Genomic DNA, 118,823 nt, shown 5'->3' with positions numbered 1-118,823 from the left:
TTCCAGCTTGTGCTTCTTCCAGTCCAGCATTTCTCATGATGTACTCTGCATATAAGTTAAATAAGCAGGGTGACAATATACAGCCTTGTATATATACTCCTTTTCCTATTTGGAACCAGTCTCTTGTTCCATGTTCAGTTCTGTTGCTTCATGACCTGCATATAGGTTTCTCAAGAGGTGGGTCAGGTGGTCTGGTATTCCCATCTCTTTCAGAATTTTCCAGTTTATTGTGATCCACACAGTCAAAGGCTTTAGCATAGTCAATAAAGCAGAAATAGATGTTTTTCTGATGCTATCTCATCAGATGCCTAAAAGGAAGCCAGGTGAACCAGAAATACTTGGTAGACATACATAGCTGTTGTGTTCTCACCTCCAACAGTGTTATCCCAGTCCCATATCCTTGGTTTTCTGACATTCTTATAGTTGTTTATTCAGGTCAGTAGGTCCAGAAAGACCAACAAATTTAAGACAAAGCAGTATCTTTAACCTCTGCTCATCCCAAAGCCACCATCCCAGCAAAGCAAATTTGTCTATATCCCACCTGACAAAAAGGCAACTGAAGCTACGTTTCTGTGAATTTTTAATACTTTCTCTTTTTGCCTTTTCTTCTGCTGAAGAGCCACGTGGTACTTGGAGTTATAGTATCACTGAAGAAATAGGAAAATTAAAGGATTTTCCCAGTAAGCCAGAATATGTCTATAAATGGAAAATACTTTCTCCAAAAACCCAGTATTAAAGTTATACCCAGTATTAATATGTTTTAAAAACACAAATCTCCCAAGTTGGAGTTCATTTGTTTAATTCATTAGACAATAGCACTCTGACATCTCCACAGTCTAGTGAAGTGAAAATTGAACCACTTACCCTGATCACTTTGGCAAAATTGTTCAGCTGCTTCAACTCACATCACCCAATAAGCTAATGTTTCAAGCTTATTTGTTGCAGAAGAGAACTTTTGTCTGAACTATTTTAACTGATTTTCTGTGTCAAGTTGACAGAAACCTGGCCAAGTGTGAACCACCCTGCTCACACAGCTAGGATTCTTATTTTTCAATCATTTTATTCCAAGTCAGCAGTAGACATTTCTATCATAATTTTTCCAGTACATTCTTTTTTTATGATAATATGTCTCTGTCCCTGAACTCTGAGCTTTTCAACGGAAGAAAACAGTTGTTTTTCATCTCTGTACCTACAAAAGCAATAACATGCCTAGCACAAATATCTTGTCAATAAGTATTGCCTACTAGTATGTCGTCGTATCACTGCAACACTGCTACCACTGGCCCGTACTGCTCCTTTCCCTGTTCTGTTGTGATCATCTTCTTTTCCACTTACATTTTCTGATGTCCACTTTTTCTTAATTTTTAATGTTATGCTTCGAAATATGCTTCTTATTTAACAGAGGTACAATACGTCCAGAATAGTTTTTTCAGATTTCACAAAATAGTGGTGTTTCTTCCTGAACTCTCCTAGAAGTGACGCACTTTTCAATATAAAAGCAAAAATACTTTGACCACAGGCATTAAAATGTTCTATATGGCTACTTAAGTGAATTGTACCTTCTTTTAACTTGATGTTTCTATTTCAGTGGTTCTGTGGTGATATTGCCCCCCTAAAGATATTTGGCAGGGAGGCTGGAGGAGGGATCAGGATGGGGAACACATGTAAATCCATGGCTGATTCATGTCAATGTATGGCAAAAACCACTACAATATTGTAATTAACCTCCAACTAATAAAAATAAATGGAAAAAAATAAAAAATAAAACATTGAGCTATGAAAAGATTCCATTTAAAAAAAATAAAAATAAAATGTGGCTACTGGAAAACCTAAAAAAAAAAAATAGATATTTGGCAATGTCTGGAGTATTTATGAGTTGTCACAGCTTGAGGGGGAGGTGCCACTGACACCTAGCAGGTGGAGGCCAAGGATGCTTCTAAATGTCCCGCAGTATTATCAAAGTCCAAATGCCAATAATGGGGAGGTTGGCAACTCTGTTCTATTTTATGAGACTAAAACTGCAGTCATTTTCCCAGTGCTTTTCAAGTAAAAATATTGAGATGACATTGGCAGAAAAAAAATCCTTAGAAAGTGTGAAAGGATGTAACACTAAACTGGGAACAGAAAATCACCTTGAATCCTAGCAACTGTTGCATAATCATGGTCTCTTTCAGGCTATATATATATAGATATATATGCATATATTCATTTCACCCTCTAATATTGATACATACAATATTTGAACAATAATCTAAGAAAAAGAATTTCCTTCACAGTGACAACTGCCACACAAACTTTAGAAGGAATATAACTATGTCTCAAAGTTACTAAGAGAATATAGAATAAAGGTACTTTATTCGAGATAGTTTCTACAACTGGTCAGGATATGTATTATTCAAGAATAACTTTCACATCTAAAAAAACAGCTGCTACATTAATGGTTTACCTTTCAGGTGTTAATAACTATTTTTTTTTTTAAATCTTGAGAGTCAAAGAACTTGACTAAAAGGTTTCCTAAACATTAAGTCACTAAATTAAAGATATGAAAAAGGTCCTAAAAAGGTATAGGTCCTGTGTTACTTTTTTTTTTAAACTGTAGAATTTTCCAGTGAGTGTCAACTTTGCAAAGGGGAGAGTTCTGGAAGCCCCACCCCCACCACCCTAAATCTCCTGCTTTGTGCGATGTTTCTCAAAGGGAGCAAGGCCGACCACCTTCAGAATCACCAGGGTCACTTGTGAGCTTGAAGACAGCTGGACTCCACCCCAGAAAGTACATCTTTATTCCAAAATCTAAGACTTTGAGGTATGTATTTTAAAAATCAAATTCCCTTTTGCACATTCAAGTTTGTGAATTGAAGTGGGGCACTTATTTTCACAAAAAAAAAAATGTTTCATAACATTTCATAAACATTCAAACAAAAATACCTCTATTCATGACATCCTCTTATCTTTCTTGCCAGGAAGTGCTGTGAGGATCTCTTATGTAGGGCGTTGTTGGCAATCCCCAGAAACAATGAAAAGCACCACAAATTCTATTCAGGAGCAATTGGCTTCCAAGATTGGAGAGAAAATGTTGAGGAAACATTCACTGGAGAGAATCCAGAGCGGTGAATGGACTGCTCAGGGTTAAGGGAAAGGGAGGTGACTCAGCAAATCTATACTGCCTACTACTGTATACTATACTGAAAGGCTGCTGCCTAAGAAAAGGGGGGCACGATTTAGTGGCACTACATCGCGGGCTGTGCTTCAGAATCGCTGGGAGGACTTCGTAACACTGGGCTCATGGGGCCCCACCCCCACAGTGTCAGAAGCCTGGTGCAGATGCGGGACAGGCCCATGATTTTCATTTCTAACAAGTCCTCTAGTGCTGCTGCTGTGGGTCTAGAAACCACATTTCGAGAAGCACAGGATTAGAGGAATTTTTTCTTTAAAGATTGGAGCAAGGAAAAACTAGGGGGGAAGAAATTTTTAAAAGTCATCAATGATGACAGTAATAGATTCTAATATATTAGAACATCACAGTTTCTGCTGCTGTTTGTATTTTCCTCTTTAAGAGGTCAGAAGAGAAGAAAATAGATGTTGCAGGAAAAGAATCTAAAAAAGAGTGGTTATGTGTATAACTGTCTTGCTTTTCTGTATACCTGAAACTAACACAACATTATAAATCAACTATACTCCAATAAAGTCTTTATAAAATAATTTTTTTTAATGTTAAATAGATGGGGATATTGGACAGGTTTGTCAAACTCCATTAAGCCATTGTTCCAGAGGACACTGAGGGAAGGAACCAGCCCCTCCTTTGCCTACGCTGCTCTTGTATAAACCAAATGCTGCTTGTTACCCTGTCCTACTACAAGATCATATTCCTTGGCATTCTTCTGGGATAGAGCTGGTGACACTTCATGAATGCAGTATTAACATCCACATAAAGAAAAAAGACACCAGGACTTCCCTGGTGGTACAGTGAATAAGAATCCCCCTGCTGATGCAAGGGACACGGGTTTGATTCCTGTTCTGGGAAGATTCCACATGCCTCAGAGCAACTGAAGCCCAGCACCTCAACTACTGGAGCCTGTACATTGTAAGGCCCATGAGCCACAACTGCTAAGCCCATGGACCCTGTGCTCTGCAACAAGGAGTAGCCACCGCAATGAGAAGGCCAAGTACAGCAACAAAAACCTAGCACAACTAAAAATTAATTAGTAATTAAAAACATAGCCACCAACAAAAGAAAGGCACTAGTGCTTTAGGATTCCAGGCTGGGTTGATGAGAGAAAAAGGAGAGGTGTTAATGTGACAAGAAATATGTTTGTGCAACATCTTCACAAGAGGAAAAATACAAATCATAAATATATTTTTAAACTTTTTTTAAATTACAGAAGTTTATACAAATAAGTAAAATATGCAAAAAAATTTAACTTTAATGTGTTGTATAGTAGTTTTATTGAGATATAATTAAAACACCATAAAGTTCACCCTGTTAAAGTGTACCGTTCAGTAGTTTTTTGTGTATTCACAGGGTAATGCAATCATCATCATTATCCAATTTTAATATATTTGTATCACTCTAAAGGTAGTATTTACTCATAAGTGATCATTCCCCATTTTCCCTTCCTCTAGCCCCTGGCTACTACTAATTTCTGTTTCTATGGATGTGCCTCTTTGGGATGTTCTATACAGATGGGACCATACAATGTTGGTGGGGCTTCTCAGGTGGTGCTGGGCTTCCTTGGTGGCTCAGCTGGTAAAGAATCCGCCTACAATGCGGGAGACCTGGGTTCAATCCCAGGGTTGGGAAGATCCTTCTCCAGGGGAAAGGGAAATGCTGAAAGGCTACCCACTCCAGTATTCTCGCTTTGAGAATTCCATGGACTATATAGCCCACGGGGTCATAGAGTAGGACATGACTGAGCGACTTTCACTTTCCCAGGTGGTGCTAGTAGTAAGGAACCTGCCTGCCAATATAGGAGAACTAAGAGACACTGGTTCGATCTCTGGGTTGGGAAGATCCCTTGGAGGAGGAAATGGCAGCCCACTCCAGTATCCTTGCCTGGAAAAGCCCATGGACAGAGAAGCCTGGCAGGCTACAGTCCATGGGGTTGCAAAGAGTCGGACATGACTAAAGTGACTTAGCACACATACAGTATGCAGCCTTGTGTCTCATTTATTTCACTTAGCACAATATTTTCAAGATTCATTCATGTTGTAGCATGTATTTCATTCCTTTTAATGGCTGAATGATTTTCCATTGTATGTACGTATAACAGTTTAACCACTCATTAGCTGATGCACATTTGGCTTATTTCCACTCTTTGGTTATTATGAATAATGCTGCTGTGAACATTCACATACAAGTTTTTATGTGAACATACTTTCAATTCTCTAGGTATATACGTAGAGTACAATTTCTGGGTCTTCTGGTAACTCTACCTTTAAATCTCTGTGCAATTACCAAACTGATTTCCAAAGCAGCCACACTATTTTACACTCTTATCAGTCTGGTATGAAATTTTCAATTTCTCCAATCCTCGCCAATATTAGCTCTCATCCATCTTTTTTATTATAGTCATCCTAGTGAATGTGTCTCAGTGAGAAGTGGTATCTCATTGTGGGTTTGATTTGCTTCATTGGGTATCTTTAAACAAGAATAGCTCCTTCCCTGCTTTGGTTGGCTTGGATTTTGCCAGAAAGCAGGGAAAATACAATTGTATTTCAAGCTGTCTTTTAACTTTGTGTTTAAAACTGTCACAGTTCTGGTATATACATTCCTGGTCAATGCTATAAAGTACCTAGCTAGGAAATCCTTGAGAAAGTACCAGAAGAATAGCACTGGCAGTGAATGTACACCCAAACGTATGATGATTAGCACTTGACTTAAACTTAGGCAGGGTAGATGGATGGTTACCTAAAAAGCTTGATTTTGGCATTTGAAAGTCTTCTCAGATCCTCATTACTTCTCAGAAAACAGTGTAATCACTCAGGAAACACTTCCTTAGTACCTTGTGTGTGCCAGAAACTGTCCATGTTAACACATAATGCTGAATGAGACGTAGTCTCATGGCCTCCAGGAAAGTAGGATTGAAAAGGATAGAGAGAAAAAAAGGGGTGAATAGACAGACATATAAAGAAGTCAAAGTGTAATATATCTCATGGTACTACCACACTTTCACTAAAGTGGCTAAAATTTGGAAACTGAAATGGATGAATAATGGTGAGAATGTAAAGAAACTGGAACTCTTATACACTGTTAACAGGAGTATACATTGAGCTCACCATTTTAGAACAGTATTTGGCAGTGTCTCCCAATGCTGCATATTCACATACCCTTTAATGGAGAAATTTCACTTTTTGACATACACCTAATAGAAATGCATATATATGGTAACTGAAAGACATGATCAAGAATGTTCAGAGCAACATTGTTCTTAGTTACTAAAAATGGTAGCAATTCAAATGTCCATCAGTATTGAAAAAGGGCACATAAGTGGTATATTCACACAAAGAAATACTATACAGCCCTGAAAATCAACAAGCCACCTCCATTAGAAACAACATGGACCAGTCTAACATCCAGAATGTTGAATTAAGGAAACTAGATACAAGAGTATGAGACTTTTTGAAATGGGCACGCTAATTTGTGATGAAAAGAAATCAGAACAGCGGTTATATTTGGGGTTAGGTAATGACTAGGATGAAACAAAAGAGGGGCTCTGGGGGTCCTGGAAATGTTCTATTTCTTGATCATAGGTGTAGTTACACAGGTAAAATTCACTTTGTAAAAATTATTGAGCTGCTACACGTTTATGGTTTGATCACTTCTGCAGGTATGTTATATAGCACAAAAAAATGTCTTCTTAAAATATTTCAGGTTTTTATGATCAAAAATATAGGCAAAACTGGATGCCTGTATATGAAAGAGAGGTGGCTCATAACTGGGATTGGTTAACTCTTTGTAGGAGAGAACCAGGGAAGGCTCTCTGGAGATGTTGCCGGAGCTGGATTTTGAAAGATAAATTTTACAAGCAGACAAAAGTTGATAAAGGAAAGAGGAAAGACATTGCAAAGAGACTGACATACTCAAAAGCACAGTTCAGTTCAGTCGCTCAGTCGTGTCTGACTCTTTGCGACCCCATGAACCACAGCACACCAGGCCTCCCTGTCCATCACCAACTCCCGGAGTCCACCCAAACCCATGTCCATTGAGTCAGTGATGCCATCCAACCATCTCATCCTCTGTCATCCCCTTCTCCTGCCTTCAATCTTTCTCAGCATCAGGGTCTTTTCAAATGAGTCAGCTCTTCGCATCAGGTGGCGGAAGTATTGGAGTTTCAGCTTCAACATCAGCCCTTGCAATGAACACTCAGGACTGATCTCCTTTTGGATGGACTGGTTGGATCTCCTTGCAGTCCAAGGGACTCTCAAGAGTCTTCTCCAACACCATAGTTCAAAAGCATCAATTCTTCGGTGCTCAGCTTTCTTTATAGTCCAACTCTCACACCCATACATGACTACTGGAAAAACCATAGCCTTGACTAGACGAACCTTTGCTCAAAAGCACATGGAGGCATAAAGTCATATAGCATGTTTTAGGAATCACAGCAGTTCCATATCGTTGGGGTAGAATTGGGGAGAGATTGCAGGGGGGAGACACAGATGATAAGACTGGCCAGGTCATGAAAAAACTTTTTCATCTCAGCTAAACAACTTGAGCTCAAACTGTAGTTCTTAGCTTTTCTATGGAAATATAGTCCCCTGAAGTTCTGATTAAAATGAGCCATCTCATTGGGAAAATGCACACATAAAATATGCATATAATCCACAGTTCCTCTGATGCCCATTCATTTGGACTTCCACTTCATGCTTCTCAGATTAAGAATCCTATCCTTGCAATTGGCACTGGGTGTTAATTTAAAAGTTTTAAAGAGAACAGAGCTGGGATCATTCATACTTTTGAAAGATCAGTGAATGCAGCATGGAGGTTGGATTGAAAGTTGAGACAGGGTGACCTGTAGGAACTGATTAGAAGGTAAGAGAATAAAGAAAGGCTTGAACTAAAACAATGTCAGAGTTGAATTCTAAGGATATTCATAGAATCATCAAGGAAGGATTAGTGGCTGATTAGATGTGAGGAGTTAAGGAAATGATAGCTTCTGGGATTCTCCTGTGAGTTAGTCATCAGACAGCTTACCAAAGACAGGAACTAGAAGGTGACAGGAACATTTTTGTTAAAAATGAGTTTCTTGGTGATCACTTTGAAAGGTATAGAAATGTTGAATCACTAATGTTATATATAAGAATTAGTATGGTGTTGCAGGTCAACTATATTGCAAAAATAAACTTGTAGAAAAAGACTTCAAGGGACTTCCCTGGTAGTCCAGTGGTTAAGATTCCATGCTTTCAATGCAGGGGACATGAGTTCAATCCCTGGTTAGGAAACTAAGATCCCACATGCCTCACAGCACAGCTGAAAAAAAGGAAAAGAAAAAGTCATCAAATTTGTGGTTACCAGAAGCAGAGAGTTGGGGGGAGGGGGAATTTTTTGAAGGCAGTCAAAAGGTACAAATTTCCAGTTATAACTACTAGGGATGTAATGTACAATATGATAAACATAATTAACACTTACTGTATGTTACCCACAAAAGAGAGTAAATCCTAAGAATCTTCATCACAAGGAAAGAAATTTGTCCTCTATTTCTTTAATTTTGTGTCTATATGAGATGGTGGTTATTCACTTAAATCATCATTTCATGATGTATGTAAGCCAACTCATTAATCTGTACACTTTAAACTTATACAGTATTTCTCAGAAATAAGCAGACCCTTAAACTAGTTCCTTAGCTTCAAGTGCATCCTGATTAGCATTGGACAGAAGTCACGCTGCCAGCCTCTGGTGACACCCTTTGCATTTAGGCCTTAAATGTTATAGGAGTAAACTTGGGCAGGAACAAATCAATTTGCGTGCACTAATTCATAAAGGCATTAAGGTTTTGCCCCGGGGAAATGTAAGCAATTTCTGACCCTACCAGCACCCCTAACCCATGTTTGTGAAGAAATGAGCTGTGTGAGGGAAGAGCTTGAACACTTGAGTCCCAGGCCCACCATGGCATTGTGCTGTTATAGATGAATATAACACTTGGAAAGAAAGATATTTTCTCCTATTTCCAGAACTGAAATACTGTTGAACCTAGATCATCAAAATACTCTCTTTTCCTAAATAAGGCTTACCTTGGGCTATTTGGTGGACATTTGAGCCTGGTCACTGTAGATCATGCAGCAAACGATAAGGACTACACAAGGACAGAGGGCCAGTGGAGTCTGGTGTTTTACTGACAGTCACAGCAGTCAAAAAGAATATGAGCAGGATGAGACAAGTGTTCGGGCCTGGTGCACTGGGAAGACCCAGAGGAATCAGGTGGAGAGGGAGGTGGGAGGGGGGATCGGGATGGGGAATACATGTAACTCCATGGCTGATTCATGTCAATGTATGACAAAACCCACTGAAATGTTGTGAAGTAATTAGCCTCCAACTAATAAAAAAATAAAATAAAGCAGTAAAGGGAAGAAATCTCTTTCTCAAAAAAAAAAAAAAGAATATGAGCAGGGCTTCCCTGGTGGCTTAGTGGTAAAGGAGACATGGGTTTGATCCCTGATCCAGAAAGATCCCACATGCCACAGAGCAACTAAGCCTGTGTAACACAACTGTGCCGGTGCTCTAGAGCCCCGAGAGCCACAACTACTGAACCCATGCACCGCAGCTACTGAAGCCCACGTGCCCTAGACCCCCATGGTCCTCAACAAGAGAAGCCACCGCAAGGAGAAGCCCATGCACTGCAACTAGAGTAACCCCTGCTCACCGCAACTAGAGAAAAGCCCCCACACAGCATCAAAGATCCAGCACAGCCATAAATAAATAAATAAAATTTGAAAAAAGAATATGATCCAGTTTTCTAGTTCCATTTCTTAAGACAATCTGAACCTTTGGAATGTGAAGTTATCACACAAGGGAGACACGTTGAAGGCTCCCAGTCACCTGATTTGAACATGAAGAGGAATGTGACCTTATTTTGAACCCTAGGGAAGTGAAACAGGATATATAGGTTTAATCAGATTTGCATTTTTAAAAGATCACTCTGGCTGTTTTATAGAAAATGGATTTTGGAGGGAGGCAAATATGGATATAGGAATACAAGAGGCCACTTTAATCAGTGAGGCAAGAGGTGATCATGGCTTGAACCAGAGACTGGTAGTGGATAAAGGAGGAATGGATTTAATAAATATTCCATGTATCTTAGAGGGTGAACAAATAGAATGTGGTAATTGATGGAATATGAGGGGGTGGTGAGGGAGAGAGAGAAGTCACAGATGACTCCTAGGTTTCTGCTTTGTGCAACTAGGTGGATGTAGAACCATCTCTGCAGAAGGACCAGATGGGAAACTAGAAGACAAAAAGTTCAATTTCGTACATTTCATTTGTAGGCTTTATGAGACACCAAATGACTTGCTAAGCACATATTTAAGTTAGGTCTGGAGATTGGAGGAGAGGTCTTAGTTAAATGTTTAATGTAGGGTTCATTCATGTACAGATATTAATTGAAGTCCTGAGGTAAGGATAAGTGAGATCTATTGAGAAAGAAAAGAAAATCCAGGACAATACCAACATTTAAAGATGACGTATCATGGCTAAAGAATACAATCTATGCTCTTTCCCACCAGAAATACTATAAACTTGTAGAAGTAAGACAAAGTCAGTGTTATTCTCCTATTTCTTAAAGCTTGATGACTCCACAGCTTGCCACTGCATGAGAGAAAAGGAAGGCTAAATCGTTGTGAAATTGACCATTCATGTGGATATTATCATTAGAATAAAGGAGGCCTGAATGATCAGAATGACAAACATGATTTTGTAGACATTTCAACCAGTCAGGGTGGCCATCATCAAAAATCTACAAACAGTAAATGCTGGAGAGGGTATGGAGAAAAGGGAACTCTTTTACACTGTTGGTGGGAATGTAAATTGATACAGCCAATATGGAGAACAGTATTAAAGTTCTTCTAAAAACTAAAAACAGAACTACCGTGTGACCCAGCAATCCCATTCCTGGGCATATACCTGGAGAAAACCATAATTCAAAAAGATTCATGCCCTCCAATGCTCATTGCAGCACTATTTACAATAGCCAGGACATGAAAGCAACTAAATTTCTATCAACGGAGGAATGGATAAAGAAGTTGTGGCACACATATACAATGGAATGTTACTTGGCCATAAAAAGGAACAAAACTGTGTCATTTGCAGAGATGTGTATAGACCTAGAGACTGTCATACAGAATGAAGTGAGTCAGAAAGAGAAAAACAAATATTAAATGTTAATGCATATATGTGGAATCTGGAAAAATGGTATAGATGATCTTATTTGCAAAGAAGAAATAGAGACACATACGTAGAGGAAAACATATGGACACCAGAGGAGAAGGGGGATGGGATGAACTGGGAGATTGGGGTTGACATATATACACTACTATGTATAAGATAATGAGAACCTACTGTATAGCATAGGGAACTCTACTCAGTGCTCTATGGTAACCTAAATGTGAAGAAAGTCCCCCAAAGAGGGGTTACAAACACACACATGGGCTTCCTGGTGGCTCAGACTGTAAAGAATCTGCCAGCAACGAAGGAGACCCGGGTTCCATCTCTGGGTCAGGAAGATCCCCTGGAGAAGGGAATGGCTACCCACTCCAGTATTCTTGCCTGGAGAAGTCCATAGACAGAGGAGAATGGCGGGCTACAGTCCATGGGGTCGAAAAGAGTTGATCAGACACGATTGAATGACTAACATATATATATCATATGGCTGATTCACTTTGCCATACAGCAGAAACCAACTCAGCAGTGTAAAGCAACCATACTCCAATAAAAATAGATAAATAAAGGTGATGTCAACAAGGAAAGTCAAAGCAGGAAACTGAGAGGTATAGGAAAAAAACCAGGAGAATGTAGCATCACAGAAATCAAAGGAAGAGATTGTTGTAAACAGTTGATTGTGCTAAATAGTTCTAAACAGTGAAGATGGAGTCTGAAAAACGTGTTTTTAACTTGGATGAGTTTGTTTTTTTGTTTTTTTTTAATTTTAACAACTGGAGTGGCTGGGCACAAACCAAGGAGAATGCCTATTAGCCTAACACAGGAGTTGGGTAAGGAGATCCTGTCTGGGCCTGGCATTAACCTCTTCGTTATTAGATAATGACAACTAAGGAGAAGGGTCTGAGTGAGAAGAGTGGAAATATTGGGGTGGAGTTGGGGTGGAAGCTCTTTATAAAACTGATACAAATTATTCCAATAATTTAATCTGAAGTATAGGCATACTTGTGTGATAAGGCTGAATGCTGTCTATTGTTTTAGCAGCAAGAGCTCATTGGGGACCCTGATGAGAGATTTTCAGAAGAATGGTGGGAATCAAAGCCAGGTTCAAGCAGGTTAGGAAAGTAAGGTGCAACTGCAGTTAGAAGCCCATGCTCTAGAGAGTAGTCCCCGCCTGCTGCAACTAAGAGAAAGCCCATGTGCAGCAATGAAGACCCAGTGCAGCCAAAAATAAATAAATAAATTTATTTTAAAAATTAAAAAAAAAAAAAAGAACGTAAGGTGATTGTAGGATAGAGAGTACATGTTCTAAGATGTTTGGCTTTGAGATAGACTAGTGGCTGGTGGTCGAAGTGTATTGGGAAATTATTTACTTTTGACATTCTGGCTGACAAGGCTTCATGAATGCCATTCACAGGTAGAAGGAAAGGCTACAGTTAGAAGAAGGATACCAATTTAGTACAAATAGAAGGAAATAATTTTATAGATATGGTAGCCACAAATTGAAGGAATTTTTGCATGATAGATTCTTTTTTTTTTTTTTTAGGTGGAGCATGATAGATTTTTTTACCACACCCCCTCCCCACCATGAAGCAGAAAGTGAGGGCTAATTGCTGAGAATGAAGGGAGAGGTAAGATATCAGAAATTTAATAAAGGTAGGTAAATGAGTTGGGGGTGCTTTAGGAATTTGCTTTATAGATTTCCAGGGGATATGGATGATGCTAGTTCAGGGTCTGCACTTTCAGAGAGAAGTACAGAGAAAATTCATGGGTACTGTTGAGTCCTGCCCCAGGCCACAGGTGCGAGGCCTTGCACAAAGGCCACAGAGAGGAGTCCAGAACCAAGGACACCTCCAAAGCTGACTGAACTCCTTTGTAACCGTTGCCAAAAACCCTCTGATAATCACTAACAAGCTTCCTGACTCCCAATTAGGCAAAGATGCCCACTCCAGTAAGCACCCTAGAGTGCCCCAACCAATCACCTAATGCCAACCTTGAAGCAGGAATTTTCTTTGTCTTGAGGCTATAAAAATTGACTACTAACTCACAAAGATAGTCAACTCTCCCTGGTCTGTCAGGAGGCCGGCCCACTGCACTCACAGTGCCCACATTATCTCTGCCCTTTGTTCTTAATTAACTCACTCCCTTCTGAAATGCCCTGTGTCTGGTAATTCTTTTCCAACCCACACTGTGACTGCCTCAACAGTTACCTCCACAGTTGAACACCTTTATCTCCCAGTTGGACCACAGTGACATTCCCATCACTATGTCCCAGCTACATCCATGCTTTCCCCACAGTGTATTTTCTACACAGTATTTTTTTCAAAGAAAAGTCAGACTATTTTGATCAGCTGCTTAAAACTTTTCAGTGGTTTCTTTGGACAAATCAAGTCCCAAGTCCTCATCTGGGTCTACAATGCTTTCATGATGTGGCCTCTGGATGTCTTTCCAAACTCACCTTCTACTCTTCTCTGCATTCCAGGCAGGCTGTCCTCTTGCTCTTCTTCTGACAGGCAAAGCACACTCCCACTGCAAGGTCTTTGCACCTGGTCTTCTTGAGAATGTCCTCCCTTGCCATGGTTCTCACCTCACTGCAATTCTCTGCTCAAAAGCCACTTCTTTGGTGGTTCTTTTCCAGACCGTTGCATCCAAAATAGCACTGCCCTTCCATTCTCTGCCCTCCTATCCTCATTGCTTTCTGTCCCCTTTCCCAGCACTTATATTTCCTTGAAGCACTTGTCATGATCTAATGTGCATCAAACCTCTGTACGTCTATTTTCTGCTACCACCAGCACCACCCACCCCCCCACCCCCGCCCCGCAGGATATAAATTCCACAAGGTCAGGGCCATGATCTGTCTTGTTCATTTTGCATCTTCAGTGTCTATAAAAGCACCTGTCACAAAGTGGATGCTTATTCAATATGTGATGTATCGATGTTTGATGTCAACCACGTTGGGTTTGACCAGAGTAGTGATAAAAGGTCAAAAAAACAAAGCAAGTGAAGATAATCGCAAGAGACTGATTGCAGTGATAGGCCATCCAATCAAAGTTGGGTAAGGAACTAAGGAGTTGACAACATAAAGAGAGTTAAAGGGGAGCTTTTGGGCTGAGGTATCCCAAAGAGGTTGGAGACTGATCATAATGGAAACACCTGACCAAGCAAACTGTAACGCAAGAATCTGTGGTTGGGGAATGGGATGCTTATATTTGTGATGTGAGAGGGAAAGCAATTTCAAAGTGCAAAGGTTCTCAATGTAACTGTGGAAATCAACAGTAGAGGACAAAGGAGAAGGTCATTGGTGATTAGATGGTCAAGAAATTGAGGGGCTTGGATGTTAGCCATCACTATGGACTTTGAAGTGGCCCAGGCTGAACCTGGTACAAAAGACTTGAATGATGAGGAGGGGACAGGTGGATTGACAACAGTGGATGAGCCTCAAAGGAATAGGAGATTTTACAAGAGGGTGACGGGGAGAAGGAGGACAAGGGCCTGTCCCAGGGTAAACAGATATTTGTTTGATCCACCATCACAGAGGGCTGCTCTAGAAGGGAGCAGGTTTCAACTGATGCCAGGAGATATGGAGAACATTCCTGGAACCTGTAGTAGCTACAGGGGGATTTTCTGATCACAGGGCAGATGCTCCAGAGGGCACATTGAAGAGTTGGGGTGGGGAGGTGTGTATTAGAACAGTGGGGAACCAATACAGGAACAAGGAAATAGGGAGGATTATGGGGGTGATGGCATAGTGCAGTCATTCTCAAACTTTCCAGTACATCAGAATCAGGGGGAGGGCTTGTTAAAACACAGATTACCAGGCTTCACTCCCACAGTTTCTGATTGAGTAGCTGAGAATTTGTGCTACAAGTTCTCAGCTGGTGTGGCTATTTTGATCCAAGGACCACACTCTCAGACAATGGATGTAATGGAAGACCAGTCACTAATGTGGCAGTGAAAACAGGGCTGAAAGTACAGAGTAGATTAGTCCCAGCCATCTCCCAGAGGATGTCAGGTTCTGATCGAATGCACAAAGGGCTTGGTGCCACTCACTCTAGATGGTATCAACTTGACACCGGTGACCTTAACACATTCAGCATGGGGGCAGTATGAGGATCTGGTCTTCATTCAGATGATGTCAGCTTAGTTCCAGAGAATATACTATGGAGCCCAGAGATATATTTTGGAGCAACTGCCTCAGGAGGCTAGCACAGAGCAGTGCTACCTAATGAATTAAAGGAGATTTGTACTACATCCCGGAGAAGGCAACGGCACCCCACTCCAGTACTCTTGCCTGGAGAATCCCATGGACCGAGGAGCCTGGTGGGCTGTGGTCCACAGGGTTGCTAAGAGTCGGACACGACTGAGCGACTTCCCTTTCACTTTCACTTTCATGCATTGGAGAAGGAAATGGCAACCCACTCCAGTGTTCTTGCCTGGAGAATCCCAGGGACAGGGGAGCCTAGTGGGCTGCCGTCTATGGGGTCGCACAGAGTCGGACATGACTGAAATGACTTAGCAACAGCAGTACTACATCCAGTAGAATTAGAGGCTGGCCTAAAGCTGCATCCCAGTGGAATTGTTGGGGCTTTGATTGTGAAGTCTCAGCAGTGACTGAATCAGGCGTCTGGCTCCACTAAGAAGCAGTGAGATTGCCTGAACAACCAAGAACTACTAATAACTGAGGTCTCAGACTTCACAAGCTGGATTATATAAGTGTAGTCACAATTACACCAATAACTGTAAGCTTGATGCTCCAAGGCCTTACCTAATTGATTGGCAGGGACCCAAATAGTTTCTAATGTTTTCCCTGAAACTATCTGAGAAGGATTGGAGAAGTGACGTTTGGAATATTCATGTAAGAATAACCTCATTGACACTTGAATTCTAGCAACACCTTTGAACCTAAACTCCAGAATCTCCAAGCTCCAAACCCTAACTTATTAATAGTTGATATGAAGATGGTATGGTACGTCTCAGATTTCCCTCTCTCTCCTAACGCTTGTGAAGTTCCCAGGGAAAATCACACATGTCTGTGAATCACTCCTGGCCATCATTTGCTGCTAGCCAGCCAGTAGAGGGAAAAGTCATGTGAGTTCTTTCAGACTGAAACACTGGAGTGTGAGTCAAACTAATGCTGAAAGTTCAGTCTGAGCACAGTGCAGGAAGAAAAAGGAGTGGCATTTTGAGCCCAACCAAGTCTCTGGGGATGGAGGGTAGAATCCCCCACTTCTGAACCAGTGTTCTAAAGAGGAACAAAAACCTCCATGGGGTCTTTAGAGGAGACTGATGACCCAAAGTTACACTAATTTAGCCTGTTAATCTCCATGAAAAAGTAACCTCACTTCTGTAACTTCTCCAGACAAGACTGGATTTATATTGGGCCCTCCCTTCCCTTTGATTGACTATGGGAAAGAAAGGGGACACTCCTGAGTACCTTTGTGTACTCTGGCTCCAGGCAAGGGCAGGACAAGCCCTTGCAGAGGCAAGGACCTACCAGGAAGTAAAATATCTGTTTGGTAAGTCTTTTTTTCCCTGTCTGATCACTCTTTAAAAGGTCTGAAGTGTGCCCTGTACCCTCTGGGCATGATAAAGTTAACTGGAAATGAGGGCAACTAAGCACAGCTTGGCAACAGAATTTGACTTTGCTCCCAGAGGTTCTCCACCGTGGAGTCTAGGGGATTGGAAATCCATTCACTCAAATTAATATTTATGAGCACACATCACAATCACCAGGAGTATTTTTTCCCCCAAAATCACACATCTTAATGAGTTTGCTTTGCATAGTCCTTCAGAGGCTACTTTTTCCTTTTTATTGTTGTTCAGTCTCTAAGTCTTGTCCGACTCTGTGACTCCATGGACTGCAGCACACCAGGCTTCCCTGACCTTCACTGTCTCCCAGACATGGCTCAAACTCATGTCCATTGAGTTGATGATGCCATTCAACCATCTCATCCTCTGTCACCCTCTGTTTATACCTGAAATTTAGGTAACATAAAAAAGATGTGACGGTACTTGTATAGGACTACATGTCAAACTGAGTTGTTTTCCCCAAGTTCCAGGTAACCTCCTCTAATCATTGTTTTTTTTTTTTTTTCTCTTTAAGATTTTTGATGTGGACCATTTTCAAAGTCTTAATTAAATTTGCTACAATATTGCTTCTGTTTTCTGTTTTGGTTTATTTGGCTACAAAGGACATGAGATCCTAGCTCCCAGAGAAGGGATCAAACCCGCACCCTCTTCATTGGAAGCCGAAGTCCCAACCACTGGACAGCCAGGGAAGTCCTTAAACAAGATTTCTTAATAAATTTTCTTAAGAAATCATTAATGAAGAATTATAAATTTTAAGGAAATAATTAAAAAATATGCCCTGAGTAAAATCAAGTACTTTCTTAGACTTAAAAAAGAAATGTAGTATGAAGTATTGCTAGTCTAATTCTGATTGGAAGGCCTAAGTAGAAATAATCATGGCTACCAGATATTGGCCACTTAACTATACCCAAACACTTCATGTGTTTTCACTTACTCTTCACAATAATTTAGCAAGGTGGGTGTTCTTTTACCAATATGAGAAAATGGAGAATCAGAGAGTTTAATGAATTCTCTAAGATCTACAGTTAGGCTTCCCAGGTGGCTCAGTGGCAGAGAATCTGCCTGCTAGCGCAGGAGACAATGGAGACCAAGTTCAATCCCTGAGTTGGGAAGATCCCCTAGAGTAGGAAATGACAAACCACTCCAGTATTCTTGCCTGGAGGACCCCGTGGACTGAGGAGCCTGGCAGGCTACAGTCCAAGACGTGACACAGAATCAGACATGACTGAGCACTCAGGCAAGATCTAGAGCTATAATTTAGGTCAGAGTAACTGAGGCTTTGTCTGATGTTGTGCCTAAAATTTAGAGAGCAAGAAAACAGCTCTTTTACAACACTATATATTTTAAAGTACTTCTTTCTTTAGGAAACATTATATTTCTGTACTTCTGGCTTTGGTAGCAAGCTCCCCTGTAAGCTGGGACATTATTGTTTGGCAATCTACCAAGATTTGTCTATGTGAGTACCTTCATTCCCATTCTACTAAGAGTGAATGTCCTGGGGACTTGCCAGGGGGTCCAGTGGCTAAGAAAGACTCCATGCTCCCAATGTAGGTGGCCTGGGTTTGTTCCCTGATCAGGGAACTAGATCCCATATGCTGCAACTAAGACCAGGTACAGCCAAATAAATAAATAATTAAAAAAAAATTTTTTTAAAAGAGTGAATATCTTGCCCTTTGCCATGGTGCTAGATTTCAATCCCAACTTCATGTTGGTCTTAAAGATCAAGTTTTTCCTCCTTCTCTTTCTTTTCTTTCTCTTTCCTCCTCCCCTCTTCCTTCTCAGAGTCAAACTTGTGCTACTTCTCTAGAAAAAGAATCTCACCTGACACAAAAACTTTACTCAGAGCCAAAAACCTTGGGGGACTTGGGTCATTAGCACAGCTTGGCTTCTGAAGCTTTGCAGCTGAAAGCCAGACTGACCTGCTGGAGCCTCAAATTTCCTACATTTGCTCCTGCATGCTATTTGCTCACTCAGTTAAAACTGAAACTGTGGGGCTCCTGAGCGCAGAAACCTTTCTATCTTTCTTGTTTGTAGGAAACAGACTTCAGCCTACGTGACCTTCCCTGGGTTCCAAAGGGCAGATTCGAACAGTTGCTAGTTGGGGAAGGGAGGGGATACTGAGCAGCCAAGAAACCACCTGAGGCAAGATTAAAGGAACCAGAGAAGAACGTCAAGATTAGGAGAACCTGAGACTAGATGAAAGGTGTATAGGCCCTCAAGCTTATCAGCAACCCCACCCTTGAACCTTGAATCCCACCCTGAAAACTCATCAAATCCTCCCAGGTTGGGACACATAGTTTTTGAGGGGCACCAGCCTGCTGTGCCCCCTCTGCCTGGCAAAGCAGTAAAGCTATTACTTTCTACTTCACCCCAAACTCTGCCTCCAAGAATCGATTCAGCACCGGTGCACAGAGGCCAACTTTTCGGCACCAAAACTGGCCCTATGTGTGGAGAAGTCTCTGCTCAACACTGTTGCCATGGGGCTAGGCCTGCTGAAACCTTGACAGGGCAGAGTCAGGGCTAGGGCTGCTGGTCTTTATCCCCAGGGTGCTCTAGGCCAAGATCACCCTGAATTCCCTATGCCACAGCCACTCAGCGTCATCCACACCGTCATTCTCTTAAAGACTGCTTCTTTAGGAGGGCGAGTCAGGGCCTTCTCATGGACCCAGTACCTTCGTTTTCCTCTGCATGACACACAAGCGAGTCCACTGGTTCAGCGTCTTTCTTTCCTCATGGAGAATTTTATTACTGTGATTTTTTTCTTTTTTTCCTATCACAAGAACCCAAGGATTACCTAAGTACACCCTAGTATATATATATATATTTTTTTTAACCCTCTGGTAGATTTTAATGACTTCCAATGTCAGACTCAAAGAATTGAGGATTTGAACTTTTTGCAGAAGACTGCAAATTCAGTAAGGTATATTGAGATGCGGTAAGCCCCAGGGTGCTGTTGAATTATCAACAACCAGTTCTCTGGAGGAAAGTGTGTGATTGCATGTGTCTATGTTATATACATACATACATATTTTTATTGCTATTTTTAAGGCTATAAAAGGCTAGAACACAACCTATAAATGAGATATAATACTTATTTTAAATTCTATATAACAATGATTATCACAAAATGCTCTGGATTTTTACCTAAATCTTACAGCCACAGCCAGCCACTGGTTGCTGCTGACAAGTACAGTTTCAACATGAGTGTTGGTAAATATTTTCCTTCACATGAACTGGTAAGATGAAAACAAAACAAAAAAGATGTGTGTCAGGACTTCTCTTATTAATCATGTCGATAACATGGCTAACATCTTTACTGAATGAGATAATGGTTTTACAACACTGGAAGAATATTTCTTCAATTCTTTTCGGGCTAGTCACAGTGTAATGGTTACAGACATCACACACTTTGAAATTTAAACTGTGTTACTAACATTTGTTCCCTTACTACCTTAAGTCTAGATAATTGACAAAACAATAAATCAAACCCTGATTTATAGTGTTTGCTGATTTCCATGGTGTATATACTCCCACCATGGCCAATTATAATCTAACGAGATGTTACTTTGTGCAGAGTTGGAAAAGGATGCACCATAAAACATCAAAACTATAAATTATTTCTACCATTACAGATACAATAGATGGAAATAACCTCAAGAAAATAGATAACATTAAAATATGTAAATAATTTGAAAATAAAGTGTTTTGAGTATTTATTATTTCTGTTTTAAATACAATGTATTTAATGGTAAGTTTAAATAATTTAATTTTAAAAAATGATTCTTAATAGTGATTGTTTAACCACAGGTTTGCAAATTTCCTGTAAATTTAACAGTCAGCTCTAAAAGTGGGTACAAGTTGGTTTCTCCAACAGACCACTGGGTAAGTCAAATCAGTAACAACACATTTAGTATTGTGGCTTTCAGTCATTAGGATCCCATGTACATTTCCTATTTAGAGTGTCTATGATGACTACTGATGCTGTCCTTATGAAGTGTTTTTAGCTCTCCACTTCAGAGCAGAGAAATATAGTAAAGATTGTACTTTCATGCCTTTTTGGAATTCGGGGTGGCCAAGTAACTTGTTTAGCAAAGCAAATGTGAGCAGAAATAACATGTGTCACGTTGGTGTGACAGCTTTAAGAACTAGGACACAATTTGCCACTTTCTGTCACTCTGCCACCAGCAACACTCCATTTAGTGACTTCTCCATCAGCCTGTGTCCAAGAGTGGGGAGGGCCTGGAGGAGACCCCTCAGTCAACACAAAGTAAACATGACGTATGAGTGAAAAATCAAATTCTTGTTTTAAGTCACTGAGATTTTTGAGCAATAACTGAGTAATAACGTAGCGGATATCCTGACTGATACAATGCCTAATACACTGAGAGAATCTGGCATATCAGAGAATCAGACAGCTTATTTTATCTGAAATATATGACTTAGTTTAGACTTGTTATTTTAAGCTGAAGGATATGATAATTATTAACAGAATTACTCTTTGCAATAGAAACTGATTTACTACATTAAAGCATTTTATTTATTGCATTTGTAAGAAGTGCTTAAGTGCTTAAAAAGATTTTGCAAATAAGGTTGTTAGTCTTACCTATAAATTATTTGAAGTGCTTGGGGGGATATTATGCAAATTATGCTTAAAGTATTTATTACATGTGTAAATTAGACGTGCTTCCCTAGTGGCTCAGATGGTAAAGAATCTGCCTGCAATGTGGGAGACCCAGGTTCGATCTCTGGGTCAGAAGATTCCCTGGAGAAGGGCATGGCAACCCACTCCAGTGTTTCTTGCCTGGAGAATTCCATGGGTAGCGGAGCCTCGCGGGCTACAGTCCATGGGGTGGCAAAGAGTTGGATACAACTAAATGACTAACACACAGTAAATTTGAGACTAGTTATGACCAATCTAGATAGCATATTAAAAAAGCAGAGACATTACTTTGCCAACAAGGGTCTGTCTGGTCAAGGCTATGGTTTTTCCAGTGGTCATGTATGGATGTGAGAGTTGGACTATAAAGAAAGCTGAGCACAGAATTGACGCTTTTGAACTGTGGTGTTGGAAAAGACTATTGAGAGTCCCTTGGACTACAAGGAGATCCAACCAGTCCATCCTAAAGGAGATCAGTCCTGGGTGTTCATTGGAGGGACTGATGCTGAAGCTGAAACTCCAGTACTTTGGCCACCTCATGCGAAGAGTTGACTCATTGGAAAAGACCCTGATGCTGGGAGGGATTGGGGGCAGGAGGAGAAGGGGACGACAGAGGATGAGATGGCTGGATGGCATCACCGACTCGATGGACATGAGTTTGAGTAAACTCTGGGATTTGTTAATGGACAGGGAGGCCTGGCATGCTGCGATTCATGGGGTTGCAAAGAGTCGGACACGACCGAGCAACTGAACTGACTGACTGACTGACTGATTTGGGAGAATTAAACCTGCTAAACTTTAAGTACTTGAGTGTCAAAAAATGTTACTAGATTTGTAACTAAAATAACACTTATAAGGTAAAATTTTTTAAAATCTAAGAAAATAGTTTTTAATGTATAATTTTAATAAATTGAATATTAATTTAAAGCCCACATAACTGCTAATTGTCCTTCTCAAGCAAAATTACCCTCCTTGATCATTTTTAAAAGCTCACACTTAATGTGAGTTAATGACCATTCTTCAGACTTCAGGGTTTAGTAGAAAGAATATTCAACTAAAACTTGAAACCAAAATTCTATTTCTGACCTAGCCAGCAAGTAATTAGTGCCTTCAAGAGGCTTCTATTTATCCAGCTGTTTATTTTTTACTTGAGGACACACATCTTTTTTCCATTTAATCTTTTTCTTCCGGTCTTATTGAGATATAAGCAACATGCTGCACTGTATAAGTTGAAAGTGTCCAGCGTAATGATCTGACACAGCTGGTAAGTCCTGCTGGTACAGCAGCCCAACACCTTCTGTGCCATCCAGGGAGCCATGGTCATGCCGCCTCCAACAAGATCTGGACTTCAACCGTGGTGGCCGTGGAGGTTCTTCCTTCAGTGCTCCTAGGGGTGAGGGCTATTAGATATTATATAATAGACATGCTGTTATACAGTAAATCTACTGTTTCCATATTCTTTAGAGTTTCTTTAATTCTTACTAGCCAATCCTCATGACTCCAAACCCCTGTTATAGTTAATAATTCTTTATATTAGACTTTCCCTACTAATTACTCTATGGTTTATCTCCCTTGATTATACCCAGACTGTTTTACCTTAGTACAAATCACAACTTACATCCTGCTGTCTTACCTCTCAGCCAACTCAAAAAGGATTAACACATTCACTGCATTTTAATACCTGTTTGATATCTGAACTGTGCTGGAGTTTTACTACCATTTACTACCATCCTCCATACTACCCATTTCCCCCAGCAAATCCTTCTTGATATAACTCCAGTATCACAAGCTCTGATGTTGATCTATAGTCAGACTGTGTTCTTCCACACCTTTGCAGACCCCAATTCCTCTCTACCTAGAATCTTTCCTTCCTGTAATATCTTTGAGGGCTTCCCTGGTGGCTCAGTGGTAAAGAATCCGTCTGCTAATGCAGGAGATGTGGGTTCAATCCCTGGGTTGGGAAGATCCCCTAGAGAAGGAAATGGCAACCCACTCCCATATCCTTACCTGGAGAAACCCATGGACAGAGGAGCCTGGCAAGCTACTGTCCATGGGGTTGCAAAGAATCAGGTACAACTTAGCGACTAAACAACAATGTTTCTGAAGCATTTCTGCTTATTCTTTAAAGCCCAGTTCTAGCATTACCTTTTTGAAACTTCTGTGGCAGAGTTATTCAAATATCTCTATTGTAGCATTTGGCACATAGTGTTTTATTTTCTACAATATTTATTTCCTTCAATAGACTGTAAACTTGAAAACAGAGGCTGAATCCTGTTAATCTTTACACCCCCAGCTCCTAGGACAGTGTCCAGCACACAGTAGGACATCAGGGCATCTTTGTTGAATGAATCAATGCACCTACATATCATGCAAGAGATGGAAAATTTCAAAGCACTATAATTTATGATAATTGACTATGATACAGCTCAGCAATTTCTTTTTGGTCAAATTATGAAAGTTATGACTACCCAAAAAATCAATTCTGCTTTTGCAATTATCTGGACCTCCAGAGTCTGACTATTCTCATTAACTGAAAAGCACAGTCAAGCTTTCATCCCCAGACCAATAGCCAAGATGCTCTTCCTAGTCTCAAGGCCTCATCTTAGTTCCACAATGAGGGAGACTGTCAAGGACCAGGGGTCTGTAGCTAGACAGATGGGGCATCTTGGTAAGTTAACTGAGTTAACTTGGTGAGTTAAATGGATTTCTAAATTACACTTTCCTCATCCACACCTACATCATAGATGAGGGTTAAATGAGATAGGATAAGTAAAGCTTGGGTCTTCCCAGGTGGCTCAGTGGTAAAAAGTTTGTCTGCCAATGTAGGAGCCACAGGAGACCTGGGTTAGATTCCAGGGTAGGGAAGATCCCCTGGAGAAGGAAATGGCAACCCACTCCAGTATTCTTGCCTGGAGAACCCCATGGACAGAGGAGCCTGGTAGGATACAGTCCATGGGGTCGCTAAAAAGTCAGACACGACTCAGCGACTAAATAACAACAACCAGGCTTAGAGACCTGGACACTGGTCTGCCCATTCTCTGCTGTAGCATCTGCCCATTTTAGAATTTGAGGCATCCCCAGTTCATCTCCTTGGAGCCCAACTCATGCAATATCTCAAATTCACCTGTGTCCTTGGGTAATTGTCCAAGTCACTACCGTGAGCAAAACCCACAACCTTGGCAAGCTGTTTAGGACCCTTCAAGATTCTCTTCGGTCTCCCTTCCCAGCTCTTGTCCTGTCCCATTCTCGTCTCCTTTAACCCACAGCTGACCACAAATCTAGCACATATACTGACTGTACAAAAGTAACAAAGGCAGAAGAAATTCAATCCTTTTTCTCATCAATGTGAGCTTGTTGGGAAATTTCTAATCAGAAATAAATGATCCTGGGATTTCATGTAATTTATGCGCAAGTGTGTATGCTGCTAACCAATGTTTGCTTTTCTGTTTTTGTTGCCTAGAGAAGAGGAAACATTGGCTAGAGCATCTCTATGCCTCAGAGGCTTTGGACCAGCCTCTTTGGCTTCTTCCATTGGTAGCTAACGTTGTTAGAGGGAGCTTTTACCCTTCAACGTGGTCCTGAAAGAGTTCAAGTCATCGCCTTGTCATTTGCTTCCTGTGCGAACATGGCGTGTTTCTCAATTCCTCCAATCTTCAGTTTTTCAGTGTATAAAATAAGTATGATACTAAGAATAATAGTTACTAAAAAAATTGAATGATACACATAAATTAATCAGCCCGGTACCTGTACAGAACAAGCACCCAACTGAATGAGAGCTAGTTCTAATTTTGTTGTTGTGTGTGTAGGTGTGTGGTTTTACAGGGCCCAAATGGCCTGGAAATAATAAAAGAATAAAAGCTACATGACTATGGAGAATAGTATGGAGGGTCCTTAAAAAAAACTAAAAATAGAGTTATCATACAATCCTTCAGCCTGATTCCTGGGCATATATATATCTGGAGAAAACTCTAATTTGAAAAGATACATGCACCCCAGTATTCATAGCAGTATTATTTACAAGAGCCAGCACATGGAAGCAACCCAAATATCCTTTGACTGATGAGTGAATTAAGAAAATATGGTACATATATACAATGGAGTATATGTACACAGACACACACACACACACACACACACACACACACATGGAATATTACTCAGCCATAAAAAAGAATGAAATAATGCCATTTGCAGCAATATGCATGGAGCTAGAAATTATCATATTCAATGAACTAAGTCAGACAGGGGAAGATAAATATCATTTGATATCACTTATAAATGGAATCTAAAAAAATGATACAAATGAAATTATTTACAAAAGAGAAATAGACTCACAGACATAGAAAACAAATATATGGTTACCAAAGAGATTAGTAGGGAGGGAGAGAGATAAATGAGAAGTTTAGCATTAACATATATTATAATACTACATATAAAATAAATCAACAAGGGCCTAATGTATAGCACAGGGAATTATATTCAATATCTTATAATAACCTATAATGGAAAAAGAATTTATTTATATGCATGTATATATAACTGAATCACTTTACTGTACACTTGAAACTATCACAACATTGTAAATTATACATCAATAAAAAAAAGAATGGTTAAAAAAAAGCTGCTACCATTGAGGGGATGCCTATGCAGACCTGCTGGGGAAAAAAAAGCCTTTTCAGAGGATTCTGGCAAAGGTGAATCTGAACAATTAGGGGACCTCTCCAGGGATTTTTAGGTACACTCAGAAGCTCTAGACTCATAAACTTGGGCATTTTTTTTCTAGATGTTCCTGCATTTTAAAAGTTATGATAAAATATACATAACATTTCGATTCCTGGGTTGGGAAGAACTCCTGGAGAAGGAGTAGGGTACCCACTCCAGTGTTCTTGGGCTTCTCTGGTGGCTCAGACAGTAAAGAATCTGCCTGCCATGTGGGAGACCTGGGTTCAATCCCTGCGTTAGGAAGGTCCTCTGGAGGAGGGCTTGGCAACCCACTCCAGTATCCTTGCCTGGAGAATCCCCATGGACAGAGAAGCCTCGGGGCTACAGTCCATAGGGTCACAGAGTCGGACACAACTGCATGACTAAGCACAGCACAGCACAACATACAACTTACCGTTTAACCATTTTACTCTTCTGCATATTTTAGGGCTATCCACAAACCTTATAAAATGATCAGTGATTAGTTAGGACTCTTTAGTTTCAGGTCATAGAAATTCATTTAAGCAATAAATGGAGCTTATTGGTTTATTTAACTGAAAGTACAGTGGTATCTGATATTGGGGATATTTTGATCCAGTAGCTCAAATGACTTTAAGGACTTGTTTCTCTTCACGTTTTCCCTCTGCCCTCAGCTGGGCTGACTTTATCCTCCGTAAAGTGGCTGCCTGGCAGCTCTGGACACCCCCGAACTCAGTTAAGAAAATGACTACCAAGTGGGCCAGGCCTCTAGCTTTTATAATCTCTCTCTTCTTTCCCTTTTCCTGGCAATGCTGTGTGGCTTATTAGATCTTAGTTCCCTGACCAGGGATTGAACCCAGGCCACAGCAGTGAAAACTGAGTTCTAACCACTGGATCACCAGGGAATTCCCTATAATCACTCTTCAGGGGAAGAGAGTTCCCAACGAATAGAAGGAACCCACTGCTCCTCACACCCCCCATATCACAATATCTCTTTGCACCTAGTCTAAGATTGCATTGTGTGCCTATTTTGGAAAGACAGTGGTGACCAAAGGGCAGAGGGTGGCTTAAACCAATTACAGTTCATCCCAGAATTGAAGCTGGGGTCAATTGCATGCAAATCACACAGCTGATAATGGCAGAGGGGTGCTTTCCTCAAAATAAAACCTGAGGGCTCTTAACAGCAGAGGAAATGGCCACTACAAACATTCTGTCCTGGCCTCCTAAGACTTCCCACCCACCTTCCCAAATAGGATGATTTCAGGTCTTTTTTCCTCTTTTATCCATATTGCAGCAGATTCTTCTCCCTTGCTGGTATTCTGGCCTCATTCTCCACTGCTATTCATCTAACAACAGAATGATGAGACATGGATAGTCCTGACCTGACAAGTTTCAAGTTCCCAACTACTCCAGAATGAAAGTGTCCTTCAGTGAATTCAAAATATAGCTGCAGTTGTCAACCTGTCCCCACAAAAACTGAGTCAAAACGTGCCCTGAAACTCATCTTTGAAAACCTCACTGCCTAACAGAGAAGAAAACTTTAGAATCTAAAATCAACTTTCGACTCCAGACACACAAAGTCTAACAGATATGGCCTTAATCTGTTGCACCCTAGCTTAGCACCCTGAAAACACAAAGCATTTTGAATTCTTATGGAGAATGTGTATGCTATTATGTGAATTGAGTTGGTCTTCTGCTAATCTTTTCAAATCCACACATTTCTTCAGAACAAGGGACTTTTGTTTTTGGTCACTCTGACACACTTTTCTCCCGCTCTCTCTGTGAGTTGCAGAGCTTGTTTCTTAAAAGCGTTCCTTTCCAAAGAAGACAAAAAGGTGTGACAGTTAGGAATTTGCAAGAATCCAATTATACTTCAATAATGATTTCTAAAATTGCTTTTGAAGTTAAAACAAATGCACATAACCAATATTGATAAATGTTATTTTAGAGAGAGTTTTCGCTTAGTCTGTTAAAGGCGAGTGCTCCTCTCTGCTGCTCTCTCTCAGGGACCCACAGCTGAGATGGAAGACCTGCCATGTACACCTGTTGATGATACCTGAGACATAACCGCTCACTGATGACTATATTTTAGTTGCAGGCAAAGCATCCAAAAGGAAGTAAACAGCATCTCACTCCTGATTGAACAAAATCTAAACAAATGACAATATGATTACTTAAATCTTGAGGTTTAAGGATCTTGGACCATATATACTTTAGACATGTATGGCATCTCATGGTTTAATATTTTGTTGCTTTTTGGGATGACCACTTTCTACTCAAGTCTAGCAAATCTGACTTCAGTGTTGTGACCCATTAAAGCAGAAGAATCTAAATAGAATCTACAATCTAGATAGAATCTATAATCAACTTTTGACTCTGGACACGTGAAGTCTAATGGATATGGCCTTAATCTTGCTGCACACTAGCTTCAGTTCAGTTCAGTTCAGTCTCTCAGTCGTGTCCGACTCTTTGCGACCCCGTGAATTGCAGCATGCCAGGCCTCCCTGTCCTTCACCAACTCCTGGAGTTTACTCAAACTCATGTCTATCAAGCCGGTGATGCCATCCAGCCATCTCACCTTCTGTCGTCCCCTTCTCCTCCTACTCCCAATCCTTCCCAGCATCAGGGTCTTTTCCAATGAGTCAACTCTTCGCATGAGGTTGCCAAAGTATTGGAGTTTCAGCTTCAGCATCAGTCCTTCCAATGAACACCCAGGACTGATCTCCTTTAGGATGGACTGGATAGCACCCTGAAAACACAAAGCATTTTGATTATATGCTTTGTATTTTGATTATATGCTCCAAAACTTATTTGGAGTCCATATAATCATACATGACTTCCCAGGTGGCACAGTGGTAAAGAATCTGCCTACCAATGCAGGAGACTCAAGAGATAAGGGTTCGATCCCTGGGTCAGGAAGATCCCCTGGAGGAGAAAGTGGCAACCCACTCCAGTACTCTTGCTTGGAAAACCCCATGGACGGAGGAACCTAGCAGGCTACAGTCTATGGGGTCGCGAAAGAGTTGGACACGACTGAGCACATGCACATAATCATACATACTATGTATTGTGTATATTTATACTATGTTATATTCATATAATCTTACTGTTTTCTTTATATCAATATAATAACTGAGTTAAAATTTTATTTTAGCACATATTTCCTACTGAAGTCGACAAATGAAAAAATACATAAAATTTCTTTTGCTTTGTAAAGTACAATCTTTTTAAAAAACAGACTTATTGAAGTATAAATGACATACAGTAAGCTACACATCCTGGAGAGGGAAATGGCAACCCACTCCAGTATTCTCACCTGGGAATTCCCAGGACAGAGAAGCCTTATGGGCTACAGTCCATGGGGTTGCAAAAGAGTCTGACATGACTGAGCGACTCAACAACAACAAAGCTGCACATATTTAAAATGTAGAATTTCCTAAGTGTGACATATATATACACTCATGAAACCATCACCAATAATCAAGATAGTGAATACATCCATTGCTACCAGAAGTTTCCTCAAGCACTTTCTGTAATCCCCTCTGTAAACTGCCCTCCCAAGCAACCATTGATCTGCCTCTGTTGTGATGGATAGGAAGTTTAATACAAATGTAATCAGTTGGTACATAATCTTTTGTGCTTGGCTTCCTTCACTCAATAATTATTTAGAGAATCATCCACGTTGTTTTATGTATCAATAGTTTCCTGCATTTTATTGCTGAGTAGTAAGGAATATAGAGTTTTAATATCTTACTTTAAAATTCATAAAGTAGAAGCTCATTAATTCTGTTTAATTTGTTACTTGATATGATAACAGAGGATATTTTTGTCAAGGTAGTATGCCTGAAATTTATTAAGTACGAGGCCTTATAACTCCTTTGCAACTCTTGGGGTACCTGTAACTTTAATGAGGTTGTCTTCATACCACAAACTGTATACATTAGGAGAAGGTTTGACATTGATTTAAATGGTAGAATCACAGAATTTCATGACTAGAGGGAGCTTTGGAGATTATACCAACTACTTCTTCATTTTATAGATGAGGAAGTGGATGCCCAGAGTGGTTAAGGGGTCTGAGGTCACACCGAAGAGGTTTTTTCAACATTATTTGGGGTGGTGGTGATGAGGGGTTATAGTGGAGGATACAGTCTGTTCTCTTTGCTGTCTTGGCTTTTTCTCATCATTCCCAGCTGCAGACGCATGAAACTCTGCCTCAGCTTCCATCTGGCCCCCAGCCAGAGGTCCACTCTCTCAGGTGTCCCACCAGCTTTGGGGACAGGGAGAATGGCTTGCTCCAGCACGGCAGTTTTATTGCAGCCCCTCGATGCTTGAGGGCTGCTCAGAAAACCTAAACCCCAGGACTGCCTCTGTCTGACCCAGCTGAGCTACCAAATCTAGTGGATGTGATGTGACTGCTTTCCTGGTTGCTTTAGAACAGCTATCAAGGTGTCTCCAGAGACCCAAATGGCCAGCAGGGCAAAAGCCTCTTGCTGAAGCCCAAAGAGGGAAAATTGGACCCCACGTTTAAACACAGTTTGCTTCTTTTTCTTTCTCCTCCTTTCTATAACCCCTCTGGGGCCAAGAAAAGGGCATGCTTTCCCTTCTTGGAACTCAACAAGACTAGAACTTGAAAATAAAGATGGAGGTAAAGGAAAATATGCAATTCTCTCATAATAGTCTGACTTGCAAAGCTAGGGTAGTATAGAAAAATCCCATTTTTGAGTGCCAGAACCTGGATTTCCTCTTTGCATTCCTCTGTAACACTTTCAGTCTCTCTAGGCAGAAGGATGCCCCCGGAAGACTAAGGTGAATATCATGTGTTCTGACAAACTAAATATAAAAGCACCTTAATAATTTTCAAACTATCAGTATTACTTCCATTCCACTTGCCACCAAAGTGTCCTAAGTAATACCCACTCACTCAGACTTATAATGAAATTACACCTGCCCAAGAGCCAGAGACCCTCTCCCTCCCACAATCCATCTGCTCTTTACTACAATGGTGATAAGACTAACACTTAAGAAAGAAAATGCACTATCTGCTATGCAGATTATCTCATTTAATTCTCACAGCAATCCTATGTTGCCAGTACTATTTTTTAAAATGCTATTGATGTATAGCTGATTTTCAATGTTGTGTTAGCTTCTTCTATACAGCAAATGGCTCAGTTATATATTTTTCATATTCTTTTTCATTTCTTTTTCATATTCTTTTTCATTAGGTTATCACAGGATATTGAATACAGTTCCCCATGCTATACAGTAGGAAAGTGAAAGTGAAAGTCACTCAGTTGTGCCCAACACTTTGCAACTCCATGGACTATACAATCCATGGAATTTTCCAGGCCAGAATACTGGAGTGGGTAGCCGTTCCCTTCTCCAGGGGATCTTCCCAACCCAGGGATCGAACCCAGGTCTCCCACATTGCAGGCAGATTCTTTACGGTCTGAGACACCAGAGAAGTCCATACAGTAGACCCTTGTTGTTTATCTATCCTTTATATAACAGTTTGCATCTACTAATCCCAAATTCCCAATCCTTCCCTCCCCCGTGCCCCACCCCCTTGGCAACCACAAGTCTGTTCTCTTTGTGAATCTGTTTCTGTTTTGTGGATAGGTTCATTTATGTCATATTTTAGATTCCACATTTAAGTGATATCATATGGTATGTGTCTTTCCCTTTCTGACTTACTTTGCTTAGCATGATAATCTTTAACAGTGACAGATTTTATTTTCTTAAGTTCCAAAATCACTGTGGATGGTGACTATAGCCATGAAATGAAAAGACGCTTGCTCTTTGGAAGTAAAGCTATGATAAACCTAGACAGTGTATTAAAAAGCAGAGACATCACTTTGCTGACAAAGGTCTGTGGAGTCAAAGCTATGGTTTTTCCAGTAGTCATGTATGGATGTGAGAGTTGGACCATAAAGAAGGCTGAGCACTGAAGAATAGATGCTTCTGAACTGTGGTGATGGAGAAGACTCTTGAGTAAGTCCCTTAGACTGCAAGGAGATCAAACAAGTCAACCCTAAAGGAAATCAGCCCTGAATACTCAGTGGAAGGAGGATGCTGAAACTGAAGCTCCAATACTTTGGCCACCAATACTTTACATGAGCAAAGAGCCAACTCACTGGAAAAGACCTTGATGTTGGGAAAAACTAAGGGCAGGAGAAGAAGGGGCCAACAGAGGATGAGATGGTTGGATGGCATCACCAATTCAATGGACATGAGTTTGAGCAAGCTCCGGGAGATAGTGAAGGACAGGGAAGTCTAGCGTGCTGCAGTCCATGGGGTCACAGAGTTGGACACAACTTAGTGAATGAACGACAACAATGATAATCTCTAGGTTCATCCATGTTGCTGCAAATGGTATTATTTCATTCTTTTTAATGGCTGAACTATATATATATATAATCTTCTTTATCCATTCATCTTTCAATGGACATTTAGGTTTTTTTCCATGTCTTGGCTATTGTGAATAGTGATATGAACATAGGGGTGCATTATCTCTTTGAATTATAGTTTTATCTGGCTATATGCCCCAAAGTGGGATTACTGGATCATATGACAACTCTGTTTTTAGTTTTTTGGGGGACCTCCATACAGTTTTCTATAGTGGCTGCACCAATTCACATTCCTATCACCACCATAAGAGGACTCTCTTTTCTCCACACCCTCTCCAGCATTTATTAGTAGTAGATTTTTTAATTATGGTCATTCTGACCAATGTGAGGTGGTACCTCATTGTAGTTTTGATTTGCATCTCTGTATCAGCAATGCTGAGCATCTTTTATGTGTTGCTTCCCTCATAGCTCAGTTGGTAAAGAATCTGTCTGCAATGCAGACCCTGGTTTGATTCCTGAGTCAGGAAGATCCCCTGGAGAAGGGAAAGGCTACCCACTCCAGTACTCAGGCCTGAAGAATTCCGTGGACTATATAGTCCATGGGGTTGCAAAGAGGCGGACACGACTGGGCGACTTTCACTCACTTCACTTAGTACTATAATTCAGCCATTTTACTGATAAGAAAACTGAAGATTAGAAAGATGACTGCTCAAGGTCATATATCTGGTAAGTCATAGAGTCATGAGCCTGAAGCTTGGTTTTTAGCTATTAGTTGCTTTCTAGTTTTTACCTAATAGTCTCCACTGCTTCCTTCCTGGTCACCACATACACAATGGTTACATTCCTAGGCTGAACTGGTCAACTTAACCCAACTGGAGGAGGGGCAGTTCTCAGGACCTTTCTTACCAATCGATGTGTTGAATGAAATTGAGTGGATCTGTTTATGGCAAAACTACAGGTGGCTAATTCAACAGATTTTATTGCTTCTAGAAATCTTGGCACCAGTGATGAATTAATTACCTTAAGTGAAGATACCAGCCTAAAAAAAAAGCCAAGGTATGTTGTAATTTAAGTTATAGATTAACAAATCACTGTTCTGACCTTTATTTTCCCTTTGCCCCAATTTTCTTGTATTTTATCCTTTTATATTCGATGATTCTTTTTTCAAAGCTTCTGCAAATCTCCTTGGGAATGAGGTGGGAAGACCCAGCAAATCTAATTAATGAGTTAGCAAATCATTGTATTTAAAAGGTTAAAATAATAAAAATAAAACTTTTAAGAAAATTAAATGTGCATTAATTTTTTTAAACACCATCCTTGTAGAGAAGGGGGACAAAAAGAAACAAATGTAGAAAAATATGGGAAACCTATTGAAAATGTGTTCATTTCCCCACATCTGTCACCGTTCATCCATTCAATAAGTAATTTTTTTTTAATTAATTAATTTATTTTTTTCAGTGGGTTTTGTCAATCCATTCAATAAGTAATTTTGGAACTTTAGAAAACATGATCGTACAAAGAGCTTGTTCTCCACGAGCTGACAATGTAATGGGTACTGTCAAGTCTGTTGGGAGATCTCAGTAAATGTTTGTGGAATAACTCTCAGTTTAGCTCCACAAAAGAAGCTTGTATGCAAAATTAAGTTTATTTCTAGTTTTTAGAGAGACACAGAGAGGCAATATGTCTTATTGATGGTGACTCACTGGAAAGAGAGAGCCAAATATTCAAATCCAAGTATTAATATTTGGACCCCAGTGTCCTTGCTTTTTCTGAAGGCCACATTAATATAAACCCACAGGGAGTAGGTGAACATAGGTTTTTTTCCCAGCTGCTTAGCATTTCTGTGAGTAGCCACTGAGGTTTCAAGGGAGGACACAGGAAAAGCACACCTTTCTAATCAGAGGCCTATGTGCCCCTGGACATGTGATGTCACCCATGCCAAGCCAATCCCTGCATAGCATGCATTCCAACTTGGCACCTTTAAACAACCATGATTAGTTATTTCTCATGATTCTGTGGGTTGACTGGGCATTCTTCTGCCCAGTGGTGTTGGCTGGGTTTACTCATGCAACTGGTTTAGCTGGCAGCTGGGCTGAGCTCGAAGGTCTAGGCCATGGTGATTGATGACCTTCAGCTGTGGGGCCTTGATTTTCCTCCATGGGGCTCCTTCCACATACATCTCATCCTGCAGGGTTGCCCCGTGTGGTCTTTCTCCAGTATTGTAGCCCGGGATTCTTTATGGCACGAGAATGAAAACAAAGGCTGCTGGTATTTTAAAGGCTTGGACGCTGAAGTTCCCGAAGGTCATTTTCATCACTTTGTATTGGCCCGAGGAAAACCATCTCAGGTTCCATGGGAAAGGAAACAGACTCCACGTCTTAATGGAGGACTGGTGTGCTTACATAGGAAAGGGAAGAGTTGTTGGGGGGAGCATATTCAGGGAACCTGCCACAGAGCCCTTCCCAGGACAATTATGATATCTAGTCTCCTTCAGGAAAGCACAGATGCCACGAATCATGGAAACCTAGAGCTGCTGGGACCATCTTTTGCCACCATGTAGAAAAAGCCTGCTTTTTCATAGAATGGAAAAATAAAATAAAAGCACATATATACATACACCTGAAACTAACACAACATTGTAAATTAGCTATACTCCAATAAAATCGAAAAAGAAAAGAAAATGCCCATTTGAGGACAAAGTCAGCCTAGACGAAAGCAGAGCAAGAGGTGGGAAAAAAAAATGTGGTGAAACTCAGTTCCCCACTGAGGTGGAGCAGAGGTCATAGAGCTAAGTGGTTAAACAGCTCAGGATGTGGAATCACACCACCCTGAGTTCTAATCTGGCTCTGCTACCTACTAGCCATATAACTTTGGGAAAGTTAATATCTCCAAGCATCACATTCATCATCTATAAAATGTGCATAATAATAGCCCTTGTCTTCATAGGGTTGTTGTGACAGTTGACTGTGATGATGTTTGTGATGAGTTTAGCAAAGTGCTGGGCCTAGCATAAATCCTCAGGGATGCGTGCTATTGTACACTGAGATGCACCTGGAACCTCTCCCCTACAGAGATGCTCCCCACTCTGCTGGGACCTTGAAGGTCACAAGTGAGGTTCCAATCTTCACTTGGATTGGAAACCCTTTAACATATAGCAAAAGATCCTCTATGTCAGAAGTCTCCCAAGCAACATATTCTTATTTCCTCTTTAAACATATGAAGCTAACAAATGCCTGACTTTAATTTGGGGAAAAGAAAAGAACTGTTGGTAAGTTTTGTGTCCTTCTTAGGAAATGTAAGTCCTATGCCAGACAACTTGGAGAAATGAAGAACCACACTACCATCACCACACCAAGAAAGGGGCATCAGTGGAACCTGTCACATTTTGTGTATTCCCATAAAGCTGAATTCAAATCATAGACAGTTGCTTCTTAGAGGTTGGACAGATCTGGGTTTCAGTTCACCTTCACAAGTTAAAGGTCACTAGTATGACATGGAATACTTTCATCTGTTATGTACAGTATATTTACATCTTTTATACATCTCTGTCAGTTCCGAAAGTGACTGCTTGTCTCCTCTGTTCTTTATTGGAAACGTAGTCTAATTTTGCAGCAGATGGATTAATCTGTGGATCTCAGAAGTTACCTTTGCATCTCTCTCCTTTTTGATAAAATATACAGAACATAAATTTGTCATTAGTGATATTCAGTACACTCATAATGTTGTACAACCGTCATATCTAGTTCCTTAATACATTTTCTCTTAATTCTCTCTCTCTTTTAACCAAATATTACAATGAACTTCCTTGGTTACCTCAGTGTACAGGATTTGGCTGAAGCGGGTACTAGAGCAATTACTTGTTGTCCAGTTGCTAAGTTGTGTCCGACTCTTTGCAACCCCACAAACTGTAGCCTACCAGACTCCTCTGTCCATGGGATTTTCTAGGCAAGAGTACTGGAGTGGATTGCCATTTCCTTCTCCAGGGGATCTTCCCAACCCAGGGATCTAATCCGGGTCTCCCACATCGCAGGCAGACCCTTTAGCATCTGAGCCACCAGGGAAGATCAATTACTAGAAGCCATGAATCCTGATCAGACTGGTTTGACGAGGTTGAGGAATCTGCTGTGACTGTCGGCAGAGGACATAGGCCTTACTACCTGGAAACCCTGTGTGCTGTTTGCAAAGGGACTGGTCGTGGAAAGAATCAACTGCCTTTTGTTAATTGAGTAGTTAGTATTCTCCCTCCTGACACATCTCTGGAATAAGACAAAAGTCTACACTGTTGTTTTTAGATGTCTGACAGAATTCATAAAACAATATCATCATTTACAAAAAATGGTCACCCTCATGAACAGTTTTATGTGCTAGGAACCATGCAGCTAATCGATTCCTTGACATCTCTGTGGAGGAGGCCCCTTCACTAGCCCCACTTTGCAGATGAGAAAATGAAGCCTCAGAGAAGTTAAACAACTTTTCCAAGAGTACACATCTAGTAAGTTGTAAGCCAAGATTCAAACTCCAGTCTCATTGACCCTAAAACCTAGGCATTTAGCTCACGGTGAATGCAACCGTTTCACTCCACAATACAAGGTCAAACACAACCAACACGTGAGAAATGCAACCTGAGTCTCAAGAGCAAGCATCATCATCAAAGAAGCAGCCCGAACAAGGAAAACCAACTTGATGAAACTGCAAGGTACCACATCTAACAGAAGTCATAACGGCTCTACCCCCCTCTGCTTCGCTCTTCTCAAAGAGCTGACTTACGAAGCCGAGTGGAAACCTCTGTGGACCTCAGTCCTCACCTGTAGAATTTGTTCATGCCATTTCCCTTTCGGCTGGGGTAGATCCCTGGGCCCTGGTTTTCATCCCCCTAGTACACTTTCCCTCCTTTAGGTTGCGTTTCTTTTTTTTAAATTTTTATTTTATTTTATTTTTTTTATTAGTTGGAGGCTAATTACTTCACAACATTTCAGCGGGTTTTGTCATACATTGATATGAATCAGCCATAGGTTGCCTTTCTTATCTCCCAATTCTGGCTCTCCACACTTCTGACTCTATGCTTTTTGACATGTCACTTAAACTAGAGCCAGCATTCCCTCTTGTATCTGATCTTAACATTGACCTTGTAGGAACTGCAGGTAAGAGAGGCTCAGCTTGGCTCCACACCTCTGCCCTGGGCTCTGGAGCATAGAAGACAAGACATGCACCGTCAGGACAGTGGAAGAACACACCCATTCACACTCGTGTAGAGCTTTGTTGTTTACAGAACTTTGGAAAAATATCCTGTAATGTTTATAAAAGAAGACAGAGCTGGTATTAATTTTTCTATTTTTTTAAAGTGTCACAAACATTTCAAGTGTACCAAAAAAATACACTGAATAACAGGAACATCCATAAACACTGTCTAGACTTGACACATTTTTCCTTAAAGAAATAAAATGATGCAGATATGATTGAATCCTTTTCTACTCCATTTCCCTCCCTCCTTCCCCAGAGAACCCACTGTCTTGAAATTGATTTGAATCACCCCAACCAGGTTTTAAAATTATAGGTATCTATTATTATCTGTGTGAATCCACAATGAATATTATTTTGTGTTCTTAAAACTTCTATATAATATTATACTGTATGTATTGTTTAGCCACTTGTTTTTCAAAGTTTTGTTAAGATTTATTTTTGTTGAAACACACATTTATGTTCATTCATTTCACCTAATAGTCTTCCTGGCTTTCTATATGCATATAGGAGGTTATTTATCTAACCTCCTACCAATAGAAATTTATATAAATTTTTGTTTTGTACTGTTTCAAAAGACACTAAATGACCCACATTGTACATCTGTTCTTATAGACATATGCCAGCCTTTTTCTAGAGCGAATTCCTGGAAGTAGAATTGCTAGGTCATAGGGTAAGTACAGAGCTACAATTTTAGAGTCTCCCAAGTGGTTGTAACAATTTACATTCCCATCATCTGAGTCTGAGAATTCATATGGCCCTTGGTCCTTGACAATTATTGGCATTATCAGATATTTTTATTTTTATTGGTCTGTTCACTGAAAACTAGTTCTTCATTGCTTTATCACGAATAGATTTTGAATTAATGGCTCAATTTCTTTATTACAAAGTCCAATGGAGTTTTTTTATTTCTTCTTGACTCAATATTAATGATTTACAGTTGTTTTAAAAAACTGCTTATTTCATCTATATTTTAAATATCTTGGCATAAAGTTGATTATGATATTTTCTTATTATTTTAAAATTCACTGTAATTGTGTACTTCTTTTCATCTCTGGTATAGCTTATGTCTCCTCCTTTTAATAGATCTCAGCAGAGGGTTGTCTTTATATTAATCTTTTTGAAACACAAGATTTTGGTGTTGTTGATATTTTGGTTCCTTATTTTCTGTTCATTAATTTCCATGCCTCACTTTAGTCTCTCCCCTCTCTTTTTTTGGTATACAGTCTGTCGCTGTTTTCTAATTGCTTTCATTGCATAATAAGTTATCTTTTTTTTCTAATAATTTAAAGGATATAAATTTCCTTTCAAAAACTGCCTTAGTGTTTGATATATAGTTGTTTTCTTGTTTTTTTCTAAATATTTAATAATTTTTATAAGATTTCTTAATTAATCAATGTATTTATTTAGAAAAGTACTTAAAATTTTCTAACTTTGTTAGAGTACAGTATGATGGGGTGATTGGTTATGTTTTTTCTAAAGTATTTTTAATTTCATTGTGTGTTAAACAGATAACGCAGTTTAGATGATATAAATTATTTTGTGTTTATTGAGACTTCTCTGTGACCCAGTTGGGGGTCACTTTTTGTAAATGTTCCAGGTGTACTTGAAAAAATGTATAATATTGAATTATTGAGCACAGAATTCTATATGTCATTTGATTAAATTTGTTCAGATTTATTTTCTTTGAAAGTGAAGGTGTTTAGTCACTCAGTCGGGTCTGACTCCTTGTGACCCCATGCACCATACAGTCCATGGAATTCTCCAGGCCAGAATACTGGAGTGGGTAGCCTTTCCCTTCTCCAGGGTTAGTAAACCAGATAAAATGGATGTTTTGCCCTTGGTTTGGCCTTAAATTGAAAACAGACTCTTTATGCACCTTATGTTTTCCATTGTGTTTACAGAATCTCATTGTTATTATAAAGGCGTGATAAATGACAGGTGATGTGCTGAGAGTAAATTAATGATATAACAGAAGAGATCACTTCCTCCTTCCCCATGGAAGCCGGTTATCATACAAACGGAGCCATCCACGAGACTCCTTACTTGAAATCTCAGTCTATATGTCCACCCATCCATCCTGTGATATGGGACAGTTTTATGGTTAAGGTCGGAATTGTAATTGCACAAATTTCCAGCCTCGTGCTTCAGTCTTCCAACCATGTTTCTTACTAATAAGGCTGAGATCCCAATGAAACATGTTTGCGGATAGCTCACCAACACCTATTGTTATTTTAAGAAAACGAACAATGTCCATTGAAGGTGAAGACTGTCACGGTGTCATCTCTGTTCATGAAAGACAGCCCAATTTTCAGTTGGGGAACAAAGAATATATTTGAGGGTGAAAGGCTGGTGAAATAGCTCGGCTGAGTAAATGCTCCTGCAGCAACGATTATTGCCTCATCACTCAAAGGTGAAAGAACAGGAAAATAAAATGGCACAGATTGCATCCCCCAGGTAACAGATGAGGGACAGGAGAAGAATATAGTTCAAAGGCTGGCAAGCACCCACGCTGTCCTCTGCAGACCCTGCAAGGGGACGTCTGTACCAATTTTGGATTGTGCAATTGTATTGAGCATTCACGCCCCATTTAAAAGACAAATTGTGATAAGATTTGGTGCAGTTTCGATGGATTCAGAAAGAAACATTTGAGAAACACATCCCTGGTTGGCACGGAGAAGTACGGAATTAGTATGAAATGTCTACCCGTGTCAGGCCCTGTGTTAAACACTCTCCATCTATTATTTTAAATTTTCCTTATTAGTCCTTTGAGGAAGGTTTTAATATTCTTTATTGACAGAATATATCGAAGGTTGGAGACTTGAAGTGACTTCTCTAAATTCACAGAGCTAGTAAGTGAGATTTGAAACTAGGCCTGCTTGGCTATCACACTTGGCTATCACTCTGTATTGTTTTGAAGTGAGATGATGTCTGTAATTTAGCAGTTTAAAAGGTAAAAGTGTGATTGTAAGGTATTCATTCTGGATGGATTCCTTTCCTACTTCCCCGAGCCAATTAAGAAGAATTCTGCACAGATGTTTTTCTCCATCTAAACTCAACAGTCCTGCAAGCCACCCCTGCCTCTATAGTCATCACCCTCTAAAAACAGGCCTTGAAATCTCACCAAGTCTCAGCCTTGAACCTCTAGTCCTGACCCTCCAGGGCTGCACACTGATCTGAATGTCAGCTTATCCCTCCTCATCCCATCTGCTCGGCTTCCAACCCCCTAGCTTTTCTGCAGTTTCTCACCTCCCTTCCCTGCCTGCAACAGCCTGAATGGCAGGCACAGCTTTCCCGGAGGCTGAGGACATGACTTCTGTCCTCTGAAGCCGCTCTGGCTCAGCTCCATTCCTGGGCCAACCTGCCTCCCACCCCCTCTCATGCCTACTCAGTGCAGTCTCCTCCCTTCCGTTAAGTTGCCAACATTCACGAGTGGAAATGCCCTGAGCAGCTCTTTGTATCGGGCACTAGTCCAAACATGGAGGGGTACAGATGTGCCCAAGGAGATTGTGGGGTTGGGACAGAGACAAACAAACAGGGTTTTAAAGCAATGCAACGAGTGCTGTGAGGTAGTCCCGCGATCTGGAACATCCACGTTGGGTAACGGGTGAGGTCGTCTCCTCTGAGGCTGAAGTGAAGCAGCAAAGAGGCTTCACAGACAATGTGAAGACTTACCTGCCTCGGGAAGGATGAGTAGGCATTTCCATCCTTTCCTACCAGCCGGGTTGCTATGGTTAAAGCTGTAGTAGGCGATGAAACCTGGAGGAGTAAGCGTGGAAGGACAGGTGAGAGAGGTGAGGAGGGAACTTCAGGACTTTCCATATCCTCTACTCAACCCTTTAAGGTTGAGGGAAAATTATATTCCCGGCTAGAGTTTCATTCTTCTGCTGGTAGGGAGAAGCGCCTTCTCTTTTTTCCCCATTTTGTCAAAACAAAATGGTGGTGATGGTAGTAGGGGGGTGGGGTGTGATTTTGTGAGTAATTACTTTTCCCATAATAATAACTACCATTTATTCCCCCCACAGGCAGTTACTGTGTGTTGGAGACTATTTGTACTACCTTCTAGAGGATTCCCTCTTGCTGGGTACAAGGCTCTCGGTCACTTCTCAGATTACACTGAGGCCCCACCTGCTGGTAAGAGCTGGAAGGTCAGCAGTCCCATCACCCTGTCCCCAGGCCTCCACAGCCCTTTCCTCTGGGTGTCCTGAACCCAGGAGCCGTGATATGTGTCTTGTGGCAAGAAGTTCACACGTGTTTGGTCCCATTTCAGTGGATGGAGTGCAGTGAAGGGCCCTGAGCGTGGTGGAAGCTGGTTATGGTGGGCAGTGGCCAAAGCACTGGATTAGCAGTTCTCTGCTCCTGCTATAACCCCATTTGCTAGAGTGGAATCTGTTGCAGGGGGGATAGGGGAATTCTTCAAGGACAAATGGTATGTCCCCCAGGGTTACTCTCCCTGAGGGGGCTCACGGACAAGCTGTCCACAGTTCTCTTTGATTCCCCAGTGGATAGCCACGTCCACTGGAAGCAAAGCTACTCCAGGATGGTGGGGGTGGGACCCAACTTCTCAATAACTTTGCAAGATGGCAGCAGCAGAGCTCATGTGAAGCCCAATTCTTGCTTGAGATGCTGCAGAGGCGGGGCCTCAGCTCACCAACTCAGTTCTCCACTAACAGTTATTCAAGGGAAGGAGAAGCCTCTAGATTGTGCTCAATGGAGAGTCTCCTTGTCATTTCTAGTATATCTGAGCCTCTAGGGTTATTGTTCTTAAAATACACTGGCCTTGGGCTTCCCTGGTGGCTCAGTGATAAAGAATCTGCCTGCTAATGCAGGAGACAAGGGTTCTATCCCCGATCCGGGAAGATCCCACACATCACGGAGCAACTAAACCACAACTATTGAGCCTGTGCTCTAGGGCCTGGGAGCCACAACTACTGAGCCCATATGCTACAACTACTGAAGACTGCGCGCCCTAGAGCCCATGCTCTGCAACAAGAGAAGGCATCGCAATGAGAAGTCTGTGCACAGCAACTAGAGAGAAGTCCCTGAGCAGCAAGGAAGACCCAGCACAGCCAAAAATAAATAAATAAATAAAACTTAAAAAATATACTGGCCTTGAGGGGTAGGTAGAACCAATGACAGCATCAAGCATTAAAGGACCCAGAATCCGCATCTTGCACTCTCCCTTCTGAGTTCAAATTGCCAAGCCTGACGACACGTCCCATATCTCTGGATTCAGCTTGTAATAGGGAAGAACAAATCTGACTCCATATGGGATCTTTCACTTTAACCTTTGTCGTCTAATGATTTGCTACAAGTTAATCACTAAAGTGATGTTGCCTATAGCTTAAGGTATATATTTCCCTGGTGGTTCAGACAGTAAAGAATCTGCCAGCAATGCAGGAGACCCGGGTTCCATCCCTGGGTCGGGAAGATCCCTTGGAGAAGGGAATGGCTACCCACTACAGTATTCTTGTCTGGAGAATTCCATGGACAGAGGAGCCTGGTGGGCTACAGTTCATGGGGTCACAAAAAGTCAGACACGACTGAGCAGACTAACATACAAAAGGCCCATCTCTAAGAACCCTGCCTCCCATGCCTGAGTGTTAAGCTAAAATACTTTGGTTTCACTCCTAGGAAACCTCCTGACCCGGCCCACCTGTGAGTGGATCCAGGCAAGAAGGAATAAAAACAGCGCCTCTGGAGTCAGGCCAGAACCAGGAAATACTTGCAACAACTTATTGCCTCTTTTTCTTTACTTCCTTTCCTCTTCCTCTTTGTTCCATAAAAGAAACTAGCATCCAAACCAGGCAAGATAGTTCTTTGGGACAGCACTCTACCATCTTCTAGGTCTACTGTCTTTCCAAATAAAGTCGCTGGCCCTTGCCACAACAACCCATCCCTTGGTTTATTGACCTGTCATGTGGTGAGGAGTACAAGCTTGGATGCGATAACAAGTTGGACCTGTTGTCTTTTCCTACTTCTGAATCCTTTTCTGAATTGTCCTCAAGCATCTCCATGTATCTCTCTAACTCCAGCTCTCAGGGAGGTTTGGGAATGGAGACAGGGTCAGCCTTTCCCCTCCCAGAAGATCTGTGGGCTCACTCTGCAAACCGGCCCCTCACCCTCCCTGGAGCCCTACAGGCAAGGAGGGGCCCCTTCACTCGGCTAGACATCAGACCCACTAGACCTTTCCTTAGGGAAGGAAGGCTGCAAAGACCTCTTCAAGGGCAATCTATACAAAACTTCTGGCAGTTTCTTTCGCCCAAAGGGAAGAGGAGATCTGAGGTTACCTCATTTAATCTTCACAGTAATCCTCAGAGGCAGGCGTTATTATTATCCTCGTGTCACAAGAAAGAACACTGAGGCCCACAACGTGAAGGAACTTGCCCAAGTTCTCCGTGGTTAGTAACGAAAAAGAGATTCCAGAGCTCTTGCACACACTGCTGGCCTGCCTTGGAAGAATTCCTCGTCCTCCATGAACAACTCATCTGAGGAGAAAGGATGCATTGTGGAGAGTGATGAAATCAAGAATGGGCTGCATGTGCGCTGACATCAGATCAATGGGTGCTGAGGGCTAGCTATGGTAGTGAATTGACTATAAGGATATATGAGGTTGGGCTTCCCTGGGGACTCAGTAAAGAATCTGCCCTCAATGCCGGAGATCCGGGTTTGATCCCTGGGTCAGGAAAATGCCCTGGAGTAAAGGAATGGCAACCCACACTGGTGTTCTGGCCTGGAGAGTTCCACGGACAGAGCAGCCTGGAGGGCTACAGTCCACGGGGTCGCAAAGAGTTGGACACGACTGAGCAACACACATATAATGAGGTTACTTTTGGGGGAACAAAAGTGTTCTATCTTGATTGTGGTGGTGATCACATTACTGTACATACTTGTCAAAATTCATTGAATTGTATATATAAAATTGGTGAATTGGTGAACTGAGCATATGGACTTATTTACAAACAGAATAGGGTCACCATGGTTACCAGATGATTGGGGCGGGGCACAGATAAACTGGGAGATTGCTATTGACATATATACACTACTATATATAAAATAGATGAGGACCCACTGTTTTAGTACAGGGAACTCCATTCATTACTCTGCAGTGAACCAAATGGGAAAATAATCTTAAAAAACAGTAGATATATGTGTATGTATAACTGCTTCACTTTGTTATGTACCTGAAACTAAGACTGTAAATCAACTATACTCCAGTAAAACTTTTAAAAAATAATAAAGAACAACAACAGCAAAAAAAAAGAAAAGGCTGCATATGGACCCACTGACACATTATTTCTGTTTGGTTTTGTCATCTGTATCTGTTATGGGCTGAATTGTGTTCCCCCCACCCTCTAAATTCATATGTTGAAGTCCTGACCCCTAGGACCTCAGAACATGATTGTATTTGGAGGTAGGCCCTTTAAAGAGGTGATTAAGATAAAATGAGGTCCTATTGGAGGGTCCAAATCCAATATGACTAGTGTTCTTATAAGAAGAGTAAGTTTTAGAAACTGTGGCCAAAAGTGAAAGACTGGGTCTTGGCACTCAAAGTGTGGTCTCAGGCCAATAGCAAGCCTGAGACCTGGCAGTTTGTTAGAACCACAGAACCCCAGGTACAATAAACCAGGATCTGTTATTTTAACAAAATCCTCAGGCAGGACCAGCTGGATAAGTGGTAGGGTCTGGTACAAAATGAAAAGGAGAATCCCTCGTTTAAAAATTAGTAAGAATTTCAAGACCTTGGCAGCAGGGCATTGAAGTCAACTGCGCATAGCACTAAGAGGTCTCACACCGGTGCTGGCCCTGCCCGCAGATGCTAGGCATGCACTCTGAAGCTGGAGAAGCATCACAGTGGTGCGATGAAACCTTTCACCTGAGAGATGGTTTTAGCTGGATTTTATCTTTTTGCATTTTATCCTAAACACACAAAAGTTTTGAGTTATACTCTTTGATGTGTCTATTTTTCTCATGATAAAATAATATTTTCCCCAAAAAAATCTGGAAGGAAAACAGGCATTCCTGGATGATGCATCTTGTGTTCGTATAGTGTTGACAGTCTGTGGCACCCTGCCCATTCCAGGAAGTATGCACTTTGTGGGAAAATCTTGGGGCTAGCCCATCCTAGGTGTGGACTGCAGAGCCCTTGATTAAATATTTTCGAAAGAATCGCCCCACACAAGTTCATGTCCCCTGCTTGCATGAAGCTGAGCATTTATGTAGTATCCCTCTGGACCGATTATTTAGGCTCTCTGAACCTCAGTCTTTTATAAACTGGGGGAGAAGAGTACCTCTTTCAGCGGGTTATTGTGAGGTTGAAATGAGATAATACATAAAAACAAAACATAGAGACCATTTCCTACGGGATTTTTTGTTTTGTTTGTTTTGCTGTACAGCCCTTAGTTCAGATCAGGGATTGAACCTGGGCCCTTGGCAGTGAAAAGCGCCACAACTTAACCACTGGACCCCAGGGAAGGCCCCTCCTGTGTATGTTGAGTGTTCAATAAATGTTAGCTTATTACAGCCTGGAGATGAGATTCCTGCTTCACTCTGAGGAAGGCAGGCAAAGAGAGAGTGTGTCTCAAGGTGAATTTGCCCAGCTCCCAGACACGGAATAACATTGATTCTGATGAGTTCATCTTGACCTGGGGTCTGGTTGTCATTCTATTGATGCAGAAACCTGAGTTTTAAATTGGAGTATAGATGTATATTGTCACCCTGTCTATTTAACTTATATGCAGAGTACATCACGAGAAACGCTGGGCTGGAAGAAGCACAAGCTGTAATCAAGATGGCTGGGAGAAATATCAATAACCTCAGATATGCAGATGACACCACCCTTATGGCAGAAAGTGAAGAGGAACTAAAGAGCCTCTTGATGAAAGTAAAAGAGGAGAGTGAAAAGTTGGCTTAAAGCTCAACATTCAGAAAACTAAGATCATGGCATCTGGTCCCATCACTTCATGGGAAATAGATGGGGAAACGCTGGAAACAGTGTCAGACTATTTTGGGGGGGGCTCCAAAATCACTGCAGATGGTGATGGCAGTCATGAAATTAAAAGATGCTTACTCCTTGGAAGGAAAGTTATGACCAACCTAGACAGCATATTAAAAAGCAGAGACATTACTTTGCCAACAAAGGTCCATCTAGTCAAGGCTATGGTTTTTCCAGTAGTCATGTATGGATGTGAGAGTTGGACTGTGAAGAAAGCTGAGTGCCGAAGAATTGATGCTTTTGAACTGTGGTGTTGGAGAAGACTCTTGAGAGTCCCTTGGACTGCAAGGAGATCCAACCAGTCCATCCTAAAGGAGATCAGTCCTGGGTGTTCATTGGAAGGACTGATGCTGAAGCTGAAACTCCAATACTTTGGCCACCTCACGCAAAGAGTTGACTCATTGGAAAAGACCCTGATGTTGGGAGGGATTGGGGGCAGGAGGAGAAGGGGACGACAGAGGATGAGATGGCTGGATGGCATCACCGACTAGATGGACATGAGTTTGAGTAAACTCTGGGAGCTGGTGATGGACAGGGAGGCCTGGCATGCTGCGATTCTTGGGGTCGCAAAGAGTTGGACACGACTGAGCGTCTGAACTGAACTGATAGGTGATTAATAATGTTATGCTAGTTTCAGTGTACAGCAAAGTGATTCAGTTATACATATATGTATATCTACTTTTTTTGAAAAATTTTTTTCCAGTTTAAGTTGTTTCAAAATATCAAGCAGAGTTTCCTGTGCTATACAGTGGGTCCTTGTTGGTTATCCATTTAAAGTATAGCAGTGTGTACATGTCACTCCCTAAAGCCCTATCTATCCCTCACCCCACTCTTCTCCCTGGTAACCATAAGCTTGTTCTCTGTGAGTCTGAGAAACCTAATTTTGTAAGCACCCTGAGAGTGCAGCTATAATTGGGGGGTGTACTTATACGACTGACACTGGAGGTGGTGGTGGTGTGTGCATGTGTATATGCGCTCGTAGAGAAAGAGAGAAAAGGGGGAGAAGGAAGTTATTAAACAGAGCAAATGAAAATTTAGAGTCTTGTGAATGACTTTTTTATTTTCCAGTGAGAGAAACTATTTCTACAAAGAGTTTGAAGGTTGCTGGGGGAAAACCACCACCAGCAGTGAGAAGACAGTCTCAAGGGGCTGGCAGGTTTCAGCTCTGACTCCAAGTCACCTTTGTGGCTTGCATTTTCTGAGACAGACAGGGTTAGTGCTGAGGAGCCTTAGGCCGAAAGGGGGCGCTCTAGGCTTCTGCTCTAGGAACCAAGCAGGAGTCCAGCCAGGTTTTGCCTTTTGGATATAAGCAAATGCAGGGGAGTTTTGGAGAGAAGAGGTGGGTTGGTGGGTGGGCTGTCCTTAGGAGAGATTGGATTATATGGGAGCTTGGTATATGGGAGCTTGAGAGGTGCATTTGGGACATTGCTTGGGGAAATGTTTTTTATCTTTCAAATTCTACCATTGAATATGATAATCAATGTGTGTCACACACACGTATATATCTGATTATAACAGTTAAACATGAAAAAACAAAGAAGCAAAAAGCTAAATATGCCTCTTGTACAAATTTCAAATATTAGAGAAAGTATAACTTTGAAAGTAAAACCCTCTGCTACTCACTTCCACCTGCTACACCTCCAAGAAATAAAGCACTATTAGGAGTTTGGTATGTTTGCTATGCCCATATTCATTAAATAGCTAGCTAGCTAACTAACTACATACACACACACAAAAATGCATATGTGTTTCTACATAAATATGAATGCTGACAATTAAGTTCACAGTGACAACCTGAGCTATAGAGCCAACTGAAAAGCTTGTGTCATGTTATCGACTGCATTCTCTTCCCATGAGCAAGTAGCACAGAAAAGCATATCAAAGAAATTTATGAACTGAGTGTGGAAACAAATTAAGGGGAGTGAGTCAATCTTCTGAAATGTCTCTCAACTAGGAGCTCCCGCTTTCCCCCACCAGCACACCAGGGAGCTAGTATCTCACAGAGTACATTTTGGAAGATGTTGACCTCTCTGCCTATGTCATTTCAATGTCTCCTTAAAGCAACAAATTATGGCTGGGTTATATTGTCCCTTTGTAAATTCTTTGTATTTGGGAGAAAATAATTTTCTGTAAACTACCTATGGGTCCTTTGAAAAATATATTTAGTGCTTTATTTATGATGATTAAAACCATTGTATTAATTTTTAACTGATGTTTCAAAAAAGAGTGGGAGTTTCAAAATATCCTTCATGTAAACCTAAAAGTGTGAATTGTGATCACTTTTAGGCATGTAATACGTAAAAATAACTACCAATGCCTCTTGGCACAAACTGTTCTTCAGTTCATCCACTAGAGGACACCAGAGAGTCGCTTGACAAAAGCAAAATACAAAACCAAATTTAAAAATCTGAACCAGAAACTACAGACCTAAAATACTACATATATATGTGTATACACACACACACACACACACATATATATATATAAACACTTCTGGCACGTTATTAAATAAAGTCAGTTTGCTAAAATATAGCCATACATTTTCTTCATTATAAGGTTTTAACACATCTATCTGTAGACTAATACTTTTGAAAGAAATTTTGGATCTTGCCTAGATAAGAAGGTACTGTGTATCTTGCAATATATTAAATGCTTCTCTAGTGAAAATTGTGGTATTTAAGTTTGCTAGAAAAGGCTTGTAATTTTATTATCATAACTCCAGAATTGTTTCTCTATTTTATGTAATTAGTATATTACTTAATTGGATTCACCCTAAATGGCCTCATGAAAGATGCAGAATGTAATTTTTCCTTTATTAGATTCATCCTCTGCTTCTCGCTTCCATTCCATGTTCCAGTAAAAGCAATTACTGTATTGCACATGAAAACTAAAAATTGGAAATAGCCCAAATGGCCAATAGTACAGGATAGGAAAGTCAACAGTGTGTTATGGCAATAAATATTTATATTGATCTATTAATTATAGTGTATGTAAATTATAATACTAATCCAATAGCATTAGAAATGCATTTACAAAAATGTGCTGACCAGCCACTAAAGGTTAGCCCCTGTGCTATGTGGGTGCTGAGCAAGAAATAAATCCTAGCTCTGGAGGAATACATAATTTGGTGTGTGTGTGTGTGTGTAGGTGTGAAGAGACCCATAACTGAACATACTTTGCTGTTCAGTTGCTCAGTTGTGTCCAACTCTTTGCTACCCCATGGACTGCAGCACTCCAGACTTCCTTGTCCTTCACCATCTCCCGGAGTTTGCTCAAACTCATGTCCATTGAGTCGGTGATGCCATCCAACAATTTCATCCTCTGTTATCTCCTTCTCCTTCTCCTCCACCCTTCGATCTTTCCCAGCATCAGGATCTTTTCCAATGAGTTGGCTCTCCATATGAGGTGGCCAGAGTACTGGAGCTTCAGTTTCAGCAGCAGTCCTTCCAATGAATATTTAGGGTTGTTTTCCTTTAGGATTGAGTGGTTTGATCTCCTTGCTGTCCATTGAATACTTAGAGGGTAGGGATTGGAAGCATGAGCTCTGGAGTTCTCCCACTCATCTGTTATATGACCTTGAGCAAATAATTTTATCTGTCTCTGAGGCTTGATTTTTTTATCTTTTAAGTGGAGATAGTCACTTACCTTAATTTTATTGTGAAAATTAAGTGGGCTCGTGAACATAAAGTACCTGGCACCTAGTCCTGATTATGGAGTCCATTAAAAGATAGTAATAGTCATGGTTTTGATCATTGTTACTTTCTGCATGTAGCAGGGCATCTTTGTGTGATATCATGTGTAATGGACTTTCTCAGCTGCCCACCCCCAGGAGGAGACGGAAGCACTGTTCCATCTGGACTCTGGCCCGGGAAGCATCAGTCACATCCTGACCGTCCAAATTTCTAGCAGACAGTGGATCTGGCTGCCTTCTTATGGAGAAAATTACTAAGAAGGGATCTCACCTCCCTTGGAATGGTCTGCATTTCGTTTCTGCTTTAGCTGCTTCAAGGTCCAGTGAGTGGCCAAAGTGGGCCTCTTCAGGTGAAGACTTACTGTAGTCCCGAGAGCCTGTGTAGACTGCTATTCCCACATGGGCTAGGAAATGGGCTTGGGACCCAGGATGGCAGAGGAGGTATTTCTCAAGTAAAGCTGTGAGTGGTGCTATAATCCAAGGAATCTGCCCAACCGAGAGTCAATGAGGACAGAAGAGGCCTATGAGCCGAGGTCAGAAACCCAGACAATGAGATTCAAATGCATGGCCAAGCAAAGACAGATAGACGCTGCGCTGAAATCCAGGGTGTAGAGCAGGATTCCCTGGTGGCTCAGTTGGTAAAGAATCCACCTGCAATGCAGGAGACCCACCTTCAATCTCTGGGTGGGGAAGATCCCCTGGAGAAGAAAATGGCAACCCACTCCAGTATTCTTGCCTGGAATATCCCAGGGACAGAGGAGACTGGTGAGCTACAGTCTATGGGGTTGCAGAGAGTTGGACTTGACTTAGCGACTAAACCGCCACCAAAGCAGGGATTGGAAACCAGGGCGAGTGAGTGCAGAGGACAGAGTGTATTTTACCAACTACTGTTCTTGATACAGGGAGCTTATATTACAATAAGCCAAGTTCCCATGCTGGTAAGTGCTACAGAGAAAGGTAGCATAGGATAGGGTCAGGGAGAGAGTTCCAGGGGAGGCAGTCTTAGCTAAGGTGGTGTTCTAGGTGGGAAGAACAGCAAGGGCCAGTCCCTGAGGCAGGAATGCAGAAGAAGGCCATCATAGCTGGAGTGCAGTGAATAAAGGGAGAGGAGAAGGGAAATGAGTTTAGAGAGGGAGGCAGGGGCCATATATGCTGTGTCTTGTGAGCTGTGATACAGAGTTTGGATTGTATCAATGCAATGGGAAGCTACTCAAAGTTTTAAACAGGGCAGGTGCATTGACACAATTTAATTTATACTTTTTTTAAAAACTAAGTGTCTGTTTATTTATGGCTGCAGTGGGTCTTCTTGCTGTGCCTGGGCTTTCTCACTGTGGGGGCTTCTCTTGTTTCAGAGCAAGGGCTCTAGGGCTCAGTAGTTGCAGCAGGCGGGTTTAGCTGCCCTGAGGCATGCGGAATCTTCCTGGACCGGAGGTCAAACCCGTGTCCCCTGCATTGGCAGGTAGATTCTTAACAACTGGACGGCCAGGGAAGTTCCTAATACACACTTTAAAAAGACCCCTCTGGCTCTTGTGGGATGGTTAAATTACAGTAAGACAGGAATCTTACAGGAAAAGTCTCAGGTCAAGAGGCAAGAACTTCTGGGTCAAATCATATAAATAGTTCCAGGAGCTGGGCCAGTGGAAAATCTGTGTGCAATATCTATGTCTCCTCTCCAACCCTGAAGTTGTCCGTGTACTTAAACCAGGCTGGTAGGTAGGCCTCACCTCTAATTTGTTTGCCAGAAGCAGCTTGGTCCTGGGAATGTGTTTATTCAGATTTCCGAACCTGTGCAGATGAACCTATAATTTTGAGAAACACAGCTTGAAGCTGCTAAATTGGGGCTCCTGCTACACACCTCATTCTGTTTTAATATGGATGATGAGAACTAAAGTTTATAGTTTTTAAAAAGTAAGAGGATGTGTGGAGAAGTATGTTCATTTAAGTAGCATTTCAAATAGATGGGTTGGATTAGTCTTTAAGGAAAAGTTAAAAGTATATAAAATTACGGGCTTCCCTGGTAGCTCAGCTGGTAAGGAATCCGCCTGCAATGCAGGAGACCCCGGTTCGATTGCTGGGTTGGGAAGATCCCCTGGAGAAGGGATAGTCTACCCACTCCAGTACTCTTGCCTGGAGAAACCACATGGACAGAGGAGCCTGGTGGGCTACACTCCATGGAGTCGCAAAGAGTCAGACATGACTGAGCGACTAAGCACAGCACAGCGCGAATATAAAGTTACAATATAGCATAGCATAGAGAATACAGAATTACAATAGCTGCAATTTATTGAGTGCCTACTGTGGGCTAAGAGGCTTCACAAATGAAACAAAACAATAATTATTGACATAGAAGTCTTTTTCCTCCTGCTATGCATTTGAAGAAGGTTCTGATTCTGGGACTGACTGACCCTTGTGGGTCTTTGGATGCAATTGGTTATAAAAATACTTATTTACTTCTTGGCAAGCTAGCCATTAGAGTCCCCATGTTTTGCAGGTGAAGTGAAATAAATTTATAGAGGTTGTATACCTGGTCTAATTGAGTATTAAAGCCAGAATTTGCATCCAGGGGTATACAACTCCAGGACTCATGTTGGAGCCATTCTACGTGAGTCACACAGGTGTGAGGCAGTGATTGAGTGTGTGAAACATGGCATCGGGGGTCTTGGATTTGAATTCTGCTCCATTGTTTAGTAACTTCCCTGATGGCTCAGTGGTAAAGAATCTACCTGCAATGCAGGAGATGTGGGCTCAATTCCTGCTCCAGGAAGATCCCCTGGAGTAGGAAATGGCAACCCACTCCAGTATTCTTGCCTGGGAAATCTTGTGGACAGAGGAGCCTGGCCGGCTACAGTGCATGGGGTCACAAAAATGTTGGACACGACTTAGTGACTAGACAGCAACAACAACAACCATTGCTTACTAGCTCTATCATCTTGGTCTGATTACTTAACATCTAGGAGATGTTACTGAACATCTTAGATCTACTAACATCTGTGTTTCGTTCTCTGTAAATCAGGGGTAACAATAGCCCCTCCTGCAAAGCTTACTCTAAAGATCAGGTGAGACCTGTCGCATGGACCTGGCAAATGAAGGAGTCCAATAAATGTTAGTTATGATGATCATATACCATGCTGGCCTCTGAGAGGGGTTCTTTGGCATCTGTCTGAGCCAGTTTCACTGCCAGCATCAGAAACATATATCCGGCCCTGAAAACATCCCACATAATAGACTGTGTCCACTTAAGTCACTTCGAGCTGTGCTGTGAACACCAGACATCTAAGGAGTGCTTTGGATGATGATATTACCCAACTGCACGAGTGGGTTTGATAGCTTTTCCAAAGGGCTGGTATTTCAGTTGTGCAACTGTAACTGCTTCGTGGCAATAGAAAAGATTTATTTTTTGTACCCCAATCAACCTTCAGCCCCATCTCTCAAACTCCATAAGATGTCGAAATTGTGCAGTATTAACGTTTGGTCAAAGGTGCTCGTGGCATTTCACAGATGGAATGAAGAACCCATATTGTCCAAAATTGCTTTGTGATGCCTCCTGCCCTGAGCCCTGCTTGCCCTTTAAAGCTCAGTTGGTGGGAAAATTCAGATGCAAGCACAGCTGGAAGGCAGAGGAAGGACAAAAACCTGGTTTGTTCCGCTTTGCAGGAGCCTGGGACCTCAGGCTGAGGTACAAGATGCCCCCCAAAAGGAAAAGGATCTAATAATCCTCTCCCTCCAGATCCAAGGAGGGCCAAGGAAGATATATCTTATAATTTAAAAAATTAACATAATGCAGTAAATTTTGATGGAGATGGTTGTCTCTGGAGGAAACAGGAGCGGTGGGGAGCAGAGAAAAGGGGATTTTCTATCAGAGGGCTACCATTGTCAGTGAGGTCAGCTGCTCAACAAATCATTTCTAACTGCTTTGTGGGACCAGATTCCTCAACCTGAAGGTAAGGCATTGTGTGCGTTCTTCAGTCGGGGGTCTTTTCTACCCAGGCTGTTTTCACTTACACTGAAGTAACAGGGGCAGACTGATGAGGTGTGAGAGCCAGTTTGGAGGCAGTTTCTGTGTCTTGCAGTCTCGAGGGTCCCCGCTTTCCTCTAAATCTTGGTGTTATGCGGAGTTGAACGGGCCTGGTTCAAAGAGCGGTGCAACCACAAACTAAAGTCACGTGGCCTTAGTGTCCTCATCTGCAGAATGGAATTAACAAAAGAACGTCAACAATATATATATAGGGACTTCCCTGGTAGTCACTGGCTACGACTCCATGCTCCCAATGTAAGGGGTCCTGGTTTGATCCCTGGTCAGGGAACTAGATCCCACATGCTGCAACTAAGAGTTCATATGCCGCAACGAAGATCGAAGAGCCTGCATGCCGCAGCTAAGACCTGGCACAGTCAATATATATATGTTATTGTTGTTCAGTCACTAGATTGTGTCCAACTCTTTGCAACCCTATGGACTGCAGCATAGCAGGCTTCCCTGTCCTTCACTGTCTTTGAGTTTGCTCAAATTGATGTCCACTGAGTCAATGATGATATATATATATATATATATATTTTTTCCCTATATAATAGAAAATAAAGGTAGCATTATAAACCAAAACTGACTGTTAACACTTCTGTTTTTTAAAGGAGGTAGGCATGCTTCATGTCAGTAAGGAGATACATTTTTCCTTTGTGCTTTTTCATTAATAGTGTTTGGATGATCCACAGTAAAATTGGAGCTGAATATGCCATAGAAGTTGGAGAGGGCTGAATTGCTTTGCCCAGTAAATAGTTTTGGGGGGCTGAATAGCTTTGGGGGCTTCTAGTAGCCAATGAGAGAGAAAATAGAGAGAGGTGGCCCAAACAATACTGTAGAAGGCAGATCTTAAAGGGCCAGTAGAGCCCAGCTGTTGTTCAGTTTAGATGTTTATATACGTGAAAGCACTTAGAGTAATTCTTGGCACCAGTGAGCATTTAATAAGAGGCAGCCACGAGCTGTGTGGCAAAGCTATCTCACTGTTGTCCTCTAATAGCCTCTCTCTCCAGAGGAGCAGAATCCTCTCTGTTTTATGGGGTGTGTTTGTCTTGGGGAAATTGTACTAGACAGCAAATGTGGGATGCAGGGGGTTCAAATTCTGATTTCACAGGGTTTACTTATCTGTTCCTTTAATTTTCCATCTTTAAATTAGGGCAAAGATAGTACCTCACTACAAATAATAAATGATGGAGAGGGTATTCCTATACTGTTGGTAGGAATGTAAATTGGTACAACCACTATGGAGAACAGCATGGAGCTTCCTTTAAAAAATAAAAATACAACTACCATATGATCTGACAATCCTACTCCTGGGGATATATTCAGAGAAAACCATAATTTGAAAAGATATATGCACCCCAGTGTTCATAGCAGCACTATTAACAATAGCCAAAACATGGAAGCAACCTAAATGTCCATTAATCTGTATGTATTGTGTGTATATATATAATGGAATATTATTCAGCCATTAAAAAGAATGAATTTGCAGCAACATGAATGGATCTAGAGATTATTATACTAAGTCAGATGGTAAAAGACAAATACCATATATCACTTATATGTGAACTGTAAAAAAAATGAAACAAATGAACTTATTTACAAAATAGAAATAGACTCATAGACAGAAAACAAATTTATGGAAAAAGTGAAAGTGCAAGTCTCTCAGTCATGTCCAACTCTTTGCAACCCCATGGACTATAGAGAACATAGAATTCTCCAGACCAGAATACTGGAGTGGGTAGCCTTTTCCTTCTCCAGGGGGTTTTCCCAACCCAGGGATTGAACACAGGTCTCCCACATTGCAGGCAGATTCTTTACCAACTGAGCCACAAGGAAAGCAGAGGGGAGGGATAAATTAGGAGTTTGGGATTAACATATACACACTCCTATATATAATATAGATAGCCAACAGGGATCTAGTGTATAGCACAGGAAACTATACTCAATATTTTATAATAACCTATGAGATATATATATATATATATATATATATATATATATATATATATATATATGTAAAACAGAAACTTTGCTTTATACCTGAAATTGACACATTTTAAATCAACTATACTTCAATAAAAAATAAATATACAAAAAATGAAAAAACATTTCTCATATCATACAATTTATATGTAAAGTTTAAATGAGATTATTAAGATAATCCATGAGCCAGGCACTTCGCTTTCAGTAAATGTTAGCTCTTCCTAGTATTCTACAATAATAGTCTTATGATGATGGTATACCATCCTGGGCTTCCCAGGTGGCGCTAGTGGTTAAAAACCTGCCTGCCAATGCAGGAGACTTAAGAGATGCAGGTTTGATCCCTGGGTCAGAAAGATCCCCTGGAGGAGGGCATGGCAGCCGACTCCAGCATTCCTGCCTGGTGAATCCCGAGGACAGACAAGCCTGGAGGGCTCTGGTCCATAGGATCGCAAATAGTCAGACACAACTAAAGCTACTTAGCATGCATACGATCCTAGAACTTGTGCTTTGTGGGTTTCATTTTAAATTTTACATGTCTATTCAATTTTAAAAACTTGAAAAACATAAAGAACACAGAAAACAACAGCTTTCAACAAAAAGATCACCAGTGTTAGTATTTTGGTTCATCTTTTTCTTTTTCCTTGCTAGTGTATATCTTTATTCTGTCTGTTCAAAATAGGATAGTGTTCTATAGTCTGCTCTTTTTTAAACCTAGCAAAAGACTGTGAACTTTTCTCCACGGATGAGTTGTTTCTTAAAATAGATATTTCAGTGGAAGTAGTCATACCCTGGGACAGCGAATTCATTGCTTTTTTTTTTTTTTTTTTTAAAGAGGGGGATGCCTCATGGCTGTCCAAATTTGAGAGACACTGCATCTTATATTTCCTTCTTAGAAAATTAACAGTGCATATTAGCATGTTAAAGGCTCTGAGAAGCCCTTCCACAAAGAACCTGCTTGACTTTGATTAGATCAGTGTTTCCCAAACTAATTTAATGCTGTGGGGTCATTTATTCTCGTAACTCCTATTAATGTCTCAGGAATTATTGGGGGAGACACAGCTGCAGGCCCGAGATTCCTTGAGAACAGGGACCAGGTCTTGTTAATCTTCATTGTTTCCATACGGCCTTACAGCTGTGTTTTTAAGAAATTATACAAAATGAGATTGGATTGATGACTCTGCTTTCTAACCAACAGCCACACACGTGCGAACTGGGGGCCAAGGTTAGAGGCTGAGTCTGTGCTCCGAAGTGTTTCTCAGTGTAAAGCTAATTGGCCCCTTTGGGGATGAACCCGTGAACTTGGCCTTGTTAACGCCAGCAGAAAACAGCTGAGTTAGTTCATCTGGTATCCTGAAATTGTTCTCTTACCCAGATTCTCATGCCGTCCTGCAGATGGCGATGCTGGTTTGTCAACTTTCTGAGAGCCTGAAGCTTGGGCCAAGAAAAGCTTGAAATTGAGGGGAAGCAGATGCAGGTGAGGAAAAGAGTCAGGAGTGGGGGGATTATTGAAAACCAGAAGACACACTGTCAGGTTTGCAGTTGGCATGAAGCTAAGGGGTAGCCTTATATATAGAGTGTTGGACATAGGTGTAAAAAACGTCTTGATGAACCAGTGAGCCGAGAATAAATATCACTAGTATTTATTGAGCACCAAGCTTGGGGCTGGAGATACACTAGATAATTTCATTTATTATTCCCTTTAATCCCCTAAATAGACCAAAGAAGTAGTTTCTGCAGCTAGAAGAAGCAGAACTGGAAGTTCAACCCTGCTTTCTGGGCCTGGTGCTGTATCTTAGTGCTTTGCTAGACTGAAACAAGAAGGTGTTTATCAAGGATGAATAAATATAAAATACTTCCTATGTCTATCTATCTACTGTCACTCTATCTATCCATCTGTTTTTTTCATTTTCACAGGATGGACCTAATTGCACTTCATGAAATTAATACCAGAGTTTTTTTTTTTTTTTAAGTTAGTCATCTGCTAAATAAATTAATTACAGTTCTGGGCTGCATTCTTAGAATTATCACATTTAGGTCAGAATGGTGGAAGTACTCTTTTTAGAATTCTTCTAGTCTTTTTAGTTCTGGTGATCATCATGCAAGATAAATATGGTCAAAATGAATGCCCTAGCATGGCCAGTTTAAAAGTCAGTCATTGGACTGAGTGGCCCTTGTGTCCCACCACATCCCTGTTATAGCACTTGCCAGTGATGTTGCAATTATTTCTTTAAATGTCCCCCTCTCCTGGTGGATGCTGTATTTCTTGAACTATGCCTTCATTTCTGTATTTCTAGGTTCTAGCAAAGTACATGGTACACAATGTGCTGTTAGTAAAGTTTGGATGAATGAATAACCTAATGAATGAAGGGTGTCTCCTGCAGAAGTGATCTCAGGGAGCTTAGCCTAGATGAGCAGAAAGAGGACCTGAGGAAGCTGCAAGAACTATCTTTACACACGTGAGAGGTGTCATGCAGAGGAGATTGCAGAACAAAATTGTGCCTCTTCAAGTCTTGGGAGGCCAGTTTCTTTAACAAAGAAGAATCTCAGAGCTGTCTAAACATAAAAGAAGTTACTTTAAAAAATATTTATTTATTTGGCTGCGCTGGGTCTTAGTTGCTGCACACGGGATCTTCCGTTGCAGTACGTGAGAACTTCAGTGGCTGTATATGGGATCTATTTCCCTGACAAGGGATCGAACCTGGGCCCTCTGCAGTGAGCGTGAGGAGTCTTAGGCACTGATGGCAAACGCCTTCCAATCGTCTCAGCCAGAGGCAGCATGAACATCTAGCAGGAATGGGGGAGAAAGGGTCCCTTCATTAGTTTGAGGCAGAAGGAGGAGGTTACTGACGCATGTGGCTGTGGGGCAGGCATGCAAAAGGGACTCAATATTTGTTGAACAAATGAATAACAGTCTTCTAATAATTAAAGACTCATTCTGTAAATAGCTATTAACATTTTCTATGCATTAGGTCTGTACTCAACTGAAGAGGTTGCCTCAGTGAAAAGGATGACTCAGCCCCCATCAACAAGGGGCAGTGTACTATATAGGTCGGAAGCCCAAGATGAAACCACACAGCCTGGGTTCAAAATCCGGCTCTGCCAATTCCTATATGTCTGTGTGCCTCAGTCTCCTCAGCTGTGAAATGGGGATAAAATAGCAGCCACCTTAAGGGATTATTTTGATAATTAAAATTAAATGAATTAATACTTGACACATCTTATGGATTCAAGTATTAATGATTATCACAGTGCATATCTTCCAGCAAGGGCTACAGAGAAGTTACTGTTATGTGAGGAGTATGAACTGAAATATGTGAGTATCCGGACAGCCCAATAATTAGACACTGCATCAAATCAATATGCTCTAAATCTCTATTCAGTTTCCATTAGAGGAAAGGCTAAGTGCTTTGGGAGGCAGGATTGTGGCTCACCCAAGAGGGCTTTTGTGATGGTACCTCTCTCTCTCCCCTCAGAGTTGCCCAGTGCAACTAGAAAGGGATGTTGTGACCCAGTCAGCAGAGAAGGGCAGAGAAGGGCTGCTCGTGCCAACCCTGATCCTTACACCAAAGTCCTGAGCAATTCCACTCAGCTCCAAACCTGCAGTCCCCACTAAGCCTAACGAGCCCTTCAAAGTTAAACAGACAATTGTGTGCATGCTTGCCAAGTCACTTCAATTGTGTCCAAATCTTTGTGACCCTATGGACTGTAGCCCGCCAGGCTCCTCCGTCCATGGGATTCTCCAGGCAAGAATACTGGAGTGGGTTGCCATGCCCTCATCCAGGGGATCTTCCCAACCCAGGGATTGAACCTGCATCTCTTGGGTCTCCTGCATTGGCAGGTGAGTTCTTTACTACTAGCAGCACCTGGGAAGACCTAAACAGAAAGCTCCCCTCCCCCTACCCCACCACATTAGAAGCTCATCTAGCATTTCCAAGAAAGCTCCTTTGGGGTGTTACCCCTGCCCCAAGGAACTTAGCAGAGTACTTATTCCAACCACATAGCATACTATCTGAGGAAATTGTAAGACAGAATTTTTCTGATCTCATTACACTTCCTATGATTTTTTTATTCCCCCTTGTAGGTTTCTGCCACAGGTGACTGATTAGCTGACCACCCCTAATCCCTCTCTGCTGATGGGGGCTGAGCAGAGTGCCATGAGGACGCCTCCAAGGGAGCCTAGCCCTGACTTGGCGGGTAAGGGAGGACTGCAGAACATGTAGGTGTTAGTAATGCAATTAAGTGGTAAGGTTGGCTGTTCTGGACAGAGGGAACAGCACATGCAAAGGCCTGAGGTTAGTGAGAGGCACTGAGGTGTGTTAGGGATTTGAAAATGGTTTAGTAAAAAAAAAAAAAAAAACCCCAAAAAAGAAAATGGTTTAGTGTGGCTGGCTCACAGGGTGTGGGGGTGTGATGTGGAGAGAGAGAATGAAGAAGAGGCTGGGGGGAGTATGAAGGGCCCTGTAAGTTGTGTTGAGGAGCTTATACTCCATCCGGAGCATGACGGGGAATCTACGAAGGGTTTGAAGGAAGGTGGTGCAACGAAGAGGTCTGCAGTTTAGAAAGAGCACCATTGCTGAGACGGGGATGGTCCTATGGGTGGAACCAGAAGCAGGAAGTTAGGAGGGGGTTGCAGTACCTCCTGGGAGAGACAGGGGGCACTGAACTACAGAAACTCCAGCATTGTGACTGGAGAAAGTGAAAATGAAAGTTGCTCAGTTGTGACCAACTCTTTGGGACCCCACAGTCCATAGAATTCTCCAGGCCAGAATACTGGAGTGGGTAGCCGTTCCCTTCTCCAGGGGGTCTTTCCAACACAGGGATCAAACCCAGGTCTCCCGCATTGCAGTGGATTCTTCACATCTGAACCACCAGGGAAGCCCAAGAATACTGGAGTGTGTTGCCATTCCCTTCTTTAGGGTATCTTCCTGATCCAGGAATCAAACTGGGGTCTCCCGCATTGCAGGTGGATTCTTTATCAGCTGAGCTACCAGAGAGAGATGGTAAGCAAATTTGAGGGCAAGTAACAGCCTCTTGCTACTGACTGGGAACTGAGGGTGATACCTTTTGGCTTCTCCGGTTCTTAGTGACAGAGTATTGATGTTTTCAAATTGTGGTACTGGAAGAAGACTCTTGAGAGTCCCTTGTACAGTCCCTTGGATCAAACCAGTCAATCCTAAAGGAAATCAACGTTAGGAAATCCATGAATATTCATAGAAAGACTGATGCTGAAGCTCCAATACTTTGGCCACCTGATGTGAAGAGTCGACTCATTAGAAAAGACCCTGATGCTGGGAAAGATTGAAGGTAAGAGGAGAAGGGGGCAACAGAGGATGAGATAGTTCGATGGCATCCCTGACTCAAGGGACTTGAGTTTGGGCAAACTCCGGGAGATAGTGAAGGACAGGGAAGCCTGGCGTGCTGTAGTCCATGGGGCTACAAAGAGACAAGACTATGTGACTGAACAACATAATACAGGTATCAGGCCAAAACCAGGCAGCAAAAATGGTCCATTGGGAGTGCCTGACACTTCCCTCTTTACCCGTCTTCTCTTATTGCCCTCATGCTTTCTCTCTTCCTATTTTTTTTTCTTTTTAAAATCTCTCCTTATATAGTATGTACTAAAGGGGGCAGGTGTCAGTCAGGCTGTTAATCACAAAACTAATTAGGTATTTATTTTATTTATTTAAGGTATTTATTTTAATTTCTTTGTGCCTCATTCATTTTATTATAAATGGGGATAATTGCATCTACCTTGCAGGGCTAGGATCATGATTCAGTGCAGATTTTCTCATTTGGACCCAAACTCAGTTCCCTGATGGAGGATGGCAAATAGCACCACCCTGTGACCCATTTACCCAAACCGAAACCTGTGCTTCCCTCTTTCTTTTAGCACCATCTCCTCCCACTCTACCCCTATGTAAATCACTGTCACCTGTTGTCTTGATGGCTGCAGTAGCTTCTTAATTGATCACCTGCTTCCACTTCCCTCCTTCAAGGATCCTTTCTCTTCTCTTCTCTGTAAAGAGGCCAGGGTGATCTTTTTTATAGTTGATATATATTTTTTTGTAACAACTTTATTGAGATATGTCACATACCATAAGATTCACCCATTTAAAGTGTACAATTCAGTGAGTTTCAGTATATTCAGAGAAACTAATTTAGAGCACCATCATCACCACTATCTAATTTTAGAGCATTTTAATTACCCAAGTGGTTCAGTTGGTAAAGAATCCACCAGCAATGCAGGAGACCTGGGTTCAATCCCTGGGTTGGAAAGATTCCCTAGAGAAGGGAAAGGCTACCCACTCCAGTATTCTGTCCTGGAGAATTCCATGGGGTGTATAGTCCATGAGGTTGCAAAGAGTCGGACATGACTGAGTGACCACTCACTTCACTTCAATCACCCCCAAAGGAAACCCCACACCTATTAACAGGCGTTCTCTAATACCTCCTCCCCCAGACTTTGGCAACCATCAATACTTTTTCTCTATATGGATTTGCCTGTTCTGGATATTTTGTATTAATGGACTCAAATAATATGTGATCTTTTGCTTCTGGTTTCTTTCACTCAACATAGTTTTCAAGGTTTACCCATATTGCAGAGTACATTAATATTTTATTCCCTTATATGGCAGAATAAGCTTACATTGTATGGATATACCACATTTTAAAAAATATTTATTTGATGGCACCAGGTCTTAGTTGTGGCATGCACAATGTTTTAGCTGCAGCATGTGGGATCTAGTTCCCTGATCAGCTCGCCCCCCGCATTGGGAGCAAGGAGTCTTAGCCACTGGACCACCAGAGAGGTCCCTATTTTATTTACCACATTTTATTTACCATTCATCAGTTGATAGACATTTGAGTTCTTTCTGCTTTTTGGCTCTCATGAATAATGTTGCTGCTGTGAACATTTTTGTACAAGTTTTTGCATGGATGTATGTTTTCACTTCTCTTGGGTGTATACCTAGGACTGGAATTTCTGGGTCGTGTGATAACTCTTCTGTCATACGCAACGAAGTAAATCAGACACAGAAAGGCGAATGTCATATGATATCGCTTCTACGTGGAATCTAAATATAGGGCACAAATGAACTTATTTACAAAAGAGGAGTAGAATCACAGATATTGAAAACAAACATGATTACCAGGGGATAAGAGGGAGGGAGGGATAAATTGGGAGATTGGGACTGACATATACACAATTATTTATAAAATAGATAACTACTAAGAACTTGCTGTATAGAAGAGGGAACTCTATTTAATACTTTGTAATGGCCTGTATGGGAAAAGAATCTTTTAAAAAAGAGTGGATATGTGTGTACATATAACTGAATCACTTTGCTGTACGCCTGAAAATAACATAGCATTGTAAATCAACCAGTCCTTGAAAATTTTTTTTTAAATGATGTTTTTGAGAGTCTGCCGAAGTGTTTACCAAAGTGACTGCCTGTTTAATAATCCCACTGGCAATGTACAAGGGTGCCAATTTCTTCATATTCTTACAACTCTAGTCATTGTCTGGTTTTTTTTTTTTTTTTTTAATATAGTCATCTACCTGAGTATGAACTGGTATCTCAAGGTGGCTTTGGTTTGCCTTTCCCTAAGGACCAATGATGTTGAACATTTTTAAATGTATTTTATGGCCATTTATATATCTTATTTGGAAAAATGTATTCAAATACTGGGCTTTCCTACCTCCTGTCCCCACCCTCACCTTTTAAAAATGTTTCTTTATTGTGGTAAACTATACATAACATCACTGATGTGATAGACATGAGTTTGAGTAGGCTCCGGGAGTTGGTGATGGACAGGGAAGGCTGGCGTGCTTCTGTCCATGTGGTCGCAAAGAGTCGGACATGACTGAGCGGCTGAACTGAATCCATAACATAAAAGTTACCATTTTAGCTATTACTGTTCAGTGGCATTAAGTAGATTCACATTATTTTTTTTTTTTTATTAGTTGGAGGAGATTCACATTATTGTACAACCCTTGTCACCATCCATCTTCAGAAATTTTTCATCATCCCAAACTGAAACTCTGTCCTCATTACCTCCCCCTCCCAGACCTTAGTAACAACTATTCTCCTTTCTGCTTTTTAATTTTAATTATTTCTGGTTTTAACAAAAGCCATCCTAATGGACAAGAAGTGGTATGTCATTGTGGTTTTGATTTGCATTCTCTAATGCTTAGTGGTGTAGAGCATCTTTTTATGTACCTGTTGGCCATCTGTATGCCTTCTCTGGAGAAATGTCTATTTATATTCTTTACCCATTTAAAATTGGATTATTTGTCTTTATTTTATTGAGTTGTAAGTGTTCTTTGTAGATCTTAGATACAAGTCCCTTATCAGCCCCTTATCACTTCTTACGATATACTTTGAAACACAAAAATTTCTCATTTTGAGAACTCCACTTCATCTGTTTCTTTTACTGCTTATACTTTGGTGTCACTGCTAAGAAGCCATTGCCTCATCCAACGTTAGAAAGATTTAGTCCTATGTTTTCTTCTACCTGTTTTGTAGATTTTAGCTCTTACATTTAGGTGTCTGATCCATTTTGAGTTCCTTATTGTATATGGTGTGAGGGAGAATCAAGGCGATCTTTTAAAAGTACAAACCAGATGCCATGACTCCCCCTGCTTAAAATTCGGCACTGGCTTCTCTCTGCTCTTAGGACAGAGTCCACATTCCTCGCCGCAGGGTCTTTTGTTTCCTCCTCCCTCCCACCCCCCACCAGCCCCTCTCGTCTGCTGCAGCCAGCAGTTCCGTTCCGTTCAGCTGCTGCAGCCGTAGGTGCCTTCTAACAGTTCTTATATGCAAACCCTTCCTGCCTCAGTGTTTCTGCCCTGCTATTCGCTACACCTAAACACGGGCTATCTGGTGGCTTCTCTCTCATTTCTCAGGTCTCAGTTCAAAAGTTTGCCTTCTTCAGGAAAATCTTTGCTGGCAGCTCTATGTAAAGTAGGTTCCCCACACCACACTGTACTCCTTCGTTTCCTTCACAGTGATGTTAAAAAAACTGACCAAAATTTAAAATCTTACTGGCTTTATTCAACCATTCATGAATCAGGCCGCATCGAATCTAGCAGATGGAACGGAGCTCCAAGTAGCTGTAGAAAATGGAGGACTTTTGTCGGCAGAAGGGAGTGGGAGTGAGGAAGTCGCGCTGGGCAAAAAGCATGGTGGTTACTGCAAGTGACTTTGCTCTAGGGGATGGCAGGGGTTTATGAGGCAGATTACCTAACTAGCGATGATGAGGAGATTCCTGACTGCCTGGTTTGAGATTCCATTTCTGGAGTCTTCGTTCAGGCTCTTGATTAGGTGACGTGTGACTTTCAGCCTAAGTGACTTCCTGTTGGGCCTGTTGTCTTGTTTTTGACAGTAATTAACAAAGAAAATATTCACTTTATTTGCTTACTTACGTATTGCCCCTCCCCTTATTTAAGGTCTGTGAGGGCCTGGACCATGTGTGTCTGATTCACCTCTATCCCCAGCACTTAGTACAATGCTCTGCACGTTAACAGATATCCCATAATTACTTATTTTAGGAAAGAAAGAGAAAGAATGAGCATTGTTAATGTTTCTTCCCGTCCCAGCATGCTTTCTCACTTTTGCCAATTCTACCACCTTTATTTTTTGTCACTTTTTGCCTGGATTTTCTTCTATTTCCTGTTTTCACAGAATATATCATGGAATAGAACATCCATTTTTTCTTTTTCATTTTGCTTTTCTTTTCCTATTGCTTTTAGCATAAACATATGTTGGAATTTATCTTTCTAGTCCACTACAAATTACTTTTTTCTTTTCTGAAACTTTCTCAACAGAAACTCAGTATTGAACATTGAACTCTTTCGGTCTTTTCTTCTGTTTTCCTATGAATAAGACGTCCCCCCTCCGTGAAGATGAAAGCTAAGAGGAGAATTTTTTCTAGCTCACAGTGGTGGGCTGAGTTCTGGGTAAGTAAATCTCAATAAACACTAGGGCCTTGATCAGCAGCACTTTAGAAAATAAAATAAAACTAGGGTATGCTGTGCTCAAAATGTGAAAAAAAAAAAAAAATCCAAATCAGTGGGTTCTGAAACTGTTACCACCCAACAGCATACAAAATTTAATTAACCAAGCACCTTTCATGTAGAAATTCTATTAGAGGTAATCACATAATATTATTATTATGTATTGCCCAGAATCCTGCAGAATAATTTCTTACAGATGACTCTCTGTTGAAATGGGGGAACTGGGGTCCTTTGTTTGGTGACATATCTTTGCACACACTTCTGCTCCATATCAATTCAGAAGGATTATACTCATAAAAAAGGAACACACCTTCATCTTAATGTTAAGCTCTGCTCCCCACACTGGTAAAAATTCTTTTGATGAAGAAGACTGCAGCCAGAAACATGGTTAGAACCATTTCACCTGAAAGCCTCACATTTTAGATTTTTTTTTTGAGTTTGCCATCTTGCTTATCATTTACAGATATCCAAATACCTAAGAAGTGAACCCAAAAGATGATTGAAACTTTTGATCCAAGAAATAACTCACACATTTGTTTTCCTTGCTCTAATCTTCAGAGCTGTGTATCTTGCTGACAAGCCCCAGATTTTTAAAAAACAGATTTTCCTTTGGGTTTCCCCCTCCTTTCATGGTGGTAATATGTTCTCCTATCTTCCATCTACTGAAAAAAAAGTAGGTGTAACAGTCTAATCAGCCTTTACCAACTTTTCTGCAAGAACAAGGCAGAAAATATGAAGATATAAATCAAGAATTGCTATTATTGTTTATGTAGTAGTGATATATGACTCCACTGGGCTTTGTGTTTTACATGGCCACTTTGGAAACACAGAATGCTATTCAGACTCAAGCGATTTGTTTCTGAGCCCTGTGCCTGGACATTTCTAATAAATATTATTCTTCCTCTGATTTTATGATATCAACAACATACTCATGCAATAAAATATGTCCAGATTCCTAGTGTTAAGTCTACATTGTCAAACAAAGATAATATTCCCAAACTTGAGGAACCGTAGGTAGAGACAACATTAGGCATAAAATAACTAAATATTTGTAAATCATCATAATAACAATGATAGTTTTATGCATGGGACAATGTCTGGAAGGATATATATCAACTTATTAAGCCATGTAATTTCTGGATAGAGAAATCAGAGGCTATTTTAATTTTCTTTTTCTATTTTTTGGCTTATCTATATTCATTTTTTTTCTAACTGTGAATGTATGTTACTATTGAAATGAAAAGAGATCCTTTTCAAAGAATGGTACATAGGAAGAGTTGATAAAACTGAGTATAAAAATAGGATTAGTATCATTCTTTCATGGAAAATAGAGTAGATTCTGAGAAAGTAAAAAATCTGATTGATCTTCTATTAATTTCTGAGTTCATATTGTGCACACTTCTTTAGTGTGATGAAAACACTGACTACCTGTTGGCCAGCCTCATCCTTGTATCTAAGGCAGGTCACCATGCCTACCTACCACATGCCAGGACAAATCAAGCGGCAGACCCTACTATGTCTCAGCGGGAAAATAAGCTTCTCGTTTGATTGCCACTGGTTCCCACCCCAATCCTTTTTCCACCTGGCTCTGAATTCCTGGCTTCTTCTTCTTCTTTCTAAAGCCATGGGATTTCCTCAGGACACCTTAAAGACTTGATCTGAACTCAGTCTTCCAGCTTGAAGCGTGGTCTTTTCCTTCAGCCCAGACATCCATGTAATAGCTGCCATACTTCCCATCCCACCCCACCTCCTTTTTCCACTGCCTTGTCTCAAAATGGTGGAGGAAGATGAGATTGAAAGCTCTCTGTTTATAATAATGACCCCATCTCACCTCATACCTCATCTTGCAGTCTTATTTGGGAAGAGTAGGACTTCTGTGAATGGCAGAGAAGGCTGGACCCAGAGATGCAATGTTGTATTCTATGTCCTTGAGTCGATCATCCTGGAGATATTCATGTATGAATGAGAATGGCCACATCCATTCATTGTTTATGTCTGTCCTGCCTAATCAGTACCTGTGTCTCCAATTCAGTCGCTCAGTCATGTCTGACTCTTTGTGACCCCATGAACCGCAGCATGCCAGGCCTCCCTATCCATCACTAACTCCCAGAGTCCACCCAAATCCATGTCCATTGAGTTGGTGATGCCATCCAGCCATCTCATCCTCTGTCATCCCCTTCTCCTCCTGCCCCCAATCCCTCCCAGCATCAGGGTCTTTTCAAATGAGTCAGCTCTTTGCATCAGGTGGCCAAAGTATTGGAGCTTCAGCTTCAACAACAGTCCCTCCAATGAACACGCAGGACTGATCTCCTTTAGGATGGACTGGTTGGATCTTCTTGCAGTCCAAGGGACTCTCAAGAGTCTTCTCCAACACCACAGTTCAAAAGCATCAATTCTTCGGCACTCAGCTTTCTATATAGTCCACCTCTCACATCCATACATGACTACAGGAAAAATCATAGCCTTGACTAAATGGACCTTTGTTGACAAAGTGATGTCTCTGCTTTTTAATATGCTATCTAGGTTGGTCATAACTTTCCTTACAAGGAGTAAGTGTCTTTTAATTTCATGGCTGCAATCACCATCCACAGTGATTTTGGAGCCCAGAAAAATAAAGTCAGCCACTGTTTCCCCATCTGTTTGCCATGAAGTGATGGGACCGGATGCCATGATCTTAGTTTTCTGAATGTTGAGCTTTAAGCCAACTTTTTCATTCTCCTCTTTCACTTTCATCAAGAGGCCCTTTAGTTCTTCTTCACTTTCTGCCATAAGGGTGATGTCATCTGCATATCTGAGGTTATTGATATTTCTCCCGGCAATCTTGATTCCAGCTTGTGCTTCCTCCAGCCCAGCATTTCTCTTGATGTACTCTGCATATAAGTTAAATAAGCAGGGTGACAATATACAGCCTTGACATACTCCTTTTCCTATTTGGAACCAGCCTACTGTTCCATGTCCAATTCTAACTGTTGCTTCCTGATTTGCACACAGGTTTCTCAAGAGGCAGGTCAGGGGGTCTGGTATTCCCATCTCTTTCAGAATTTTCCCCAGTTTATTGTGATTCACACAAAGGCTTTGGCATAGTCAATAAAGCAGAAATAGATGTTCCCTATGTCTTATCAGTATCATTCTCAGAGGAAAGTTGTAGTGTTATAAGTCAACAATACTTACAAGAAACCAGAGTTGAGCATGACTTAGGGCCAGCAATTTACCTTCAATAAACCTTGGTTTACACGTTGGGAGAATGGGGTACCCTGCCCACTTCAGAGAGGTACTGTAATGCTCAAATTATCAGAGTAGATGCAGAAGTCCTCTGTCAATTGTGAGAGACTGTATACAGGCAAGGAATAATGATGAAAATGACCAATAATGACCATAACAATGGTAGTGGTAAAGGTCAAGGTGATGGTGATAATGGATAATAAGAAGGCAAACTTGGGAACACTGTAGACTGTCCTTTTCTAGTTCAATGTGCTACAAACATTGCTCCCTGGCTCATAATCATGGTACGAAAGAGTTAGAAGCATATAAACCAGCCACATCCACCCCCTCTGGTTTATGCCATTGTAGTTCCCAGGTTGTTCATTGGTCAGGCCTTTGTCTATGGGCATTTGTTCATGATTTATTTCACATCCTGGCTTGGAGACCCTTCTCTCTTGTAATGGCCAACACCAGACACAGCTCTTGATGTCCATTCAGTGATCTGCTGGGACCCAGAGCCAGCAAGATGGGTATGTGGAATTACCCCAGTGGGTTCCCGCACCACTAATACAGCACCGTCTGAGCTGGATTCTCATGTGCCTCCTGTGATCCCCAAACCCAGTCTGCAAGTGCCTTGGATGAGCTGTTGGCTGTGGTTAGGTAGAGTTAGTAATTGACTGCCTGCCTCCTTCCCACCTTCCTTTCTTCTCCTTGGCTCCCCACTCACCCCACCACTCCCCTACACACCTCGTTTTGAAGTCTCTGGATCTGTGATGAATCATAAATGATGCTTCTTGCTGACCTTGACAAGAGCCTCCATCCCTTTGGAGAAAGATGCAGATGAACTCCAGGAAGTCTATTTCAACAGAGCTGGCATATACTGCCCCAATCATTGGCTCCTCTAATTCATTCAGAGCAATGGCTGGTGGGCAGAGAGGGTTAAACCCTGTGGCCTTGAGGGAAAAACGTACCCTAGAAAGGGTTCTCTTTGCCTTTGTTAATTGTGAAATAAAACACTTCCTGCCGAGGAGGCCCCTGCTTGGTGAGGGCTTTCAGGTCTCTTCCCAGAGTAATGGTCTCTGGGAGCCTCTCTTTCCCCTTTCCTCACACTTTGGGATCAGATACTTTAAAGTTACACAGCCTATAAGATAGTGGGGAGAAGGCCTGAGGGACAAGCCTCAACACTCCCACAGGACTCTCAATCACACACCGAGAACAGGGTCTCAGGTTGGGGCAAAGTTGGAGGGAGTGGTTTTGCAATGGCCTCAGTCACAGAACCTCACACTCATCTCCAAAAGAGATGTGGCAGAGAGTCAGGAAAGTTTAGCCATTAAAGCATTACAATTTCTGCTTGACCCAGTTTGGGCATTTCTTAATATATAAGGAGCCTCTCTTGACCTTGGCAAGGCCCTGGGTGTGACCCCGCAGCAGCCAGTCTGAGGGTCAGGAAGAGCTGCTTTGGGCTTGCATTTCCTGGAGGGACTTATCTACCTAGTTGTTATATGTGATCATATGGCAGCCGTGTGTGGCAGCCCATTTGTTGTCATTTCACAAATGGAGAGACTGAGGCCTTGTTACAGAGGTAGAAAGTAGTGGAGGGACTTCCTTGGTGGTCCAGTGGTTAAGAATCCCCCTTGCCATGTAGAGACGCAGATTGGATCCCTTGTCAGGGAACTAAGATCCCACATGCCACGGAGGAACCAAGCCTTCACACCACAGTTACTGAAGCCCACATGCTCTGGAGCTCACGGGCCACCACCAGAGTCCCTGTGCCATGACGAAAGATCCCACGTGATGCCATGAAGACCCTGTGTGCCACAATTAAGACTGGACACAGCCAAATAAGTAAATCCTGTTCTGAAAAAGTAAAGATACTTAAAAAAATGGAGTGGAGCTGGGCTGGTCTATCACTGAAGCATCTTCCCATACTTCCATTGTTAATAATATCACAGACCACCGTTTTATAATTAGCCCTGAACTTACTCATCAGCACCTGGGCTGATCTTCCAAGTGGGGCCATCCCTTCTCTGAACTCCTCCTGAAGACCGTCCTACAGGAGCGGCCAGGTGGGGCTTAGATTTTTGCCTCAGTTAAAATCCTCTAAAATTCCCTTCTGAGAGATCCAAGGCCTCTGATGTGTTGATTGCCCTGGGTGACATCATGTTTAAGTTAGTCTGACCTCCCTGAGCTCATTTCTTTGTCCTGGTCACCTCTGCTTCCATCAAAAATAACAGGCTGCTGATAAGCTGGCTCTCGGCTCCCTGGCTCAGACGGTGGACTCTGAATCCATGCTCAGAGCAGGCCTCTCAAGTTCGAAAAAGCCTTCATGCTCTATGTTTTGACAGGTTGAGAAATCCAATCCATTTATTTTGAAAACCCATTAAGCCCAGCCAATATGGGATATTTAGAAAGGCCAGAATTTTGCTTCTGGTCAGAAGGTCAGTGCTGTCATAAAACAACAGCTAAAGGAAGTGAAACAAAACATATTTTATTGTAGGGCTATAATTCCCAAACATTCTTTAAAAATGTACTTTCAGTTAAAATCAGACAAAACAAAAATACAGCACATTGAATTGCTGGAAATTGCCACCACTAAAAACTCTCTTTGTTCAGGGTACTTATTCAATTTTGCATGCCCGGTTCCCATATCAGTGTCAGGGGCATAGTAAATGCTCAATACATGTTCAATGAATGAGTCTCAAAATGGTTTACTTTGCTCTTTAACCTTTTTTCTAGGTATTAGTTTTTCTTGTTCCCAATGGCTGTTAAATCATTCTCAAGAAAAGAACATCTGATTTTAGTTCTCTAGGGTTTTGGAAAGTGAGTTTCAGAATAAGTAAGTTTGCCTCTTCTTGGCATCTTGAATTACATTATTGATGATACAGATAACAGGGTCTTACGGTCAGATTCTCCAAAGATAACTCATTTGATCCTTTCAACCTTGTGAAGGAGGCATGAGAGACGTTATTATTTTCACGTTACCCCTAGGAAGGGTGTGTAAGTACAGACCTTTACCTGAAAGAAAATAACCTTACTATTAGGTGATCCTGAGCCCAAATGACGTTCAGAAGATAGTGCAAAATAGTCTGTATTTTTCTCACTGATTGACCTCTGGTCCATGTACTGTCCTCCTCTGACAGGTGTCCAATGACTCTCTTTTTGAATCTTCTTTCCATCTTCTCTTACTTCCCATAATCCCTTCAATCTTCTCTACCCATCTCTCCAAGCTCCATCCCAAAGAATCACCAGAAGATCTTCAAGTTTCTTTTTCTTTTTAAAGAAAGGAATACTTTAAAGAATAATTTTATTTATTTGTATTTCGTTTTGGTTTGTGCTGGGTCTCTGCTGCTGTGCAGGCTTTTCTCTAATAGCGAGCTGGGGCGACTCTCTAGTTGAGATGCTCAGGCCTCTCGTTGTGGTGGCGTCTCTTGTTGCAGAGCACAGGCTGTAGGGCACGTGGGCTCAGTAGTTCTGACATGTGGGCTCAGTAGTTCTGACATGTGGGCTCAGTAGCTGCAGCTCCCGGGCTCTACAGCACAGGCTCAGAGGGTGTGGCACACGGGCTTAGGTCACATGGGATCTGCCCAGATCAGGGATATAACCCATGTCTCCAGCGTTGGCAGGCAGACTCTTTACCACTGAGCCTTCAGGGAAGCCCAGTCTTCAAGTTTCTAAGCACGCCTCCTGCCTTTAATCTCATGAGATACAGTAGTTAAAATCCTGCATTCAAAGATTTAGTTTGTTGGTAGAGGAAGCAAATGTATGACCTGGAACCAGAGCTGACTCCTGGAGCCTTGAGGTAGACCTAGTAACTAGGGTTTCTCTTTTCCTGCTTGAACTATGAACCCATTGAGAAGTAAGACCGAAGAGGATGCTGATGGAGGTGATGTATCACCTTAACAAGAAAGTGGATGTTGGGGGAATATGGCTTATAGTGGTAGGCAGATAGGATTCCTACTACAGAATCCCAGATTAGAGACTTGCCCACACTGGACTGGATTTGGCTGGCCTTCATCAGGGCAGAGTCCTTGGGTGGGTAGCTCCCAAGGGAAAGGGAGAGGAAAGGCACTGGGTTATAAATGCCCAGTTCTTTCTTATAACCCAGAAGATGGGTTCTTTCTAAACCCATCAATCAGGTAAGTTATTTTGTCCTACCTGAGGAAGAATGAATGAAGAGTGGGGCAGAGGCCAGGGGTGTTATTTTTTTTTATTGAAGAATAGTTGATTTATAATGTGTTAATTTCTACTATACAGCAAAGTGATTCAGTTATATATATATTTTGTCATATTCTTTTCCATTTTGGCTTATTGCAGGATATTGAGTATAGTTCCCTGTGCCGTACAGTAGGGCCATATTGTTTATCTATTTTATATTTAGTCATGTGTATCTGTTAATCCCAAACTCTTAATTTACTTGTCCCCCCACTTCCCCTTTGCTAACCGTAAGTTTGTTTTTTATAGATGTCTCTTTTGGGGAGGAATCATCAAGAAGGGAAGTGTTTTCCCTAACACAGCATGTTCTACTGCCCCTCACTGTTTTCAGAGAGTGGACAGAGGGCTTCCCTGATAGTTCAGTGGTTGGGAGTCATCTTTGCTATGCAGGGGACACCAGTTCGATCCCCGGTCCAGGAGGATCCCACAGAGCAACCAAGCCCATGTGCCACAGTTACTGAGCCCATGTGCTGCAACTGCTGAAGCCCACGTGTCCTAGAGCCCATGATCCACAACAAGAGAAGCCACTGCAATGAAAAGCCCTCACACTGCAACTGGAGAATAGCCTCTGCTTGCTGCAACTAGAGAAAGCCTTCATGTAGCCAAAATAACTAAAGTAAATAAAGAAAATTATTTTAAAAGACAAGAAAAGTAGACAGAGTAGGTAATGTTTATAATGAGATTTTGCCTAAAAATCAGAATTTCAGGTGTTCTTTGCAAAATGGAATGGTTCATCAGCAATGAACCTGTGTTGCCACGTGGCAAACGGCTCAGAACTGAATCACACCTGCCCCTTTAGGCAGGTCTATCTGCCTTAGCTCATCAAGGCACTTTTCCTGTTGTATAGATGGTGCTCTCTCCAATGGCATTCATTTGTATTTCCTGCCTGGGCCTTCTGGGCATTTTATTTGGTTGCCTGTGCTTTACCTATGTGAGTCTAGAGTGGAGTATCTACAGGACTAACAGATGTGGCTCTAGCTGATGTTGTCCAGCTCAACTGATCAGTTTCATTTTGATTTGTTATTAGCTTAACCAAGTTTCAATCTTTCTGTTCTGTCTCACTAAAGATCTCTTCCATACCAGAGGCTTTGTGTTGGCGAAGAAAAAGGAGGCGAGGAAAAAGGAAAATTCTCTCCTAGTACACAAGAAGAGAAACCGAGGCTCAGAGATTAAGGAACTCGTCAAGGTGCATTGCAGAAGAAAGACACCCATGTGGTCCTTTGACATCTCCTCCACTGCGCCACAGCTGTGGTCATTTCTGCTTCACTGATCCAGTGGGCACCACTGATCCAGATGAGCAACAAATTGCACATCTGAGTGTATGTTTCTGAAATATACGTTGCCTCCCTAGGATGACAAGTTAGACAGAAGCTCCAGCCCAAGTAGATTCACAGCTGCTTTTCCAGGGCCAGCCATGGGTGAAGAGAAGCAGTGACAAGGAAGAGAAGGGAGGCAAGAATCTGTTTTCATAGCCATCCTGAAACATTTCAGTCTCTTCTAGAGGTGCAAAGGGGTTAATTCAGGGAAGAACAGGTAGTAGCTCATTCAAACATTCCTGCTCTTACCCTGCCTCAGTCTTTCTTAAAAACTTGGTATAAATCAGAGGGAAAGATGGTTGCTATGACGGATGGATGGATGGACCAATGGATTGATGATTCCTTTCAGGGAATTTTGTAAGGCTCTTCCATGTGTTCATAACAGAAAACATTTTGATTTAACACTTAAGGGTCAAATATCAAGGCTGAAAAAGCAAAGATACTCTGTCTCCCAAAAGAAGGAAGTACAGCGGAGATTAAGAGCAAGGATGTTAGAGTCATTTGCTCCTTAGTAACATCTCTGAGCCTTAGTGTCTTCATGTATAAGTTGATAATAACAGTACCTTTCTCAAAGATGGTTGCAATTAGAATTAAATAATTTTTGGACAATACCAATAACTCAGTGTCTGACAGATAGGAAACACTTGGGATATGAGGACCCTAATTCAGCTGAGAGAACTGTTTTAAACTGAGCACTACTTACACATTTAGCTCTATTTCAGGAATTAGGTATGTGTTTGTGGGCACTAACAAGACTGTGAGTGTTATCTGCAGAGTATGGTTATAAGAGAAAGTACAAGGACAGACTGATAGATCTATAATTGAACATCCTCATATATATTCTGGTGGGTGGTTAGAAGGAGAGACATTTCTCTAGCAGGAGCTGTTGACAAGGGAATGCATAGGTAGAAGGAAAAAGGAGTTGGGGAGGAATTCCTGGTAAGGGAAGCCCCACTCCAAAAGAACAATGTTTTGCTGGCCATAGTGAGGAAGGAGACATGGATAGAACTGTAGCTGCCGGTCAATTTCCTTGTAACCCAGATCAGGGAACTTCTCCTAAGAAGCAGATTCTGAAATAAGTACAGTTGTCCCTTGGTATCCATGGGGAATTAGTGCCAGGACCCTCCCCAGATACCCAAATCTGAAGATGCTCAGATTTGTATATAAATGACATAATATTTGTATATAATCTATGTTTGCATGCTAAGTTGCTTCAGTCATGTCCAACTCTTTGTTACCCTATGGACCATAGCCCACCAGGCTCCTCTGTCCATGGAATTTTCTAGGCAAGAATATTGGAGTGGGTCGCCATGCCCTCCTCCAGGGGATCTTCCTGACCCAGGGTTCAAACTCACGTCTCTTTTGTCTCCTGCATTGGCAGGCAGGTTCTTTCCCACTAACGCCACCTGGGAAGCCCTTATAACTTATGCACATCCTCCTTTTAAATCATCTCTGGATTACTCATAATACCTAATACATTATAAATGTTAGCTTCAATACTTTGGCCACCTGATAAGAAGAGCTGACTTCTTTCATGGAAAGACCATGAAGTTGGGAAATATAGAAGGCAGGAGGAGAAGGGGATGACAGAGGACGAGATGGTTGGATGGCACCACTGACTCAATGGACATAAGTTTGAGCAAGCTCCAGGAGATGGGGAAGGTCAGAGAAGCCTGGTGTGCTGCAGTCCATGGGGTCACAAAGAGTCAGACACGACTAAGCAACTAAACAACAACAACAACAAATAATTGTAAATACAATATAAATACTGTGTAAATAGTTGCTGGTGTGAGGCAAATTCAAGTTTTGCTTTTTGGAACTTTCCGGAATTTTTCCGCATGTGTTCAATCCAGGATTGTTTGAAACTGCAGATGCAGAACCTGTGGCAACAGAGAGCTGGCTGTACTTTCAGCTGAGCCCTGTCACTTGTTGGTTATTTTAGCTGCCTATAGTCACTCGAATGAGTCTGAGCCTCAGCTTTTCATCCATTAAACAAGAATTATTCTGTGAATTTCATTTGGTATTGTGATGATTTTGAAATTACCAATAAGGAAAGAGAAAGAAAGTGAAGTTGCTCAGTCATGTCCGACTCTTTGCAACCCCATGGACTGTAGCCTACCAGGTTCCTCCATCCATGGAATTTTCCAGGCAGTAAGGAAGGGCTTTGTAAATGGAAAAGCATTGTACAAATGTCAGGGATGAATGTTGATGGCTTTTTCACCTGGCAGCCACAGTGGACTGTTCATCATTCCTTTGCTGTAGATTCCTGCAGTGCTTCCCTATTGCACTTAAAATCCAAACCTCTTAACAATGGCTCACTGGACTTCATACGCCTGCCCCGGGCATCCACTCTCCTTTGTTTCTCCAAAGACTAAGCCATTCCTACCTCAGTGCCTTTGAACTTTATTACATCTGCTGGAAATTCATGGCTGGCTCCTCATTTTTATTGAGGTCTTGTCCCAGAAGCCATCTTCACAGAGGCCACCCTAGACCACCCACTCCAAGAAACTGTCTGCCCCAGCCACTCTCTCACCTTGTTTTGTTTCCCCAGTATTATTTGTCACAATCCAAACACGCCTTGATCATTTATTTTGTTTATTGCCTGTTCTCCTCCCCCATGTAAGCTCCTCCCCAGGGGATCTGGTGTGCCTTTTCACAGTTTTACCAGTGCTTCAGAGAATGCCAGATATTGAGAGGTGCTCAGTAAAAAAAATCATTGGTCACATTTAACTACAGGCCCACAAACCCCCAACGCTTTTCACAAAAGTCAAAGAAGTTCCATTCATGGGAAAAATGTTTATAATTCACCCCGGACTTCTAAACTAGGAGTATTCTGAATCGAGTTATATTCACTGAACACCTGCCGACTACATGATTTAAGAGTCAGAATACTTTAAGAGTCTGACTCAGAATACTGAGTCAAAATATTACCAAGAAGGGAAAGCAACAAGTTTGGTTTGTACCCTGCAATACCAATCAAGGCAGGATACACGAGGCTCACAGTTGTGTGGTCAGACAAAGACAGGGCAAGGGCATTTCAGAGGAAACTTGTGGGCGGCAAGTGGACTCTTCGAGAAACAGCCAAGGGGGGCCAAAAGGCCTTTGCCGAAATTGGCAGGCAGTGGCCGGTTAGTGAGGTAATTTGTGTCTGGCTGTCCCTGGCCCTGCCAACAGAGATGTGTGTCCGAGGGAGGTGTTGGCAGATCCGTGATGCCCCTTGGTTTTCTGCAAACTGCTACTGCTGCTTAATGAGCCAGTCAGACATTAAGTGCCTCCTACACTATGGCAGCATTTGCAAATGAGCAGCTGAAGGAACATACTGGAAAGCAGAGGAGTTGAGTCTTGACCAAGTCTTCCATATCCTGTCCTGTCCACCCCGTCTCTTTGATCTTAACATCTAACAGTCTCTTTGTTCACTGTGCTTCCAACCCACTCAACCCAGCCTACCTCACGGCCTTTGCACTGGCTGGTCCTTCTGCCTGAAACTCTCTGCCATCAGACCTGGCTGATTCCCCAATATAGTTCATGTCTCTGCTTTAATGTGGCCTCCTCAGAGAGGCTTTCTCTAGCCACTCTGTCTAAAAAGAGCACCTGTCCTCCAGCCACACTTACCTTACCCTCAAGTTCCTTACCCTCACTTATTTTTCTTCAAATAAAACTGATAGTTTATTATTATCATCCATTTGTTTATTTGCCTACTGGATATATCCAATCCACTCATTACCCTCCTATCCCTACCAGTCTAGTTTAAATTTCTGGATAGGGACAATGTTTGTCTTGCTTAGAGCTATATTCCCCTTAGAACCATGCTTAACAGACTATCGATAACAGCTGATTCAGTTGAATAAACATGGTTCAGTTGAATTTACTGAATGAATGGGTAGATGAATGAATGAATGAATGAGACGAGGTTCAGGATGGACTGGGTTATGAAGGGCACTGAATACCAGAGGTGAATAAAGAAGGGCAGGTGGTCGAGGGTAGAGAGAGTGGTGACTGAATGTAATGAAGTAGGAAAGTCTCAAGATGAAGAGAATTTTAAGGGCTTTATCAGGTCCAGGTACATCCATCCCACACTAAAAATATATATATGTATATATATATATATACACACACATATATATATATTAATGTAGAAGATGCAAACAAGATTTAAGATTTTGATAATTATCACTTCTGAAATTATTTGGTCACAAATAATTTGTTAAATTGATTAAACAAGGAGGCCATTGAACTGAGGTGGAATAAAGCAAGGGTATTACTTGATTGGCTAAAGCAATTGGCTGATTTGGAAAAGCTCAGTTGGCTATTTATGATTTGTGGCCCTAGTGTTTTGATTTCTTAACCATGAGGCATTTACAGACTTAGGTTTTTGGTTTGCTTATGTTGACAGACAGAGTTCCCAAATCTCTAGGAATTTCTGGGGTGATAGGTTTTCTAATAAGACAGCTCTTGATGGGCTCCTAGATGGGGGCTGGTCACCAGAGAGACCAAGCCATGATTAGAAACTTGAAACTTTCAGCCCCATCTCCCATCCTCCAGGAAGGGGGCAAGAGCTGGACACTGAGCTAATGATCCATTGTGCCTCTGTAATGAAGCCTCCATAAAAATCCTCTAAGTACAGGGTTTGAAGAGCTCCCAGGGCTGTGAACACATTCTTTGCAGAGAGGGTAAAGCAGCCTAAGTCCACAGGGACAGAAGTTCCTGTGCTCGGGACCCTTCTAGACCTTACCCCATGAAGCTCTTCATCTGGTTCTTCATCCGTATCTTCTATTGTCTTCTTTATTGCATAGTAAGCTGGTAAACATAAGTGTTTCTCTGAGTTCTGTGAACTGTCCTAGCAAATTATTAAACCCCACTTTACAGCCAGTTGGTCAGAAATACCAGAGACAAGCTGGAACTTGCAATGGTGTCTGAAGTAGGGTCAGTCTGTGGGACCAAGCCCTCAACTTGTGGGAGTTGATGCTAATTCCACGTAGATGGGCTTCCCTGGTGGCTCAGGCAGGAAAGAATCTGCCTACAATGCAGGAGACCCAAGTTCAATCCCTGGGTGGGGAAGATCTCCTGGAGGAGGAAATGGCAACCTGCTCTAGTAATCTCTCCTGGAGAATTCCATAGACAGAGGAGCCTGGTGGGCTCCATCCAGTCGATGAGATCAGGACTGAATTGAACTGTAGGATATCCAGCTGGTCAGAGAACTGGTTGGCGTGGGAATAAATTCATACATCTCATGTCAGAAGTGCTGTGAGTGTGGTATGTGTGTAAGAGTAAAGGAAATGGGTATTTCTCCGAGGTAAAGTAAAACACTGGGCGAAGCACTACCACCACTTCTACTCAACATAGTACTGTATTTGCAGTCCTAGCCACGGCCATGCGAAAGAAAGAAAAGGTGTCCAGACTGGAGAGAAAGAGGTAAAGCTGTCATTATATGCAGAGGACATGATGCTCTATATAGAAAACCCTAAGGACTCCACACAAAAGCTATTAGAACTGATAAGAAAATTCAGCAAGGTAGCAGGATAGAAGTATAGCAGAAGTCTGTTGCATTTCTTTACATGCACAATGAAAGACCTGAAGAGAAAGTAAAAAAAACAAAAAAACTCCTTTTAAAATCATGTTTAAAAAATACCTAGGGATAAACCTGACCAAAGAGCTGAAAGACTTATACTCTGAAAATTATAAAACATTAATAAAGGAAACTGAAGATGATTGAAAGAAATGGAAAGACAGCCCATGCTCTTGGATTGCAAAAGTCAATATTGCTAAAATGGCCATACTGGACTTGCCTGGTGGCACAGTGGATAAGAATCCACCTGCCAAGGCAGGGGATATGGGGTCAGTCCCTGGTCTGGGAGGATTCCACATGTCATGGAGCAACTAAGCCTGGGCACCACAACTTCTGAGCCTGGGTTCTAGGTCCCACAGTCCACAACTACTGAGCCTGTGGCTCCAGCTCCCGATTCCCGTGCACCTAAAGCCTCTGCTCCACAGCAAGAGTAGCCGCCAAGTGAGAAGCCTGCACGGCGCAGCGAAGATTAACCCCTACTCTCTGCAACTGGAGAAAGCCAGCGCACAGCAACAAAGATCCAGTGCCACCAAAAATAAATGAATAATTCATTAAAAGAAAAAGTGGCCATCCTACCCAAAGCAATCTACAGATTTAATGCGATCCCTATCAAATTACCCACGACCTTTTTCACTAAACTAGAACCAGGAGGTTGAGATGAACAGATTTACACTTTTATATATAAAATACACAACAAGGGTTTAACTATATAGCACAGGGAACTATAGTCAATATATTGTAATAACCTATAATGAAAAGGAATCTGAGAAAGCACATATATATTCAAACTGAATCACTTTGCTGTGTACCTAAAACTAACACAACATTGTCAATCAATTGTACTTCTATTAAGACATTAAAGAAAAGCCTGGGCAAAGCAACGGAAGGCTCAAATGTATGTGATAGTGATAATTGTTCAACATGACATTGGACCAAGAGGCTTGGATTGAAATCCTTATTAGGGAGCAACTAAAAGTTGAACTGAGGCATTCCCCTTGAAGTAGGTATGACAGAATTCAGACTAGTAGTATCTTCCAAGCAGGTAACTATTGAATGCAGAGGATGGAGAAGGTAAGTGCCTGGGCCCAAATCAAGTACACCAGAGCCTGTAGTGTGCCTTTCCCAGATCCTCGATGCTCATCCAGCATGGCCTGAGAGATTACGGCTGGCCTTCCTGCGGCTCCCTGATATCACAGTCCAGTTGTTATCTACCCCAACCTGCCCTGGAGCCTTGGGGAGGCCAAGCCACAGCCCTACTTCATAGGGGCCCTCCCACCTTTCCAGTAAAGCTACCTCCAGTATTTCTGGTGAAGGAACTGCTCCGCCAGCCACAGGACATTGGAGTGTACTCGGTACCGGAACCACTTCCCATCAGTCATCCACCTCCAACTGTTCTGGCGCCGCAGACATGGAGACTCATGTCCACAACAGAAGATGTGAAACTTGCCCTGTGTTTCCTGCTGAGTGAATGAGTCTTCTGGCTTGTTGTTGCTATTGTTGTTTTTCTTTAATCTTACCCTCTCACTGGAGAGAAAGTGATGAGGGGAGAACAACTTCCAAGAAGAAAAAAACCGAAAACCTCCTAAAACAAAACAAAAAAACTCCAAAAGAATGGCCAACCTCACAAAGGACTCTCAAGCCTTTTGGATGGAGACATCTCAGAAGGGGTGTGCCAACTCTCTCCAAATATGTGAACTTTCCACATAGAACAAAGATCAGATTTAAATTTCCCGTGATTCTGGAGAGCACAGCAAGAAACAAGCAATGAACCCGGAGAGACAGCCTTTGACTCACTGAAAAGAAGAAAATGTCCATCAGCCAGAACTTCCTGAAAATTAAATGGGCCACTTAGTCAGGTAGTGAGTCCTCTGTCCTTAGAGGTATTCAAGACTGACCAAGGTATGTGGTCCTATATTTCATTCTACCATATATATAACAAGGGAAGTTACATAGGCTTGCTGCTCCTGAGGAAGGTCTGGATGCTGGGAGTAGGGGGACAGAGATAATATTACTACACGATAAAAACCATTAGCAGTTCAGTATGCAGGTATTGAGTGCTTATATCCACCAAGCGCTGTATTAGCAACGTTGCATGCATGATATCATTTAGCCCTCACAGCAGTCTGAGGCATGGAGTCCTTTAATCACTATCCTGTTAGAGACAGGAGACAAAAAAATATGAAGTAACTTGCCCAAGATTGCACAGCTAGGAAGTGCAGATCTGGAACTCAAATCTTAAACTATTCCCCATTCTGCTATGGCCCCATCCTCACCTCTGCTCCCCTCCTCTCTACCTCCCTGCTCCCTTCTGTTAGAGCATAATAACTACAAGAGTATGATGACCCGATCTCCCCCAAGGAAGTTCATTGGAATGGGCCCTAACCCATAACAGCAACGCTAACAACACAAAACACCCAAATTCGGGGAAGTTACTACACTTGAGTACAATTTGCAAATTACCAAGAGAGTCTTCCTACAAAGTGAGAGTTTTAAAACGCCCACATCCTCTAGCCTCACCCTCCTCCCCAAAGGTTCTTCTGGCCTGGGGTGTGGGGGGTGTGTGTGGGGAAATCCCTTTGCCTTCATTTGCATCGTTCTTGAGAGGAGGAGAGTGAGCAAGTGTGAAGTCCCTCTCCGGAGAAGAGTCAGAATCATACCTTCAACTTGACCAGCCGTGACTTTGAGGGAATCGGGCTAAAAGGTCCAAAGCAAGTCAAACTAAGTAGTCAATGTTTTCCCCAAAGACTGTAGTACTTGATCCTCTGCAAAGAACATGGGTGCATCCCACCCACTTACAAGAAAGGAGGGCGCATTGCAGGTCACCAAAAAGAAAACTGGGAAGAGTGGTGGTTTTTTTTGTTTTTTTTTTTTAATTGAGAGCTAATTGACATATGTTAGTTTCAGGTATACAACATAATGATTCAATATTTGTATGTACTGTGGAATGATCACCAAAATAAGCCTAGTTAACATCCATCACCACACATAATTACACATTCTTTTTTCTTGTGATAAGAACTTTTAAGATTCACTCTCTTAGTAACTTTCAAGTGTACAACCCAGTATCATACACTATAGTCATCAGGCTGTATATTACATCACTGGCACTTTATTTTTTAACTGGAAGTTTGGACCTTTTGACTCCTTTCACCCATTTCGCCCACTCCACACCACCCGCTAACCCCCACTAGCCTCTGGCAAACACCACCAAACTGTTCTCTGTATCTCTGAGTTTGGGAGTTTTTTGGATTTTTGCTTTAAGATTACACGTGTGAGATCACACAGTATTTGTCTTTCTCTGTCTGACTTATTTCACTTAGCATAATACCCTCTAGGTCCATTTATGCTGTTGCAAATGGTAAGATTTCCTTCTTTTATGGCTAAATAATATTCCATTGTATATATGTGCCACATCTTCTTTATCCATTCATCAGGGACATTTAGCTTGCTTCCATGTCTTGGTTATTGTGAATAGTACTGCTATGATCAGAGGGCTGCATGTATCTTTTCAAATTATAGTTTTGTCTGGATATATGCCTGGTCGAGGGATTGCTTGGATCATATGGTAATTTCCTTAATTTTTTGAGGAACCTCCATACCTTTCCATTGTGGCTGCACCTTTTACATCCTGGCATTTTAATGTGCTTCTACCCACAGTGGACTGCAGGTGTGGGCCACAGACAGGAGGGGTCTCTGAGCTGCCATCACCTGTCAAACCATGCTCCCTCCAAGATTCAGGGAGCCCTGGGACTGTGAAATGTCACCTCCCAACTGCATCCATAGAACCACAGATAATTTATGTGGGGTTAGGTCCTTTTCTAAAGCATTTCTCTACGTTCTAAAGGCAGTTTCTTACAAGGATCTGAGGTTCTTAATGGGTTTCCCAGATGTCGCTAGTGGTAAAGAACCTGCCTGCCAATGCAGGAAATGTAAGAGACGTGGGTTTGATCCCTGGGTCAGGAAGATTCCCTGGAGGACGGCATGGCAACACACTCCAGTATTCTTGCCTGGAGAATCCCATGAACAGAGGAGCCTAGCGGGCTATAGTCCATAGGTTTGCAGAGAGTCGGACACAAGTGAAGCAACTTAGCATGCATGCACAAGGCTCTTAAAATCCCAAAACCCTGGTATGATCTAGAAGTCATGTGGTATCAACTTTTCCTAACTTCTTCCCTTGCACCACTTCATGAAGCATCCACTTATCTGTGGGTCCCTGATCTAGGGTGCCGGGGTTGTGCTGCTGCTGCTGCTAAGTCACTTCTCCCAAATAATCCCATTCTCCTCCAGCACCCTGGGGTGGCCTGGATTGACTTTTGTTTAGCAGGAGAATAAAAATAATTTTCATCCCCACAAAATGGCAAAACCAAGCAGAGTGTGTGTGACTCTTTCCGGCCTCGCAGGGGCCCTGGGCCACTGTGGCCCCATGCTGCCGGGGAGGAGAGAGAATGACTTAGCAGCATAAGGGCCATGCGTCATTAGAACAACAAGGCCAGCAGCAGCAGCCCTGCCTGGCCTTATCAGGGCGGGAGGCCTCGCTGGATTCTATTAATTGCCGAATGCTGTTGGGTTTGGCAGATACAGGAAGCAGTTTACATGGCTACACAGTGCCCCAGCTCACAGTCTCTCTGAAATGGTATTATTGTAGTGGGATAATGGTGATTAGGGACAGTTCCCGGAGGAAGACCAGGCCTTTGATGATTGAGTCACTTCCTCCCCACTCCCTCCAGTGCGATAGGGCAGCTTGCCCCACAGACACACACCCTTTGCTGGCCGGACGGTCCCACGCCCCGTGGCAAGGTTCCCACGCCGGGCAGCTGGGAGCCTCATCAGGGCCACGATCGTGGGAGAAGTGGGAGCAGGCCTTTACCCAGTTCTATTTTAGGTCAAGGTGAGGCAACCTAGTTAATGATTTCAATTATGTGTCCCTGACTCCTGTGTCAGCATGGACTTTGGAACCGGGGAGACCAGGTTCTATGTTTTCTGGCTGTGTGAGCTGGAGAAGTCCTCTCTTTGAGCCTCAGTTTCCCCATTGGCAAAGTTGTGGTGATAAGAAAATCTACCCCAAAGGATGTTCTGAGGATTAAACGGGATTCCTTTAATGTTGAATAAATAGTAGCTGTTATTATTACTGCTGCCGTTGCCGTTAAGAACACCTCCCCTCCCTGTCCCCACATCCACCCTCTCTTCCCCCAGAGTCTACTGAGGGCAGATCACATCGCCTTGACTTGAGAGAAATGTAGCCGCCTCCAAGGAGAAGGCTGGAGAAAGATGAGGCTGCCTAGAGTGAAGGCCTGGAGTGGGGTAGATCTGAGTCTTGCCTTCCTCAGGGGCCACTTCTGGGCCCAGAGCTCCCCCAGAAACACAGCCCATCGCCCTCACCCTGCACTTGAGATGTGGTCTTCTTTACCACGGGGTGCTGTCCTGGTCTACCCACTCTGCCAAGGGCTTGTCTCCAGGACATCTTCTCAAGAGCCATTCAGCATCCTGCTCATCTCAGCCTTCATCAGGCTTCCGGAAAAGCACCCCTTGTGCACCTGGGTGGGAGCGGTGTTTGCCCTAACAAGGGACTCCGCCCTATTACTGGAACCCAGAGTGGGCCCTGCAACTGCCCTCAGACACGCATGTGGTGAACCTGGCAGGCCGAAGGTGGGACAAAAACTGAATGGCTGATGGTATGGGTGGGTTTCAGAGCCAGACGTCTTAGGCTCGCATCTGCCACTTACTAGCTGTATGCTCTTCGGAAAGTCACTTTTCCTCTCGGTGCCTCAGTTTCTTCATCTGGTAAATGAGGATAAAAATACCTCTCTCAGAGTGCTGTGGTCAGGATGAAATTAGGTACATATGCAAAACACTTAGTGTAGTCCCAAACACATAAAAAATAATATACGGCAGTCAAAAGAGGTGACCCAGATGAGCCAAGGAGAGCTTTGAACACCACCGACAGGCTCCAGGCTCCAGAAAGGGCAGAGTTCCCGCTGTCCCAGAGATGCTTCTGGAACCTAATGTGTTTTAGGAACTGCCAACCAGACTCAGAGTCCCCAAGACAGTGGCAATATCCAGTAAGCTGTCAAGGGCAGACATCATGTTGGTTTTGTTCACCTCTCCACCCTCAGTACCAGTGTATTTGTTTCCTGTGGCTGCTATAGCAAATTACTACAGACTTCACGGCTTAAAAACATCACCAGCTGGACTTCCCTAGTGGCGCAGTGGGTAAAAATCCACCTGGCCAAAAAGAAAAAAAAAATCCACCTGGCAATACAGGTGATGATCCCTGGTCTGAGAAACTTCCACATGCCACAGAGTAACTACTGAGCCCACGCGCCTAGAGCCTGTGCTCTACAATGAGAGAAGCCACCGAACAAGAACTGCAGCCAAGAGTAACCCCCACTTGCTGCAACTAGAGAAAGCCCGCACAAAAGCCATGAAGACCCAGATCATCCAAAAAGAAAAAAAAAAACCACTCCCACGATAACACCACTCAGCTATTATCTTACCATTATGTAGATCAGAAGCCTGAAGTTGGTCTCATGAGGTGAAAATCGAAGTGTGAAAGGGTGACCTTCCTTCTGGAGGCTCTGGGAAGGTGTCTAGAGGCTGTCTGAACTTCTGGGCTCCTGGCGCCTTCCTCCATCTTCAAACCCAGAAGCATAGCATCTTCAACCTTGAGTCTGATTCCCACTTACAAGGACTGTGATCACACTGGGCTCACCTGGATTAGGCTGCTCTCCCTAGCCCAAGGGCAGTGATTAACTCCATCTGTGAACTTAATCCCCCCTTTGCTATATAGCATCTTTATCCATCTAAGGATTTGAATATGCATACTTTGAGAGCCATTACTTTGCCTACCACACCTAGTAGGAAGGAAAGTGGACAAAAGCCAAATAATAAGGCTGAGTGGGCACCACTTTAGGGCTGAGCTTCCTATAAAGGAAGGACAGAGGATCTTGCCATCCATTCCAGGATGCAAGGTATTCACTTGTGAGAATAGTCACCAACACATTACAAGTGATTACAACGTAGAGTGGTAACAGGATACAATAGTCCTTAGGAGATGAAGCGCCTCCGGCCAGTGCTCAATGACTCATAATATTTATTCAATAACTATTTTGAGCATCAATTAGGTTCGAAGTGCTCAGGAGGCAATGATGAACAAGATTACTATTCCTGTCCTTCAGGAATCTAAAAGCTCAGGAAAACCCCCTGGAAGAGGTAAGGATGGAGCCAGGGTTAGACAGGAGAAGGCCAAGAGTTTGGAGAGAGGATGATGGTTTGAAAAGGTAGTCTGCATATGTTACAAGCACAGAATCCACAGCCAAGATTTCCTGGGTTCAGAATCTGGCCCTGCCATGGATCAGCTATTCCAACTTTAGAAAGTTTCTTGGAAATTCTCTGGTGGTTCAGTGGTTAGGGATCTAGGCTTTCACTGCCAAGGACCCAAGTTCAATCCCTGGTTGGGGGAACCAAGATCCCACAAGCTGTGTGGTACAACCAAAAAAAAAAAAAAAAAAAGAGAAAGTTTCTGAACTCCTTTGTACCCCAGTTATCTCATTTAAAATTAGGAATTGGGACTTTGTGGTCCAGCGGTTAAGACTCTGTGCTCCCATTGCAGGTGGCATGGGTTCAGTCCCTGGTCGGGAAACTAGGATCCCTCATACTACAGGGCATGACCTAAAAAAAATATTTCCTTATTAAAAAAAAAATGGGAACAATAATAGTACCTATGTCATAGAGGTGTTTCGGAAAGCCACACAACTAAGTAAATGAAAAGTGCTTGGCACAGTATCTGGCACATTGCAAGTGCTATGTAAATGTTAACTAACATTATTGTCCACTTCTTATCCCTCCAGTGGTCTTAAAAGAGCAAGCAAGGAGTGAGGGATAGCCCAGCAGATACTGGAAAGGAGACAGTTAAGCCAACTAATGATCTCTAGTAGGAATGCTCATTTAGAGGTAGAATTTTAATTCTCCCAAGATGGGAAAAAAATGCAGTATTTAATGATGGCTATTGGGTGACAACCTTTCTTCATGCAAATTTCCTTGTGACTCCCTAATGTAAACAGTTCAAGGGGCACAGAGTTTGACCTGAATAAGCTTGGACTTTCCCCAAGTGGACCAAACCTTGGCCTTGATCTTCACAGGTCCCTGGCCCCAGATACTGAAAGGATTGGGGGCAGGAAAGCCAGAAGCTCCACACCCAGACTGGCATAGAGGGGCCCAGATTCCCTGGGGAAGGAGCTCCTTTGGCCATTGGACTCTTGTACCAAACAAATCCGGAAACATCGATCTGGTTTACGGGGTGTCCTAAATGCCCACTCTTCCTTAAACTCAGAGCCAGTGGCTGATTAGTGAACAAACGTCTCCATTATCAAGGACGGAGGGCTAAACCTGGATTTATTTAAAGTGTTTTCTCTTTGGAGGTGCAGTAATTGCTCTCTGATCAGACAGGAAGTCCTATTACTCGAAAGGAGCCAGTGTTATCAAGAGAAAACATATCAACGCCTGTCCTCTTGGGAAGGGAATTGTGAGTAATCAACAAGGCCCCTCTCCAGCTGGCCGTGGGGCCTTTGTTCAGATGGTGGACAGGTCAGGGAAAGTTTGAGCAGACAGTGCTTTGAAGGGGCGGGTCCTTTCTCTTCATACTTTCCTCTCCAGGGGACAGGCTTTCCCCAGGGAAAGGCGCTAATGGGGTAAATTGTTCTGAAGCCATCAGACAAATCTGATTCCATCACTCTCCTACTTGAAACCCATCAAGGGCACCCCTGTTACCTTCAGGTTCAAGACCAGTTCCTTGATATGGCTTACGAGGCCCTTCATCACCTGGCTTTGGTGGTCCACTGCTTCCTCTGGCTTTATGATCACTCCCAATCAGTACTCTCTCTTCTACATTCCACAATGTGTGGAAAGTACACTCCCTACGCCAGGAGCACCATCTCTACACATTACGGTGTGTTGGGTCTAAGACATTACCCATGAGTTCAGGAGACTGAATATACAGACATGAGAGGGAGCTCCAATAGAAGTCACAAAATGAATGAGACAGTCCTGATTGTGACAAAATTTCCCAAGCCAGCCCCACCGTTTAGCAACTTTCTGGGTGTTCTTTTTTTAACTTTTTATTGTGTATTGGAGTATAGCCGATTAACAATGTTGTAATAGTTTCAGGTGGACAGCAAAGGGACTCAGCCATACGTAAACATGCATCCATTCTCCCTCAAACTCCCCTCCCATCCAGGCTGCCATATAACATTGAGCAGAGTTCCCTGTGCTATACAATAGGTCCTTGTTGGTTATTCATTTTAAATATAACAGCAAGTACATGTCCACCCCCAAACTCCCTAACTATCTCTTCCTCCCGTTCTTTCCCCAGACAAGTTTTCATCCTCTAAGTCTGTTTCTGTTTTTCTCTATGTTCTTATTCTAGTCTGTATGCTTCTTGAGAGCAGGAGAAATTTCTGATACCTTTGTTCTTCTCACAAGAAGATACGATGGAAGGCAGGAATGATGAGGCTGATAGTAGGTGTTTAGTAGGTGACACCACCAATAATCATTTATTGAGCACGTACTATGCTCCAAGGAGCTTCCCAGGCGGCACAGTGGTAAAGAATCCACCTGCCAATGCAGGAGATGCAAGAGATGCGGATTCAATCCCTGGATTGGGAAGATCCCCCTGGAGTAGGAAACCCACTCCAGTATTCTTGCCTGGAAAATTCCATGGACAGAGGAGTCTGGCAGGCTACAGTCCATGAGGTTGCAAAGAGTTGGACGTGACTGAGCAACTGAGTGCATGTGCATGTGCAACCAAGTGCATTTGCACGCATGCACACACACACACACGCATAAACACACTATGATCCGAGCTGCATGTTAAAGACTTCGTGTGCCTTTTCTTATGAAATCCTCACAATGACCCTAACAGGTAAGTTTTATCCCACCTTTATAGATAAGAATGTCAAGGTTTGTGGAGATGGTCGTTTGCCCAGGGTTATACATCCAGGAAACTCAAACCTAGGTTTTCCTAAGCCCAGACCCATCCAGAACTCAAAGGCATACAAATCCCTATATGTGGATGTGTGGACGTGTGCATGCAGGGTCTCCAGCTTGGGGAGGGGGGAGCCAGGAAAGACAGGACAGATGTAATCAGGGTAGGGCCTCTTTTGTTTGGCTTCACTTCAAACAAAGACGACAGCAGGGAAACTGAAGCCCCCACTTCCCTTCTCTGAAGACCAAAGCGCAGCCAAAAATAGGAATGACAGGAAACATTTGATCCCAATGTGTTAAATGAGCACAAACATCCTGCCAGCTTTGCCATTGGGGAGTGCCCAAGAGCAGCTGCTACACGCAGGCCGGTCAGGAGGCCAGCCTGCGGGGCAGTGCCCAGCCAGACCCCTCATGTCGACGTGGCTCTGGGTCTGCTGGCAGAACTCCAGGGTTCTGAGAACAACGGACAGGAGAGCACCCAGGGTGCTTAGAGAGGATTATGGCCCAAAGAATGCACCTCGCAGACCTCCAAGCTCGGGAGGCCCCAGCTGCTTGCTCTGAACGAGCTTCTTGGACTGTCTACTCGGAGGCCACACTTCCCAGATGACAGAAAACAGCGCAGATGCTACGGCAGACCTCTTCCTGGGAGACACCGAACTCCGCTGACAGCTGTCCCTCGCTTAAGGACTGCTTGATGGCCTCGCTGAACTTTCCTTAGATTTAGGGCCCATCTAAGACGCTGCCACTTACCCTTTCTCTTCTCTTCTTGCATTGTGGTCTGAGGACTCTCTCAGCCTTTCTCAGCTCACCCTTCATTTTCTCTCACAGGAATTTCTCCTCTGAAGTCCTTGGATTATTGAACAACCCCTCCTTGCCATCTGCTTCTCAGAGGACCTGGGCTAACTCAGAGATCACTTAGTAATTGCCCCATTTCATAGTTGAGAAAATTGAAGCTCAGAGAGGCAAAGGGATTTTTCTGAGGTCACACAGTAAACTCTCGCAGAGCAGAAAAGTGTTCTCCCAGCCCTCAGGTTGTATCTGTTGACTTTGCCTCGTGTGTGTTTGGAATGGGAGGAAAGTGATGAGGCTTGTGTGAGAGTTTCTTCAAAAGAAGACCCCTCACATACTCGTGACTCCTTCTAGTCCAGTCTCTAAAGCTTGAGCCCTTAATCACATTGCTTGCCTGACCTAATAAATACGAACATACTGTTCAACTGAGAGGGGTCATTTTTGCTTTTGTAAATGGGGCTGGTAAAGTGCATAGATGTCCAGCAGCAAGTGTGTGTGTGTTTAGAGGGAGCAGATCAGAAGAAAACTGAAAGGGCCAGGGACCTTCCCAGCCAGAGAAAAGGGCACATCAGCATTTGCTCAGGGCCCTCTTTCTACTGGGGCCTAAGCTGACTTGTCAGTTAAGATGCTTCCAGCTAATTTCTTCCACACCTGCCCGGGAGCTGGGGCTGCTTCATGGCCTCCATCAGGCTAATTGCCACTGTCTCCCCAGTGACATTGAGCTCAGTTCCTGATAAGGTGCTTCCTTAATAGTCTCCCATTTCCCTGCTGACACCAGAAAATGGGCCTGACTTGGCGGCCCTGCGCTGAGGGAGGCAGAGATGTCACACCCAGCCCCCCAGCCCGAACCATTAGTGGACCCAGAATCAATAGTGTTCAGGCAACCCTGGTTTCCCTGAAAGCGTTCATTTGGCACGTTTGCTGTTTGTCAGGCAGTTCCTTTCTCTAATGTCCCACGGTCCACGGCCCTGGTGCCCAAGTCCCTCCTCCTTTTACAGAAAGCTGAGTAGAGTGTGCAAGCTCCAGACATTATCAGCTTGCTCTCTTCGGAACAAAAGAATTCCAATTTTCATGGTAATTGGTGAACCACTGTCTTCGTTACAGTTCTTTGGTTGCAAGCAGCAGAAATCAACAGCAGTGACTCTAAGCAGAGTAGGGCCTAATGGGAAGTCACTTCAGAACTCATCAGTGAGGCTAGATAGCTCGGGCCAAGCTTCTTAAGATTCAAATTCAAGGGAGAGAATGGCAGTTTGGTATAGTGTGGGTCACTTACCTACCCTTTGACCAAAGGTGGGTGCAGAGACTAGATGGTCTGAATTGAACAAAGGTGAGTGATGATACCAGAAGAGAAGAGAATGGATGTGGGTCCAGCAAAACAATGGAAGTCCACTAGGTGGACAGACATCTAGGGATACAGGACCAAAGGGGAATCTAATGACCTAGTGTGTGGTAATTCAGACTCCCTTGGGCCTTCAGGTCTCTCTACTAGGCCTATGAAAATTGCCTGGCACTGAACATGTATTCAGTAAATGACAGCTAGAATCATTCAGTGCTTAAATTTTTGCCTTTAAAGCATAATTTTAAACATTAGGCAAAGTTGAAGCACCTGGTAAAATGCTGGAGGCGTGCCCTAATTATTATCTTGAATTACACGAAGACTCCTAAGTGTTTTGACCAATTCTTCTTTTTAAAGATTCTTGCTAAGTTTAACAGGTAATGGAAACAGAGCTTCTTCTTGTGGTCTAGAGGCTAAGACTCCATGCTCACAATGCAGGGGGCCCAGGTTTGATCCCTGGTCAGGGAACTAGATCCCACAAGCCACAACTAAGACCCAGTACAGCCAAATAAATAAATATTTTAAAGAATAAGTCATGGAAACAGAGCTTCCCTGGTGGCTCAGTGATAAAGAATCTACCTGTTAACTAGACTTATGCCAGAGATGTGGGTTTGATTCCTGGGTCAGGAAGATCCCCTGGAGAAGGAAATGGAAACCAACTCCAGTATTCTTGCCTGGAGAATTCCATGGATGGAGGAGCCTGACAGGCTGCAGTCCATGGGGTCACAGAGTTGGACACAACTTAGGGACTGAACACAATGAAAACATTCTGAGATTTTTGAAGACTTGGGTGAACCATAAAAAAAACTTCAGTCTCTGGAAAGGACTGCAGAAGAGAGTGGAGGCCCTTGCTTCTTAACATATTATTAAACAGAATAGAACTTCATCCATGTGGGATACCTTACCAGCACCATCAGACAGAATTAGCACTGTAACTGCTTATTTGCTTGCCTGGATCCCCTTCTAGCATATAGCATATACTCAAAAAATATTTGTTGAATGAATGAATGAATGACAGGGGGACTGATGACCTTTCAGGATCCCTGGTTGGTTAACTGCAAAGTGTTACAGCCACTGTACCACATCAGCTTGTGGAAACAGAATCAAGTCTCCTGGAGCTATTCTGGAGGCTGCAGAGTTGATCTCTTAAAGTATTCTTATCTGAAACCTTGTGATGCTTATTGAATGTAGGGGGGAGAGAGCATGGAAGGGCTAGCAGGGAAATCTGTGATTCAGAGGTGAGGCTGGAAGGACAGGAAATGGAACACAGAGGGGTGGGGGAGAGAGTTTAACAGGAAATTCCTGTGGGGACCCAGGGGTGGATTCATGGTCAGGAGCTTCGTTTAGTTCTGACCTGGACACTGTTGACCAGAGGTCCCCTCCTGACCCAAAAGCCCATGAGCAAGAGGCTGTAAGTTCTCCCCCAAAATAAATGTTCGGTGGTGATATGTCAGAGGCATATGTCAGAGGCACATGTCACAGGACATGTCAGAGGCAATTCTTGACTGAAGGTGCAGGCGGAGGGAATATATGCTACAGGGGTTCAGATGTGTAGGAGACCATCATGCCAAAGGTGGTCAAAGGAGCTTTGTGGGTAAGAAGTGGGGTTCAGGCTGGTCTCATATGATGGGAGAGATTTGGATACATGGAGAAAAAGGGGCACAGGCCGTGACAGAGCCTGAAAAAAGTAGACAAGCACAGAGTGTGCTTCTGAGGCAAGAAGGTCCTGGCCAACTCAGGAAAATGATGAGTCAGAGAAACGGTGACACAGAGCCCGGGTCAAGCCAGGGAGAGTGCTTTTTTTTCTCATTTCTTTTAAAATTTTAATTTAATTTAATTTTTATTTTTACAAAGGAGAAATTTTAATATCAAATTAAATATTTTTTTGGTTCATAGATGTATATTTTTTAACTGCTATCTACATATGAATGAATGAATATGAAAATGAACAAAACATAAACAGGAGGGAAGGAGCCAACTCTACTGCTCTTGAAACCCCCTGGTCCAATCCAGTGACGACAAGAGGCTTTAGAATGGCAGCCTTTTAGGTGTACAGTGCTCACCTCCACACCTCGGGCTCGGGAAGCTGCCATCCTCCTCCCTGATCAAAGTTCTGGCTTCACACGGTCTTGACAACTCACTAAGTTTTTCAGTTGATGGAAGGAGTATTGAATAAGTGAAACAGCCTGGATTCTACACATAGTTTCCACTTCCCCAAATGTTTCTGTGTCCTCAAGTACTTCTTTTTTTTTAAAGCTTTTACTTTTATATTGCAGTAGATCCAATTAACAAACAATGTTGTGATCGTTTCAAGAGAACAGCAAAGGGACTCAGCCATACATACACACGCATCCATTCTCCCCCAAACTCCCCTCCCATCCAGGCTGCCACATAACATTGAGCAGAGTTCCCTGTGCTGTACCAGTAGGACCTTGTTGGTTATCCATTTAAATATAGAAGAATGTACATGTCCATCCCAAACTCCCTAACTATCTGTTCCCCTCATCCATTCTCTAAGTCTGTGAGTCTGTTTTTCTGTTTTGTAAATAAGTTCATTTGTATCATTTCTTTTTAGATTCTGCATATAAGAGATGTCATATGATATTCCTCCTTATCAGTCTGGCTTACTTCACTAAGCATGACAATCTCTAGGCCCATCCGTGTTGCTACAGAAGGCATTATTCAATTCTTCTTAATGGCTTAGTAATATTCCATTGTATATATATACCACATCTTCTTTATCCATTCATCTGCAAGATCCTGGATTTTTTTTCTTTTTGTTTAAACATTAAAAATTTATTACAGAAATTTCAAACATGAGAAAGTTGAGAGAATAGTATAATGAATTCCTACGAACCTCTATTCAGATTCAATAGCTATCAATTTATGGTCAGTCTTTTTCATCTCCACTTGTTCTGTTCCCTTGCTTGTTTCTTTTAAAGCAAATTCAGATGTCATATAATTTCAAGTGTGTGTTAATCGCTCAGTCGTGTCTGACTCTTTGCCACCCCATGGACTGTATGGACTGTAGCCTGCCAGGCTCCTCTGTCCACGGAATTCTCTAGGCAAGAACACTGGAGTGGGTTGCCATTTCCTTCTCCAGGGCTCAAGTACTTTGAAGCTCGTAAAGAAGAGCATCTGGGTCTCCTCTGCTTCTGCAGCCCTTAACCCCCCTGCCACCCACTTCACAGTGAGAGCTCAAGCGGAAGTCCAGGACTTAATTACTATAAGACAGGCCCCTGGAGAAGGCCAGTGGAGGAGGTGGTTAGGCGAAGATATAAACTGCATGGGGGCTCTGGAACCATGCCTACAGTGGAGTGAGGTTCTCCAGTGATTTTCTCTCTCCTGTCAGCCAGTAGAGCAGTTCAGTCAAGCGGGTTAACCTAGTAAGTTAACTAGGATTGGCTATTTCCCTTGGGTGAAATTTTAGGGATGCTGAGAAAGCTCCCTGCCTCCAAACTGTCTACCAGATCCCTTAATTCAGCTGGATGCTGCCTAAAATTTCATGATCAAAACTTTACCTCTCAGCTAGAAGCTGTGATCGATGACTTCTAAAGCAGTTATCAGTCCATGATATCTTACCGTGAAGGAAGGATGTGAAAGCATGTTTTGACAGGGAGGTTGGAGAAGAAGAGGAAGATGGAACCTGAGTCCTTGAGATGGAAGGTCCTCAGAGACCTAGAAAGTGCTGGAGAGAGGGCAGGAAGGAGCTGGCATGGTGACTGACTTTGCTCAGCGCAATTTTGCTGAGTTCTAGCAACTAATCCTGACACCAGCCAGACTGTCCAGTTATTAACAAAAACGTTTCATACACTCAATCTGATTATGGCATCAGCCAGATGATTTAAACGACTGCATTAGGCAGCTAAATCCGCAGTCGTTGGCTGCTCTGACACATAGGGGAGCTTGGCTAATCTTAACATTAGCAGGTTGCAGCCCGCCGTCCACAGCTGCCCGCTCACGGGGTGAGTGATGCTGTTCTCAAGATCCCAAGGAGGCCCAGGGAGTTCAGGAGGATGGAAGTACTCATTCTTATTATAAAATCCCCTGAGAATAGCAGGCTGTTCAAAGGATCAGTGTGGGGGCCATTTTTCTTCTGAGGAACTTGCCTCCCAGTCTCACGCTGCATATTTCCTGGTCATAATAGTTTGGAGAAAAATATTGCTAAATGGCTGCATAAACAATTTTAATTGGCCTGGGCTCCCAAAATGTGCTATTTTTGTTCTGCTGCCAAGCTTGCTTTTTTACTAGCTAATTATGCCCAGCATTTAACTTTCAGCAAAAAACAGGAAATAGGGCATTCATTACTCGAGTGACAACTTTTCAACAAGCCCACATTTCAACATCCATTGTGTAATTTCCTCTCCCTAGCTTACAGTTAGTTGTTCCATCAGGCCTTCGGAAACAAACAGCTCCTTCAGTGGGGGCTGGAAGGGGTTTTGTTAAGTTTAAATGCTTGCCTAACTCCAAAGGCAATGCCTGCCTATCCCTGCCCAGGGGGTGGGTCACTCCCATCTCATTTAGGCTCCTTGCAGACTTTCCTCATTGTGGTTTTTTCTGGTCTAAGTTTGCTGCTAGATTGGTCTCTCCTATCAGGGGCTGGGCTGTGTCTATTTATGAATCATCCCAGTGCTCCTGTGTGTTCTGGCCACACTCAGATGGATGCCATATTGTCCCCTGGGGAATCACAAAAGATAGCCAACCTCAGTTTGCTAGGCAGTAACTCCTAGAAAGGGCTATAAAGCCATGTCTTGTTGTGTGTGTACGTATGTGTGTGTGCTCAGTCCAAAGTACTGTTCATGGGATTTCCCCAGCTAGAATACTGGAGTGGGTTGCCATTTCCTTCTCCAGGGAGTCTGCCCAACTGAGGATTCAAACCCACATCTCCTGCCTGAGTCTCCTGCATTGGCAGGCAGATTCTTTACCACTTGAACCACCTGGGAAGGGCCATTTTAAATGTCTTTTATTTTAAAAAATTTATCGCAAAGTATACCACATATGCATAGAAAGTGTGTTCAAATTGTTAAATATACAGGTCAGTGAGTTAGCATAAAGTAAATACCATGTGAATAGATTACTACCAGTACCCCAGAAGCCCCCTTCACACTCTCTCCCAGTAATTCCTCCCTAGGTCCTCCCCAAAGGTAACCACTATCCTGACTTCTCATACACTAGTTTTAGGTATTCAAACTTTACAGAAATGGAATTATATGTGTGTGTGTGTATGAATGGGGCCATGTGTGTATGCATTTGTATCTGGTTTCTTTTGTGCTAGTAGGTTCTGTTGCTGGTAGCTGTGCCGCATTCATTTTCATTACTATAGCGTGTTCCACTGTATGAATACATCACAAGTTGTCATTCTCCCATTAGTGGACAGATGCTGTGTCTGATCTGTGACTGTTGTGGAAAATGCTGCTTGGAACATTCCTATGCGTGTCCTTTAGGTGTATGTGCACACATTTCTGTTGAGCGTCAACTAGGAGTGCACTACTGGGTCACACACATAGTGTGCCTGTTTGATTGTTTTGACCGCACGCAAATCGTTATCAAAGTAGTGTGTGTGAGTTGCCGCTGCACTACTTCCCTATCAACTGGTGGAACTGTCTAATATGAGCACTGATTCTTCATTTTCTTTTTTTTCATTTTTCATTTTCATATTCTTTTTTCTTCATTCTTTTTTTCTTTTATGTGTCTGCCCTCTGTTTTTACCAAAACTCAGGGTCTTCTTGAGGATGAGGTAAGTGGAGTAAAAGTGACGTTGGTGTCAGGTGGATCCAGGCGCTTTATCTCCTGCTTTGTCTCCTTATTACTGTGACTAATTGAGCACTTATTAAATGGCAAGCACTGTGTTAGGTACTTTGTAATAGATGTTACCATTTAAAACTTTATAACATGGATGCTATTATTGTCCTCATTTTCTAGGTGAAGAAACAGACTCAGAAATGTTAAGAACCTTGCCAAAGGTCACATAATAAGCTGTAGAGTACGAATTAGAATCCAGCTGTCTGTCCCTCAGTCCCAATTCTTCACCATTGTGCCATTAGTTCTCACCTGTATATTTTGGCATTCTGGTCTACTGCAATCCTTTCCTAGACACGTTGCTAAATTTTTTTTTTTTTAATTTTTTTATTGTTATTAACTTTGCTAAATTTTACATGTAAAATATATTTTGCTGCTCAGTACCAACACTTGTCCCTAAGGCTCCCAGCCTCTGGTATCTTCAGATTGATACAGGCATTCCACGGTACCCTCTCTCTATATACCAGCTAAACCAATGCTCCATACTCTTGGCCTCTTTATTATTCCTTTCTATGTGTCTCTTTCAGTTACATACTGTCATGTAACAAACTCACCCAAACTTAAGGATATAAAACAGTCACCATATTTTTTTTTCCTGTTCGTGTGTTCTGCAGGTTAGGAATTTACAGAAGGTATGGTGGGACAGTTTGCCACTGCTCCTGCATGTATGAGCTTCAGCTGGGAAGATTGGAATGGCTGGGGCTGGAGTCATCTGGAAGCTTCTTGATTTACATATACCTGTTGCCTAGGCTGGCTTTGGTTCAGCTGGAACTGTTGACACCAACATGTAACCTCTCCACAGTAAGAAGGTTTCATGGTAGACAGAACTTTTTTCTTTTTTTTGATTCTGCTGAGTCTGTGTCACGATATGAGGGAGCTCCTCTTGTTGTGGAGCAAGGGCTCTAGAGCGCGGGTAGTTGCAGTACATGGGCTTTCTCTAATCACCGTGTTTGGGCTTAGTTGTCCTGCAGCATGTGTGATCTCAGTTCCCAGACCAAGGATCAATCTCACATCCCCTGCATTGGAAGGTGAATTCTTAGCCAGGGGACCACTGGGGAAGTCCTGGAAGACTTTCAATAGAGTAGCACAATGCTCCAAGAATGACATGCAATCTCCATGGCCATTGATGAATTATCCTTGGAACTCAAACATATCTTCACATCTCTCATACTCTGTTGGCTAAGACAGTCACAAACCTTCCCAGATTCAAGGGGAGGGGACATAGACCTCATTGCTTGATGGGAATAATCGTCCTGTACAAAGAATTTGTAGCCATGTTCTAAAACCATTCAGTTCAGTTCATTTCAGTCGCTCAGTCATGTCCAACTCTTTGTGACCCCGTGGACTGCAGCACACCAGGCTTCCCTGTCCATCACCAACTCCCAGAGCTTACTCAAACTCATGTCCATCGAGTCAGGGATGCCATCCAACCATCTCATCCTCTGTCATCCCCTTCTCCTCCTGCCTTCAATCTTTCCCAGCATCAGGGTCTTTTCCAATGAGTCAGTTCTTTGCATTAGGTGGCCAAAGTATTGGAGTTTCAGCTTCAGCATCAGTCCTTCCAATGAACACTCAGGACTGATCTCCTTTAGGATGGACTGGTTGGATCTCCTTGCAGTCCAAGGGACTCTCAATAGTCTTCTCCAACACCACAGTTCAAAAGCATCAATTCTTCGGTGCTCAGCTTTCTTTATAGTCCAACTCTCACATCCATACATGACTACTAGACAAACCATAGCTTTGACTAGATGGACCTTTGTTGGCAAAGTAATGTCTCTGCTTTTTAATATGCTGTCTAAGTTGACCATAGCTTTCCTTCCAAGGAGCTACTGTGTGTACTGTGTTAGTCGTTCAGTCGTGTCCAACTCTTTGCGACCACATGGACTGTAGTCCACAAGGCTTCTCTGTCCATGGAATTCTCCAGGCAAGAATACTGGAGTGGATTGCCATTCCCTTCTCCAGAGGAACTTCCCAATCCAGGGATCCAACCCTGGTCTCCTGCCTCGCAGGCAGATTCTTCACCCTTTGAGCTACAGGGAAATCCTGGAGCAAGTGCCTTTCAATTTCACGGTTGCAGTCACCATCTGCAGCGATTTTGGAGCCCCACAAAGTAAAGTCAGCCCCTGTTTCCATTGTTTCCACATCTATTTGCCATGAAGTGATGGGACCGGATGGCATGATCTTAGTTTTCTGAATGTTGAGCTTTAAGCCAACTTTTTCACTCTCCTCTTTCACTTCCATCAAGAGGCTCTTTAGTTCTTTGATTTCTGCCTTAAGGGTGGTGTCATCTGCATATCTGAGGTGATTGATATTTCTCCTGGCAATCTTGATTCCAGCTTGTGCTTCATCCAGCCCGGCATTTCGCATAATGTATTCTGCATATAAGTTAAATACGCAGGGTGACAATATACAGCCTTGATGTACTCCTTTCCCAATTTGGAACCAGTCTGTTCCATGTCCAGTTCTGACTGTTGCTTCTTGACCTGCATACAGATTTCTCACGAGGCAGATCAGGTGGTCTGGTATGTCCATCTCTTTTAATAATTTTCCACGGTTTGTTGTGATCCACACAGTCAAAAGCTTTGGTGTAGTCAATAAAGCAGAAATAGATGTTTTTCTGGAACTCTGTTGCTTTTTCCATGATCCAGCGAATGTTGGCAATTTGATCTCTGGTTCCTCTGCCTTTTCTAAATCCAGCTCGAACATCTGGAAGTTCACGCTTCACTTACTGTTGAAGCCTGGCTTGGAGAATTTTGAGCATTACTTTACTAGCATGTGAGATGAGTGCAATTGTGTGATAGTTTGAACATTCTTTGGCATTGCCTTTCTTTGGGATTGGAATGAAAACTGCCATTTTCCAGTCCTGTGGCCACTGCTGAGTTTTCCAAATTTGCTGGCATATTGAGTGCAGCACTTTCACAGCATCGTCTTTCAGGATTTGAAATAGCTCAACTGGAATTCCATCACCTCCACTAGCTTTGTATGTAGTGATGCTTCCTAAGGCCCAGTTGACTTTGCCTCATTCCAGGATGTCTGACCCTAGGTGAGTGATCACACCATCGTGGTTATCTGGGTCATGATGATCTTTTTTTTATAGTTTTCTGTGTATTCTTGTCACCTCTTCTTAATATTTTCTGCTTCTGTTAGGTTCATACCATTTCTGTCCTTTACTGGGCCCATCTTTGCATGAAATGTTCCCTTGGTATCTCTAATTTTCTTGAAGAGATCTCTAGTCTTTCCCATTCTATTGTTTTCCTCTATTTCTTTGCATTGATCACTGAGGAAGGCTTTCTTATCTCTCCTTGCTATTCTTTGGAACTCAGCATTCAAATGGGTATATCTTTCCTTTTCTCCTTTGCCTTTAGCTTTCCTTCTTTTCTCAGCTATTTGTAAGGTCTCCTCAGACAACCATTTTGCCTTTTTGCATTTCTTTTTCTTGGGGATGGTCTTGATCACTGCCTCCTGTACAATGTCATGAACCTCCCTCCATAGTTCTTCAGGCACTCTCTCTATCAGATCTAAACCCTTCAATCTATTTGTCACTTCTACTGTGTAATCATAAAGGATTTGATTTAGGTCATACCTGAATGGTCTTGTGGTTTTCCCTACTTTCTTCAATATAAGTCTGAATTTGGCAATAAGGAGTTCATGATCTGAGCCACAGTCAGCTCCCGGTCTTGTTTTTGTTGACTATATAGAGCTTCTCCATCTTTGGCTGCAAAGAATATGATCAATCTGATTTCGGTATTGACCATCTGGTGATGTCCATGTGTAGAGTCCATTATACCTTAAATTTGTAAAACCATCATACCTTAAATTTCTTTGTCTATTGTGCCAGTTATGAAGATCCTTTATTTTACGTAAGAATCTTTAGGTTGCAAGGAACAAAAAGTTACCAAGCTATCTTAGAATAAAGACATTAGTTAATTTATTATAAGGATGCAATGTTATCTCCCAGAACACTCCAAAGACATCACCATTGTCCTGTCGTGTGCTCAGGGCCTGTGGATGCTAACGGGTTAATGAGGCAAATATCCCCACTGACCTCTCTCCGCAGCTGGGCAGTGATGCCTTATCCCTGAAGGCCCTTAGGGAGCGCCAGTGGAGGGAAAGCAGAGCACTGTGGCAGTTTTATCCCACATAACAAATAGGAGGCCCAAGTGTGGAGATAGTTGTGTCTCCCCTGGTGGGAGCTAGAACACTGAGGATGTAGGGCAGCTGCTAGGAGCAGTCTCTCCCGTCCCTAAACACATGAGTATCTAGTCTCAAGGGTCTTCATAGATCTTTCTCCTCTCCATCCGTCAGGCTGACTCTGGCTAGGCCCAGCCCAGCAGATGTGGTAATTCATCCATTCCACAGATATGTATTGATTCTCTTGGTTGTGCCTGGCACTGTGACAGTGAACGCGACATTCAGGAGCCTGATAAGATGACAAATGCTTTGATTTGGGACCCAGGAGCCCTGATTCTGCCACTTATTCACTAAGTGACTTTGGACATATACTCAGTCTTCACTGGGCCTCAGTTTCCCCATCAGTCCAATCAGGGCCTTGACCTTGAAGATTGCTAAAACCCCTACAGAACCCCCAGAAGAAAGACAATTCTGGCGCCCCAGGCTCTCCTAAAATTTCAGTCCTCAACCTCGAGTTTTTATTTTCTGTCTTTTGCCTTTACTGCAGGCTGGCTTACTCTTGCTGTAATTTATTTAACTGAGCCGTGCCGAGCAGTTTGGAACTGAGTTTGCATGAATCACTGTCCATAAAATCAAGTTAAGTGGATTTCATTCCACACAGTGCACCTGTGTATATACTCGGGGAGAAGAAGCTGGATTTTCTTGGCTCTTGCAGACCACTGTTGGAATTGCTTCTTTACAGATATAGCATTCATCCTGTATTTATAGTCCATTGTTATAACAGCCTCCTTCAGAGACCTGAAAGTAAAGTGTTGGATGCAATTTTTCCTTCAGATCATTTTATATAGCTGTCCTGTTTCTCTATCTAGCTGGAAATACTGACATTGATTTCCTCTATTTTATCAGAGTTGGCAAATATCAGATTCAACTTCATTCAGTCATTCAACAACTATTTATTGAGTGCTATGTGAAGTCATACTGAGCTAGGTATAGGGGTGGGGGTCAAGGGAAGTGTCCTGCTGCTCAAAGACCCTACAAACTGTGAAGTTTTAAGTAACAACAATGCAAGAGAATGTTTCCAGGCAGAAAATGGGAAATTTGCTGGGTTGCATGGAAGCAGAGACCATCGAAGGTGAGTGATCTGGGGAGGATTACGGAGAGTTTGGGGAGGATATTGAGCTTGGGAGGGGGATTTCTGTTTGGACCACTGCCCACATTTCCTTCCTCCCCAGCTCCATCCAACAAAACCTGCACCAAAATAATTTTAGTTTACCATTTTGTAAGAGGATATGATTAAAAAAGAAAAAGGTTTTGAGTGGAGATGAGCATTTTTATAGGAAAAAATAATGCCCAAAGGGTCTGCTCTGGTGCTTGTGAAAATACTTTTTTGGAGCCAGTATGAAGGATTATAAAGGGATTTATTTCATTTTGTAACACAGCCAAAAGCACCGGCAGACTGTGACTAAAATGGCGGTGTGAGGACTGGCTATTTGGATCTTTGTTCTTATATTCTACCTTGATAGAAAACATGCAATTTTTACTCTGCCACAGAATAAACATTTTACAATTTTCTCAGTCGATTTCAGGTGATTTTGGAAATTCTATGACCTTGACCCCTGGGACTCTGGGAGATTTATTGGGATGCTGGGGAAGAGCACGGTGGGGCCTGCCACCTCCACTGACACTATGCTTACAGCCATCTGGTCTTTTTGAGAAAATGGGGTCGCTTGAGGGCACTCAAAGCCAGTGCTCTGGGACAACCCAGAGGGATGGGGTGGGGAGGGAGGTGGGAGGGGGGTTCAGGATGGGGGGACACATGTACCCGTGGGTGATTCTTGTCGATGTATGGCAAAAACCACCACAATATTGTAAAGTAATTAGCCTCCAACTAAAATTAATTAATTAATTTTTTAAAAATGAAAAAAGAAGTGAGGAGGGAGAAAAATAAAGACTTTAAGCTTTGGATGCACCAGTATTTGTACCCAGGCTGCAAGCAAAATTTGCTTTGCTTATTGGCTTCTGTATGTTGTGCTTTCTTAAGCTGAGACACGCCCACATTTCCAGGCAGCCGTTGAGGAATTCTGTATTTCCAGAAGGTTCTTCAGCCTGAGTAGCCTCTGCCCTGGACGGAGGCCCTGAACAGCACCACTTCTGCCCTGAAGGAGTAACACAACGGTCTACAGAGCCATGCTGTCCCAGGGAAATACCACGTGAGTCATGCATGTGATTTTCTTTCATAAGGAAGAATTTACTCTTTTTTAAAAAATATTTATTTATTTATTTGCTGTGCTGGGTCTTAGTTGTGGGGTCTTCAGTCTTCATTGTGGCATATGAGATCTTTAGTTGTGGCATGTGGGAGCTAGTTCCCCGACCAGGGATCAAACCAGGGCCCCCTGCATTGGAAGCACAGAGTTCTTAGCCATTGGGCCACCAAGGAAGTCCCCATGTATGTAATTTAAAATTTTCTAGTAGCTATATGAAAAACTAAAATGAAATAGGTGAGTTTAATTATATTTCTTTGACCCAATATATCTAAAATATTAAGATTTCAACATATAGTCAATAGGAAAATGATTGAGATATTTTCATTCTTTTTTATTCATACTCAATTTTCAAAGCCTTGTGTGTATTTTACGCTTCAGCACATCTCAATTCAGACCAGTCGCATTTCAAGTGCTCAACAGCTACATGGCTAGTGGCTACCATATTGGACAGCACTGGTCTAGAGTTCTTCCACAGACTCCTTGAAGCCCTGGAGGGTCTTTTCTTTTAACCTTTGTAGGCAATAAAGAGCCCAACTTTTTCTTTTTGCCCACACTAAGAATAGCTCACTAGTTAGCCCCTCAGCTGTATAATTGTCTCTGTTGCTCTCCGAGATGGAGTCTGATACATTTCAGGGGCCTTCCATTAGGGTACCCATCACCCCTCACCCCTATGTATGCTACATTCATACCTTGTCTGTGTTTCATGCTCTGGCACTTTCTATACTTTCTTTATCCTTTCAAAACTTACCTTTCCTGGGTTCCTTTTCCTTCAGAATCCTACGAAGGGTTTAGGGGATGATGGTAATAAGAGCTAACAGTCAAAATAGACTGTGGGACTCTTTCTGGGTACTTGCACACACGAACCCACTTCAAAATTCCAATTCTCCTGCAGATGGTGAGTGGCAGTGGGCCTGGATGGCAGAGCACTGAAATGGAGAAAATTCAGAGAGCTTCTAGTATGATGTTTTGTTTTTGAATTGAGGTAAAATTTGTATAATATAAAATTAATCTTTTAAAGTATACAGTTCAGGGCATTTAGTATGTTCACAATGTTGTGTAACCATCACCTCTATCCAGTTCTAAAACATTTCCGTCACTTCAAAGGAAAGAGCAAAATTGAGCAGAAAATCCACAGTTCCCATTTACCCTGTTCCCACACATGCGCAACCTTCCCCACTATGAATATCCCACACTACGGGGGACCACTTGTTACAATTAGTAAAACTACATTGATAGCATTATCACCAAAGTCCAGAGTTTGTATTAGGGTTCTCTCTTCATGTTGTACATGCTATGGAATTTGACACATGTACAATGACGTGTATCCACCACCATAGTATCATACAGAATAGTTTTAGTGCCCTAAAACTCCTCTGTGTTCCCCCTCAATGTGGTTTTGATTTGCATTTCCCTAATGACGAATGACGCTCAGCACTAGTCTAGTGGTTTTTAAGCAGTGCCTCCATAAGACCCCTGAAGGGCCGCCATGGTGAGGAAGAGAAGGCCAAGCACATAGCCATGGTACTCAAGGCCCCCGTGCCTTCTCCTGCCACAGTCTTCCCCTCTGTGTCTATTTGACATTGACTTTGCATTGAATATTTCATCGAGCAAAGGGCTCTAAAGCTAATGTAAATTTAACAATCATTTACCTGGTCCTACATTTTTCCACATCTTCATTTTGCATATGATGAAACGGAAATCACAAGAAGCAAAAGATATTTAGCTAGTGTCTTGAAGTTGGTAACTTCCAAAACCAGTAGTAGAGCCCTCTTTTTCTGACTCCTGGGCCCATTGTCTTTCTTTCTTTCTTTCTTTTAATATTTATTTGTCTGCATCAGATCTTAGTTGTGGCACATGGGTTCTCTAGCCGTGATGTGAGAACTTCAATAGTTGTGGCACCTGGGCTCCAGAGGGTGGGGGCTTCTGTAGGGTGGCACACAGACTCTCTAGTTGTGGCATGTGGGCTCCGGAGCACTGCGGGCTCACTAGTTATGGTGTGGGCTTAGTTGCTCCAAGGCATGTGGGATCTTGGTTCCCCGACCAGGTTTTGAATCCATGTCCCCTGCATTGCAAGGTGGATTCTTAATCACTGGACCGTCAGGGAAGTCCCCAGTCTTATGACTATACCACCTGCCATTAATAACAAGAATAATAATGATAATCACCAGTAGGAAATACTTAGCACGTGAGAGGCACTCTGGTAAGCACTGTTGTGTCTCTTAATAACACTATGAGGTTCATGCCAACATGAGGTATAAGTCTTCATCATGGGTTGTAAAATCCCTCTCCAACCTCATACCTGCCCCTCTTCTCCTCCATAGGTCTGCCCCGGCCATGCGACATTCCTATTGCTCCGTGTGAAGGCAAGTATGTTCTGACCTCAAGGCCTCCTCCACCCTGCTCTTCTGTCCTCCTTCATGATAAACTCTTACATTATAGATGGTTTTTGTAGATCTTTCAATGACAGATCATTGGTTTTTTCTCAAAAGCTCCTGTAGTAGGTATTGATGTGTGTGTTAGTCACTCAATTGTGTCCAACTCTCTGTGACCCCCATAGACTGCAACTTGCCAGGCTCCTGTGTCCATGGAATTATCCAGACAAGAATACTGGAGTGGGTTGCCATTTCCTTCTCCAACGCGAATTTTAGTAGTAGTAGTTCAGTCGCTAAGTCGTGTCCAACTCTTGCGACCCCACAGACTATAGCCTGTCAGGTTCTTCTGTCCATGGGATTTTCCAGGCAAGAATACTGGAGGGGGTTGCCATTTCCTTCTCCAAGTAGGCATTGATACCTCCTTTTAAAATTAAGGAAATTAAGTAAAATCAGTTGTTCAAGGTCATGCACGTCTCCACATTCATGTTTGTTCATTATTTTAAAAATGTTTTAAAATCTCTATTTTGTGCCAGGCACTGTGGATAGGTATTATATGGGATAAAAAGGTAAAATAGAAAGAAATGCTGGCTCTGAAGGAGCTTACAGATTAGTAGGAGAAGTGAAATGGAAACATGAACACGAGTTCAGAATCCAAACTGCTATACATAAGAATGCCCACTTGAAAAGATTTTGTTAGAGCTAGGTTCATCTGCATACCAAGCCAAATCCCATAATAACAGAGGCATAAATAAAACATTTATTGCTTTGTCACCTAAAGGAGGTCTGGAGGTTAACAGACCTCTGGCTCTGGGATCATCAGAGACCCAGGCTCCTCCTATCCTGCTCTACCACCCTAGAATGAGGCTTCCATATTCATAATTCAAGATGATGCTGGACTGCCAGCCAGTCCACTTGAGTCCAGGCAGTAGACAAGAGAAAAGAAGGAGGGCTAAAATACAGCATTTCCCAGCTAGGTCAGCTTCCTCCAGGCAACCTTCCCAGAGGACCCATTTACCATTTCTGTTTCTCTCACTAACTAACACATGTTCCCTTGACCTCAGTTAATTGCTGGGGAAGCTGGGAAATGATATTTTTTAGTTTATCTTTTTTGTCATGCCAAAGTAAAATAGGGATACTATTCTAAAGAATAAGGGGAGAATGGAGCCTATCACAGCCTTTTATTGGAAAAGTGAAAGTCGCTCAGTCGTGTCTGGCTCTTTGTGACTCCACAGAATAGTCTGTGGAATTCTCTAGGCAAGAATGTTGGAGTGGATTCCCTTCTCCAGGGGATCTTCCCAACCCAGGGATTGAACCTAGGTCTCCTGCATTGCAGGTGCATTCTTAACTGTCTGAGCCACCAGGGAAGCCCTTTTTAGCAGAAGCACCTTTTAATAGTAAAATTAATGTAAATATCTATAAATGGTGATTGGCTCAGCAAATTAACAGATTTATTAATATCATTTGTGCTTATATGTTACAGTGTTTTGAAGAATATTTAATGACATGGTAAAATGTTTATGATACTACATTGAGTGAAAAAAATTACTATTGTTCTAAGAAAACAATTAAAATACAGAAGAACCATAAAAGAGGAATAGCTAGTTGATGATATTAAAAAATTCTGGTACTGTTCTTGTCTTTTAAAAGGGTCCTTATCATCTGGTGATATATTTATGGATGAAATAATATGATGTCTGGAATATGCTTCATAAGTGAAGGAGGATAAAAGATTGGTGGGGGAATATAGATAAAACAAGAGTGGCCATATGCTGATAATTGTTGAAGCTATGAATAGATAAATGGAGGTTTGTGATCCTATGATTTTCTTTTATGCATGTTTGTAATTTTCCATAATAAACAAATTTAAGGATAAAGTATAAGTCATTTAACCTCTGTTTCATTTCTCAAATGGACTAATAATAGTAATTAGCTTGCAGGGTGGCATGGAGATTAAATGAAATGAGAGGGTATATAAAAATACTTGGACATGAGTAAAGGCAGTCAGAAATGCCAATTACTTTTGTAAGGATGGAGCTGGCATAAAGCCAAATTAGAGACAAAAGCCAGGTTCTCTAAATCTTTATCCCAGGGGTCTTTCACACCCTCCCACCCTACTTCGACTTGATACTAACACTAGCTAATGAGAATTAAGTGTTAGGCAAGTTCTAAGCTGATCAGGGGCATTATTGATTCACAGCAACCCTAGAAGGCAGGTGCTACTAAAATTCCCATTTGATAGATGAAGAAACTGAGGCACTCCCTAATCTCCCCAGGGAGTAGCAAGAGGTGCTGGCACAGCTCAGCCCAGTTCACAGCCAAGGGTGAGGCAGGTCCTATGATAAGGTCGCCCAGGCCTCCAGTACCACCCCTGTAGGTACCCACCTTCTCGATCTGTACATGAGGTCAATACGACCACTGTCACCCATTTTACTGCCACAGGCTGGGTCACAGTCAAGGTACTCCACCAACTGGCCATGCGGCCTTGGGCGAATGACTCCCTCCCAGTGCCTCAGAATCCCCTCTGTCCAAGGAAGCAGCTCAACACACTTGTTTCCAAGGATTCTCTACTCCTGATGTTTTCAGAAGATAAATGTTAATAATATAATAATGACAACAGATAGCCTTTGTTGAGTGCCAAGTATGAACCAGGCATAATGCTAAGCACCTTATAAGCTTAATTCCTGTAATGCTTACAACAGTCTTTATGAGGCAGGGTCTATTATTATCCCCCTTTTACAAATGAAAAGGTACATTCAGAAAGGGTAAATCACTTGCTCAAGGTCACCAAGCTGGTAAGCAGCAAAACTGGGTGTTGAATCCAGGCCCCAGAGTTCAATAGGCAAGAGAAAGCAGCAGATAAAACGTCATGTCATTGAGGCTCTGTTAAGCAGGCCGCATCCAACTTAGAGCTGCCACACTAAATCCTGAGGTCCCAGATAAAGCCATGGGTCTGTGAAACTCAGGAAAGAAGACCCCAGTACTTCTCCCAAGGGATGAGGAAATGTTCTCAGCCTACACTGTGAAGATCAGAGGGAACAGGTTTCCAATGCCCCACTTAGGAGACACCTGACAGATGGTCGGATTGTGTGGGCTGGTTTGATCTTATGGGTTCATTATATTTGGGATAGTTTTGATAAGTTCATGCCCAGGGCAATCCAGTTGCCAATTATTTACTGTCACCCTGATAGAGAGAAGAATGTCTTGTTTTCAAATATTAATATTTAGTAGTTGGACAATCTTCTCAAAGGAGTTTGGGGGATATTCTTAGAAAATGATAGACAGCTCCCTGGCTTGGGTAGATAACCAAGCAATGTGCTTCATGGCCCTTCAAAGTCCTGCAGAGGCCCCAGGATCTCATAAATACTCACAAATACTGCTAGATCGGTTGCTCGTTTGGAGAAAGTGATAAGTCAAAACCACCAGAAGAGTTCTATAGTAGAAACATATTTTTGTCAGTTCAGCTCTGCCATTCCCTTGTTCAGTTACTCTATCTTGGTTTTCCTTTGGGGAACTAGCTCTCCCTCCCCACTTACTGTTGGTGGGACTGTTCATCAGGGTGTTCCATCCTCCCAGGCCAAGGGAGGACCATGTGACCCACGGAGGCTGCTCAGATGCTCACTTGGCATATGAATCCTGAATCAAGACACAATGACAGAAAACAGCACAGGTGCACCCCAAAGAGTGCCTTCAAGAGAGCCACCCTGGTTTCAAATATTTTTGAGACCCAGCTATTTAGCCTTTTCCTTCAATAGTTGTATTTTCTGAAGTCATTCAGCGTCTGTTTCTGATGCTGTAACAAAATCAACAACAAAAAAAGCCAAACAAACCCGAAACCCCTTATTCACATAGGGGTCAATATCAAATGAATGTCAGGGCTTTTTACTTAAAAGCTTTTAATGCTGAAAGATAGACCCATCCTCCCTGGTTCAGCCTCCCCCATTCCCAGAACCCAGGTCCTTTCATTTCCTTCCAGAGCTTCCCAGGTCAGGGTAGAAAAGGGCTCCTGTCAATGTGCTAAGCTTTACCTTGAGGGATGAGTGAGGACACCCTTTAAATTACCTATAAAACCCTTTGATTCACTCAGCAGAGGTTGCCATGGGCAATTTGCTAAGCTTATTGATTATTTTCTGTTTAAATTAAAGTTTGATGTCCTGGAACAGGCTGTGCAGTGTATGGAGTTAATGGAAAAGGTTGAGATCCTGGGGAGAGACACTCGCTGGGGAAATGGAGGGTATTCAAGGGGAAAACAGAGAGTCTATGAAGAGGAGATTGTCAGTGCCAAGTTGTAGTAAATATGATGGCGATAAAAAAGATAGAGAATGGAATTCTTTTATGAAGAAGGGTAGCTTACTGGACATTTAAAGCCTCAGGGAGACAGTGGAAAAATGTATCCACTCCACAAATATTTGTTGCATTTGTGCTTTTTATATGCCAGGCATTGTGCTGGGTATCAGGGAAAAATAGTGTGGAAGGTATGATCCTTGCCCTGTGCTTAAAATCAGTGCTTCTGAAAGTGTTCCTGGTGGGGCAACATCCCCACTGCCTGGGAATGTGTTAGGAGTGCAAATTCTCAAGTCCCACCTCAAACTTAAGGCTTCCCAGGTGGCGGTAGTAGTAAAGAACATGCCTGCCAACGCAGGAGACATGAGAGACCTGGGTTTGATCCCTGGGTGGGGAAGATCCCATGGAGAAGGGAATGGCAACCCCCTGCAGTATTCTTGCCTGGAGAATCCCATGGACAGAGGAGTCTGTCAGGCTACAGTCCATAGGGTCGCACAGAGTCAGATACAACTGAAGCAAATTAGCACGCACCTCAAACCTGCTGAATCAGAAACTACGGACGTGGGGCCCAGTCCCTTGCAGGTGAATCTGAAGCACGCTAAGGCTTGAGAACCACTGCTCTAGACCCTGAGGGCTCTGAGGAGTGGAGCTCAGTTGGCATTGATTTTTTTTTATGGCCAACATCTGTTGAGTATTTATCATTGCCAGGTTTTGTGCTAAGCATGACATATAGGTTTCATTTCACCCTCATGACAACCTTTTTTTAAAGGATGAAATGGAGATACACTGGAATTAAGTGGGACTGATAGAATTCAAATGCAAGAACTAATCACCCTACCCTACTGTCTCCCCAACACCAAACACAAGCTTTCTGATTCATCCTGTCCTGGTTAAAGCCAATCTTCAGATAGACACAGAACCCTGGTTTTCTCCAGATGAACTGTATGGCAGAGTTGGGTTTTCGATGCTTGGGAAGTAAAAGAGGAGTAAGAAGTATGAAATGTGGGATGAACTGGGAGAATAGCATTGACATATATAACACTACTATGTGTAAAATAGCTAATGGGAAGTTATCGTATAGAACAGGGAGCTTAGCAAGGTACCCTGTGATCACCTAGGGGCTTGGGATGGGGTGAGGGGAGGGAGGTTCATAAATGTACACATATAGCTGATTCACTTTGTTATGCATCAGGAACTAAAACAGCATTGTAAAGCAATTATACGCCAGTAAAAAAAAAAAAAAGTGTTTAATGGACTTGGGAAGGTGGCAGAGGGCATAATGGGCCCCAAGGAGAAGCTAGTCAACAGTCCCGTATGCATGGTTCTGCCTCTCTTATGGGAAGGTAGAATCCACAATCACCATATATTGATTGAGTATAGGGAAATCTTGTCAATTCAATCAAAATGAGACTTTATATTATGATACCTAAACCCAAGATCTTTAACTTTTCCACTGTTAGTGTGTATTAGTTGCCCCACTGCTGCTGTGACAAAGATAGTATTCATTTCATGCAACCGCTGAAGCAAATTACCACAAATTGAGTGGCTTAACACAAATTTATATCTTACAGTTTTGGAGGTCAGTTCAGTTCAGTCACTCAGTCTTGTCCAACTCTTTGCGACCCCATGGATAGCAGCACACCAGGCCTCCCTACCCATCACCAACTCCTGGAGCTTGCTCAAACTCATGTCCATTGAGTCAGTGATGCCATACAACCATCTCATCCTCTGTCGTCCCCTTCTACTGCCTTCAATCTTTCTCAGCATCAGGGTCTTTTCAAATGAGTCAGCTCTTCGCATCAGGTGGCCAAAGTGTTAGAGCTTCAGCTTCAGTATCAGTCCTTCCAATGATTATTCAGGACTGATTTCCTTTAGGATTGACTGGTTGGATCTCCTTGCAGTCTAAGGGACTCTCAAGAGTCTTCTCCAACTCCACGGTTCAAAAGCATCAATTCTTCAGTGCTCAGCTTTTTTTATGGCCCAACTCTCACATCCATACATAACTACTGGAAAAACCATAGCTTTGACTAGACAGACCTTTGTTGGCAAAGTAATGTCTCTGCTTTTTAATATGCTGTCTAGGTTTGTTATAGCTTTTCTTCCAAGGAGCAAGCATCTTTTAATTTCATGGCTGCAGTCACCATCTGCAGTGATTTTGGAGCCCCCCAAAATAAATTCTGTCACTGTTTCCATTGTTTCCCAGTCTATTTGCCATGAAGTGATTGGACTGGATGCCATGATCTTAGTTTTTTGAATGTTGAGTTTTAAGCCAGCTTTTTCACTTGCCTCTTTGACCTTCATTAAGGGGTCTTTAGTTCCTCTTTGCTTTCTGCCAGAAGGGTGGTGTCATCTGCATATTTGAGGTTATTGCTATTTCTTCCAGCAATCTTGATTCCAGCTTGTGAGTTATCTAGGCTGGCATTTCACATGATGTACTCTGCATATAAGTTAAATAAACAGGGTGACTATATACAGCTTTGACATACTCCTTTCCCAATTTGGAACCTGTCGATAGTTCCATGTCCAGTTCTAACTATTGCTTCTTGACCTGCATACAGATTTCATAGGAGGCAGGTAAGGTGATCTAGTATTCCCATCTTTTTAAGAATTTCCCACATTTTCTTGTGATCCACACAGGGTTTAGCATAGTCAATGAAGCAGAAGTAGATGTTTTTCTGGAATTCTCTTGTTTTTTCTATGATCCAGTGGATGTTGGCAATTTGATCTCTGGTTCCTCTGCCTTTCTAAATCTCGTCTGAACATCTGGGAGTTCTTGGTTCATGTACTGTTGAAGCCTGGCTTGGAGAATTTTGAGCATTACTTCACTAACAGGTGAGATGAGTGCAATTGTGCAGTAGTTTGAACATTCTTTGGCATTGCCTTTCTTTGGGATTGGAATGAAAACTGACCTTTTGGAGGTCAGAAGTCTAAAATCAAGGTGTTGGCAGGCTGTGTTCCTTCTGGGGGCTTCAGGGGTGAATCCTTATCTCTATTTTCCCTGTTTTTGGAGGCTGCTTGTATCCCTTGGCTTTTGATCCTCTCCTCCATCTTCTCTGCTGCCATTCTTACATCTCCAACTGACTCTGAGCCTCCTTTGTCCCTCTTATAAGGACCACGGTGATAATCTGGAATAATCTCATCTTCATATCCTAACTTAATCACATCAGCAAAATCCTTTTGCATTATAAGATAACATATTCACAGATTCTGGGAATTAGGATGTGAATGTCTTTGCAAAGGCATTATTCTGTCTACCTCACTTTGTGACCTTAGGAAAGGCATTTTTCTTTCTGAAAACCTCCAGTTCTCTCCAAAAATGGGGACCATCATAATTCTCAGTCCTAATCTTATACGTCTATGACTGTAACGAGTGGGTATGTCATTTCAAACACAGATGTAAATATTATTACTGCCTCAGTTTCCTCATATGGCAAATGAGTGCAAGAGTGGTATTTCTTTCTCTTCAGTTAAAACTATGTACTGCTTACTTGCCCTGAGCTAAATGGTGGTTGTGTTGGTTTGGAAAGGACTTGACATGCATCTGCCACAGAAAAAACAGTAAGATGTAGTTACAGTAGTTGTGTAAGTTAGGTTTTAGAGCCTTAAATATGTGTCAGCAACAGGCAGAGATGAGGCTGATTCTCTTGAGAAATCAACCATCTGATGACTCATATGATCATGCAATGTTTGGAAGAGAAGCAATAAGCCCAGGTCCCAAGATGCTCCAGCGATTGTGAACTTAAGAGTCTGCCCACTGAGCTGAGGGTCAAAATGAGCCTCTTTGCCCCCAATGGTAGGTGATAGGTAGGGGCTGCCCACTGGAGGCTGTTACTGCCAGGTCCCTTGATCTGCATTTGTTGGGGATCGAGAACAAAAAGCAGCAGCCCGGTCCTCCAGAAGAGAGACATTAAAGTTGATTAAGTGAAGGGGCCAATTAGCGTCTGGCTTCATGCAGTGTGGAGTTAATTAGCCTCTACAAAACAACAACAGCTGCTTTAATGGTGGGGCAGGAGGCCCAGCAGAGGAGCCATGGGAAGAAAAGTGATAGGGTTAGTGCTTAATAACTTGGCTGCAGTGAGCCCTGCTCCACTAAAAATGGAGAACAAAGCCCTGGGCAAACTTTCCTGCCTGCTTGCAGACAGCGCCTGGGGCAGAGAACCAGACCCTTCCAGGGTCCTCACCCCGAGGAGGAGACCAAACTCAGACCTCAGACTTGAGTTTCTTTCTGAGCCTATTAAGCACAGCCTAGTTTACCTTCTAACTAAAATCACTATGCGACAGCTTTTGTCTGGATTCTCAACTTTATAATTCGCATTGTTTCCTAATGGTGATATTTTTTGCCTTATTCCAAAAGTAATATATATTCTAGGGGGAACATTTGGAAAGTATATAAAAGAGGATAGAAATATCCCTCCACCCTGAGATAGATTCCTTTATTCATTAACCATTTATTGTTCACCTGCTAAATGCCAGGACTGTTCAAGGTGTTCAGACAAAGTATACATCAGTTTTGCTTTTTCTCCATGCATATAGATATGCTCTTTTACAAACTGGACTCACTGCGTGATCTTTAATAACCTACTGTTTAAAGCAATATGTCATGAACATTTTCCCCACCTTGTTAAAGTATATTTTTAAACAACTCAGCCTTTATGGTTCCACTAATTAAGCTACATTTTAGCTGTCCATTTATTTATGTCTTCTTCTTCCTCTTTTAACAAAGTTCTTGAGGGCATAGACAATCATTCTCTCTCTTTTTAAAAACACTATATTCTTAATGCCTAGATGAGAGCCAGGCATGGGGTAGGTACTCACTAAAAATGTGATGAATGATTCAGCAAATGGGTAAACAAATGTAACCAGTCACTTTTTATGTGTTACTGGGGTTGCTTTCATTTCTTTTCCATTATAAAAAATGCTGTTGTATCAGTTAATATTGGGTTCAACTATAAGTGACAGAAAATCCCCCAAAGCAGCGACTTAAAGAAGATAAAAGTTTGCTTCCTTTGAAGAAGTTCAGGAAGTGAGTCCAGGGCTGTTCCAGTGCTTTGCTATCCACTGGCATGGACTCCATTTCCAAAGTTACCCCATTGTTCAAGATGGCTTGAACCCTGTCCAACTACATTCCAGCCAAAAGCAAGGAAAGGAAGGGAAGAGAAGGACATATGCTCTTTCTTTAAGGACCCTTCCTGGAAGTTCCATATATGGCTTCTGCTTGCATTCTCATTAGTCAGAATTGGTCACATGAGCCTGCCTAACTGCAAGGGAATCTGGGAAATGTGGTCTTAATTATGCAGCTAACATTCAGGGCTACTGTTAATGAGAAAGAAGGGGAAGGAAACTAGGGAATCATTAATTGGGGTGGTATTGGGCTTCTGCACTGACTCCAACCTGTCAAGCTAGACCTTCCTTTATGTGGGCCTTAACAATTCCGAATGGGGATCTGGATATCGATCCAGTCAGCCTGGCTTCTTGGTCTCAGTCCTGGGGCCAGTGCACCAGGAAGGTTTCAGAGCTTTCACCTCCCTGCTGCAAACTTCATCTTGCCAGTTGACATAGCCATGGCCAAAGACTGACTCAATAAAGCTGCCCGGTTTCCCGGAGGATGTTTTTCCAATTAGTGCAAAGAGGAAGTTCCAGCTGTGAGGACAGGAATCGGGTTCTGTCCTGAAACACAGTGATTATTAGTAACAATCAATCAAATGGCCTCTGAGGACAATGGAGAGAAAGCCAGCTCTCAAGGATTCTATGTGGGACAAGGAGGACGGGCTGCCTATAACAAGAGGTGGTGTGGCTCCATCACAATGCTACCAAGCTCCTGAGACAGTGAGGAACTTTGTAACAAGGTTTTACTGCCTGCAGTAAAAATCCTGCCAAAATGCATTCAGAAACGTGCGGGGAGACATGTATTCATTACTGTGCCCCTAGCAGCTATCACAGGAAACCATCTGGGCTTGGTTGGCCTATAAATTTGCAACTTGCAGTTGGGTGGGCTATGGGGACTTGGCCAAGTGGGAAGGCAAGGTGTGAAGTGGATCTGGCAGGTTCCACACACAGGGTTAGCTCAGAGTCACCATTTCTGGCAGCTACTTTTCTTTTAAATTTTTTTATTGTGAAATATATCACACAAGTTTCTGTGGTTCAGTTGCTAAGTCGTGTGTGACTCTTTGAACCCCATGGACTGTGGCTCGCCAGGCTCCTCTGTCCATGGGATTTCCCAGGCAAGAATACTGAAGTGAGTTGCCATTTCCTTCTCCAGGGAATCTTCCTGACCCAAGGATCGAATATGCATCTCCTGCATTGGCAGGTGGATGATTTACCACTGAGCCACCAGGCAAGCCCCAAATCACACATATAGAAAAGTGAACAAAACATAAATGTATACTTTAACAAATTATTATAAAGCGAATGCATAGGTAACCATCACCTTGGTCTGCTGCCAAAACTTCCATGTGCTATTTCCTAAACACAGTGTTGTCTTTTCTCTCAAATATAATAACCTTGACTTTAATGAGTATACCTTCCTTGCCTCACTTTACTGTTGTCACTTAAGTATTCACCCCAAACTGGTATAATTCAGTTTGTCTATTTTTGAACCTTCTGTTGTCGTACAGAATCATCAAGTTCATATTCTTTTGTGTCTAGACTTGTTTTTGTGTGTGTATGTATGAGTGGTCGACATTATTTTTTTAATACTTATCCATATTCCCCATGGACAGAGGAGCCTGGTGGGCTATAGTTCATGGGGTCACAAACAGTCAGACACGACTGAGCGACTAAGCACAGCACAGCATCGCGTAAGACTCTGGTTTCTTCATTTTCATCCCTGGATATTATTCCACTTACCTATTTTACTGCTTTGGAACATTTTACTGATCCTGGACATTTGGGAGGTTTTCAGTTTGAGGCTATGACAGACACAGCTGCTGTGAACATCCTTGTACATACATCCTTATACATCTATGTCTGAGTTCTCCACAGCTGTGATTCTCAAACTTAATTGTCTATG

The 118,823-nt window shown here is 42.3% G+C and overlaps 1 long non-coding RNA gene across 2 annotated transcripts; it reads right to left on the bottom strand.

Annotated features, from left to right (window-relative positions):
- Positions 1-28,981: 28,981 nt before the first annotated feature.
- LOC122450325 lies at positions 28,982-87,774 on the bottom strand. 2 transcript variants are annotated; one of them, XR_006272099.1, is made up of 6 exons: positions 87,359-87,774; positions 62,487-62,570; positions 54,559-54,738; positions 44,161-44,358; positions 41,546-41,629; positions 28,982-29,037 (listed from the first exon to the last, which is right to left on the bottom strand). It is a non-coding gene; the product is annotated as an uncharacterized LOC122450325 (long non-coding RNA). The 2 variants fall into 2 exon arrangements; XR_006272098.1 differs by lacking the exon at positions 28,982-29,037 and adding an exon at positions 37,510-37,918.
- Between the last annotated feature and the right edge of the window lie 31,049 nt (positions 87,775-118,823).

The sequence above is a fragment of the Cervus canadensis genome, chromosome 11 (genome assembly GCF_019320065.1).
Source record: "Cervus canadensis isolate Bull #8, Minnesota chromosome 11, ASM1932006v1, whole genome shotgun sequence".
NCBI lineage: Eukaryota > Metazoa > Chordata > Mammalia > Artiodactyla > Cervidae > Cervus > Cervus canadensis.
The sequence above is the reverse complement of the archived record's forward strand: the minus strand, read 5'-3'. Positions and strand labels throughout refer to the sequence as shown.